The following is a 109,358-nucleotide window of genomic DNA, read 5'->3' on the forward strand; positions in this document are numbered from 1 at the left end:
TTGCTGCTATAGCCTGTTCTAGTATTGCTTGATATTACATTATATTATTGTTTCTGCCAGTGATACAGGATAAAATTAGTGTGGGTGAAATCTACATTGCAAGTCAAAGAAATCTCTCTCAATACTGTCAAATATTATGAGTAAGTAAAGCTGAATTCTCTTCATACGCAGGTGGAACAAGTAACTCAGTTTGATCAAGATGATAAAACATACAAGATGCATTTGAGATGATTATTGAAAAGGTTTGCTTTTGTTATTATTGCAGTTTGATTGTTTATAAACAGGCAGTAGGACTCCCAGGAGATGAAAACTGAGGAAGTATACTAATGGACATCCATTAGATTATATGAGTTTTGCTTCCTTCCATTATTTTGGGGGGACTTTTTACCAACATAATACTTAGCCATTATATCAAACAGTGTGCAAAACTTAAGAGTGCTGCTATGCAAATAGAGCTTCCTTTTGTCCTTGTTTCTTTTTCTCTGGGAAAAAAAAAATAAATAGAAAAAGATAAAGTGCTAGTTTTGGTTCACTGTCAATTCAGAGGAGCACTTCCAAAGGAAGACTGATGTCTGAATTAAAGCTGGTGGCAAGTTGTGAAGTGCCCGTGGGCCAAGGAATTCCTCAGAGGTGTCCCATGGGACGCTGAAAACTCTTTTCCTTTGGGGCTTGATGCAGCCTGATGTGGTGGAGCCAGCTGCCAGGCAGGGCTGCATTGTCCCTGTGTTTGTTGGACAGCTGCGTGCAGTGTGATGGAAAACCCTGGCAAGTCATGACAGTCCATGTTGCCCCAAAAATGCAGTGCCTAGGTCTGAAATGTGCAGTTCATTCACTTACTGTATTCACATTCACAAGCAGAACTTACTTACAGTGTCTGAAATTCCCTATCAGGGGTATCAGACAGAGTATTCTTGTATCATATGCTAGTGCAGTGTGGCTGAGAAATTAGCATTCTTCTGAGGTCCCAGTGCTGCTGGAATCCCAGTGCTTCCCAAGTCACCTATAACCAATTCACCACCAGCACCCTTACAGCTTGTGTCTGACATGCAGACATGGAGATGCTTCTTCCAACTGCACTGCTACCTCATTTGCCTCAGGGGCAGTGCTAGGCCGAAGGTACCATCTACCTTGGTTCTAGCCTCCTCCTGCAGAGTGCATTACAAACAGAGAATCTTTCAAGAGTTTATGTCTAGAATTATCTTTTGTTTTGGTCTTCAAGTTTTATTAGTATTTTTTATTTTGTTCATCTTTAAAGAAGGAAAAAGATGCCCCGACACCTGGCATTTAAGGCACAACAACACAATCAAGGTTGGAATATCAGGGCTCTAGCTGCAACATCTGGAGCAGATCTACTCCATCTGCCATATCCAGAAGCATTTACAAACTTAAATCCCATAGATTTCAATGAATGCTTGGGTCCCAAATGGCAGGCTGTCAACTTCATCCATTGGTCCCCACTGTATCTTTTTCCCTGACTAGTGAGCAGAGTAGCCTGGTAGTTACACCCATGTGAGCTAGTGTGGAAGAATAGCAGGGCAGAAACTAGTCGCTCATGTTGGAAACCTCTTGCTGAGTCATGTTCTGCCTTCTCTGGGACTTCTGGAGCAGGAGAAAGGTGAAGTCAAATACTGCTAAGAGGTAGAGTTCCTGAGATCCTTCCTTGAATGTTTCATACTAAGTACAGTGTTCATAAAATCCATTACCTGAGATCCACAGAGAGAAGGAAAAGGCAGGTTCTGGAGAGCATGTACATTCTGTATTGAAAATGCATGCTAATAGTCACTTTTTTAGAGGCAGGGAGCCAGCATCCAGCCCACAGAGCCAATTAATGACCCTTTTATTTGACCACATAGTTTTGGGCTGGCTGCACTGACAAAATGCACATGGTGCCAGCCTTCATGGTGACCTGAACTCCTTTCAATCACCAAAAAATATATTCCATGCCATTACCACATTACTCACCATGCTGAGCTCCCAGAGGCAAACTTGCCAAGAGATTCATGGCAGAACCCAGACTCCATGTGCCACACTATTCCATCTATGGTCTAAAACAAGCAGCATAAGTGAACTGATAAAACAGTGAGATGTGGAATTATTCAAATATTTTTATGATGTAACTTTATAGCAAGAGGGCTCTGACACATTCAGAGCCCACCACACAGCTCTGTTGCATTGTGAGGAGCTTGTGAGCAAAAGAAAACATGCTAAATAATTTCTCCAGATATAAGGAGACAGAACCCCTGCTTTAGTGTCTGCTTCTCAGGCAAGCAGCACATACTGGATGACTTGCTAAACTTCTGTTAGGGATTGCACAGATGCTGTTGTACTTACCCAGCACACCACCACCTGGTACCAAACCAGGTGTTTGATTGCAGATATGAGTTATCAACATTGTTGTTCTCTTAAATTCAAAACACAGCATCATAGCAGCAAATATGAAGAAAATTTACTCTATCCCACAGTATCGGATCCAAGCCCCCAAAAGGGTGCTGGTTATGCAGGTGTAACTCCAAAACTGTGTCCTGCAGGTTGTCTGCACTGTATAGTGGGCTTGGATGGCCTTTTTAGGGAGAAAGGGATTTAAATCCTAGTGCTGGCTTTGGACAGATGCTGGCACTTCTCCGCTCTACATGCTGAAATCTTTGTGGGAAGGCAGATGGATGCAGTCCTAGCCCCTTCCTTTCCCCTGGCAGCAGCCCCACTGAGGCAAAGCCAGACCCACAAATCACAACAAGGACCAGAAGCAAACTACAGACCATTAACCTGGTGCTACCCCATATGTCTCTGCTCTGTTTACTTGCCAGTCACATACAACACATCCCCAGAAGCGCTCTCAGGCTCCTATGAAAACTTGCAGAAAGGACATAACACAAGGGTGGGAAGCCTGTCCAGTTGCCTAAGGATAAACAGGCAGAGATTGTGCATCTCCCTGAACTTTGCTTAGTGCTTTCCAATGGACACAGGCAGCACAGAAATGATTGAATTAAAATCTGACCATTTATTGCCTAAAGATGAAAATACAGATAAGTGAAGCAGGCTCTCGACTAACTTGGGCAGTTGAAATCTAAAATTAAGAGATACTTGAAAGGTAGTGAGGAATATGAAAAAGACTTAAAGAATGACTTTCATCTAAGACTAGCATATAAAAATGTTTCCTAAAGTAAATTCTTGTAGTTACTCTTGGGAGATGTTTATTCTCTGACATTTATTTAGAAAAGGCACTTCTTTTCATTGTATTTATTTTCAGGTCTGAAGGAAATTCAGTATTACAGTAAAGCCTTAAACAAAGATAGAGAGAATCACGTCAGTATTCACCATTCTTTTTGATAAATTATGATATATTCAGCACTCCAATCAGTGTGCTCAGTACTGTTATACTGATTGGCAAATCAATAGTCCAGTGAATACGTGGTTGGAAAATCTAATTTATAAATTTGATTTCTAAGTAATCTTTTCCATCATTTTTTTTGTCACAGGCCTCCACAGTGTCCCTGGTACTGGCTGTATTCCAGTTGCAAATTGTTCCTCATTCACAGTCGGGGTGCTTTTAGACAATACTTTGTTGTTCCAAAATGTGATGTTCCCTACTGTGGTAACCACAGAAAAGGAGCTGCAGAAGGCTGCAAATTCATTCCAAGCTGGGTTGGATCCAACTGCTTGATGCAAAGGTGGCAACTCCAGCAAGTTTTAGTCATCTTTATGAGGAAACTCAATCAAGCACTCCTCTACGCTTGCGGTTAGGATCCAAATTCATTTGTCTTTTCCCCCACAGAGCCCTCCCAGCAGTTTTCATGCATAGCACAGCTGCACTGTAATGAGGAGGGAGGCAAAGGAGGCACCTGGATGAATCCTGAATACAGGATGGACTGAGCTGAAGCTAGGGAAGCTGCAGAAGGTAGAGAGAAGCAGTGATACATGTGAAATAAAACCCAGGTGGAATAATCTACATAGTAGGAATGGGAGTGGATAATCACAGAATTGTAGGGGTTGGATAAAAAGCAAGGATAAGGATAAAAAGCAAGAAACAAACTTGAACTCTACTTAAAGCTCACACAGATCAGAAGTCCATCTGAAGCTCACATAGTAAGCTGGTTCCACTCAGAGATTTATTTCTTACATCAGGGAAAAAAGAAGAAAGCTTGGCAGTTGGAGGCATGTCAACCCCATGCCTCCAGAGCAGGCTCTGTGCATAGCCTTCCTCTACTAAGAGTAGGAAATAGGAGCTCTGTCTAGGGCAAGTGGAAATTATTATGAAGCAGCCTTGATGTCTCATGGGTAAAATACATAGAAGGGCAGGTGGTGGAGCAGTGGCACAACACCTCTGCAGTTATGGAAGCAGGCAGGAGTTGATGCACTTCCTGCAGGATCCAAGGAATCTCATCCTTTCAGTGCTAGAACTTAAAAGGTACTCACATAATATGAAACAGAGGAAGCAAGAACACTTTTTCAGAATTCAGAGAGAAAAGTAAGAAAGAAATTTACTAAAACAAATTTAACTCTTCCCCAACCTCCCCCTTCCAGAGCCAGGTCACCCACACAGCCAGTTTATTTTGTATCTGTGCAGGACTTTCTCCAGCAACAGTGGTAAGGTAAGTGATAAAGATGCAAATGTGACAGCAAAGGTAACAGCAGGCTTATAGCATCAACAGTGATCAATTCTGTAAAGAATTTAACACTAAAATACTTAAGAAACAGTTTTAGTCACATCCATTGAGTTGTTTTATAGCAACTGATGCAAAGACATGAGAGAACAATGTTATTATTTAGGAATGCTCTAATTTCTCAGATGCTCTTACATGAGTGAAAGCCTCCTTTGGGGCATTAAAAGATATTTAATTCAGGCACATTGAATGCAGAACTTTAATTGATGTGACTTCAATTCCCTCGATACCCTCATCTCGACAAATTCTGGGGCTGCAACTCACCACGCTGAGATTTGATGTCTTCTGGTTAATTGCCCAGCATCAACTACTAGAGTTACATCAGCCTGTTGGCCAGATAATGTGGGGTTCCACAGAACACCCTCTTAGGGCTATCTCTTTAATATTTTCCTAAACAACTTGGATACAGAACTTGAAGGGCCTTCCAGAGAAGCAAGGCCTTGCAGAGAAACCCTGACACATTGAATATTTGGGCAATCAGCAACCACAAGAAATTTAACAGCAAATGTCAGATTCTGCACCTGGGATGCAGCCCTGAAGACCCCTAAGGTGCTGGCACTGCCAACCAGTTGAGGAAAGGGGTTGAGCACTGCGTGCAGTCTGGGTGCATCAGTATCAGAAGGTCATGAAGCTATTGGAGTGCATTGTGCAAAGTGAGGCTAAAAAGATGGTGATGTTGGTCCTGTGTGGAGCCAGGAGTTGGTCTGGATGACTCTTTGGGTCCCTTCCAACTCAGGATATTCTATGGTTCCATGATTCTACTTATTAGTTTATTTTTATTTTTTGTGTTGGGGTGAAGTCAGTAGACACTCAAGGAGATCAGGCTGTCCCATCCTGAACCAGATACATAAGATGTGTGCTGCTGCATGCAGTTGAGCTGGGTGAAGAGGTGATAATCCCCATTTCCTCTGCCCTGCACCATGACAATGTTCAGACCTCTCAAATGCAGTGCAGAGCTCCGAGCACTGGCCTGAGCCACTCTGCTGCAGCCACAGTAGGCAGTGGAGGATGGAGAAAGGGGAGCAGGACACAGGTGAAAGCTGAGACTGAATGTATTTATGGCTGCTGTACTCAAAGAAGAAACTGTGACCACTTCAATAAATCACAGGCAATATTCATCATTATCACGTCAGTTGAAATATGTTTCAACGCTAAGATATTGATTATAAATGTCCTGAAAATATCCATGACATAGACAAATTGCTTACCAAAACTAGTTTCTCTTGAGTAAGCTAAGGACAGTTTTGCCATTGATTTCAGTGAGGCTGTTTCACTATGGGAACTTGCTCAGATAATGCCTTGTGCTGAAAAAATTCTTATTTACAGATAAATCCACCAAGCTTGCAAGTAAGTTTTTCTCTGAGCTCAAACTTGATGTTGTTAGGCTTTGTATTGTTAAAGCAGGCTTACCAAGGGCAAAGTCGAGGTTATAAACAGCAGTAACTAAATACTGTTGCTGTGATCTCCATCCAAGACTGAGAATGGGAGGTTCCAGAACTGAAAAAGTCATTGATGAGATACCGTGTACATTTATTTCTGTGTAGATGCAATTACACACAGCAGATACTACAACCAATCAAGAAAACTGTGTCCATCAGTGCCCCCTTTACCCTCTTCTCCAATGAATATCAGAAGAAATCTGGATTTTATGCTGGTAAAATATGAAAAACTAGCAGCAAACAACAAGATAGTTCTAAGGCTTTCAGAATGCCAAACACTGCACTGTACCAACAATATTTATAACTGTGTAGCAAATGTAATTTTCATAAGACCCTGGTTCTGAATTTAGTCACAAAGCAAGGAAATCCCCATAAGAAACTGAAAATCCATTCTATATTTAGAATCAGCCTAATAGGATAATGTGGCTGTGGTTTATTATTCTTTCTATCGACAGAGTCTTGAAGTGTTTCACTGCAAAAGCCAAGATTCCTAAATAAGTTTAATCTTGCTGCTTTTGCAAATAAGTCGTCTTAAGATCAAGGGGAAGAATTTCCATGGTCATTATTTTATGCAGGTCTAATGCTGCTCTGAGGAGCCTGATAGGAAATTGTCTGCTTTCTGTGCTTTGAAGAAAGGTTGTGTGTACCATTCTGCTAATCAAAAATGAATTACAACCAACTACTACAGCCTCAGTATTATTTCCTAAACAATTTCTCTCTTCATATTGCAATTCATGTTTACGGTCCTATAGGGGTCACAGACATTCTGTAACAAGAAAGCAAGAATGGGTATCCTAAAACAGTACTCTCTGTCTTGCCCTAGCATCTTATCCCCAAATCCTGTTTGGAGAGAAAGCAGAGGTTCACATAGTAGCACGATGTGTTAATGCTCAAAACAGGTGCGGGGGATAAAATGAACTCCTCTTCCGAGTTTCAGGATAGTCTGGCTGTGGCCTTCATTTTAAACTGATCTCCAGACTTCCACCTGCAGATAACAGAGATGTTAAATGAAATATATTGCATTTCAGTTTCACATTTTCAAAAAGCGCCCACCTCCTTTATTTTTTTTTTTTCTTTCCAAATCTGCTAGAATTCTGCCATCTGGGAATGTGAAGCTGTGAAAGCACTAATCTGAAATCTGTCAGCTGTTCATCAACATGCTCATGAGAAAAAAATGCAACAGAAAGGTAGCTTCTGGGGAGGAGGTGATGAGGCAGAGGGGAAAGCACACGTTTGTTGCCAGCAGGCAATGAGAAGCCATAGATAGATCACGGATTGAGATGCTTCTGCACTGGGGTGCTTCTACACGGGAAGCTGTCATGCGCACCAGTGCCAGGTAGCCAATAGGCACGGATTTCCTTCCCATGGAGCCACAGCATTCCATACCTGCGGCCAGGAATTGGACATCTCCGCAATTTCAGTGTTCAGGATATCCAGTTAAAAAGGAGATAAACACTGGTGTTGGCACAGCGGTTAAGTTCACAGCATGAGGGCATATACACCAAGATCTCAGTATTTGTTCACAAGCCATTTCTCTGCTGTAGAAATCATCTTTCTTAAAATAACTTTGCCTCCTTATTAATTAAATAAATAATAAGCATTTCAAATAGGAAAATAATGTCCTATAAAAATATTAATATTTCTGATCATTTTAACTTGATAGAAACCTTTGGTTTTTGCAATTTCTTCTCACTCGGTTACTATTCAAAGGCTCTATTATGGAATCTTTCAAGGCACTACTTGTAATACAGCATATTAATGCACTCATTTTCTCTTTCTAGTAGCAGTTTTCCATTCCAATTTCCTTAATCTGACTTCTGCATGATTTATTTTGATGATAAAATACCCTCCTCTTTCATATAGTTTAATTCATTCATGACTTTTTAATTTCGTATCTTCACATTAAATATGTGGTCAAGTTCCTCATGTCAGATCGGTCCCCCTCGGGTTTTCAGGAAGCAGTCTGAACAGAGGTTTCCTTACAACTCTTTCTCCTTTGGAGGTTTTAATTTAATCCAGACATTCTGTAAGAAAATATTTAGGAATGATAACTTTTTTCACAATGAAAAAGCTGCCAACACACAGCAACTTTTAATTGTAATTAATTAACTGCAATTTTCTTAGCAATTCCAGTGCCAGTTTCTAGTGCCTATCTATAAGACTTTTAATAGAGCATCTCATATTAGACAGGCCAGCAAAGTTTTCTCAATGCTGAAAGGACTTCATAAGAACAGTAGCTCTGTTCAAGGTCCATAAGGGTTCATAAACTGCTCATCTCTGCAGTATATCACAGATTTTGATCTCTGCATCAGTCCTGTTGTTGCACTACTTTATCCTTCAAAAAGATGGACATTTTTGACATTACAAGGTTACAGCTTTAAAAGGCAAACAAACAACAGCCCTTAGTAAATCGCTTTAATGGATGCATTGTTTCTGACCTTACTCCCAGTTTACATGTATCCGGTTTTGACTTCTAATCTTCAAGTTTTATTTATAAAACGCTTAAATAACATTCAGTCTCTTCACACCCATAAACTCCCACAGCCGCCCCTCGTGGTTAATGATCCATCAGATACTTGCTTTCACACAGTACTTTCTTGCTTGATCCGAGTCCTTCCTCCAAGTGCAGTTCTGCTGGAAGTCTGACGGTCCCTGGGCACCCGTGTAGATCTACCCTGCACAGGCACACCATGCTGGTAGAATGAGCCTCCCTCCACATAAGATCATGGTATTGACCCACCTACTTCAAAGGATGCCCAAGAGAAGAAACGGATGCGAATGTGCTGCCCATCCTTTACATAGTATCAGAGATTGGAAGTACTGCAGTACCCTGAAGAGGGAAGTGTAGGTTCAAAGCCTTCCTCCATCTGAACAAATTAAGACTTGCTGATACACCACCCATGGAAATGCCCTTTTTGTACCCAGAGGCAGATGGAGACCAGAAGAAGGCTGGTCTTTGAGTGATGGTCATTAAGCAAACTCTTCCTCTTAGAAAAGTCAGATTTAGGTTACAGTCTGTAGACACATGAATTGTTAATGGACTCATCAACCCCTTGTCCTGCTGGTCAGTTTTAAAGGAAAACATCTAAACACCGGCTTGTTTCTATGGGGGAAAATAAGTGGCTGAATCCAAAATATTCTGGACTCAAGGTCCTGTGCTGGTAGAGAACTGTTCCAACTCTCCAGGGACAGCAGATATCAGACACACTCTGGCCAGTAGTGTTTTCTACTGTCTTGGTCAAAGCAACGCACAACCTGGTCTGCATCTCATCTGGGGCTTCTCTCTGTCCCCATGTAGCGCTGAAGAGAGGCAATTACAATCATCTCTCTCTGGCTGCTTGGGACAGATATCAAACCTGCTTGACTGGAGCTGGCTGCGAGCCTTGCCCTGGTTGACCACTGCACTTCTTCACGTGGGTACTGCTTATAGAGCAGAGTAGCTTTAACCTTTAACCTTTGGGCCAACTCAGCACTTTGAAGCTTTGGTGGCATATCACTAAAACACATTTTCCAAAACACGAATGCTTATTGAGCTTGCTTTCTGGAATCTTCCTTACATTCTGACAGCTCATTCAAAATACTGAAATAACAGCTTCTCAGATCATGTTTGCGGGTGTATTAGCTCCTTCATCCTTCACTGATATTCTGCTTCCGTATTCATGCATTACCCCAAATATGGTATTTGACTAGAAGCTTTAAGTGATAATCATTTATCACTTTTTTAGTTTCGCTTCACACTGGGATGCAATAAAACTGTTTTGAGATCAATAACAGCAAGACTGATTACAACTTCCAAAGAAGGTGTGGGGTCATTATCAGGAAGGAAGACTTTAAATTGGTTTAGAAGCCAGCTCATGCTCGTCTTTGAATTAGGCATCGCATGGCCCAAAGAATTCTCTGAGAACTGGGATGGCCAGTGGCAGGCAAGGGACAGATACAGCTAAAGAAAGCGCATGAGCCACTTCAGATGATATGTTCCAAGTTCCTCCCCAGGTCTTTTGCCTTTTATTCTCCAATTCAGATATTACATTGCCACTGGTTTCCACCAGGATTGTGCATGCACCTTGACATGTTCACAGAAGTTCCACAATACAGAGTTTCACAACTGGGACAGGTCCCTACAATTGGGACACCAGGGTGACAAAACAGATTCTGGAGAATTTCTCACTGAATAGGGTGGAGAGAACATAATTACCACATTGTAGCACTACAAAGCTTCATAAACATAGAATAGACTAGATCCATTTACCACAAAAATTACAGAAAGTAGCTGATCAAAGAATATCTTTTTTATGTAAAATATACATTTTTAAGATATAATTTTAATACATCTTTTATATTTATTGATGTTGGGTTTGAAACATTTTTAATTAAAAAGAAAAAAAAACAAAAAACAAAAAACAAAAAACCATAATACTCTTGCTGCCAGAATTTTATTTCTCATAATACTTAAAGTCTGAGGTAACAATGAAAGAAGACTGTGTGCTGTGAACAAAGTTAGTGATGTCTGTCTGCAATCACATTTATCTTATTAAAGTGAAAAGTAAACTTAGGACTTGGCATGTACACTAGAATTCATACAAATACAGCTTATGGCAAACTGAGAAAGCAAGAACTTATGCAAACCTACTCAGATCATATTTGTGAGCTTTGCAAATAATACCACTGTTATGACAGAAGTCAAGACGGATGCAGTTTACATCACTATCATTATTAAGTGTGTGTCTTTGTATGATCCACAGCACAACTTACTGCAGGAACCAGGAATAATACGCACAGGGGTGTGGGTCTTTGCATGGAGCCTTAGCAATGATGACTTTAATTCAGCTTTTCTTGATATAGATAAAAACTGATATTCCATGCACACACGTTTTATTTACAGCTGACTCATCAACAGTGACTAATCACCCCTTCCTCTGGCAGCAGTAATTATGAGCAGTCTTTAATCTTCTTTAACGAGCTCTACTTCCCATGTAAAGCCTCAGCGACCTCCTCAAGGCGTGAGCTGTTTATCAGGGCCCATTCAGCAGCAGCAGTCTCTTTCCAGTACAGTCCTTGGTATGGCTAAATTCCATTGTCCCTTTTTCAGCAGTCAAAAATCCATGATAAATTCTGTACAACACTGTAGTTAATATAACAGCAGCACCAAATATTATATTAATTCCTTTGCTAAAAGCTGTTATCAATTATCTCTCTATTGACAATATTTTACCAAAACTAAGTCAATGTACATCTCTAAATATCAGAAATGTATGCTCTGATAAATATATTATTGTACAAGAATTTTGTCATGCAGGTCATGCTGTTGGGCTAGGCTATATACAGAAGAACATGTTACATGGTTAACAATAATTTTTAGTTCTTGTCCTAACAAAAAAAATAAATAAATAAAACATGACAGTCAGGGATTATTCAACAATCTCAAGGATCTCTTGCTATTTGGGTAGTTACAGTCTCCCCATGTAATTCTAAAATTCTGTATTTTAGGGTAATAGTCCCTCACCAGCCCAGTACATCAAATGTGCCATTTTGCATTTGTCCCGTTGCATAAACACAGATTTGTATTGAATGAAAAAGCCACCAGAGGAGATACAGTTTCAGAACTGTAAGGAATGCTGGTTGCTAGGAGGAGGACTGATGCAATAGGCAACTGGTCAGCATAGCAAAGTTGTTTCTAAGTCTCACTCTAAAATTCTTCAGAGTGCTTACTCTGAGTTAGTCTATATATAATATTAACTTGCACTTGAAAAATATATTTAAGTATCTATACACATATGAAAAAAAAAAAAAAAAAAGGAGAGAGAAAAGGAGAAAAATGTCCTTAGTTAGCCTTAAAAGAAGGGGGCATTTTAAGAGTATCTCTGTGCTTTATGGAGACAGATGGAGAATACATCAGACAGGTCGCAAAACAGACAGACAAACGACACACAGGACAAAGCACCTCAAAAACACTGAAGAATTTTTCAAAGCGCATGAGCCAGAGGTATTAGTCTGGTCAAAAAACCCCACTTGAGAACTATGACTCTCTTACAGTGGTACAAAATAGCCCCCATTAATCTTCTCAATTTTACTTGGTACTCAGTCTCTGAAAATGCTGAAGAACCCTGGAGTAGAGAAATGACTACAGTACCAAGCAGCACTTGCTAGCTTAACATTGCAAGTCTGGATGGCGTTTACCTTTCTTGCATGTTTTGTGCCTTCCCCAAGCCATTAAGAAAGATTTCTGGCTTCTGCTTGCGTGTAACCAGTAATGACAACCTCTTTGCAGTTATCTGTGTGCAAACAACCGAAGACATTCAGAACTCTGATACAGTAATCCAGTACCAAGTAAGTTAATCACAAAATAAAACAATTTATAAACAAGTAGATCATTAAAAACTAAAGGAAAAGGTTAAACAAAGAAAAACAATCCCACATGCAGACCATTTTATCAGTGCTTTCATTTCAGCAGGATGTTACAATGCCAGAACACACATCCAGAGCCCTCTGTGGTCTCCGCGATTGGCAACACAGCTTGTCGGGTGATGGGGACAGGATGGTCCATGCAAATGAGCAGACCCAAGTCACATTGTGTGCAACCAAGACACAATTCCAGACATCTTCAAAATGGATTAGAGTCACAAGAAATGAAGTTCAATGGAGTGACAGATAATTAGTTGGAAGCACATTATTTTAAGTAAATCTCCCTGAAAAACTGCTTATTTATTGAATATACTGTCCAATGGCATCCACTAACTGCCCTTTTATTGCCACAGGAAAGTAGGACAATATAGTAGATCAAAGAAGGAGCACTACCTTAGATAATCTTCAAAAGCCAAGATAAAATTCTTCAGCTATCCAGGTGGCACTTCTATAACTACTGACAGTTATATCATGCAGAAATTATACCATATTTCTGGAGCCTATGGTTTAAGCTACATTTATGTCCAATATTTGGTAAACAGCATTTGAATTAGTATTATGTAGCCAGTTGATGCCATCTGGTTTACAAGATAGAAGGGATGGGAGACCGAGAACGCCTTAGCGGACAAGGTGAGCTGTAGGGTGATGTTACTGGAGACAGTCGCAGAGCATTGCCTGTCAAGCCAGCTATGTTGTTTAAGCTTCGAGATTTTTCGTAGCCTTGTATGAGAAAATGCACAGACATCAGTTGAATTCAGCCAAAAAAATAGACAAAGACAAACAATACAATGTCATGTAATCCAAGGAGCTATCTTGGACTCAGGGAATTTGCCTGCAAAAGAACTCAATACTTAGACGCAGTACTGTCAAAAGATATTAATGAATAAAACAATTTATGAAATACTGCAGCTATTCTTTCTCAGGAAATTAAACACAGAACCGCATCAGAGGTCTGGCCTGTTCTTCCACTCTGTGCTGCTCAGTTGGCTTCAGCAGGGCTGTGCAGAGTGTAAGATTAAAGATCACAACAGGGTTTTTGGGTGAATTATATGACTAAGCATAATCTCATTAAGATAGACTATAAAAGCTGTTAGAATGATACAACCTCTGTTAAAACCAATTCTTAATAAAGAAAGATTTTCTTTCAAAAATGAAATTAAACAAACAAACAAAAAGAAAAGACAAAATTGCATCAATGTCTGTAAGAAATTTCTGCAGAGTATTGAATGATACTGTGGGAAGAAGCTCCATCTGCACAAATGTTAAACTTATGGCTTTGTGTCTACTATTAAATTATAATATGATAGCAGAGTTTGACATATTTTCAAATGCTTCCTGACTGGCCAATTTAAATCACCAAATTAGTATTGCTTCTCCAGCTGACTGAGGTGAAATAAATGATATTAATCCACACAAGCAAACAGTAAAGAATTAGTCATTAAATGAGGCAGTCACATAACACTTCACAATGTGGAGAGAACACCACACTTGCAGACATTTCTGTTCTCACCACAAGCTCCAGCTACCTACATTAAGCTGCACATCGATTGTTCTCATCTTCTAGAGGTAATGCTAGAAAAGTAATGCTATGCTCTCTCTGCCTCACAGTCTTCATACTTGAGTATTTTCAACAGTGTCTGAATGAATCTACTTGTGAAGGAAAGGACCAGCAGACTGCTCTAGAGAGAGATATCAGCAAGGAGAATGAAATGAAGATCAAGCTGGATGGGATGCTGTTCCTAAAGGGCACAGATTCATGCTTCACTGCAAACAGGAGAATTTCATTGATTTCAGCTGGTACTGCCTAACTTCCTCAAAAAGTATAACACCATTTGCCATGTGAAAATGCTTAAGAAAATTGCCTGCTGTGAAATACTGAGACTTCTTCCCAGAGAAAGCTTACAATGTCAGTGCCAATACATCTATCTAAACATCATGGCAAGTCAACAGACTGTTTTCTAATTGAAACAGTTACTGGATCCAGATAACAGACCACAAGCAATTATGTTCTTCAGGAAAAAAATTGCACTTGAGGGTCTCCCAAAACAAGATATTCATTGGGAAGCACTGTAGTTCTGTTTGTGTTTGTGCAGGTCCTGAGCTACTGAGAGTCAAAAACATATATAATAACAACAATTATATTTCTTATCTACTGAAAATTGCAAGCTGTAAACCTGTACTTAAAACACATGTACAGCCTTCATGTCTGCTAAACCATTGTGCAGTGTTATCTCCAGATTGCAAGGGCAGGTTGAACTGTGATGCTTCACAGACTGCTGATACATTTCAAATCCAGTTTCGTGCTTCTGATTTTCTGTCAGTATTTACTCAGATTTGAGAGAATCGTGTTTGAAAGGGGAACAGAAGGGATGCACACTGCTTAAGTATATATTTAACCTCCTGTGTAAAACTAATGCTTACAAAACAAATCAAAAGAATTAGGTAGCTTTTTCACACAGAAACTGGGAAGCCTTCTGTTATTATTATTATTAATAATATTTTTCCTGCTACTTTTCTAATGAGAAAAGCAAAGAAATGACAGAGAAAGATAGCAAAGATGACAAAGAAAACAAGGACTTCTAAAAAATGAAAACCAGAAATGCATGACGATAGAGGTGTAAACCAAAGATCAGTGATGTCCAGATAATTCAGCGGGGTTTGGATCAGCACTGAATCAGTATAATCTGAGAAATGGAGATAAGGTTCCAAGGTAGAAAAGCTCAGAACAAATGTTCACTAAACAAAACCAAGAACCAATCAAGGAAGCAACCAAACAGAAAGGATATACCAAAAGAAAGGAAGGGAAAATATAAAAATAAAATGAAAAACTAGCAGATTTGGTCTGTAAGTTAAATTCAGGACTTTAAGAATTCAAGTATGCTACTTGAAAATATTTTCTGCTTATTAGCTAGCTTCCCTACACTGCATACAATAAATTTCAAAGCCAGTGGCTAAAACATTTCAACCTAGTTTAAGGTTATCATTAGAGTCAGTCAAAAAGCACATTTCTCATTGAGAATATGTCAGTTCTGAACTCAAGCCCTGTTTTTCCAGTGCAAACTAGAAAACAACGACTTTTTTCTTGAATCTAGATTTTGAAATGAAAATGTTCATGCATTCCCTATACAAAATATGCTGTTTCATTGTCATATAAATATGTCATTACTAGTTAATTGGTAATTTCTCCCATTATTTTTTATCTGCACTAATTAACAGTTACCAGCAAGTAAACAACACTCAAATGTTTATTCTATTATTTCTAAAATAAGTCAAGAACCTTGTGTTGCAAGATGCCATGGCAATCTAATCTGAATTATTCAGGTGCTTCTGACCTCCTCAAGAGACTGGAGCCTTACTCTTAAAGATACTGCAAATAATCCTAGTTGCCAAATGACAGTGCAAGACATACACTCAGTAGACAAGGGCCCTGAATCCATATACAACAAAAAATTCCATTTAATCTAAACATTATTTACAGGAATATGTAAAACATAGGTGCATTGAGATAACTATATTCATTACAAACACCACACACATAAATTTCTGGTTACATATCTGCCTTAACGAGCTAAACCTACTGAGCTTTTGAAACAAAGAGCATTCACAGAATAACCAAGAGAACTGCTTTAGGATCTGCTGCTGGCTAGGACAGTTACATGTGCAGTAGACACAGCTAGTAAAAAAACTCAAGCAAATGAACAAACAAAAAAACCTATCCAGGAAAAACAAAGAACAGAAAAAATTGTCAACTGTTAAGATTGCTACCGTTTAATAGGAGAAAACAAACAAAGTAATTCTTTTCTAAGGAAAAGCAAGACTACCCCTGGCATTGCTGATTTTAGGGTTACCCTTCCAGCCACCAGCCAACTGTGGCCTGATTGGGTGGCCACATCATAGGTGATTCGTAATGCCAAAAATTGTTTTTTTAAGGCTGCACCAGGGAAACCCAAACCTGTGGAACAGGGAGCAGTTAGGCTTGAAGAAGCTGAACAACTTGTAAGACAGTAGCGCCTTGCAAGATCAAGAGCTGTTTACTGTAGTTGAATTCTGGTTGGGGGAGGCAGTCACCATTTAGCGTAAGGTATCATATTACGAAGAGGGAACGTTCTGTGGCACTATAAAGTTCAAATTTTTCTTTGAAATAAACCTAAATAGCATCTCATTGATACGCTTTGTTTTGTTCAGAAATAAAAATGTTATTTACTTCTGGTGCTTCACCTTTTTAAGTATAATTTATTCAGCTGTAGTTTTTACTAAGTTATTAAGTGTGGATCAAAGTTACTAAATAATTAACTTGTCTTTCAGAGTGACAAATGTTATCAAGTGATGAGTAGTGGAATGAATAAAGTCTGAATTGCAGGCTTGTCCATAAAAAGTAACAGACAAATGAAGACACAAGTGAAATGAAGGTCCAACATCAAGCACTTTTCGTGAAGACTAAAGGAAATGAGTTTTAAAAAGAAAAGCAAGAAAAGAATGACTAGGAAGAAAGAAAAAAAGATGCACTGTAGTACAGTCTTTCCTCTAAGAGTATTGTGCACATCATTTTACTCTAAGTTTGCTTTTCACACGCACATTGCTGAGTGAACTTTATGATCTAATGAAAGAAGTTCATACCTTTCCTGATCCCTCCATCAGTAGCACACGTGTAATCCCCTGTTGTCAGTAGGAAACATGTTCCCCCTCTTCTGTTTTTGTCTCTGGTACTAGAGCGTCTGATGGGAGGGAGCCTTTCACCAGGTGAGAGTGGCTGCTCACTTCCTGCACTGTCTTCACCTGATAACACTGGTTAAAGCACCATGCCCATTTACAGACAAGAATGAATGAGGAAATGAGACATCACAAAGAGCTTATGTAGAACACCAGATATTCCCATCACTCAAAAAGTAGTTATAAGGTCAATCATTAGAAAACAACATTGCAGTTCATCAGTAATCATTACGAAATGGCAAAAAGTGTTTTGTTTTGTTTTGAATTCAAGAGTAAATTATCTTTTGACTTTCCTGTTTTTCTTTTAAGTCTCACATAAGCTTCCACTAGACTATGAAATAAGGAAGAAGCAAAATAAGGCTCAGTTAGTTGCCTGTTAAAGACTGCAAATAGTCAGTTTCAGAAATTTAAAGATGTATTTACTATTTTTATATCATTTTTATTAAATAAGAGGTCATGCTAGTCATTCTTGCTTAGAATATGTTACTTAGCATTTTGTAAAGATAACCCCTCCCCCAGAAGGGTCCGATTATCAATATTTAACACTAAAGCTTGTTTCAATATGCACACTTAGTTTTCATTTCTGTACTTGCTATCATGTTTGCACAGCTTGTCACTGTAAGTACCCAACATTAAATGTTGTCTGTGCGGTTTATTTTGTCAAACACTGAAACTCTTACCTCTCTTGATTTGGGTCTCCCAAAGGACTATTAAAAATAAATAAAAAATCTACTGATTTAGATTCAGGCCACATTTCAAGAAATAAATCTCTGCTAGTACAGCACATAACAGGTAATGGCATGGTTTTGGCTTCTGCTTTACCTTTGCATTTAAATCTGAGCATGTGCTTTTGTGAACTTTTTGCACTTCTGGCTATATTCAGCCTAAAATTTTTGCACAAAATTCCTAATTACTTTAATAGCATTTTCTACCAGAAATAAAATCAGAACACGTAGTGTGAGTGCTGGCACTGCCAAATTACCATTTGGTTACCATTTTAAAATTTCTTCTTTTTTTTCCATGTCTGTTTCTTTTATCTAACTTCAAGGATTACACCACCTTGTAAATAAAGCTGCAGATACAGAAAAGTGTCTCTTTGTTCTGATCACACTGAGCTTCCTCCATTCTGGAATACCTTTGGCAGGACCTGACGGCATGAAAAAGCTGTTATCATTATTACTTTAAAGATGTCGTCTGAAAGCGTCTATCACTGCAAAACTAACAATATTCCACCCTCAATGTGAGTCCTTTCAAAGGTTTCCATCCTCCTAAATATATTTAGGATTTTCTAAAAGCTGTGTTAACTTTGTGAACATTCACTCAGAGATTGAAACTGAGTTTCTTTGAAGATAAATGCTGTTCAGCAACAAAACAACAGAACCAAGAAAGATATTGTTCAGAAACTGATTTTCCAGACTCTTTAGAACTTTACTGAGTGACACCAGTCGTGTACTATTTTGGTGGTTTTTTTTCTTGTATTAGCAATTATCAGCTTTCCAACAGGCGCCTAATGGCTGGGATGTAAGCTTTGTAATCAGATTGCATTTTGCTTAAGAAAGAATGCATTCAAGAAACAAATTAAAAAAAAAAATCCCTGCTACTAAAAATAATGTTTTAATTATACTGAGAGAGAAAAATTTCTCTTTAATTTTTCAGAAATATGGAACATGGGGCAGTGGCTCAGAGGGGCAGAGGCTGTCATTTAATACATGTCTTCACAGCAATTAGCACAAAGTTTCCTCTTCCAAATTGAGAAGCAAGGTAGTAAAAATTAAGAAAGCAACACTAATAGCATGGATGTTGTCAGGGGCTGCCATTTTCATTTGTCTTGAAAAACTCTACATCAGTTTTACTGTCATCATCCAATTAATAGTAAATATCATGCAATGTCTCATCTAACACAGATGAAAGATTATTATTATTATTTTTCTAGCCAGGGAAGCAGAATGCCAAATAGAAAGAAAACTAGAGAGATAATTTCTCTTTATCTCCTTTGAGTGCTGGGCTTTTGATGTAAAGCACCTGCTCCTTTTAAATGACTGCTTCTTTGTAGGATCTTGCTTAACAGGCCACGATGTGGCACAGGCAAAGCTGACACAAGAGACAAACACTGAGGCAAAACACCATGGAGTCCAACAGAGTGGGACACAGTGGCTGCTTAAGAAGTCACAGTCATGCAGAAAAAACAAGAAACATCCATATAACACAACAAACAACAGGCAAAAGAAAAGGTTGATATCATCAGCAGGAAAGCATTCTCAACAGAGCAAGCAAAACTGTATAGACCAGCTACATAGAGGTTTGAGAATGTCACTATAACTATTTTGTCCTCTATGAGACTGACACACGCAAACACTGGAGGGGAGAAGGGTGGGAGCTACGTCTTCTCCTGGCAGAAAGACTGGCTGCTTTCTGACCCCTACCAAACATACTGGTCTATAAAGCGTTCTCAGATGACATGCATCTCCAGTGGGGTCCTACCTGATGATCTGTTGTGCTCCATCAGCTGGTTGTCCTTGCCCAGGCAGATGTCCCCCTGTGTGCTATTGCAGGCCATGTTCAAGTCTGTCTTGCAGAAGGTGGGAGAGCTAGCTTGAGGAGCAGGAGGGATATGCTTCTTCCTCTTCCTCGGCAGTTTCTGCTTTGCCATGGCCAGGGAGTAGTACATCCCAAAGTTGTTAACAATCACAGGCACAGGCATGGCTATGGTGAGCACTCCTGCTAACGCACACAGGGCTCCCACCAGCATACCTGACCAAGTCCGTGGATACATGTCCCCATATCCCAGGGTGGTCATGGTGACTACAGCCCACCAGAAGCCAATAGGGATATTTTTGAACTGTGTGTGCTCGCTTGCTGACGGATCATTGGGCTGAGCTCCCACACGCTCTGCGTAGTAGATCATGGTGGCAAATATCAAAACACCGAGTGCCAAGAATATTATCAGCAGCAAAAATTCATTGGTGCTGGCTCTCAGAGTGTGGCCCAGCACCCTGAGGCCCACAAAGTGCCGCGTGAGCTTGAAGATTCGCAGGATCCTCACAAACCTTACTACCCTGAGGAAACCAAGTACATCCTTAGCAGCTTTGGAGGAGAGCCCACTCAGACCCACTTCTAGGTAAAAGGGCAGGATGGCCACAAAGTCAATGATATTCAAGAGGTTTTTAATGAATTCAAGTTTGTTGGGGGAAAAAATAACACGCACTAAAAATTCAAATGTAAACCATACTACGCAGACTCCTTCCACATAGGTTAGGGCAGGATCTGTCTCTATTTCATACTGTGGTACAGTTTCTGTTCCATTGACAACCTGCTCAGTTTTATTTATAATAGTATTGAAAGCCTCATGCGTTTCCAGGCAAAAGGTTGTGATTGAAACTAGGATGAAGAATAAGGAGGCAAAGGCGATGAACTGTAAGAAAAAGAGGAAAAAGAGATATCAAAAACACATAGCTTTTCACAATACTAATAACTGATTAGTGATCACTATAAGTCTTTTTCTGGTTCATGCCCAAGTGATTCACAAGTTCAAACATACAGAACTTTGCATTCAGGACAGAGGAGGGGCAGACAGCTCTCAAACCTACCCTAGGAGTCTGGGAGCAAGAAAAGTCTTTGTGATGGACACTACAATAAAATGGTGCAACTCTTCCAAAAAGAGGTAAAAAAAATCTCAAATGCATGCTAAGCCTATCAAGGCCTCTTATCAACAGCCCACATACATGCCAGCTGCAGCAATATTTAAGGCTGTTGAAGAAGAGGGGAAAACTGATCTGACTCTACTAGTTTTGAGATTATGGTTCAGGAGTTCATACCTAGAACATTCTGAGATGTTTGTCAGCCTAGGAACACATTTAAAAGGTAGGCTTCCTTTGGATTTCAATGAACCATGACCACAGGATAGTCACAGAATTGTAGAACCATGGAACCATAAAACATCACAAGTTGGAAGGGATCCTCAAGGATCACTGAGTCGAACTCCTGGCTCCACACAGAACCACCCAAAATCAAACCCTGTGTCAGAGGGTGTTGTCCAAATGCACCTTGAACTCTGGCACTTGGGACATACACACTGCCCTGGGCAGCCTGTTCCATGCCCACCACCCTCTGGTGAAGAACCTGTCTCAAACCCCAGCTGTACCTCCCCTGACACAGCTCCATGCCATTCCATCTGGTCCTGTTGCTGTCACACAAAGCAGAGCTCAGCACTGCCCCTCCACTCCCTGTGAGGAGCTGAAGCTGCCATGAGGCTCACTCTCTGCTCTATGCTGGGCACACCCAGGGACCTCAGCTGCTCCTCATACATCTTACCCCCCAGACTCTCCACCACCTTTGTAGCCCTCCTTTGGACACTCTAATAATTTTATGTCCTTCTGCTATTGTGGCACACAAACTGCTTGGGATGAGACCACACAGCTCAGAGCAAAGCAGGACAACCCCTTCCCTCACTCGACTGGCAGTGCTGGGCCTGGTGCACCCCACAGTACAGTTGGCTCTTCTGGCTGCAGAGTACACTGCTGGATCACGTTCAACTTGATATGAACCAGAATCTCCAGATCCCTTTCTGCAGGGCTGCTCTCCAGTCTCTCATCCCCAAGTCTGTACTTAGATCCAGACTTGCCTAATCCCAGTGCAGCACTTAATCTTATTAAATTTCATGAGGTTGATGACTACTCAGCCCTCTAATTTGTTATCATTTCTGAAATCAAGTTTAGAAGAATACATATTTTATCCATTTTCAGGAATACACACAACTATTTAATGGGAAACATCTGGTCACATTCAGGAACGTTCAAACAGAGTCTCAGAATTTGGCCACGGACTTGATCATTACAGTTTACTATACCTATACAGGAAGTCTGAAAAATCCAGAATGCAAAATGCAATGTGTTAGACATCTTTCCAGCCCTACTACTGACATACATTTATTATCTTGCTTCTCAGCAGGCAGAGGAAGAAGGAGAGAAACCTATTAACTTATCTAAGCTATTATGACTAATTACCTAGTTAAGTACTTGTGGATCACCCAGCAGTAAAATGATCCATGTAATACAGACAAGCAAGCAGATCTGAAGAGCTGGCTGATGCTTCTGTCAACACATAGGATTCTCATACTAAGATCTCAAGCAGCAGCCCTGAACTGGGTCTTGTCCCATTCTCTCAAAAGGCACTTAGCAGTATTTAACAGGGAGTGCAGCACACACAACACTTCCAGACAAAGGCAGAGTCTCTCCCACTGTCACAGCAGTGCCTTATCAGGGCTCAACATACCTCTTGCTATCAAAATTGCAAATCCAGGATAAGTTGAACAAATAAGGAAATAGACATTCAGATCTGGTAGTGGCACATAAACATAAAATGCAGTTAAATAACGTGGATTGTTAAGGACTTAAAAAATGCATTGCTGATGTTCAACTCAGTCATCACAGTCATTGAAGCAAACAGAATTTCCAGCACAGGATCTCACAGAAAAACAGCTGGAAGGCGAGATAAACTTAGTTACGCCCAATAAAATGCACTGAATGAAAAATGTGTTGTTGCTCTACTGCTACAAAGGCTATCTTTTAGACTTCACCACCATGCTAGTGCTCCAACAGTAGGTATGTTACTTGAATAAGCAGTGTGTTTAAATGCTTCTTCCCCGAGTCACTATTTATAACACATTGCAAACGTGTGTTATTCTGGATTTTCCAATTAACCAATATTTTGATAAATAAATAAATGATAAATAAATGATAAATAAATAAATAAATAAATGATAAATAAATGATAAATAAATAAAGAGATTCCTTGGGGCTGGCCTAATATTGAGAGGCTCCATTTTCCTAACACAGAATGTTAGTTAGACAACAGAATGCTGTCTCTGCAACTGGTAGACAGAACTGCTTTGATTTTAAGAAACAAGTTTAAAATTGCAAGGCAGGCTTGGTTAAATGTATTACATTCAGAGTGACAAGATGTATCTATCTATCCAAAATCACACACTTAATATACCTATAGCAGAGATTTGCAGCTTGGTCATGACGTACCTTCCCCAATCAATGAAACAAAGTTATTATACCAAACCCTCAATTACAAACACTCTAAATCTGTTCTCTCTCAAAAAGGACTGACTCACTCAGGGACTGAAATGAACACTTATCATCCAGTCTGAGCTTCTAGGCACAAGCTAGGCAAGCAATCTTATACTGTCTGGCCACTTTTTACCAAGGAGGTTTTTCTGCTTCAACAACAAAATTTCTCCACATTCATAGCTCATTTCTTCTTCATCTTATATCAAGGCACCAGCACACTAGCACACACACCAACACACCCTCCCACACACACATACAGTTTCTGTGAAACAGCCAGAGTCAGCAAATACAATCAGATTTATATAGCCCAAATGAATTAACCTCAGCAGATCTTTGCAAAGCCTCTCCTTAACAGGGACAGAAAATTTATCGGACTCGAAGCCAGCGGTGAGTTAAGAATGACCCCTGGGATGCTACTTCAGCATCTTTCTGCACAGCAGCAGGATACAAAGCAAACAAACGTGTGAAATTTGAGCATCACTGAAGTTATGTCAGTGCTGTAGTTTACAATTTGAGTGGGGAGTTTCAGTAGGTAAAATACTGCGTAACCACTTTCAGTGGCAACACTTTGGCAACTGCAGGCAGCTAAGAATGTTTTGGGTTTTTTTGTTTGTTTGTTTTTGTTTGTTTGTTTGTTTGTCTGGAAAGAATAGAAAATTGCATTCAGGCCAGCCAAATTCAAATTTATCAAGAACTCAGTTATAATAGGGATTAAATGTGTATTCAGCAAGACCCTGCATCTAGAAGCAGGTAAATAATTAACATCTATCTTCGGGCTGTATTTCAGAAAAAAATTTCACCATGGTTCAGATTCTTTCTAAAAATCTAATGCCAAACAGCAAGGAATTAACTAAAGGTAGAACTACCTGACAAACTCTTTGTTTCTGTTTTGCACAACACTGACACTGTGAAAGGCCACAGTACTCAGGACACTTGGCAAAGCAACTAGGAATTTTTAACTGTAAAATTCTGTACAGTGATGCTATGAAGGAAAAAGACTTTCAACAATTTCCAAAGTCAGTTGAGTAATCCATTCTCTTATCCTAGAGGAAATCATAAGTTATTGTGAAGAAAGACAAGAAAACACTATTACATGTGTTAATGTAAGATTCTTTGATAATGCCACAATTTCAATTCGTAACAATGTAAATAAGGTGTATACATATGGCCATGCACATAAGAGCATGTACACCTCATTTTGAGCAAGCACACTCATTCTTTTGCTGCACTTTATATCTCTTGCTGTGTTTTACATTGCATACTTGGACATTTTGGTCAGATCTTGCAGAGCACCTAAAGCAATGAAACCCCATTCATTAGAAGATGCTTTTAAGCTATTACAGTGTATTATATCTGATATTATAGTCAGAGGCTTCAGAGAAAATGACAGTGATGTTCAATGTGAAAAGGAAAATTTCCTCAGTGAAAGAAGAAATGTTGGATATTTACTTTAATAAAGATATTTTCATAATATATTATTAAATAACACTAAGAAATACACTGAAAGGAGTTTTCCTAGATGAGATAATAGTGGTACAGACATTCCAGAGCCACTAAAACTAGCCCTTTTTAAAATTAATTGAATTAATAATTGTTCAATGCATTCAGGCCAAAAAAGAGCTGTTAAAAGCAAAATTAAAATGTTCTGTATGTAATACAAAGCATGCAGAAAGAACATTCTTCATTTAGTAGTTAAATGTCTCAGTAGGTTTCTGATTCCCCCGATCACATTTTGAAGACAGTGTGCACCCAATTTTGTTCATGTGCATCAGCATCACATTTCAGACAACACTGGTACAGATTCTAGCTCCCAGCTTCCTTAGTCAGTAGGATCACCAGCTAAGTTCTGCTACCGAGTCCTACTAATGTTCACCGAAACTGGATTAACCATCTACAACTTGGTTTTTGATGAAAATTTTAAATCCAGAATGAGTGGCAGATGCTTATGAACAATTTGTTGGAGGTAACCATGATTTCTGTTCTGAACTGAGCATCTCAAGGCTAAACATCTAGCTCACTGGCCCAATTTTCCTTTCCAGCACAGACCTAGAGATGGAACTGCTGCACGCTTCAGTGTTACCAATGACAGAACCAGCATCTGGCATTACTCATGCTGAATTCTATCAGTGACATCTGCTTCTATTAGACATTCTAACGTTTATTGGCTATTCTAAGGCTTGTCAATCCCTAAATAAACCAGAAACAAAGCTGGAAATTGGTCCTTATACTCAGGTATGTTTTTTATATTCATTAAAACAGACTCACTTTTACAACTCCATATTCAAGATATGCTTTGTTCATTTTCTCCCACCCTTAAAACAGACTGTTTCTACATAATGTAATTACTGCACAAGGAGTAGGTCACAGCCAGTGATGAGGCCAATATGCAGATTGGTAGTCACAGTTGCCTTACTTTTTGTTTCATAATTAAGTTTTGAATAAAATCTCTCATAACCCATCAGTATTTTGCAAGTGTCTATCTTCTGTCTAGATCCAACTTGTTCTGGGCTGGAACTTAACAACTCCTCCATCATCTCCCATCAGCCTGCAATGAGTATATTCTCATTTAAGTGTTCAATAGCAACTTTTAAGCTTTGGTTAGTATGAGTTGCATTCCAGGATTTAAAAAGCTTGTCCTTCACACACTTGGCTACAGAAAAAGAAAACTACTGAATATTTAATAAGCCCTTGGAAATACAACATTTAATATTCTCTAGTGCAGGTAGAGAGCTGCCTTAAAAAGAAAAAAAAAAATGCATTAAACATCTTCATATTAAATATACTATGAAACTTGATACCTGCATGTTGCTAAAGTTTAAAATAACAGTAGCAATAATAATAATAAATAATAATGAGTCTCTATCCCAATTAAACTGAAAATACAACCACATGGCGTAGTAATATGACAAGCAATGACAAGAGTTTGCATTTTATGTCTTGAAGAAACCAGTTTTGAATATGTGCCCTCTACTGAAATCAAAGTAATTCTTTCTCTACAGAAGATAAAGAGTTCATTAAACAAATCTTAAGTTTTTCTGAACATAAAAACTATGAGGGATCTTCCACAGACAGTTCTTCACTTTCCTACCAGCACTTTCATGCTAAACAAAACCCTGAAAGCAGAACAATGTTTCTGTCAGGTAAGAAAACACCTACAATGGAAGTAGGTTTTTTTTCTTAAAATCATATTCATTTTGGAAAATAATATATCCTTCCATACTTGGGAGATACAATCATTATTTCCAGTGACGACAACTGATTAAGCCACCACACTTTATATTTCAGAAAATAATAAAGATTATTTGAAAAAATAATTTATTAGGTTTATTCCTCCTTCTGATCCTCAGGCCATAGAATTAATCTATTCATTAAATGTATCCAATTTCACTAACTGCAATGATTTATTCAGATATATTAACTACAAAACTGTATTTTACAATTTTTCTTCATCTGTACTTTTAAGATTAATTGACCAATGCTACGTCTTAATTAAAAATAACCCTAGAATGAGGCAGTTATAAGTAGTTATATCAAAATTTAGCAATCCCATCAGAAAAAATGGAACATTCTCCATCAGCCTCTTTTCCAGGAACGCAAATCTGTAGCTCCTTTCTGAATCCTTCTAGTGCTGTATGAGGGGGTCCCAGTCAAACAGGGAACAAATTCAGTATCACAGATGCCAATCAGTCACAGCTAATATGCAGCACTGACTTTTTAATCATATTTTATAGAAGTTTAGTCATATAAAACCAGTCTTGAAGAAAAAAAAGAAAAAAAAAAACATAAAAATTCCAGTAAATTTGGGTAATTTGGATGTTCAAGGAAACTATGACTCAGCTGTGGATATTATACAAGTAGAAAAAGAAGCTATTCATAAGGTACATGATATGCTTCACTCCAATGAGCAGTAATTAAGATTGGAATGAAATCACAGTATTAGATATAACTTCCAGCTTTAAAGAGAGTTGTCTCTAGATTTAGATTGGACAGATTGTTCTCATTTCTGTTCTTAACACAAATAATTTTTATCCTCTGTTTAAATTCATCTGGGCATCAGGAGACCACTAAAATCATAATGTGATTTCAGAATGAGCTCTCGTGACGATCTTACCTCCTTGTATAGTTTAATGTTCTGAGGAGAAAAATTTAAGTACTGAGGCTTAGTCTACACAAACGTCATCACAGAGGGAGGCTATTCCAGTACCTAAGCAAAGAGATCATTGCTGTCTTCACATCTTATTCTTCTGTAGTCACAAGATTCCCTTTGGAACATTACTATTCCACAATAGATAGACAGATAGATAGATAGATAGATGATAGATAGATAGATAGATAGATAGATAGATAGATAGATAGATAGATAAGGAAAAGTCACAAACACTTTTATGCTGTGATGTACTTTCAGTCCATTACATCTGGGTCTACCGAACAAGAAACCAAATAATTACTATCAAGCAGCTACTTACCAAGCCGCTGGCATTTAAAATATAAACTCAAGGCAAATAAACTATCATTTTGCATCACCACTTATAATCTCTCATACTGTCACCATCCAAAGATTAAAGAACGTATACAGACAAAGCATTTTAAATAAATCTTCAGGGGAAAAACAAAAGCCTGACACATAAAGCATTAGGCACTGAGCAATGGCTAATGTAATGTCTGTAAAAATCTACAACTTATCCTGTTTGTGGCAATAAGGTACAGTATCAGCATTAAAACGTTCTTATATATAAGCATAAAGGTTTAACAGCACAAACCTCCCTGAGAAACTCCTCACTGAGAATAATTTCCCAACCAACACCACACCGTGGCTGGTAGAGTTCTTGCCAACCTTTTTGTTTTCATTCTGTGAATGCTGTCTCCTGTTTTCAAATCCCTAGCTCAGTTCTTCCCAATTTGTACTCCCTCCTTACTTGGCATTCAATTTAACAGTTAGCATTCTACTGCTACAATTCTATGCAGAGTCACATTTCAATGAAAAATTCTATATATCAGTGTACTTCTATTGTTACACTGTATAAGAACAGTCTATCAGATAGAGAGCAATATGCTATCAGTAGATTTACAGTACAGGAGTACTTACAGTTAAGACTGGCTACCATCTGTAGGTAGTAGTGAGAACACAAACGTGCCTTTGCTTGCTCATTCTGTCCCCATTTATTGAAGTCTTACAAAGCAGCTGTCTTTCATTACCAGCTGGAGCACAAATAAAAAGGTTATGAATGCCTCTCTTCCTATTCAGAAACCCAGTTCCACAATTAATTCTCTCTCAGCTGTCAGGTAAATCATCATTTGACACTGCAGATACATATCTGACTCAACAAATCTTACGCACAACTACATTTCAAAGCAAATCATAAAGAAAACCAGAGTTACAAATTACGCTGCATTTTAATTGCATTTAAATGACATACATCTTCCAAAGGATTCAAAACTGATTTATAAACCTAGCGTGATACATACGCTCCATCACTCAGCACAGAATACTTCACCTCTGCTGAGCAACCAGAGAGGAGACATAAGAGCACATTTCAGTGCTGGGACCACACAGTATCATGTGGTGGGAGGTCCTGGGACAGGGCTGACCTGCTGCCCACATCATTTGTTTGCACTACAGACCAAGACAGCCTACGTTCCTCAGAATCACCAGTTTCCTAAATGACCAGAGCAATTTTACGCTAGGCAAACCAAAAATTATCTGATTTTGTTGTTCCATTGAGCAGCTAAGTCAAACATTTCACACTGACACACAGTCTGCCTCCCACCAGCTGATTTCTGCTCCTGCAGCCTCAGTAGAACTCATCAAAAAGTAATTATGCTGTCTCCAGAAGCTTCCCTTACCCATCCACTTGAATTTATCAAGCTTGTTTTACTTACTGTTTTTCTGAGCTGTGACGATCCCAGCACTATCCTAGATCTTACAGCTAGCCGTGCTTATTTTTTTAACTAGACTTTGCACTTACATTCTGGGAATCATCTTTTAAAACAGGAACCAGCAAGGCACACTTTGACCTAGCTTTATTGAAAATGTCTGTATTGTTACATGAACTGATAAGGCACTCATTCATTAAACATTGCTATACATCTGTGCACTATAAAACTATTTCCAGCAGCTGCAAAAAAAGCAATGGGTGATGTTCCTGGAGTCAAGGCAAAAGTAAGAAAATGAATTTTCAATCCATATTCTGGGTATAGTATCAGATATTTGGTGGCTTCTTCTTACTAAGAAAGCATCTTCCAAAAGGAAGCTAAAATTCACTGAATGGATGAAGAAGGCAGATTATGAAGGACCCATTTCAGCCAATCCCAGATTTACGTGCAGAGTTGAATTAGCCTCTCTGCATGCTTGGTTCCCCTTCCCCAGACTTCCCACTGCTTGCAGCATCACAGCAGATTAGGCTCTGGGACCTGGTAACTTGAAATAGTGCACATGCAGTATCTTCTTTTCCCACTGTGACGTCTTACGAAAAAGTTTTATTTGTTTCAGTGGGCCAAAAGTAGAAAAAACCTTCAGTGTTGTACTGTTTGTCATTAACAGACACTCACATCCATGCAGACAAATGGAGAAAACAAAGAAATTCTTAAGAAAAAGATGATGAAAATTCTATTACACTGGAGTTTCCCTTGTACATAAACCTCATGTCCATTAAAATTACAAAAACATTCTGAGCACTACCATCTCTCTCTCTCTCTCTCTCTCTATTTAAGCACTCAGGCTCACTTATGTTTATTTATTTTTTTCTCTGATTCAAAACAAATCTGACAGTCTAATTTAAAATTACACTCAAGCAAATTTTGAAAACTAAGATTTTAAGGCTTGATATCCATTAAATTTTTTACAAGAAACTAACTTAGCTTTCACCACAGAAGCCATATAGCCATATCGTACAACCTTTTTGACAGCCCCAGTCCAATTGAAACATATTGGACTTATTTAGATCTTTTTCAGGCCTGTGTCTTTCATGTACAACATAGTAAAACTTCAAGCACTGGAACAGAAATTACCATGTTTTTGTTTGTGAGTTTTTGTTTCTTTTTTTTAATTAATGGGATTGAACCATTGCCAAGATGTTCAAAAGTGTACACAGAGCCTTCAAACAGCTGATTACAAGGTCTCATCTGACTTGAGGCTCTTCCTAATAGTAATTAAGCAGCACTAGTATAATTCTTCATACTGTCACCAAAGAAAATGCTATACAGTTGATATTAACTGCTATCCATGTTGGCAGTTAGAAGACAACAAAAGACTGAATGGACATGGACTAAAATCTATCCAAAGACAAGTCTAGAATCAGAAAACTGAGATTCTGAAGAGTCCCACGTCAGAACATCAAGGGACCAAACAGTCTTCTAAAGCAGATTAATGCTATCTATATTTAATTAAATGCATACAGAAAGGTTTCATTAAAAGAACATTATGAAATTGCAAAGTCAGGCACTTGAAGTAAGAAAATGTCAAAAGCAAGGATGGCCGAGCAACCTTTACTCTGCTCCCTTGGGTGCTTAGGTTTGGATACCATTCTTATTTAATGATTGCAAATTAATTATGCAAAAACATAAGCACGTTATCTAGACTATAGCATAGCCTAAATCTTAATTTGTTTGGTATGGCAGTCTTAATGACAAGCTTCCAGGGCAGCAGATTTTGTGGTATAACCTCAGTTTGATAAAAGGAAATGATGAGCCCAGAAACTTCCTTGCACAGCCTCTTAGGGAAGCTGTCACCACCACAATTCAGAAGACAAAACCACTCTATTTGCACAAGCGGGGCAGCCAACAACTGGAGTAGTCTGAACTGACTCACGGTAGAACACTATGCCAATACACAGGAATTTTCCCTGTTTCTAATATGAAAAGCCTCTAGGAAGCACAGATGGTTTTCTTTTTTTCTTTTCTTTTCCCCCCCCTCCACATTTGTCTATGCTTTGCTCCTTTTTCTGCCTTCTCCTTCACTTCTTCTCCCAGCTTTACAGTTGGATCCCAGACTTATTTCCTTTCTTCTTCTGAGCAGTGGGTTCTTAACTTTTTTGCTTGTCCATTTCCCAGATCTCCAAACTATTTATTTCCACACCCAGCCCTCACTAAAGAGCTGATGTCTCCCATCCACCTGGGTCATCTTGCTGCCCTGGCTCCTTGCCCCAGCTTGGTTGGTTGTGGCAGCGTACTCTCCCTGTGTCAGTTCCGTGACTTTTCTATTTTAACCTGAAAAGGACACGTGCCTGCAAACTCATCTGCCGAATAACTGGTCTAATGAAAGATATCATTTCTTCCTGCAAACTTGGCCTTGCTGTGAATCTTATGGCTTCCTCCTCCACCTCAGCTAGATGCCAGGAAAGTGGAAGGGAGCACAGGAGAAATGCTGATCTAATTAAACCAAATAAAATTAAAACAGTACTTCAGATGAGGATTTATGCCTTTCTATAGTGAGGTCACCAGATAGTCTATAAAATGCAAACAGTATGTCAGCTTTAGCCTTTTCCTCAGCCAGATGAGGCAGTGCCCTTGGAATTCCTCTTCAGTCTCATACAAACTTCAAAAAAGGCATTCAAGGTTTTAAAACAGTCTTTGAGATGCCTAAATTAATGAACTGTACACCCTAACACTAACACAGTAAAACAAGTAATGCACTTGGAGAACAGCTGTAGGTCAGAAGGGTGTTTTTATGATGGGAGGAAGAGCAAGGCTGTGAAAGCTCCTGTACATGATGTATGTGAATATGTTCCAGGCTCACAACACAATCCCATAGACCCAAGCTAAATTTAGAGACAGTGAATTATTCATTGCAACAGTAGTCAGCCTGGCTTATGCAGACTCTCAGGAACTCAGCCCGTCATCCCAGACAACAGTAGTTCACATATATACACTTTTTTTCAGATTTAATTTTTCACTCTCTTGTGCAATAAATAAATACAAATGAAGCATTGGTCAACAAACCAGCCAGAACATTGTAAAGAGTTACATGTTTTTAAAATAGACGGGTTAAAAATATATGTAGTTTACTTGCAGTTTTCAATTATCAAATCCCATTTACCTCTACCACCAAGGATGCAGCTGTGATCATTCAACTGAAATGAGAAAGGAAACAAGAAAAAGAAAAGCCACCAGCACGACAGCTATTAGGAGACTCAGACAACTGTGACGTCCAAAGTCCTGTTCAAAGCAGACACTTAAACTGAGATGAACAATGGCTCAAGTTCCTCTCTCAACCCTGAGAGAAGCATGCTTAAGTGAATGAAAAGGATTACACAAGTCTATGAGAGGGATTTTATGACTTCAGAACTGTGATAATGGAGAATTGGACTGAATGACCAAGAGGTTCCTCCAGCCCTCTGTCCACATGAATATTTCCAAATCCAATTTACACATTTATTTAATACACAGATTATGTTCTAAGCCATTGCCCTTGCAAGCTTTAGCACTAAAGCTGTACTCAGCACCATTTCAAAGGAATTCCTGTTATTAAAACACACCTGCATTGCCAACTTTATTTATTTTAAACATTATCTTAGAGCTTTGTCACCAGTTTGCCCCAGAGGCTGACACTAATCCTTATACTCAGGGCTGGACTAATTAACACAGTGACAAATATGTTGTGCACAGGCCATCATGCTGCCGAAGATTTCTTTACATGGGAGCTCGTTAGAGATGAGAGGGAGATGCTAGGAGCAAAGTCAACCATACACATCTTGCCCCGTGATCCCAGAAGAACCAAGGAAGGAATCCCCATGAACATCAATACAGTACAGCACATATTTCTACAGAACCAGAAGGCTTCCCAAATTGCTGAAAGGCACTGACTGCCTCTGCTTTGCACAATGAATCCACCTCCTTGAAACATGTTACAGTTATTTAGAAAAATACATATCTTTCTTTATGCTTTCTCTTGTGATTCTAAACACCACTTATTCATTTCTTTTACTTGCACTAATTGCTTACTTATAGAAAACAGTAGAATATCCAGTGGATCTTTTTTATTAAATTCTCCACAGAAAGGGGGTGTGGGTAGAAATATAAAACTAGAATAAAAATGTGGATCCCTCAGATGACTAAAACTCACCTGCAACAGAGCAGCCAGCAACGTGAATACTTGTATTATCATTTATATGTCAGAGTCAAAAGGCCATTGAGTTAGCTGGGGCGATTCTTCCTCCATGTAAGCAGGATTTCAGGAAGGAAAATAACTCTGCATTGTTAGTAGTATATACCCGTGTCTTTAAAATACCCATCATAGCAACGAAGGACTTTTTTTTTATAGCATGTAATGTAAGCTCTACACTGAGGGACCAAAATTCTCCAGAGAGTTTGTGTGGCAAAGACCAGAGCCAGGCAGTCACTCAGTGAACCAATTACTTGACCAGACTTGGGGTCTTGCTGATGATGAAATACAGGACGGGAGCTCTGGCAGAGCAAAGTGTCACAGTCACTCCTAAGCAGGCTGTGCTCATTAGGGACTGGATGCAAATGCAGTTTCTCCAAAAGGAAGGCACACAACACTGCTCAGAGGAACTCTGCAGTGTGAGGTCTACGTGGGACATTTACTGCTGGCACATTCAAGACAGCCTTACAGCTGACTGTATATTCTTAAATAAGGAGTGGGTTATTCTACATGGATCTACAAGTGTTGTCACTGCTGAAATATGCATGCGACACCAGCAGAGGCTGGTCACTGGTGGTGGTTAAGGAGGAGCAAACTGTGCTTTGGGGAATGCTGTGCTTTTATTTAAGACTTCGCCATTCTGATTTGAAGGGTAATAAATTCTCTTTGTTTACATATAACTGACAGCCCCGCAACATCTTGACAAAATGATACATGCCGTGAAAAACAATTTTACTTAACAGCATACAAGCAGAGAAGTCTCATGGTAGGATCAGCCTTGTTTCTTCTGCTCTCTCTCATCAGTTCACCTATTCACTCTTTTACCATCGTGCAGTTCAAGATGCAGAAAAGGAAGATAAGCCACCTTATCACACATTTTACGGATGGTTTGCTTCTTCACGATTTGGATGAGAGTCTGTTTCCCTGGTGTCTAATGAAATTTGCCCTGGTAACTCTTCAGGAAACAGAAAACAAACCATTAGCAGGATGCTGGCGGCAACTGCATTTTTACAGCCTAAATTCTAACAAAAATACTGCTGCTCACAAAGGATTCCTACATACTAACACTACCTGTAAATTAATGTGTTCATTATGATACTAAGAGCTTTAGAAGATCAACCTTTATGCAAAGAGTTTTTTAGGAATTTCTTTTCCTTTTTCCCCCAGTTCGTTTTTGGTTGGTTTTGCTTGTTTGTTTGTTTTGACTGAAGCCATTAGAAGAGGTGATGCTCAGTAAAGCAGTCTGATACAAAGTTATCACTTGCAGTGTGCAGGATGAACTTGCCAAGCAGAGACTCATTAAGATACTGAATGTTACAACCTTGAAAGAACGAGAGAAAACAAGCTGACTTAAATGCAACAAAAATCATTTCCTTTTAGGAATAAAAGACTGTTCCTTTCTTTACTGAAGGATACTCAACACCATAAGCGCTGCACCAGATGATGTCAACACATGAACAGCTCAAAAAGTATAACCCCTGAACAAGACTTACTATGTGTGTTTGTTCACCGTATTAGATTAATAATGCATGTTATGTCATATTCAGTTTTGCATTTTCATGTTCAAATACAGGCTGCTTATAATCCATTCTATTTGACCTCCAGATTTGTTACAGGCACTTTGGCTGCATGGCTCAGTGCAGTTATGAGTTTGGTACCCAGGGAGTGACTGGTGTCAGAGATGTGCTGCAACACTTGCAGGAGGAGCCAGTCAGGAGCAGCAGCACATCCAGTCAACAAGTGGAAGAGTTTTGCCACTGAAGGGATTTTGAGCTTTGCAGTAAATTGTGATGGTCTTATTTCACAGTAGGAGTAGTGACTACTGACTGTAAATCCATTCTCCCTATTCTCCAGAGGAAATCAATGAAAGGAGACATTACTTGCTAAATTGAAACTGATATTAGAGAAACCCATCTGTTCAGAACATCTTTCATAAACCCTGTTCAAATCCTGTAAAACGGTCTGAGACACAAACTGGACTGTGTGGGCTGGGATTTTGGGTCCCAGGTGCCTCCAGTGTCAGTTCCATCTCACTACAGCAAAGGCATGCAGTTCCCAGGACAGGGCTGCTCCAGATACCTCTTTGCCATAAAGACACTATTTCTAGCTTGATGATATACAAAAGAGATTAAAAATAATTGAAGTTTTGGCAAAACTAACCTGTCTTCTACATACCTCAGGAAGACTGGCTCCTAAACCTTAAGGTCCTCCCATTTATCTGCCATATCTAAATATAGTGAAAAATTTCTCTATTGAGAATGGCATTCAGTCATAAAGTAGAACTTTTGGGCTCTATTCTGCTTTGGTTTATTTTCTGTAGGTCCAAATATGCTTGCTGGCATCTTTTTCATTCATGTGAAGTTGAATCCTGGATGCCAAAGCTTGCAGCAGTGGTCTGCATCTCTTCACACTTGCATATGAATAACACGTTTCCAGCAATACTTTTACACTGAATGTGGCCATTGATTTATCACCCTTTTTATCAAGACTGTCTTAATACACAAATGTAGCACTTCTACTTTTTAAAGCTTACTGTGGCAGTGGATCATCCAAGCATTCTGTCAAGCTCCTTCAACCCAATGATGTCAATACATTTTTAGGTGGGAAGACATAGAGAGATGCTATTCAACCTCTGGAAATGTTCCAGTTTGAAAAATCATAATGTCTGGTTAACTCTCTTAGTCTTAACACATCATTTGCACGATGCTACTTTCATTTCTAAAATAATGAGATCCAAGACAAGAAAAGCTCCAGTTATTCAAAGAAAAATTGCTCACAAAAGTTCCACTAGGAATTCCAGTTTATCCAGGTCACAATTTAGTTTCTGTTCTCCCCTTCCTCCCTGAACAAAACAGCCAGTAGCCAGGGGCTAGGAGGCTCAAGTGGGAGTTGATGCCCCAAACGACAGCCTTGGATTGATATGTAGTCCACCTTTCCTTGCCTTCTAGAAGCCATGCAGTATTAAGGCAAACTTCAAAACCCTAAAGTTTCATGAAACAAAGTTCTTGAATTCCTGTCATCCCTAATGATTTTATCCCAGTTTTGAGTAGGCAAGATCTTCCAGCTGCAACGCCCCAAACATCCTCTGCCTCTTGCTTTTCCTTTCTATCTCTTTTTCTGCATCAAACACCATTTGAATTAACAGACAGGCAGACAATGCATCAGCCTTTTCAAGCTCTACTGGGAAACACACTTGAAAGAAAAGTACTAAACCCATCCAAAACCACACACAAAATATAATGGCATGCAATTAATTAACCTGTCAAGAGAGAAGCAGACATTATTGTTCTGATGAGCTTTTTAGATTGTGGGTTGCTTCCTCTTGCCAGGTGCAGCTGCAGCGATAGCGGGGGGGGAAGCTTACAAAAACACTATGCTGCCAACCCAGAACAAAACCTGGCCTGCAGACAGACGAGCTGGCCATGCACTCACTGAGCACAACAGCTTCTCCCCAGAAGAAATCAGACACAGGATGAGACAAAGCAAAGATTTATTTCCATTTTGTACAGTTGGCACCAATGCTCTCAGAAAAAGAAGAAGAAAAAAAAATAGAGAGAGAGAAAAAAAAAGGAAAAAGTAATATAATGAGTGGCTAGAGCTCAATTGGAGCCAAATATATGGAGCTTTAAGGATTTGGTCTTGGGAAATCATGAGCCCCTCCTGCAATGAAAGCTGAAGATGCTCGATGCAGTGGGCCATGAGCACAACATAGGAACAGTCTGATGAGAGCTGTCTGCCGATGCTCCCTGTTGGAAACATACGGATGTGGGAATCTGACAAAGCTCTTCAGCTTTACCGGGAAAAAAAGTGGAAATCTCAGTTTGTACACACTGTATCATCTGACTCTCTTGAGATTTTATCTTAATTTCCATGTAGGATTTATACCGAGTGCTTTCAGAGTCCATGTTTTGCTGCCACAGCTTTCTGGATTTCCTTTTCCACTTTGTTAATGTCTCATCTGCAGTTTCTTTGAAGATACAATGTCTTAGCACTGCTCTGACAGTTAACCACCCTGCCAGTTCCAGATGTATTTTCCTAGCCCAGTCTTCAAAAATTACCTGGGGATTATAAAATTCTCTCCGTTATATGGGGTTAAATCAGTACGAAGGCTGAGGGCTTGTTGAACATCTGCCATTATGTAAGAATCCTTACCCTGGGGCCTTTCTTGTTCGTAAGTTCACGGTAGGTTATTCATAAGGTAAATGAATAGAAAATAGAGAATCCTCTAGGGTACAGATAAATAGCACTGGGATAGAAGGTTCTGCAAAATAAACAATATTTTATTTATGTATTGTTATTCTTTTTAGATTACAAGCACAACAGTTCAGTTGAATCTCAACAGGCATCCAGGGCTACAGATACACATTATAATTTGGGAATACAACCTAAGAGCTATCTTCAGAAAATATGGGTAGCAAGAAGTTAATTATTGCTTCTCCAAAGCACTACTTATATCCTTTGGCTTTTGGAAATACTTCTGTAAAAAAGTGGGTTATGTATATTCCCAGTTGAAGCACCTGTCAGGTCAGATGAGATGGAGTTTTGCTCACTGGGTACGGACCAATGTTTAAAAGATAAAAAAAGTTTTATTCCCCATGTTGCTTGTAGGGATTTCATTAAAGATTACGCCCATTAGAAAGTTATCAACTGATATAATGCTTTCAGTAGGAAGCAATGAGCAACAGGGTTGTTACTAAATCACTTTCTATCAAGTGATGGCTAATGACCCACACATTCAGATGTCAAATATGAGTATAATAAAGAATAAAAATGGCCTAGGACAGTCTGTATACATTTGCTGACAGACCTATGACCACCACAGAAGGACAGACTACAGTTACATTAGGTCACTATCTATACTAGACAAGCAAAAGTGTTTCCCATATTTTATTTTACTTATTTGTTAATAGCAATATGTGAAAACATTACTACATTTGTTTTCTGAAGTTCCATGTGGTTGAGATACCCACATTGCAAGGGGCTGAAAGGCCTTAACTGGTTTAGTGCATGAGGTTCTTGCAGTTCTCAAGGAAAGATCATAGGATAGGTAAAACTACCCCCATGAAAGCAAAAGCCAAAAATTTTGTGAAAATGTAGCTTGGTATTAGAAGTGTTTTGAATGGTTTTTGTATGTAGAAATGGTAATGAATGGCAGGGACTCATGCAAGATATGTTCATATAAGTTTTACATATATAACTGGATGTACATGGAGAGCAAAAGCAGCCCAACTAAACACGTGAGCCATGAAAGATAACAGAAAGCACAAGGAAAGCAACATTCAAGAGCAAAGGGAGAACATAAATCAGTTGGATGTGTGTATACTGAACATACTGGAGAGGCAGTAAGCTATTGGGTAGGACATCTTTTCCTCACTTCATTCAGATCCAGACTGGCTGCAGTGCCAGCTGGTAACAATGCCAATCTTCAAATAATGTAAGCTGTTTCTGGCTTGAACTCCCTTAGTGCTCGATCATCACCGTACAAGACCTGATGATGAATGCAGCCATGCTGGTATTATAACAGAATAGCTTAGCATGGATCAGTAGAGCTTCATGCTGCTAGAACTGTGACCATAAATAAACCCAATGTCAGAGAACAGGGAAAATGGGAGAGTAAGCCAAAAAAAGTAACCTAAACAATGCCTGACAATATCAGATCATCAAAGACAGTGACAGTGCAACCCTCCTGAAGTCAACACGATGACACAGAGGATTCAGTAGGGCAGCATTTAAATATCTTGCTGACTCAAGAATAAACACATTGATTTTGGTAATGTGATGCTGACTTTGTGCTCCCTGTGTGTGTAAGTTCACTCAATGTGCACAGACTTCCGCTGTACTGCTCTACAGCTAGAAGGTGTAGGAAATTTATAGAGAAACAATAAAACAGTGAAATTCATTGTTAAATGGTCCAAGATTTGGTTCATGACAGGCACTTTAATATCCTTCTCTTCTTTGAAGTAAATCTGGATAAGCTCACATGATTTAGAAGTGCACAATAAAATATTCAATGCAGGCTTGTAAGATATGCAGAACTGCAGTGAGATATTGGTGGTGAATCATCAATTAAAATCTCTTACAAGCTTACCTCAGAAGCAAGCTTGAACTGAAGATTAAAACTGTGAGAATATAAGAGACAAAGCTCCATCTCCGCTAAATTTCTCCATGTAGCTACAAGCATGATGGAAGTGTTGATTAAACTAAGTCTGGGTGGTTTAAACACATGAAGTTATTTGGTCAAACCAGTCAAACTGCTAACTATGCACATGCAGAGAGGTTGGGGTAATGGAGAAGTTCACTAAGGGCCACCAAAATAAAGCTTTCCATTTCTCCATGTGGCAGTTCTTGGACAATCATGACCTTACCATTTTTAAGATTATCAGACAAAATGACTTACAGGAAACAGTAAGCAGCTGCTGCTATTTCCCAACTAGTCCCATAAAGGAACTCCTAACTTCTAAAAATAGTAGTAATTATTACGCCAAATAATTAGCTGAGCAGAAGAGAAAAAGTAAACATGGCCTCATTCAACCTCTTGGTTACCATTCTTATCTCAACTGCAGCCCACATTGATGAAATGCCAGCAGAAATGCTTTGAATTAATGGCATTCATTTGATCAGAAGCTTTGTTTCAGTCTTCAGCTTTAAACCTCAGGCTAGACTGGAGAGCTGCTTATCCACAATGTGTGCTAAGGAGCTCACTGATCAGACCGGAGGAATTCGAAGGTTAGAAAGGAGGGAGAGGAAGGCTCATATACAGGCACAGCCCACCATTTAATGGCGCAGCTCAGGTATTAGTGTGGCAAGCAGCACATGAGCTCCAGCCCTCGTGTCAAACTGAGCTCTAAGCTCAACTGATCTTCAGTCAAAAGGTTACCAATGATGTTTAATTCCTCAAGTAGGCAGCCTGGTTGGGGAGACTGGGGTATGGGCAGAATTTTGCTTTGATCTTCAGTACTAATTGAACAGAACAGCCACCAGTCACTTGCACCACAGTCAAAAAGAAGTTTTCCATAAACTTCTACTGTCTCTCACAGAAAAGCCAGGAGGACTCAGCCCACTGACCACATACGTATCAGATCAGAGGCTTGTTCCATTTCACGTGCTGATAAATCAATACCAAAAATGTATGAGGCAGTACCTTACCACAGTTAGCACAGCTTTCCATTAAAATAACTGAAAAATTGTCAGGGCAACAGATTTGTGAATTGCTCTTGTACTCTCAGCAACAAAGGATGCAGAGAAAGAGCTACTGGTTAGCAGATAGGAATTCTCACTGATAAATATACACAGCTGAAAACATGCCCTTGCTACTTGCTTCTCTGCAACCTCCACAGCATACTAGTTCCTCTACTTAAGATGTTTTAAGAGCACATCTGAAGTGAGACATATTTTCACTAGCAAAAACAAAAATAATACATCATCTCATCTTTAACCTGACCATGCCATAAGCAATTAATTTGTTTTCTTTCCAAATGAGAGGGTAAACAAACATGACATAAATATTTAATCTGCAGTGCTTCCCTCTTGCCAGTACGTGGTTGGTTTCTCATAGCAACGACAGCCATTCCATTTTCAACAACAGGCCACTTGCATTACAGCAACCCTGGAGTAATTCCACTGAACATAACAGTACTACATCTGTCCTTCATCCTAGCTGCTTGCCTGGTGCCAGCTGGAAAGGATTGCTCATGGTGGTTCTGTGAGCCAAAGGTCAATAAATAATCCTAGTCAAAGTCCCACCCACCTCCTCTGGCACATCTTAGTTGGATGCTTCTCCTACAGCAATGCAGGAACAAGTGGCATTAAACACACAGATAGCTACACGCTGTCCAGACAGCAGAGAGAGCAGAAATAGCTCTGCAACAGAGAGGAGAAAGCAGAAGGAGTAGAAACTCAGGCTGGTTCAGCAATTTCAGAAGTTTGTCCAGATTCAAAGTGATGCATCAAGCAGCACCCAACACACCACCATCTCACCGAGCTGGAATAAATCATAATCCCATAGACCACTCTGCATTCACCCTTCTGGCAATTACTCACACAAAGTCCCTGATTTAATTTAGCAGACACTCATTCTGTTTATCTGAGAACCAATTTTCTACACAATGGCCGTCTCCTTAATCTCCAGTTGGCCTTGGTGAAATTCCCAATTAAGGATTCTCTCATCTCATCATGTTTATATACCTCCCTTAGCATAACAGCACATAAGGCAAAATGACAGCAGTCACTACAAGAAGATTTTATGCTCCCTTCTAGTTAGCTGTTATTTTCTCAAACTGCCTGTAAATTTCACAGTTCAACTAATAATGTAGCTAAATGTGAGGAAAATTGCAACAAACTGAACTATAATAGCTTTTTATTACCATTTATGTTGCCAGTGTCTAGAATCCTGGAAATACCACTGATCAAATCACTATTATTGCAAATAATTGCACATAACAGTGAATTATTCCCTCATAATATGTGACTGCAAAAGAAACTATATAATTCAGCGAGAACATTTCAGAAGAAAAGAAAACCAAGATGCACGTGTTTTGTTCTGAATTATAGGGAACTGCCAGCACAGGTAGGAAATATTCTGAGTTAGATTTCACCATCATTGCTAGCCTCTTGAAGGAATTTGAAATATGACTTTAAAAATCCCTGTAACCAATGGACTACATGTGTCAACTTGCTTTGAAAGATTAACTTAATTACACTGAAAGAGGGAAGGAGAGACGGTGGGATTGGTAGGATTTAAAACTCTTTGATGTATGTTTCTTAAGTGCTGAGATAGGGCAGCTGAAACCACATAAAACACCATGAAAATGTGCTTTTTAATGTAAATGTCATGCATACATTTTCTTTGAATGGAAAGCGTTATTAGAATCTTTGACCAGGCTGGAAGTTATCTCAAAGAGGTCTTACTAAAGGATGTTTTCTAACATCCTGTAATTTCCTGTTATTGTAGGACTAATAAATCTCATCAAAGTTAGTGGGAATTAGGCTTGGGTTGAAAATCAAGCACTTGCTCTCATTTTCCTGAACCTGTGTTTTGTCTTTCTCTTTACCTAATAAACAAAACTTCTATTGATTCACAAGGCCAGGTCCAGAGGTCTTAGCACACATGACACCATGTTTTAGCAAGGAATCTGGGACTAAATAAACTCCTCAGGTCCCTTCCAACCCCTGCAATTCTGTGATTCTCTGAAAACACCAAAACCGAGGTTTAAAAAAGCCTTAACTACCTCACCAGAATTTGGAGGTACCCCAAATGAACAGCTGACTCCTCATAGCTTCCTTATAATTCTCTGAGCACTGTGAGATCTGTATATCTTTCTTACTCACAGCATTCCCCTTTGGGGAATTTCACCATAGATTTCAGGGACACCATTAAGCTGACTGAGGGTCCAGACAATAGATGTTCTCTCACACTTACTTACAGTATGTTCTCACCACATTCCTACCATCCAGTCTCCTTTTAGAGTCAACAGAGAGTCAAGCAAATTTAAAGTACAGCTCATCTGAACCATAAAGAGATTTCCCATAGAACTGAATTGATGACATGAAAGTGTGCACTTGCCTCTGTGAATCACAAAGAAGCTCAATGTGACTGAACTACACCGTGAGATTATAGAATCGTAGAATCATTAAAGTTGGAGTCCAACATTTGAGCAGATGACTCCCATATAGGTACCTAACACACTAAGGACACTAATACTGTAGAACAACTTGTAGAATCTTCCTACAGAGAGTAGATTCCTTGAGACAGGAGTTTGATAATGACAGGCAGTCCAGTTAGATCTGCTAGGCTTCAGTCACACTTTCAGGACAAGGAAAAGAGAGGCACAGATATAAAATTCATATAATGTGAGGGCCATCTGATATGTTAAATTTTAGATTTTACATTGCAGAGAAAATTCAAACTTATTGAATGTTCATGAAATTCTGAAATTGGACTCAAAAAATATCAAACTGATGTGATTGTTCTTCCCTCTGATGCATTTCATTATAAATAAATAGCATGAAATTCTTTACGCCCTATTAAATTCTTGAATGCCCTTTACATTTTTTCACTTTTAAATCAAAATGTTTGTTTCAGGCCCTGAAGCACAACAGAATAGTTTCTGCTTGTGGAATCACAGGCCATTCGTAGCTGTAAAACTGTGTCAAAAGAAAGATTTCTGTGAACTGGGGCACTAAAGGGAGCTGGGATAGAAGGGCGGGCTTTGAAAGAATTTTCTCTAATGTATTGTTAAAACCAGATCAGAATAAATTTTTATCAAAAGAATAACATAGCAATTTTATCAGGTCATGAAACAAATGTGCTTTCTTAATGTGACCTTCAGAAACATTCCATTTGGTTGAATGACTGGCCATTTACTCCCAAAACACAGATATACAGCCTGGGGTCAAAAATCTATCAGCAAAGGAATACACCAAATCTACAAACGAACTTCTATATAAGAGACAAAGTACTGTTAATAGACAAAGCCTCTCATTTTAAATGCATATTAAGAAATATTTCTCTGTAAAGAAACTGCACACAGGAAAGTTTGAGAGAAAAACATTTTTCCTGTAGTTTCATTTAAGGAGTGATTACAGCCCTTGAGACAAGTGATATTTCCTTTGACACTAGCACATTTTTATGTATAGGGAGCAGAGCTGGATTCATTTGCTACAGCTCAAGCTGGGCATTACGACTCAGAGAAACTGAGTTTTGAGGGTCTTCCCACAGACTATGAACAAAACTGGTTTTAAAAATTAAGAAACTGAGGCTTAATACAGTCAAATGGGATTAGTTAGAAGAAGACAGAGTAATACTTTGCTCCCTTCCTATGCTGTTGCTCCACAGATAGACGTAGTACCCTATCCAGTCATTTACATCATTTTTCTGAAGAATGCCACTGAATTACTGATATTGCCATCACATTTTCTGGCTAACCCAAAACCAGTTTAATCTTTCCACTTTGGCTGATTACCTGAGCACCCAGTAAAGTATAATCTTCCCATGTGTTCACAGATAAAACACCACTGAATTCAAAGATAAGGAAAGGAACCACAGCCCATGCAATTTGTTTATGTGAGAGAAAAAAAAAATAGTTAAAAAATAACCTACTTTTCAAAGAGATCCTTCATTTTTTCTCCATCATACCAATGCTTTGAAAATATACAGCACTACACAGATGCTATTACAGAGCCTGTATCTAAACACAAGCTAATCAGTCTTTCATGGAAATACTTGGAAATACTCATTCAGGAAAAAAAACCTAAATCCCAATACTCTTGTCAAATAGAAATACATTCTGCAATGTTTTTTATGAACTGGTTTCACAAACTACATATGCATTACTGTGATAGAAGGCAATTAAAGCAGTACATTAATATTCCCTTTCATAATGTTTGGTAAATGAGTCAGGAATATTCACAACCAAATTCCTATTTCCTTGGTGTGTTACCAATGCTGCATTTTCTTAAGACACATATATTTCACTGTGAAATAGTCTGTATGTCTTGTTTCAGTGAAGCTGGTCTTTATATGAATCTACTAATAGCACAAAAAATACTTAGTTGGGAGTTTACCACTTTTTAATACAAGCAGAAGAGATGGATGATTGTTGTGTCACTTGGTAAATGAGCAGATTTATAACCACTAATGTGAAATAATCCCCCTACAGAGTAAAAAAAAAAAGCAATTTTTCAAATGGCTGACCCACAGTTTTGCCTGTATCTACCTGTATTTATACCTCTTAGTTTGCATCATATGAAGGAATACTTGAACTTTCTATGTGGCAAATGTACCTCTGGACTCTCTGTTCTTGGTTTCTTTTTTTTTCTAGAATAAATTTAAGAAAATAATAATAACAAACATTTAGACAAAGCCAACACAGCATTCTAGATGGCTCTTAAATGTTCAAGGCTAATAAAGTATTAGCAATTAAGAATCAGCATGATATGTTTAAATAACAAAATGCATGGAGAAATCTTGTCTTTTACGCCAGTCTTTAAAGACATTACACCATTTCCTTCTGTAAGACTTGAATTGACTTTTCATACAATTAAAATAATTATTGACACCCTCATGAAAGAAATTATTACATCCTCACTCTACACATGCAAAGACTGCATCTTCCTACAGTCAATACAAGACAAAGCAAAGCAAAGAAAACAAAACACAATAGATGTTTCCTTCATTGAAGGAGGAAAACTAAAGAAAAAATCAGTACCTGATGTATTCCATTCCCTACTGTTGTAAAAGTAAGAGCACGTCACATTAGAAAGCACTTTGATTTCTCAATTAATTCATCTGAAAAGCCTCTCAAGGGGAAACGATGCCTGACCTGCAAACCAGTGCCTCAGGAGTTCCTGGAATTCCTGAAGTATTTAGTTGCTTTACTCTTCTTGTCCTTCATCTTTCAGCTTCACATAATAAGGTTAAAAAACAACCTTAGTCTTAACAGGAAGGTTCATGTGTGAGTTAAACTGCTATGGCATTCAGTTTGCTTTTCACATCACAAATGAGGCTTACTTCTCTACATCTTTAATACTGCTAAGTTGTACTTAGAAATATCTGAAAAATCAGGCATAAAATAACAGCTGGAATGCTGCTGCTCAGTGCTTTGCAGTTTTGCACACAAAAGCACTTGCTGTAGTGACCCAGAAGGGACTTTATTTTTGAGGCTGATTTTTGCAGTAGTGCAGCATTGTTTAGTTTGATTTTTAAACTTGCTTTGATAAGAGCTTACGTTCAGTGGCACTAATTTTCATGTTGCCTGTGAAGTAATACTCTCATACTCACATCATAATTCCGAGATTTTTCTCCATCGGGGGAAATTTTTTTTACCTCCCCTGCCTCCCTTGTCTCCACCTGCTTACAAATCTGTAACAGTAATCAACAGAGAACAGAATACGAACTGCCTTCCTACCTGCAGAACAGAAAATATGCAAAACATGTTGCCCTTTGAGACGCTATAGGCCAAGAAGGCTTTTTGATCATGCTCAGTGATCTAAGAAAATCAGACATATTCAGCTGTAAAAATTCCCATTAAGAACTATTACATTTGCAGTGCCCCTTATTATGGCACTCTCATCTTTCTCAAGGTTTGTGGGGTTGAAGTTGGCATTTTTCACTTGCCACTGAAACCAGCAGCGAGCCAATAGAAAGAAGATTCCATTAAGCCTCTTACACTCATCTTGTAGTGCTAAAAGAGCAGCCCTCTCCTTGTTTCACCTGGCACCATTCAGTAAAAAGCTGAAGAGTCTCTGTACTTCACCGTTCAAAGCTATGAAGATGATCAAGAGAAAGCCCTAGTTGAACCTTCTGAGTTCACTGTGAGGCAGAGAGCAAATTCATCTGCTGTCAGAGCAGTTATTTCTCCTCAACTTCGGACACCTTCTGGAAGATGGAAGGAAGAAAGAAGGAAAAAGTAACTTCCCCCAGCATTCAGCAAATGTCCATTTTTTATACAGTTCTCTCCACAACCACATGCTCTTTGCAGATCTTCTCGATAAATCAGTGATGGCTGGTGGTTTGTGGGGCTGCAAAGGCCAGAGAAGCCAGGGACAAAGGAAAATGCAACAAAGAGAGCACTGCCAGGGAGCAGCAGAGTCTGAATGACAGCATAAGCCATTCAGGAGAGAATCTTACACAGAAAGAACAAGTGGCTGGCATGCAGTCTGGAGGATTGGGCAGTGAAAAGCATGTTCCATGGAGTAAGCATACAGGATGCAGGGCATGCTTCAGCCTGTGAAATGCCTGCATGAATGCCCAGTAATATGCTACCAGAGCCCTGAAAGTACATTACTACAGGTGGAATAAACCTTCAGAAGGAAAGTTTATACTACACACAGATGCTTCACAGCACAGACACAACACAGGCATGATATTATTGCACCAACTGTAACCCCCGCATAGGGGACCATACTGGCAGGGAGGTCTCCATTCTTGAAGAAGAAACTGCAGTGAGGAGCTGAAACTGCACAGTTCGGATGAACAATGTGAATGAAAGAAAAATTTGTGGCTGCTCTATGGCACTGGTCTCATTTTAAAGTTGTGTGTACTTTGTTTTTGATTATCTGAAATCATTAATATCCATTTTATCGTCTAAGTGGCATGGCTGAAAAACATATCGTCTCATGATTCAAGTCATGATCAAATGTGTTCCCATTGGGTGTCTCACATTTGCAGAAAGCTCTGCAGTCAATGCTGTTTGTTCAAATGCTTGAACACATCATTCAAGGGAAATCCCTTTGAGCTGATCACTGCCAGAGACAGCCATGAGTAGATTACCCAAACCCATGTTTTAAGAGGAGACAGGGAAACATTTCTGCCATTGATTTGAAGGTTACATATATGATGCCCCTTAGAGAGAACTTCAAATGACAACAGATGGTGTTTACATGATTTCAATCCTACCTGACTCTTTTATGGATATATTGCTTATCTATTGTTCCATTTGCCATATAAACAAAAGCTAAAGGAAGAAGTTTAGACACTCATTTTGATCATGCATTTTCTGTTTGGTGGTGAAATGGTTGCTTTTCATAATTCGATACTCTGGATGACTCATTGCGAAACTCATGAAATATAAAATAAGGAAATTATAAAACTATGAAGATTTACACAGAACACATACTTCTGCAACCATTCTTTAGGGCACATGCTTGGAGCTAAAACAAATAAAGCACCTTTCTGCTTAGAAGACTTTGGTAGAATCCTATTTTAAAATCTTCTAAAAAATGTGAATGCATTCCTTGTTACTGCACTGACAGACAGATACAAAATCAGAAGGGTTAGAATAGGAACACAGCATGCCACTGTGACCACTTGGAAGTCGTGGTACGTTTCTGTTCATTCCCGATGTCCTCTTTGCAGAAAATTCTGTAACATGTATTTGAAGTGACAGCATGCATACCAACGTATGCCAAATAATTTCAAATTACTGCATGTATATAAGTGTATTTTTTTCCACAACAACTTGCTGTACATTCTAATAGCGTTTGAAATTCCAGAACATTGTCCTTTTCTACAAGAAACAATTTTCTCTCTCTCCTTCTGTTGTATTAGGACTGATCCCATATCAGAAAGAAGAGAAAGCAAAGCAAAGCAGAAGGAATGCTGCTAGCTGACTCAAAGACTGGGGCAGACCTGTAATTCCACCTACTGGGTAGATCCCACACAACCTCTACAACACATAAAGTCAAAAGCAGTTTTCCTTCCTAGCAACTGATGTCAAAATATATCAAAGGAGTCTGATAACTGATTATGAGAAATAAAAGAGATAAGAAACAGCAGCTTCCTTCAGCTCCCTCTAACAGCCTTAGAAGGGCTGAATCGAAGGGCTCTCCGCTGCGCTTCCAGCCAGGAAGGGCACATTCACAATCCCCTAACCTTGGAGAGCAGCTCAAAGCCACAGTTTATTTTTAAACATTTTAATAATAGAAGGCTGAAATAACCTTCTGACGTTTGCGTGGGATGGATCCAGTGTGCACATCTGACAGCCCGAGCGTTCACACTGTCTATACAGCTCAAATACCAGTCAGAGAGGCTTTGAAGGGAGCGTGACTGAAGTCTGACACCAAGCACTGGTTTCCACCAAATACATGACCCTATGTATCCTGTGAGCATAGGAAGGCTTTTGAAAAAAACATACACATACTTATATCTGCAAAGAAGGGAACTTCATAGAATCATCTCAGGACTCCTCTGAAAACATCACTCTACAAGGCCATTCCACACCATGCTAATTCCAGATCCTTCCACATAGTGAAGAGAGCAGTGTCCAGGAATCACACTTTCTCTCCATTTACTATATAAGGTTCCTCAGAAGACTGTCCCCGGAATCTAGCTGTGGTTTCACAAGAAGCACCACCGCTCTGATTTCAGTTTTTCCCAGCTCGTATATTTTTTATGCCATCCATTTCCAAACCCAGTTTGCTGCACAGCTGCACAAAACTATGTGGTGAAACAGCAAAGGGAGCAATGTATGGAGTAGTAGGAGGGGAAATTACTCTGGAGATAGAGTAGGAATACCACAGGCCAATATCATCTATACAATATTGTCATTGTCTTACAGCATCTTGGCTGCAGTTATATAAGGAATTTAGGTCATGAAATCTCCTGTCTTCTCTCAACCCACACCCTACTGTTTAAGGGTGGAAAATAACAAAGAAAGCCTAATAGATAAAAGGAAATCTTGCATTAGGAAGCTTCTCCATACAATCCTCATGACTTTCTACACTCAGTAAACAGCAGAACACTAACAGTCATATTTCAGTGCTATTTACTGGAATAATCAATCTACCACAAAATGATTAGTACTTCTTGTGCAAAATACTGAGAGTATTATTCTATGCTGGTCAAGATACTAAACACCATACTTGCCCCTCCAACATGCAGCCAATGAGAAATAGTAATTGTCAAAAGTGATATGAGAGAGGAGGGTATATGAATAAACAAACACAACAAGACTTCCTCCCTCCAGGACAAACCAAATGTGATTGTGATCAGGAGTCACGGGGGTCTTAGTCTTGATTTAATATAGAGAAAGCATAATCATCTTGTCAGGCTCTGAGCAGGAGAGATGGAAGGGACAGAAAGTCACAATGAAATTGCTTTGAAACCCACACACGGCTAGAAATGGTAATTTTCAAAAGACAATTATCCTTCCCACTGCTTCATACAAGATATCTTTCTTCAGGTCTAGATATATGGAGAGAATGAACACTTACACAGCTGCTTTGAGCTTCAGTGCTCGCTGCCAATTCTCAACAAGTTCAAATTGGAGTCTTTCAAATTGGAAATGGACAACTAAAGGTAGACCTTGTTCACTTTGCACCTCCTCAAGCATCTAAGGTATTGACCACTGTTGCTGTCCATTAGCCGGACAAAAAAAGGACTGTATACAACCTATATACTGAATCAAATCCAGCAAGCCCTTAATTAGCACCAAAACAACTTTTCATTGATAAATAAAGAGCAAATACTTAAACAAAGAAACAATCCAGCTCAAGCAGCTTATTCCAGCAATGGAAAGTGACAGCATATGCACACATATAATCACATGGGAAATAATAATAGTACATCCCAGTGTACTGCATAGCATGAGAAAGCCAACTGCCCAAGGGATATGTCAAGAATGATTTATTTGTATACAGTGCTCTCTTTCCATGTGTCACTGCCTGATTTCTTCAATAGAATCATCGAAACCTTGGTGGAAAAAAACATCTATACCTTCTTCCACTCTCCTTATGTCATTTGAAAATAAGTTAAGCAGCTCTTTTGAAAGAAATATGGGGTTTTTTTCTCAGTGGTTGAAAAGCTGGAGGAAGCTCTTTAAAAATACTTTGCTTCTAGCTTACATTACCACATGTAATCAGATAAAATATTTGGATTTTAATGGAAGTATTGGCAATTGGATTCCAAAACAATAAAGCTGATTGATATCTTTTCTTGGTGCTTTCTGTAAATGTTTTCTTCATATAACCTTCTGTCTTCATAGCATTTAAATTTTCCTTGTGATTGTTTTGCTTCCGTATATCCAAGATACTATTTCAAACCAGTCAGATGCGTAAGTAATGTATTGAAATCAAAAAACTGCTGTCCTCTTCTCCTTACAAGTTTGCACTCTTCTTACTACTTACTCTCTCATCTCCCCACTTCCCAAATCCTCCAGTGGCAAAAAATCCCCCTGGCAAACTTAAAGGAATCAGTATATATTCAATAAGGAACTGAAAAATAGACAAAATAAATGACTAGCAGTATCACCTAACTTCCACTGCAAGAACTGCTTGTAGAAGAGCTTGTGGATCTACATCAACCCTATTTGCAATATGAGTTTTAACCAGTGTGCAGGAGAAAGACAGTATGAACAAACACTGCGTCACACAGTGGCTGACAGGAGAATGGACTTTCCATTCTCAAATCTTCGGTAGCAATAACACTTTAGAAATTGGTCCAAGGACAAAGACAGTGCTCTTGGAAAGGAATTTATCTGTAACCATTACTGCTGAATCTTCATTTTCATGTGTTTTACATGACGCCAAAGCCCTGAGAAACATCATCTTCACAGAATCACAGAATCATAGGGCTTGGAAGGGACCTCAAGAGATCATCAAGTCCAACTCGCCTGCTAAAGTAGGTACCCTACAATAGGTCACACATGTAGGCATCCAGATGGGTCTTGAATATCTCCATAGGAGGAGACTCCACAACCTCTCTGGGCAGTCTGTTCCAATGCTCCTCCACCCTTACCGTAAAGAAGTTCTTCTGCATGTTAGCGCAGAACTTCCTACATTCAAGTTTTGGGCCATTACTCTTTGTCTTATTGCTATACAACACTGAGAAGAACTCTCTCAGTGTTGAAGGTAAGCTTCAGCCACTTACCTCCCATCTCCCTTTAGATATTTATAAACATTCATCAGATTCCCAGATCCTGTCTCTCATGCTACTTCTGGACTTACCAGTAATTTGAAAAAGTTGTCACAAGATTCTCGGGTGACTCTGGAAGATCTGTGAGCTACAACTATGGCCTGGCAAGCTTTCAGAAAAATTAACATAAACATTATGAAGCAAGACTACCAAACTGAGAAAGATGAGCTGAAAAGGGATACCATTATGGCAACCAGATGCTGGGAGCCATTCACAAGAAGATCTTTCCATATTCAGTCAATGTGGGTTTGTATAAAACATGCCTATCAATAATATGGAATGGTATAGATGATAAATGTATTTAAGATCTTTGTTTTCATCATTCTTATCACTGTCAATGGAAATGAAGACAGAGATTATATGCGAATTCATAAGATGATATGGTTTTGACCACATTTGACCTAATCGTTATTCTAGGTGAATGGAAATGTTTGATACCTGATACTACACAGCATTTTTAAATGGGATGCATTTGGAATTCCTATTGATGATCTGTCTACCTTGTGCTAGATAGATCAGTAAACTGATGTTATTGTTTGCTTGATGGCATCAAAAGTTGTCATAAAAAGAGATCCTGATGAGCAGATGACAGCAAATCTGGCAAAAGAAGCTGCATGAACTAAGCCTGTTTCTGAATCACAGGGAAGCAGCAGTAGAGCTCTTTATGAAGTGATATAGATAGACACAAGAAGCTGCAGTCCATGTGTGACACAGTGAGTGCCAAAGGTACAGGTCACAACACACATCAAAACATGGTCAAGGTGTAAGCTACAGAAACTTCTGATTCCCAGCACAAAAGTTAAAGGTTTGTTCAGCTCAGACGGAGGGTATGATATGACAGAAAAAAACAAAGGCAGGAAAAAAAGAAAGAAGAGCAAAAAGAGGAAGACGCTGTAATGGCACTATTCGGAGAGGGACTGCAGAGACAGAGCTCTATGGATGTGAAAAGTAGAGGTGGGAATTTCCACATAAGCACCCACATCCAAAGAACTTCTAACATCATTTTAGCAGTATATTTGACACAGTATGATTAAGTAATGACAAATTTATGTCAGCAGTAACAATTACTGTCATTCTCCTTGCTACTCTGCAGAAAAGAATCCAAAGACATAAACATTCAGTCAGGTTTACTGATAAGCTAAAGTTATGCAAGGTAAAGGACTTTGCGTCTTATACATTTTCAGTTTGCTTACAAAAAAAAAGTCACTGCATTCACTTATCATCAGCCAATTTGCATAAAGGAGAACAAAAACATAAACAATCATCAGGATTTTTTATTTTCAAAATGTTGTGACCACAAGTCTCTCTTGCAAGTTTCATAACCTGAGTTATTTTCCACCCATATTAGATAACTGAAGCAGGGATGATTATGCATTACACAAATTGCATTAGGCAAACCTCTAGAACAAACGATACGTTCCGAGCTAATGCCTTTTAATCACAGACCTGCATCAGCAACTAGAAAAGTCACCCTGCTGATGGAAATGGGGTATGTGTCAGGAGGCTTGGTTCCCAAATGTCACCTTGCCACTTAGATTGCAGAAGCTGAGAGTGGGCAAACCTGAGCCTGAGTGCCTTAAAAATGGGCTACTTGCTGATGTCAGCAGCAATTCATTTCTGCAAGATTCCTGATGCTCTGCAGCCTCACAGCAATTGGTCTGGAGTTGGCTTTGCCTCCCCTTCATATAACTCCAAATAACTTGAACTGTTACCTGGAAGTCTGAAAATGAAAGAAATGTGAGCAGCTCTCAAACATGCCTACACCACGGAGATTAGAGCAAGAGCTAGAGCTATAAATGTGCCACAGTCAGGATGTAATCAAGAACAGGTTTGCTTTATTCGTAACAGAAACATCACCACACTGTGCAAATGTGAGTCTGTGTTGAAGAGAGAAGTAGCTTCTGCAGCATTAGTTATGCTTAAGAAGTCATTTCCCCCTCTTCCTCGGCACCTGTTGAGTCTTGTGAGACATCTCTTCATTTTGTTATTTGGCTGCTGCTAAGCAGACAATAAGAGTTTGTAGATACTCTGTTATTAATAATAATAACAATTAGATAATTGTTTGTAGTACTGCACTTGACAGTTTCTTTAAATACAGTTATGAATGTCCATCAACTACATATAAAAAACTTCAGAACCAACCATTCAACCATCTAAAGATCAAGTTCCTTTGCTCTATCACTACCAGGATTCTTTCAAATACAAAGACGTGTAAAGCTAGATTGTGACCCAAATGTCTTCTAGGTTTTATTTTTATTGTCCTTGTATCTAAAAAGGCTTTTTATTTCTGTAAAAAACATTTCGTATTTTATATATGGAAGAAAAATACGCATATACAAAACTGATGCATTCATAAATCAGCCAATTTATGAATGTCACAGTTCTGCAGTCCTTTCTATTACACGGGGAAATGCACATTAACATTGCAAGTTAATGAAGCACATGTTGAAATAAAAAAGAAAAAAACTCTTTTTTAAGAAAGCACTGATAACATTTGTCAGATTCAGAAGCAAAGCAGAGCCCTAAATGAATGATTTAATGCTCATCTGTATTAGGTGAAATTAAAATATTCCTATCTATCTTCTGCTATTAATTCAATTGTGATACCAGAACCTTCAATTGCAATTACAGCAGAATTTTGCAAACACCAAATTGACAGTTCCCTGCCCCAGAGAAACAACACTTGAATTTATGCAATCAGTAACAGTTAAACTGCTTCAGAATTTTTGTGGAAGAATATAAATATCTATTTGATGAAAGCACAAATGAAATTTCTAAGTAAGATAATTGAAAGTACTAATTGATTACTTCATTACAAAATATGGCATGGTGTACAGTTACTACTTCTACTTATATCAACTCGGATACTCACTGCACCTTAATTAGCTGCAGTTTTGACAGACCATAATCTTCAGGGACTGTAGAGTCATTTTACATTGCAGCTGTTAATCTGTTAAGCCCTGTAGCTGTACGCTTAAAAGGTACATCGTATTTATAACTCACTCTAGAATGGAAGTAGATTGCAGGTGGCTTGACTTCAGCTGTAGAAACTGCTCTCCACCTCCTCAAAAGAAAATCCAATGCAAGTACCCATAACCACCAGCCAATGTGGCTGCTAGAAGGAACCAAGGAATATACAGAAGATTATGACAAAAACATTAGCACTCCCTTTCATTTTCTAGTATATGGACCCTCTGAGGCTCTCTCCATTCCACACAAGATCTGACAAGCACAAGGAGGGTAATTCCACAAGTCTCCTGTGACCAAACAATAAGAACATTTTGCCTTTTAATTCATCCTTGGGAGTACTCAGCCATGACACATGAGTGATAGGCATTTAAGGTACCAGCATTAACATCAGCTTCCTAACTTTTATGGAGTGTGTTGCTAACAGATGCCCACGTGCAACTGTTATGCTCCTTGTCTTCCATCATATGAATTTGCTTCAAGTTCTCACTTATCTCAAGGCCCAAATCACAAAGTTCAGTGCTGACCCTGAACTTCTCCAGAGCCCATGAGGTAACCAACTTCTGCCTAGATGCTTCTCTGCTCCATGTAACATGGACATTTCAACTAAACACTAGTCTTAAGAATTAATATACTGAAACTTCTTTGCTCATTTTACATGACCAGTGTAGACAGGAATATCTGGAGACACTGTGCATTAAGTTTCAGAGTGAAAAACTCAAAATCAAGAGGTAAGCATGGTACGGTTTCTACTTTCATTTATTCTTTAATCTACAAAGAGATGACCTAAAACCATGTATTCTTTTCTCATGCCATACAGAGAAGAGGAAATACACTTGGGAGCTCAAAGACTCAGTTAGTTTCTTGCTAGATAAGTGCATTTTATGGCAGCTTCAGAAGAAACAGAAAATACTTGTTAGCACATGGAAGTGCTCAAAGCCTTCTGTTTTTCCTCAGAGTATGTTCTAGCCTGGGACATGGAAAGGTACCTTCTTGCTAATTCCTGCAGGATTTTGTCCAAAGGATGGACAAACTCTCACTAAACTCAACCAAGATTTCTTAAACACTATGCATTTTTTTTTGTGATTTCTCTCCCTGGCCAGTGAATAGCTTGATCTGTTGAAACATGATGTTGTGAACATCATAACGAGGAACATAAACACAACCTAAGCAGTCACGTGCATGAGCCGTGAGTCAAACTGTCCTTCAAGTGTTTTTCCAAGTTGACTGCATACATTTATTGCACTAACTCCTACATTTCTCCATGCTGACTGGTACTTGATTCTGTATTAACACTCCACTCTGAAATTTTCCAAGTTCTCTTCACTTTATAAAGGTCTGAAACTGCAGTCTCTGTGTCTGCAGAGAGAATGGCACAGATTCTAATAAATTCTCAATGAGATAATTCCTAGAACTAAACCTCCAATTTTGAAGTATTTTCTTAGGGGAAGAAAATAACTTAATTGCAATTTATAAAGCTATATTAACATTTTTTTCACACGTCCTCTCTCATTTCAGTGTTTAGATACCACGATGCAATAGATCTGTGTCCTCAAACTTATATGTTCTGTAGGATTATCTGAGGGTGAACTAGCATCTGGAATGGCAGAAAGAAACATTAAACCGGTTATTCACACATAACATTTTCAGTTCAATCACATAAAATCTACAGAAGACAGTGAAAGTCACAGCTTCCATGGTTAGCCTAAGCCTGAGCCTTGGAGCAGAATTCCTGCTAAAGTAGCACTACACTGCCAGTCCTTGTTTTTCTTAGAAGGAAGATTTTCTAGCTAGCAGAAATCCCCAGCCATCATGTGTTTTTGCTTTAAGCTCAGATTTTCACAGGCAGCATCTCACTTTGAGTCTAACTTTAGCCACGGGTTACCTTCCATGTGTTCTAGTCAATCTTAGGTTTGCAACCATGAGGGCTGCAGGCAGCATCTCTCCTCCAGCACTCATTGTCCTTATCAACTGTAGACAATTAACATTTGCTTAAGGGACTTAAGACAGCACTCAGTTGTTCCCCTTCTTGGCAGCCTGCAGTTCAGCTAAATACCAGCACTAAGAAAAGTTTCATGAATATAAATCCTAATTAAATCTTAAATCGGAAGAAAAGAATAATCCAGCTTGTCTGATGACCTTAAAGGCGTGTTAAAGAATAATTCTCCATCTGATTACAAGGCTCCTGCATATCAAAGCTGCTGCTGAGCTTGGACCTGGGAAGTGTTCTGAGCTCCTGAGTCCAGATATTTGCTCTGACTTGCCTGGGCCAAGATCCAGGCATGCAATAGTTCCTTCTCTTCCCTACTCCAGAAGTTTTCCCCAGGAAGGAAACCCAGATACGCAAAGCTGGGAGTCCTAGGAGGAACTGGCAGATCCCAGATCTCTGCAGGCAGAAATTGTTCAGCCTCAACACAGCCCGAGGCACCCATCCAGCTCTCCAGAAAGAATGATTTAAACAGCTGAAATTATCACACTCTCAGCATGCCGAACCTCTTTTTCCTCTGGAACTGCGATTTCAGTTCCTCCACAATCCTTGGGTTCACCTCAGTGCCACCAAAAACCTTCATTTAAGTAGTTAGTTAGAAACAAAACTTTCTCCATTTTTTGCATAGGCAGTGGAAAAAGAGAGGCACCCCTCTGGCCTGCCTGGGGTCTAAGTACCTCCCAGAAGCCTCTGTTTAAATGGAGGGTGGCACTTTTTAAGAAGACTGATAATCTTCCCTTATGGAATTCTGAATTTCTCTAGAGATGCATACAAAAATGCAGCTACAGGCAACTACCTATGATTTCACATCCTGTCAATTTTAAGCGTGTTTTCATAATAAGATGGTGCACGTGGTTTTTCAGACCTTCCTGTCTGGAGAGTCTTCTACAGTTCCATGCAGGACAACATACAACCGGCGCAGTATCACCTGTACTTGAGAACTCACAATCATTTTTAAAGACAGGGCTTTAGAAGGTCATAGCAAGAAACCCACTAATAGAACTTGTCCTGGTCATATAAAGACTTATATGTGCAAATAACACTTGTTTTTCTTTCAAGAACTACAGCTTCCCAAATTCATTTTGAAAAGCCAAATTGAAGTAAGTTTCTTTTTATTCTGCCTCAAATTAAATACCCGTGATTTTCAAGTCAGTGCTAAACAAGATGGAAATTATTTTAATGCTAGAGTTCATGCAAGTGCAGTTTTTAAGACACTTCTCTCTTTGCGCAGTTACCCTTAAAGATGTAAGAAAAAGAAGAAAGGAAAACATTTAGCCAAGTTGGCATTAGCTTCCTTACAGAACTGAGACGAATGAACACAATTCTAAGTCCTCAAGGAACAGAAACGATGAAATATCTCTGTTATTTATTCTTAATAAACATTTATTAAGGTAGAGAACTACACAAACCATCATGTTTATTCTACTATTTACACTGTAAATCTTTATTTGATTCTACATCAGTTGCAGCTAGTAACTTCACTCTGATAAAACAGAGGTCTTCCATCTATTAAACAATTCCTCTATCTGTCCAATACACCAAAACACGTTTTGAAGTTGGAATGTAAAAACTATAACAAGAACCAACAAAAGAAGCATGTAAGATGTTAATTAAATATGTGGCTCGGAAAAAAATTCAAATACACTTGATCATTTTTCCTTTGGAAGCTGATGATGCTGACAACACAGTAAGCCAAACATGTAGGAATGTCCTGCAAAATCTTGGATACAACATTCAAAGTCACATCTTCTAATCCAAAAGAAAAAGTATTGGTACAGTCCATCCTGGGTATTTCCAGGGTACGGGCTGGGCCAATACACTGTACAGATTCATTCTGCATCCCTCAAAATGTATAGAATAGGATCATATAACATAAGACTCATTCAAAGCTAATGCCAGGGATGGGAGAGACTTCCATTTTCGTACAAAGGCAGATTATCAAAAGGTGCCACCCCTTATACAGGTTACTAACTGCTCCTGAAATCAACGCCTGGATTTTTCATTCAGAAGGCCTCCATTTTCAAATGATTGTGCTTCTCTATTTTATTTTCTACCTTGCCATCAAGTGCCTCAGATGCTTGCAGAATGGAACAAAATATTACAAGTTTTTCCTCTGGATCCTGAATTCCTTTCTCCTTTCACCCGGTTCACCTGCTTCCTTCCTTACTCCTGCTGTGATAAACTGTATATTAAGATTTTCAAACATGCAGCACCTGCCTAACTCAATAAAACTTTATTAGATATTTAGAAGAAATTTAATTCCACCATTTTCAGTATTTTTCCTGGATGAATAGATCTGGTTTCAATTTTTCTCCTTCAGTATTTGTTCCCTGTGAGGTAAGTCATGGCTAATATGGTATCTTCCCACTGGCTGATTTTCCACATAATCGCCAGGAAAATATACAGAGCATTTCACTCTCTTTCCACCGAGGCAATAAACCCTCAGAGACACTTTAACAAGTAATCTGCATTACATTAATTTACTATTCACTTATTTTAGCTGTTTGTTTCAATTGCACGGACTGGTTCTTCAGTATTTCCATGGGACAATAAATGTTCTAATTCAAAGTAAATCAAAAACAACAGTATGCTCAGTCTTAATGGGAGGAATATTTTAAAACATGAAGCTGTTTGACTGTAGAAAAATTACCTACTTGAAGACAGTTCTATTAAGGAACATTTACTTTCCATTTCATGCACTGATGTGAAATTAAAAGTGACTCAGATTTCAAACCCAAACACTTTGCTTCAACTGCCTCAACCAAAGTGTCTCCAAATAATCTCCACTCTCTGCTCCTGCAGATGACAGGACCACTGGGGAACTCTACCAGCAATTCCAAAATCCAACAGCCATGATGGCCCTGAAGGGACAGAGACAACCATCCATGAAAATCCTGTGCAAGTCAGCTGAATTCAGGGGTCTTCCATTAAAATTTTTGAGTTCAAATAACCAGGATTTTGCTTTATTAGAAATTCTATGATCATTTACTTCCTTTGGATAACATCTGAGTGTTCTTGCTGTTGCATATTCCTGGGAGAAATTCTAAATTATCTCAGAGTTTGAATAAACTAAACAAAGACCATCTATTTAGTCTTTCTTGTCCACCGTAAAAATGAAAGTCATTTCCAGTTCTTCCGTAATTTTCTAGAAGTTACTACTCTGATACACACGTTATTCAGTAGTATGCTTTATGCTCTACATAAAAAATAACCAGCATGGTAATTAATTTGATTTAAATAAGGTAAATTTCATACTGAAATAAGTTGCAGCTATTCCCCTCTAATACATCTGCAGGATTCCACATACTTTGCAGCCTTACATTCACGCAGCCTCCCCATACACCTTTACCGTGCCATTTTAGAGACAAAGAAACAAAGACATGTAAAAAGATTAAACAGTCTGGTTTCTTAAAGCTTCTGCCAGCACTGGAAATATAGAGCATGCCTGACTCTTTATTTCTTTGCTGTAATTATGAGTCATTTTATCCTCTACAATTCTTCTACATAATCACTTTCAGAATTTCCTGCTTTATATTTCATTCCCTGTTAACATCCCAGTTTGCCACTAGGTTTAGAATTCCTGTCTTGGGAGGCAGGAAGGAAAAAAAAACAAAAACTTGTGCTATTAAAGAAATTTAGCCTGAAAGTGCTCACCAAAACTTGGCAACTAAAGGCATTGGAAGCAAATTGGCTCAGTACAGTGGGGAAAAGAACAGCTCACGAATATAAATTCAAGTATTTTAGTATAGCTTCTACTCACAGATTTGACAGTACTGTATGTCTGTACTGTCCGGTTAGTCAGTGATAGGTAATGCTGATGCAGTGAGTAGTACACATGTCAAATCTATGAAATTTTACTTGCCCCTTATGCCTAAAACATATTCAGACGCTATTAATTTATTCAGACTATTTCAACTTATTGTAAAGATCTTCTGCATTAATACTTTTTTTTTTTACTAACTAAAATTTTGCCAGTCATGTTACAAAAAGTACTTGCAACATATGCACAAAACCAGCAACAAAAAGTACCTGTTTGCAGCCATTAAATCAAAGCTAACTGACTCTGCATGGACAAAGGCAGCGTACTACATTCCTTCTTTTTGAGGTCACATTTAGTAAGTTGAAACTTTATTTTATTCAAAGAAAAGAGGCGCTCAGTCTTCAAATCTTATTCAATAATAAGAGCTTAACAACTTATTTCATAATAATACAAAGGCTTAATTGCAGCCTTGCTTGAGCCTAACATGCACAAGGCAAAGTGTATGCTACATGAGCCACTGCAAAAACAGCTGCTTTTGCCCCTGTGCGTGTCATAGCCTCTAAACCCTAATTGGATACTCATGAACTGAGACCTGTAACAGCCCTGATTATGATACTGTTATCCTATCTGCTGTTTTCCTAGGAGGCTTTAAATCCATGTATCTGCACTGTACCATAGTCATTTGGTTGGACTGGAGCTCCATAACACATGTAGCTAAGATTCCATACCCACAGCATAGCCTTGCATCTGTAAAGGATTTTATTTTTTTTTTCTATAGGGAAATCAGATATTTTTAATGGATTATATTTAAATATTGGTAGACAGGGTACTGTTCATGCCTGATTTTCCTTTCAACTAAAGCAACATGTAAAAATGTTACCCACAGGCCATTAATACCAGTAAGTTATGGACCATATAGGCATTTCAGTCAGAGGCTTGCCTTAAGAGGGAAGAGAGATCTTTCACAGATAAAGTCATGATAAAACAAAAAATGGGTTGTGAAGGCAAAGAAGCGGCAATAGCATTTTTTTTTAGCTGAAAAGCTCAGTACCATTTAACATTATTTAAGAACTTCATTCATGCTTACATAATCAAATCTCATAACTGCTGGAAGAAAACAGTCTGAAGAAATGAAACTGATTGAACAGTTATGCACAGTATAATCCACAAACAGAAGTGGGGAGGTGAAGCTATGTGCTCTGCTTGAACTTTTCCATCATCTCCCATCCTTCTTCTGCACTGAAACACCACAGCAAGCCTGAACATCCCCCTGGGCTTCACACATCCCTTTGAAGCACTACAGACCTTTCTGCACAGTGCTATTAATAGTTATCTTAGCACTTCTCCAACACAGAGAATTAAAAATAAGCTACCTACTGCTACGCATAGGCCTTGTTAGAACAACTTGTTGAGCTCCAATGAATTCATCATACAGATGCTTCAACAGATCAGCTCTATACCAAGAGAGTGGTGAGGTGCAGGCTGCCCAGAGAGCCTGTGGATGCCTCATCCCTGGAGGTGTTCAAGGCCAGGTTGGATGGAGCCATGGGAAGCCTGGTCTAGTATTCGATATGGAGGTTGGTGGCCCTGCATGCAGCAGGGGGGTTGCAGCTTCGTGATCCTTGGGGTCCCTTCCAACCCAAACCATTCTGTGATTCAATGATAAGGATGATGATAAGAGTTCACCCTTTTGCTAATCTGACTGATAACAATTAATACCAAGAGCTGCCAATCAGATATGGCATCACACATCTCTTCCAGCACAGCACCCAGCCTGTGGAAGTTCTCCTTGAAAAGTATCCATGACAGTATTCTTGCAAGAAGATATGCATGTCTGCAGCTACTGTAAATTTCTGTGTCTACACATGAAATATATTTCATACATAAAAGCTGCTTTACGTTCAAACATAAAGATTTTAAAAATACAATTCCTCTCTGCTAGGGAAAAGGACATGACTGTTAAACTTTCCCTTCTGTGCACTGTAAAGTAGTTCTATTCTACTGTGCAGTTAATTTTGCAAAACTAAAAGCAGCTGAGAAAAGAGATTTGTAATGAAGAATAACAGGCAATATAACTGCAGGTTACAACTATGGATTGCTTTGATTCTCACCGTGTTCAGAAAAACTGAACTGATTCTGTCTTCAGAAAAATTATTGGTTTTGCTGTGCTGATAAATGAAAAGGAAACATAAGAAAGACTGCAGTGAGAAAATCTGAGCCACTTCTGACCAGAACAAGGAGAAAGATTCAGAACATGTATGGGTGACTCTTCAAACCTTCCTTGTATGTTCCACATTTTTTTCAGGCTGGAAAACATGTTGCTGTTTCTAAGAGAGGGGTGCAAAAGCATCAACGTGTAATTTGCTTAACTGGAACTGACTTGCAAATGGCAGAATGAAGACAGCAACTCTTCAAGTATTCCCATACTGGCAAAATCACTCCAAATGCCTGATCTCGTATCTTTTCCAGCCTAAAAGTGTCTATCGTGGCTGAGCAGGGGAAAGAAGGGGAAAGAATATTTATTTGTATATATGTATCTGTATAAATATATAGATGTGATTGATGTACATAAATGTGAGCATATATACACACATGCACACACATATATAATATGAAGTTACAAGTTAGATTTACAATATATTATCTTTATTCCAAAATCTGTAAAGTCTCCAGATAGCAGAGTTATTGGTGCAATGCAAGAACTAAGAACATCATCTTTTCTAGCGGTATTTTTTGTGTGTGTGTTTGTTTCCTTGCTTCTACTTCTAGTCAAGCAAAAAGAAATTCTTAATCATTATAAAGCATTGTATGCATTAATGTCAAAAACCAAATTCCTGTTTTCTGAGTCTAGAGGGGAAAAGAATTCTCCTGTGTAAGAATATCCACCAGAATAGTACATGTAGAGTGTGCGCACAACAGAAGTTTAAAGCCAGTTTCTAAGTTCTTCTCTGTAATGGTTCAGAGCTGTCTGTATACAGCAAGCAGAAATAGTTCCATTTCTCTCCCAGAATTAAGTACAGATTGTCTCCACAACTGCCAATTAAATAAAACATGATACATTATCACAATATTATTTTCAATATGCTATGAACAGCTGAAGAGGAGGGATTGGAATAAAACGTCTGCCTCAGCATTAACCATGGAGTCATTTCCTCAAAGCTGTAATAACGTACACTTTTGCAAAGCAGTTTTCCTTTTTCCCCTTGCTTATTTTATCTCGGCAGCGAGTGCAAGATTAAACAGTTCTTAAAGCTGAACCAGAAGTGACATGTTACAGGAAGACTTAACAAATCCTATGAATCCGTTCACAGGTGAAAATTAAGAGGGAAAGGAATAAATACAGAACACCAAAAATCATCACAAAAGAGGCTGCTCTGCTGTGAGTGTTGTAAAAAAAAAAAAAAAAAAAAAAGGCCACTCTTGCTCTATTTAATACTGGAAAAGTACATGAAATATTTATTTCTAACTATGAATGTTATGAATGTGACAAAATCACTTGGAGTGAAGGTACCTGCATATTTGGCACACAAGTACATCTAACTACGTGAGCACATTCACGAATTGTTCACACATCTATTTCAGCTGTTTCTTCCACATTTTTATCCAAAATCCTTTGCAAACAGCAAGTGAAAAAGGCATTGAATGGGCTAAAAATGTTCTGGATACTTTACAGATCTTTTAAAGTCTGAATCACCATGCTCACAGTTTGGCTGAAGGTTTTCCATGTAGCAGACAGTGCCAGAGTGCCAGCCAGGAAAAAAAAACAAACAGGAGTTGTTCACTTGCTGTGTTGCTGACTTTTTTTTGTCCTTTCTCCTGCCAAGATAAGAGAACTATGTTCACTGAAACAGAATGAATCAGCAAAGGCAACACAGAATATGAGCCTGTGTGTGAACCTAAGCCCCCACGCTGCACAAGAGAGACCGCAAAGCACAGGAATTACAGTGTGGGCACAGTATCCACAGACCTCTTTAAGGGGGCATCACGCCCAATGTGATGTTGTAGATCAGTGTCAGTCAGCACCAAGGCTACCTGTGCTTTTGTCTGTTGATGCCTGAGGCCAATTTCCTGAGTTTGGAAAGGAGGAGTATAAGAGGTTAGCAGAAAGCCCAGCTGGAACACACAGCTGCCCTCCAGCCTTCTACTCCCCAGCAAAGGCAAAGGATGGAATAAACAGGTCAGCAAGGCAGGTATGAAGAACCCAAAGAAAGGTTTGGCAGAAAAATGTAAATAAATCTGTAAATATACAGGAATACAGTGATAAGGCTTCATATCTATTTAGTAGTAAAATCATAGAATCCTTAGAGATGGAAGGGACCTTTGAGGGCCATCTAGTTCATCTCCCCTGTAAAGAACTGGGACACCACAGCTAGATCAGGTTGCCCAGGGCCTCATCCAGTCTCACCTTGGAATTAGGGACAGGGCATCAACCACATCTCCATGCAACATGTTCCAGTGCCACACCACCCTCACTGTAAAGATTTTTTCCATATCTCTAACCTAAATTTACCCTCTTTGAGCTTGCTTTAAATAGCAGGTAGAAGGACAAACAGGAGTCCACATTTGGGGCAGAACCCACTAATGTTTGCTGGTGTAGAACACAGAATCTGACCACAGCGAACAAACTCAGAGTGCTGTGTGTTAACACTGTAAATGACCCGACTCAGTTCCACTTCAGAGGGCCAACTCTACACTCCCGCCCTCTTATTTCCCGAGTCTTTGTAGCAAAATCTGTAGTCTCAGATAACTGAGACCAAGGGGAAGCTACAATAAAAAGCAGTGCTCATTCTGCTTAGTTGAGCATTTGATGAAGTAAAACAAACAAACAAAAAAAACCACATTAAAAATTAGAATTATTGTTTCCTGGACACATCATTTGGGATATCTGCCCACAGACTGTTCAAAGGTTTTTCTACAGCTTCATAAAACTGCAGAGTTAAATTTTCTAAAGTATGGTCTGACACAGTAGCTAATAAACATCACAAAACCACATGAAATCTCTTACTGGCTAATTTATTTCTCCAGGGGAAAAATTACACTCAACAAACATTTTTGTATACATATGGTTATTTTCTTTTTATATTTAAGCTTTGACTAAACACACTAATTACATTTTGAATGGCTTGTGATAAGAACAGGCAGTATCACACTGTATTGCTGTCACTGTGGAGAAGCAAAACTTCAAGTACACAGGGTCTGGTTCCCAGCTGCTTCCTGCCCTGGCCAAACAGCATGACAGAGCCCTGCCTGCACAGGCAGCTTGTAGTATTGCCTTCATTTAGAAATAAATATACACAAATGCAGGTATATATATATATATTATGTCTCACATCATCGCAGAACTGCTCTCATGTGTTGAGTTTTTAAAAAAACAACAGACGTTCAAGGTTTGGTTTGGGATTTTTTTACATCACTACAATCAATCTCATTGAGTATTATGACAATATAACACCTGTGAACAAAACAAAGTCCCTTTTGTTGTAGGAGCTGTCTCAGCTGGAGTAGACCCTACCATATGATTGTACACTGACCAAGCAGGACCTGTTGAGGATATATCATGGAAGTACTGGCAGACAAACACACCTCTGATAAAGGGGAAGAAGTGTCTCCAAACCACTGAAATCAACACCTAAGATCATTCTCCCTGGCACAAAAATAGTGTGATGACGCAGTTATCACACAAAGTACAGATGGGAAGAGATATCTGTGACTATTTTGGAAGCTCCTGGAGTATCTCAGCATTATCACTCTATCTGCTTATTTGTCCCTTCTTTACCAGCCCCACAGGAGGGAAAAAAAAAAAAAAAAGAAAGCTTTTCGTCTTAGCTCTAAAACACCTCCCCAAAACATCGTGGAATACCAAAATGACAAATAGATAAATAATTATTCCCTGCATCTAACATCTTTTGGTCATCATAACCTCTATCTCCATGACAACCCACAGGCGATTATAACGGCTTTGATGTTTGCAATAAAAAGCAACCCGTCTTTGCCCCAAACACAGGAGGAAACTGTATGTCATTCAGGTTTCCATTTAATGGCCACATTTCTACACTGGTTACAGCCGTGAAATCCCACTCAAGTCAGTGCATGGGTTCCAAGGTATGTTCAGCTCATCTTTTCAGTTTTTGACTCTCTCATGCCAACAAAACAGTGAATCTATGCAGTTAATTAACCACTAGCCATTGATTTCCTAATAGGTAGAACTCCTATTTAATTTTAGAATCATGGAATTATTAAGGTTGGAAAAGACTTTTCAGATCATCTAGTCCACTTACCACCAATACTACCCACCAAATCATGTCCCTAAGTATTACAACTATCCTTTACTTAAATACCTCCAGGGATAGTGATTCCACCATTTCCCTGGGCAACTTCTTTCAGTGACTAACTACTCCTTCTGAGAAGAAATTTTTCCTAATATCTCAACCTGAACCTCTGCTGGTGCAAAGTGAGACCATCCCCTCTTGTCCTATCACTGTTACCTGGGAGAAAAGGCCAACTCTCACCTTGCCACAACTTCATTTCAGGCAGTTACAGACAGAAGTAAGGTCTCCCCTGAGCCTTCTCTTCCTCAGCTGCTCCTCTTAAGACTTATGCTCCAGATCCTTCACAGCCCATCAATCCAGACCGTCCAAATCACCTCTACATGGTCTCCCTACTCCCAGGCAGATCAACACTTCCCCCCAACTTGGTGTCATCTACAAACTCACAGAGGGTGCACTCAGTGCTCTCATCCAGGTGGTCAATAAAGATAATGACGAGGACAGGCCCCAGTACCAACTCCTGGGGAACACCACTCATGACCAGTCACCAGCTGGATTTAGCTTCATTCATCACCACTCTCTGGGCCTATCCTCCAGCCAGTTCTTTACCCAGTAAAGAGTGTACCTGTCTAAGCCATCGGCTGCCATCTTCTCCACAAGAATGCTGTGGGAGACCGTGTCAAAGGCCTTGCTGAAGTCCAGTCCATCAACAGCCTTTCTATCATCTGCCAGGCAGGTCCACTATATCATAGAAAGAGGTTGGTCAAGCAGGGCCTGCCTTTCATGAACCCATGCTGGCTGGGCTTGATCCTTCAGTTGTCCCACACATGCCATATCATCACACTCAAGATGATCTGTTAGATACTGGTTCTTTCTAATGTCAGCTACATAGCCAGAAAGTCTTCATGCTTACAAAAAAACTCAAAGTAATATAAAATACTATTTTTCCCACCTTTATTATTTCCTTTTCCCACTTTACTGGATACTCTGTAATATAGATTCTTGTGCTCTTGGGCTAATATGATGAAACTCTGTTGCTACAGTCTCTTTGAAAAGCAAAATAAGAGGAAGTTATTCCATCAGACTTTGTCCAAGTATAAAATGAAGTAAAAGAAGCAGGCTGTCTCCTGCCTGTGAATAAAGTTGGATGAATACTTCTGCTGCTGCTTGTATTTTCCAGTTCACTCCCTTTAAATCAACAGAAGAAAGCCAGTGGAGCTTTATACTCTGTCCCTCAGAACATTAAAAAAAAAGTGGAATTTCAACATTAATTTCAAGCCAAATCAGTTTCTGATTAAATTCCATCTGCAAAATTGAAAACGGTGCCAATACACATATTTCACATACTTCCCTCATTTTCAGCTTTCATCATTCATTAGCATGCAATATGAAAATCTTTACTTTAAATTTATCCTTATATTTCCCAAGAAATAGTTGCTTGTTATCAAGTTCCATGAAAAAATGCAATCTTTCAGCTCAATAATAATAATAATAATAATAATAATAATAATAATAATAATAATAATGTTTTGACCTAAATTTATAGTCTTTCTTTGTTTGTTGAAATACTGATTTGAATCCAGATTTTCCACCTGAGAATCACAATGGAGCTCAGGCGTACTTGAATGCAGTCAGTGAAATGAAGTAATTGGAGTCCTTCTACACAGCTATACCCTGTGTAGTTCCCAGCCCACCCACATAGCTATTAGCTCATTTGCCCATTAAAAAGCAGAAATTTAATAAACTTTAATTTTGCATAATTCATAAGCAAACAATTTCCATCTGTTTTACCTTCAGAGTCAGCGCTGATTAGGGGCCATGAATGCATTGAAGGAATGAATGCTCAGCGGTACTCTGCTGGTATAATATATGCTGAGAAAAATGCCTGAAGGCTTCAAAGACTTGCAACACTTTCAAGCTTATATACAAAAAGAAAAGTGATCAGGACTTGAAGAAGGATTCAGTGTATTCCAGCATCTCATTTAATTCTCATATTTATCTGTCCACCCTTCCAAGAAAACAAAGCAAAACAAGTGCAAATGGAAATATATAGCATTTTCACTCTTTCTAAGTTTTATCTTCCTTTTTTTTTTTTTTTTTTTTTTTTAATATATCTGCCAAGCAAAAGTCCCTTTCTTAAAGGGAAGTGAACCCATCAGACCCATTTATACAGTCTAGGGTACTGGTTAGGCTGCGGTTGGACTTGATGATCTTCAAGGTCTTTTCCAACCTGGGTAATTCTATGATTCTATGATTCTCTTCAGACCACTTGGACTGGAAGAAGGTTCTGTGCTTATCGCGCTCCCCTGGAGTTTCAACAACACTTTATCCTTTCACGAGACGGTGGTAAAACCTTCTCTTCCCTCCTCCAGCTGCTACATGTGCAGACATACAGATTTCACTAAACAATTCATAGGGTGGCTTGATTTTTTCTCAAAGTATACAGTAAATAGCTCTTCAAATCTTCGGTTTCAAAAAAGGAGCTGTGCATATGGTACGTGTCTTGAATGTATTCTGGCTTATCCCTTCTTCTGATTTACAGGGTAAACACACTCAGGATACCATTGTGCAGTTTAGGATTTACAGAAATATAACACGGGCTTCTGGCAAATCTTCCGCTGCTGTAAATAAAATGTTTCCTTTCTGTGAATTTCTATCCCCTTCTCACCAGCCACGAGCTGCTCAGGTACTCCTGGCTGTCCTAGGGCATCTATGTTCTGTTTCAAAGGACAGTTTTGGAAGCTGATTACCAGTCGGTGATATTTCCATTCATATCTATTTTTTAAAGGCAGAAATTCAGCTCTTGGCGCTTCTACAGAAGATCTCCTGACCACCTCTGAACTACAGCTGTGGAATGATTGCCTAGTTTTTAGCATCTGTAATAAATAAAGGTTGGCAGCTGCTAAAGGCTTTCCTCTCCACTGCCTCCAACTGCAATACATGCAGATCGTTCCTTTAATTCTGTTCTAGGCACCATGCATGTGATATGACATCTAGGGAACTTGTACTGGCATGTTCAGTTAACTCTCCTGATATCTTCCCACAGAAAAGAGAACTTTCTGATTAACATATAAAAATAATAGTGAGATGTAAGCTAAGCAGATTTGTAATAGGAAGGAAAGAAAAGATCCTCTAATAAAGGGGGGGGGAAAAAGAACAAGGGCAGAGGGCAAAAGAAACTCCCAAGGGTCCATGAAGAAAACCTGTAAAACAGTATTTTAAAACTGCATTAGAATAATTTGAACAGCTGCCTGCCAACAAGTCACCTGTGTGGTGACAAAATAATTGCTTAGACTGAAATGATCACACATTCCCTATAACATACCTGCAGCCTTGAAGGAAAACTTGCACGTCAGCACATCTCACCAATTTAAGGCTTGCCTCCTCCAGATCAAAACTATTATCTATCACAACTGCTTTCACTGCACCACAGGTAGGAAGAACCCTTTTCTTCATTTCGCCTAGCTGGTCTGTATAATTAATTTAAATTCACCGTGACTGCCTTCAAAGTCTATCTCTGTTTTTCCTGTTTCTCATCTGAACAAGGGCTTACACAGCTAAAGCCTTGTTTATTTCTTCCATCTATTTTGATCTAAGAGAAGCTGTTATTTCTGCATATGAGTTGTATTTCCTTTCCTTCTTTAACTACCACAGCCTGACTGCCAGAACAAGGATGAACATCTCATAGACAATGGCCAACCACAACAACAACCATTTGCCAACAATCCGTATTTGTGCTTCTATCCTCAATTTAGGATGTTACAGAAGATTGCAGTGCACAGCAGCAAAAAGGGCTCAGACTGCATCTTGCTTCTGACATTCAACATTACAACTTCAGAATTCCTGTTTCCAGAGTGTGTGTTTTTTTTCCCCCCTCCATAAACAGCCTCAAGACTAAAGACACTAAGGACTAAAGCACCAAAGTCTGCTGCTTAGCTCAGTTCTGCATTAGGGCAACTTCCAGCCAATGGGGTGTACTCTCAGCAGCAGCAAGGACTGCTAAGTGGGAGTAACTTCAGGTTTGTGGGAGACAAAAGGCTGATTCATCCACAGGAAAACAAATCCCCCCCCAAAAAAAAGGAATAAACAAAATAAAAAATGCAGGTCTGGCATGTTTGCTACATGGTTACTGTTCATCTCAAAGAATAAAATATTCATGAACTTCCCTACACTAGCTGCCTACCGCTCAGGAGAAACTGTTAAATATGTAGAAGGATGATATGCTGTGTGAGCTTTATACATTTAGACATTCAATTTTTTATATGATGCTTTTAGGTTTTTCGTGTATTTCACAGTTTTATGCACCAAAGTTCCTTGCCAGTGCCTCTCACAAAAGGCATTATATCACATGGAAAACAGGCAAAGAAGACTGGAGAATTTTTTCTTTTCAGCCAGGAACGCTGCTAGAAAGGCAGAAATTATTGTCAGACAAAAGGGCAAAATGCAACTAAGGAAAGCATCTCTTTAAAAAAGAATAAATATTTTAAAGTTTAAAAGAAAAAAAAAAGCATTAAAAAATTTAGGCTGAGAAGCTTAGAAACCCTTTAGACAGCAAAAATCATAGAATTATCTTCCTCTTATCTCTAATGAGCATTTCAATGGTATAAGCAACATAGGAGTAAAGTAAGTCTCACTTTACCATCTGTATCTACCCATACATAAAAGCCCTCGGTGCCTATTTTTATTAAACTGCTCATCCTAGCACTGGCCAGATCCATCTCTGACCCATCTCATCCTCAGGACCCCCTCCCAAGACCTTCCTATCTGCAGCCTGCACGAATTCAGGTCAGGTCACAGTGCGCTTCTTCCTCAGCCCTGGAGCTATGCAATGCTGCTTCCCATACTTCAGACAACTTCAAAGATGCCCATTCTCAGCAGCCCTACAGGTAGAAATTAGACAGTAAGCTAGGTGATTAGATAATACTCCAAAGAGTTAGATAATATTCAAAGCAAAAGCAGCGGCTTTATTTCTCAGCCCACACCAATGCTCCATTCAGAATATTTTGAAGTAGTTTTTAATGATTAACACTCCACAACTCACAGATAATTGATAATACCATTCAGGTAAAAAATTCCTTCACTGATGTGCACAGAAGAGCAATCCTTAGTCAATGCTTCGTAACAGCTGCAGGCTCTGCGGTGAAAACAGCGGTCCCAAATTCCTTATTAAACACAGAAATCTGTTAATATGTTTGAACAAAAGATCTTCCGAGTGAGAAGGTAAAATATTTGTGAACTATCTTGGCACAAAGTAAATCTGCAAATGTTTAAAAAGGACTGAACATTGAATCAGTTAAGTTAGAGAGATTTACCTTTTATGAGATTCTTCTAGTCCTAGAAAATATTTTTAGGGGGCTAAATTTCCTGACTGCCTGGAATACATCCAATGAAGCTGCTGCTAAAGCAGATGCCTGTTGCTTTTCTGGTTTGTGAATGCTTTGTCTTTCAGTATTATTACTGTCTGATGAATATACTGCTATAAAAGGGTAACATTGCAAGAGGAAAAATGGAAATCTTTTTATAAAGTACTTTTTTGTGCCATATTTATAATTATTTCCTGCATGAGAAAGTTGGGAATTTTTTGTTGTTCTGAAAAAAGAATAAGATATTTTCATTTCCTCTTCAGTGTTTCTCTAAAGAAACTTTGTATTACTATATTCTATATTACAGACTCCACTCGTAGGGAAGTACATAAAAATGTTAATTAGGTGTTAAAAACAAAACACTCATAAGCTGGAAATGCCTGACTCACTTGTTCTGCCCTCAGAGCATGCTGACAGTGTCATCAACCCTAATCCTTAACAACTGCAGGCAACTTGGTGATATATATACACATACACATGTGTATATAAATATATATGCATACATATATATATACATATATGTATACATGTATGTATATATGTATACGTATATATGTGTGTGGGTGGGTGTATATATATAAGTAGTAACCCCAGTGAGGGCTTTAAAATACCCATTAAAAAAAAAAAAAATCTTTTATTCTGTCATCCAAGAGACCTAAAGCTCAGAGGAAGTAGCCCAGACCCCTTTCTACAATGCAATTACAGTGATTACCAGCCAACCAACCAACCTCCAACATTCAGACCTGGGTGAGAAACCCTGCCCCAGCCAGAGAGACCTGGTGGCAGCCCTGAGCATGTAAGCATGACAAACCACAGGGGGACTGATGATACCCAGGTACTGCTTACAGTATCAGCAGATGCCAGCAGTGCCTCCAGTCTACGTATTCACAGCCACTCTTGTATACTACAAATATAAATGAAAAACACCTAAGACAGGATATATAGTGGAAGGTCAGGGATCATCAGTAAGCAAACACCAAAAGACTTGAGGGCTGGGATTAATATAAAAATGGTCCAAATGGACAATGTCAGCACGAGTAATATCTTGGGGATACCAAGAAGCAAGCTGGACACCCAAGGGCTCATTGCTAGTCATCAGTTTCTAACAGCCTAGTCACCCAGTTCTATCCATAAACTTAGCAAGCTCTGCATTAGAGTTTTACATCTATGTTTTTAGATGGCAAGAGTTTTACTAGTTCCAGGAAAGTCCACTCATTTAAATTTCTTTGTAAAGAGCAGATTTTCATTCTCCCCTCATACACATACCCACATGCAAAAACAGTCATGACCAGCTCCTAGGTAGTATATCTTGAAGCCTCAGGGCGCTATTCTGGTTCTTCTGCCCTTAGGAACATTTTCCTTTAATCTGATGTACTGACAGAGAGACATAATCAAATGGCAGGCACATTTTCAGGCTCAGCAATCAGGCTCAGCTCCATGATGTCTAATCACATATTCAGCGGCTGCTGAAGAGAGGGGATTTTGACTTCCCAAAAGATCTGTAATTATCCTCCACAGGCAAAATCTGCAGACTTTTTGCAGGCCAGCAACTGCAGAAGTGAATTTCTCTTTGCTTTAATTTTCAGACAGTCTTACTGTATGTGCTCTTCTCAATTAGTAATCATCTAAAGGCACGCATGTCTCATTAAGGCAGCAAAAACTTATTTGTCCAAAGCCTGATGCCCCTACACAAACCTGCAGGCCTAAAATTGAGTAAAACAGGATACTGAAAACTGATCTTCTATTTAGCCTTCCTTCTTTCTCTTTATAAAACACACAAGCCAAACATTCTATTTATTAAATATATATCAATCAATATAATCAATATATATCAGAATTTTTATTTCCAATAATAATTTTATTATTATGTATATATATGCTTACATGCAAATTACTAAATGGCTATAGAAGAGTCATTTCACAAGTATATATCTTCCTTTTTACTGAGAGTATGAACTGACCAAACTGGCAAACCTTGTATTTAAATGTCTTAATGACAGAGCTGTTTATTTTCCACAAAACTGGATTCAAGTTTGACATTTAGTAAGGATGAAACTAAGGCTGTGGCTCTGAACCTTAGCATCCAGAGGAGAAAAGCGCTCCTAGCCAATTTTTATCCTTCCCTCATAAAGCAGAGCCCATACAGGAAGGCTAGAGCAAAGCGACACAGTAGCCCAAGGGAAGCAGATGGGTTTTCTACTAGAGCCAAAGGCAATTTCTCTCACTCTCAAGAGCTTTCCACTAAAACGAATTAATTAAAATCAAATCTTGTTGCTTACACACCTTGTCTAGCATGGTTCAGAGCAGAAAAAATTTGCTTAGCGTAGTTGAATTCTGAAAAACATGGCTTAGAACAGACATGCACGCACATCCTAAACTGAGGCCACAAATAGCACTGTGATGGTTAAAGAGCATCCTCACAAGCATCATTTCAGTAGTTTAGGGACAATTTTCAAGAGCGGTAGCTACGTGTAGTACCACCATACAGAAAGAGGTGGCCAGACAGTATTATCTCTGAAGGTAAATGACCGTACCAGATGAAAGATACCAGGAGCCATTATCTATGGCAACAGCCACATGCAGCATGAGTCCAATGCACCCCAGAACCTGGCTTAAACCTTCCATACACTGGAGAAATGTCTCCACACTGAAGGAAACAGAGGCAACTCTCATTAATTCAAGCTGGGTTTGTATTGCTAGCGCACAGTCCTCGTAGTTCAAGGAGATTTACTGAAATGTTTGCTGCTGCAAAACAAAAGACTTCACATGCATTTCCCAGAATATGCAATTACAAACCCAGCAAGGCTGCACAACTTTTAGCTGAGAAAAACTATCTTGCCCTTTGGCATGGCAAGCTAGGCTAATATTAATAGGAATCCTCATGTTGTGGAGAAGACATCTGGATGTTTTCTGTGCTGTATTTCTGCCTTTCTGAAAAGAAAGATACCCACTCTCCAACACAAAAGCTACCCTGCATTCGCTGGCTTAAAATTAAAACCAGCTGCTCGTATTGTAAAATCTAAACTTACAGTAGATTTTCATGTGAATGAGAGTGCAATTGTTTAGACCCTCATTATAAAGGAGCCATTCTGCACTATCAATTTTTCTGCCAGTAAAAGTGACAGCGTGGAAGTACATTGTTTTAAAAATTAGTATTTGTTCTATTCACTGAGCTAAAGACTATTTCTAATAGCTGAAGGGCATCTGTGTCAGAAGAATTTTGTTTCCTCAGAAACAACAACAAAAGTTTAAGCAGATTTATTCTTCTTCCAGTAAAATTAAAGCTTCTTCTTTTAATCAAGTTTACTTTTAATCCCAAAACCACATCAAAATGCAACAATAATGACTAGCATCAAGTATGAAAAATTGTTTTGTCATGTGGACTTTGAATAATCTAGAAGATCTGTGTGTCAATGCTTTGAGGTTCTCCATGCAAACAGTTAGGTGCAGGTGCATCGTGATGGTTCAAGTGTAGGCCTGATCCTGCTGAGCTGTGCATCAGTGAAGATAAAAGAAGATGCTAACATGGCTCTTCCCAAAGAAGGCTGAGCAAGACCCATCTGAGGTGATCTCAGAGACAGGGCACTTCACTGTGCGGATGGCCGTGCCCTGGCACAGGCTGCCCTGAAAGGCTGAGGCCTCCCCATCCTCAGAGATACTCAACCCTGTGAGCACCCTGCTCCAGGCAGCCTGCTCTGAGCTGGGTGTTGATTTGGTAGGCCCTTTCCTACCTCAGACATTCTCTGCATCTGCCAGAACTTCCTGGGAGCACACGTGATCTAATTTACCACATTATTCTGTATACATGTCATCGGTACAGCTCTCATTCCAGCCTAAAAAACAAAGCTAGTGAACAAGCCTTTTAGTTTGAGTCTGACTTGGAAATACCTTCATGTTTTCACCTGGGCCAGGATGCTAAATAGCACTGTGTTAAGTGAGGGAAATGAGACGCGGCTTCAGTTTCTAACCAAATGTTAGGAGAAAACGTATGGCAAAAGATGCATCATCAAGTTATACAAGGAACTATCACAGTAAGAATAGTGAACATGAAATCAATATCCTAGTCATGTCTGGGAAATACTCCCTTCAGCTGTGACAATGGCATAAAGCAGTAAGTTGACAAGTAAACCTGGAACTGTCCACATGCCCCAGAACATGTTAATTTTCAAAACTTTACAGATATGCCCATCAATACTTTATGCCAAACTCAAGCAATTGCCTCTCATGAAACTTATTTTGGTATAATATTAAATAAAAATGTTGTTTTCTCTCACAGAACTAAGCTTTTCTCCCAAGGAAAAAATGTAGGCTTTTTTCCTACTTAATGGAAATATAGTAATATTGAGAGAAAAAAATCCTGAAATAAATGAAGAAATATCAACAACAGTTTTCCCGCGTATCCGTTCAAGATAAAAAGTGAGCTCCTACTGTGGTATAAACCAAGGTTGATCTGCTGAACCACAGCAGCATGGCATACACAGAGTTTACAAGTTGGTTGATATATTTGACTATTGTCAGCCAAGATTTGCAAAGCAGTTTTAACGAGTTAGGCATTGAAATATTGATATGCTGTGCTATTTGGCAGGCAGCTCTTCTCCTTTGAAAATGGGAGCTGTGAGCCATGGAGAATTTCAGCAACAAGAAGCCAAAGTGTCGCTTAGTTCTTCTTTTGGAATAAAGGAAGACTCACTTGATACCAATTTCATTCATTGCTTGTAGGATAAAGACAATCAGTGATACTTATTAACTCCAAAGCTGTGATGCAGCCAGGTGCATAACTTCACTCCTCTGCTGTTCTTCACATTTTAGTGTTAAAGAAGCCAGAGTTCTCAGTATATACTTCTGATACTGAGCTAAAAAATGCAAGGACCACAAATCAGAAAGTAACACTGTAATCAGAACATAAGAAAATTAAACATGCAAATCAAAGTGACCCTTCCTGAAAATTCATTGGGGATGGTATCCCCTTTAGCATGTTTCATGACCCTGAGACTAACTTTAAAATGCTCATCAGCAGGATCAAATCACTCGTCTCTACCTCAGCAAGACACATTCAGTGCTGCTGTGGTTGGATCTAAACTCCACTTCGGAAACAACAGGCTTGAAGACAGCGATAAAAGTTACAAACCAGTTTTTCCTTCTCTGTTACAGAATACTCCAATACTCTCATAGGCTTCAACACACCAGATGCCCTTACTTTGCCCGATGAAGAACCGCAGCATCCCATCTGACCAATGACACATTGCAGTATCATTGTCTTTATGTTCAATTCCATTGTGCCCCCTGAGAGATTTGGAACTCTGAATTTAGCACGTCCACAAGGAGGGAAGGATCGCTGTTACTGATCAAATACATTGTCTCACAACAACTTGCTTCTTTTCTTTCTTTCTTTTCCAGCGGCATTTCACCTGCTATGTAAAATAAACAAACTGGAAAACCCTAAATGCCCACTCTGTTATGGTAGAAATTTAATTAGACCTAAAACTAAATTGAAAGCGTCAGCAATATCTTCTCTGAAGTACATTTAGGTATACTCCATTTAATAATAACACGACATGAAGTAAGTAATGATTTTATTACCATAGGAGTGAAAATTGTTTTAAAAGAAAGACTATTATTCATACCAAATACCGCATGTTTAAATGACTGGCATTGTATGAATAATTATAGTAGTTATCACTCTCCGTTGAATAGCAAATGTATTCAGATTACAAGCTCTATTATATTATAGCAAAAAAGAAAGGAAAAAACCAACAGATTTAACAAATGTTACTGCCTAGCTGGGGCTGTCATTTGCCAAACTCTACTCCCATTATTAGTAGACAGTATGTTTTGAAGTTGCTGAAAATCTGGGTAAGAAAACTGTTATTGATAGACGCATTTTATTGATTTCAAGCCAAACAGATACACGCACACTGAGAATTCAGAGAATATCTTTCTTAATACATTTTGGTTTTCTTTCCCTATCTGTCCCAATTATGATAGTAAAATAAGAAAAATGAAAAGTTTCTTCTGCTTCCCATTGTTGTATAACATTCAAATTTTGTATGTAAGAGAGATGGACATAAAATTGAATCTTAAAGCTCTGTTTTCTATCACAGATGAGCCAGAGGCATCAGAGTAGTCTATCAGTTCCAGCAAACCAGTTCACAACCACTTGTTTCTCCTGGGAGGGACAGAAGAGACAGCCGAGATGCTCCACACACATGCATTTTCATGCCTCTTTCCTCACCACATTTTGCTGTCAGAAAGTCCCCTCAACATACAGCACAACCATGAGGTTGCACTGCAAAGCCCTTTGCATCGCACATTCTGGAAAGCTGGGTTCAAAGCAGTGAGCCCCTGTGCAATGCAGGCACTGCTCAAGCTCTGGACTGAGCTGGGAACTCAGATCATCTAGTCATGCAGTCACTGGGGTGGGTCTGGGGTTTCCAGATGGGGAGATCTTTTTTCCCCTCTTTATTGATTGAATTAGTTGCTGCTTCAGTCATCCAAAGTAATTTTTTTTAACCTTGAATATTTAAGATATGTATTTTCATTAATTCAGCATCTTTTTCTCCCTCCAGCAATACCACTCTGAAAGGAAATCATTCTCACATTCCGAGTGCCATAAAGACAGTGCTGAATCTCTCAGCTGCAAACCCTCCAGCAGCATCAGGAACCCAGCACTCCTGGTAAAACATCTGCTGAAGACAGTTAACCTTGACAGTCCTGCAAGCAGAACTATTAATAACAAAATCAGCCTGAGCTGTGGGCATGTGTCTGCTGGCATTCCTGTCTAAAGGGCCTTCACCTTAGACCGTTTCCATCTTTATTACAACATTAAACAGATTGCTGAACTGAGTTAACTCGTATTTCAATTTATGCAGTGGTGGCTGGGAAACAGCACGGAGTGCTGTGCTTACATGGCCTGCAAAATATTTTCTGTTAATACCAGGACAACGTTTTAAGATAATTAAGGATTGATTGGTGGGTATTCTTTCACACAACACATCCTTTGTGCCATAATTGCACAAGTCCCATACAGCTGCAGGGAACTCAAACAGCAGCAGTAACTTTCCTCAGGCATAAGGAAGCCAGCAAGTTCTACAAATCCTTTTTACTCCCAGAAGAATTATTTTTATGTGTATATATATTCTTTTTTCCAACTAGTAATTGGTGGCTAATCTTCGAAAGAAGTTTTGTTCACAATTTCTGACTAGTTTCTAACTTTTGAACTCGGTGAGCATTCACCATTTTACAGATAACGGCATTTCTCCTGCTTTGAGTTTTCAAAGCCATTTAAGTCTTAAAAATAGGAGTGGGACTTATTAGGTTCAGCTGAACTAAGTCAACACTGGGTGCTGTGCCAAAGTTCTTGTATTATGTACAGAGAGAGAGCACGTGGAACATAGTGCCCAACTCTCTCAGCACTGGAAAAGCAGAGCTCCCCCACCACTTGGTAGGTCTTGCCATATCCTATACAAGAGGAGAAATATTCCTCAAGTCCACAAGCTGATATGGCACCAGGCAGCTGAGACTAGACAGAGGGGTCCAAGTCTACTGTCACTAGATACTCAGTGACAAGGACTCATACAACAGCTTAGCAGCACCTGGACATCTGCACACACATCTTACTGGCAGTTTTGAGTTTGACTTCAACTTTTCCACTTCTTCTGTTTGTTTTAATAACACAAAAAATTCATTTACATTGATAATATTTATACTTCATCTACAAAAAAAAAATCCACCATTCTAGTTCTGCTGATAATTGGGCCATCTCTGTTACAATCCACTTATTAACTGCACAGAACAAAGCTCATCTTGGTAAGTTATGCACATTAATAACAGCCTATTAGCCATGCCGCCTTCTTATGAATCAATTAAGTCTAACGCTCAAACTTTAAAATCAGCAGAAGAGACATATTTCTGTGTAATGAACTTTGTTAAAAAGCCAATAAATGTTCGTAAGTAAAGACTCACTATCTCCACTTACCCAGGCTTTTATTGAAAGATATTCAAATTTACATATTATATCTCATCTGCTACATTTTTTTTTATTATTATTATTTATGTATACTTGAGCCTGAGATTTAGTTCACTCATCAAGGCACATGTAGCCTTGACAACTGGGCACACAGTTCAGACTGAAGCAGTAAGTTTTGCTTTGGGTATCTGATGTCCACCTGCTTTGCCACTATTTGCCATTTAGTACTCTATCCAGCAGCAGTACTAATAGAGTACTTAATTTAGAGCTCTACATACTAAATACTAAAAGCTACTTTTATTTCTTACAACGTTTCTATGTAAACTACAATTCAAATATGAATCAAATGATGGCCAGCAGCCACATACTGCATGGCTGGGTTGGATTCCCTCTGTCAAGACCTGTTGCCTTGAAATTTAGAGCAAGTTGTTTTCATGTTTATGACATCCGCAGTGACGTTTAGTCAGTCAATCTCTCTCTGATGCACTACAAGACAGTTTCTTCTGAAATGGGGGAAGCCATTCATTTCAGTCAAGCAAAAGAAGTCAGATTCCAGGAGCAAACAAAATCTACTAGAAAAACAAAATAGAAGTGGCCAGGCACCATTCAGAACAGAACGTTATTTATGGCAATAGTAGCAGAGAGTTTGTGGTGTTTGACAAAGTCCACCAGCACTGAACACAAAATGGTAGTGAACTCTCCATTCACACCAGTGCATTTGTCAGTCATTCTGAACCAAAATTCAGCCTAGATGTATGCAAATCCTGGTGATGCTCACAGCATCTTGGATGAAACCAAGAAGATCATTACATCATCACCATGTTACCTTTTGTCTAACTTCTGAATCTCTTTCTCTAAAACACACGCTACGAAAAGACATCCTGCTCAACATTTAAAGTTACAAAGAATTCAATCCCAATAGTTTATACTACTATCAAAAATTAGAAGAGCAACACTAGAATTTCAATTAGTGAATTCGCACAGCTTCATAAGGTTGACAAAAAATAAAGTTAAAAAGCCCATCGATCAACCTAAACAGAGCTACCACAGTGCTGCACAGACAAACAGTGCTTCCCATTTGAACAGTGCTGAGCAGGTGCCTGCTTACTGCAGCCCACTGCGAGGTGTCCTGCTGAAGCCTTTGTTTTACCTCCCCTGTGAGCAGAGACTATTTGCATACCTTTTAAAATGAAAGTGTGCCTGGGTTACAGCTGGCCTCTGTTCTGATTGACTGTTGCTGTCTGTTGACAAGCAGCTTCTGAAGTTGATGATGCTCTGAAGCATCACTTATCTCACCATGCCAAAAAAGACCGAGAAGAAAAACAAGGCTGCACCTGCATGGGCCTGCACAGCTTCACCCAGGCAGCTCTCTGCTTCAGTGTTGTTCTCCTTGCCTTACACTGCAGAGGACACACAGAGCTCACCCTTTGGCACTCCTGCACATGATCCCCCCACAAAAAACACAAGACCAGTGTTTCCAGTGAGAGTTTCTGAGTCTAGAGAGCAAGGCACAAGAGGGGCAGCTGGGGTGCCCTGGTTGGTTCAGCGCAGAGCAGAGGAGCTGAGAGGAGGCCTGATGGCAGCTGCAGCTCATCACAGGGAGCAGAGGGGCAGCGCTGAGCTTTGCTATGTGTGTCAGCATCAGAGCCCAAGGGAATGGCATGGAGCTGTGACAGGGGAGGGCAGCTGGGGTTTGAGACAGGTTCTTCATCAGAGGACAGTGGGCATGGAACAGGCTGCCCAGGGTACTGGTCATGGTCCCAAGCTGCTGGAGTTCAAGGTGCATCTGGACAAGGCTCTGACATAAGGTTTGACTTTGTGTAGTGCTGTGTGGAGCCTGGAGTTAGACTCAGTGATCCTTGCGAGTCCTTTCCAACTCAGAATCTTCTATGGTTCTATGATTCCAAGACTAGTCCCAGTCCAGCCAAGCGCCAGCCCTCCTGTGCAGTGCAGCCAGCTGAACCTCTGCTCCCTCGCTTAGAATGGCAGAATTTGGGGTGGGGGAGAACAGAAATCACTAATGTAGAAATAACAGCTTTAGAGGTCTATTCCTGCAGGTCTCATGAGGCCAAAGCCCATTCAAAGAGCATGCAATAGCTCCATTGGCACCTGGATGACAAAGAGTGAATGCAGCACATAGGTAGAGAATGACAAAAATGATCACTTGGTGGTTACGTGGTGTCATAAATTGTAACAGTGTTATGCTAGCAGTTGTCACAGTTCTTCCCATTACCACTAATAAAGCAGACTAGAATGAAATCAAGATGATTTTACTAATTTCCTAAAAAATAAATATGAATATGTACACATTCAAGCTCTCTAAAACCACACTTAGATAAAATTACAGACTCAACTGGGGGTTGCACTGGGAACCTATCTCTGTCTACTGCATTAAGAACCAGGGAAGCCTAGAGCTGATATCAGGACTCCAGCTGCAGAATCCAAAATGTACACAGAAAGATCAAAGCAAAGAGCAGGAACAATGAAGTACTAAACAAGCACAGGCAGTGAGTGGCTCCAAAGCAAGCCTCTGAGTAGGTGAGTCACTTTAATCTGATTTTAATCAAAATACTTCAATTTCTAGAGAAGTACCACATACTGAAAGCAACTTGAGATATACCAAGCTTTCAGATGCAAAACACAAGGTATAAAATAGAGATTCCCTAGAATATCTAATATAGGTCTAAACATCCTAACACTACAAGTAGTCTACACAGAAACTGCACCAACTTGATTAAACTGTTTTGGAAACTGACTTATTTACATTGGAGCAACCTTCTGGCATATTCAGTAAAGTATGGGAGAACTGGCTTGGAAGCCAAACTAAGCTAAATGAGTACATGACACACTCTTAAACTGATTGAACCATGGTCATAAAAGCCTGCTATACTAATTTAGGTAAATCTGCTCTAGCAAACAATTCAGTTATAACAGTGTCAGTTCTGTATGTGATGCACAAAGACAACAATTTACTTTTTCCACTTTTCCTGTGCCTATTTCTCAATAGGACAACTTACTTGACATCAAGGAGATTCCATTCAAATGCAGTGAGCAAAGATGCCTGTTTTGGTCACACACAGCAGAATTGCATTGATAACACTCAAAAGGGAATTTATGATGTCTGACTATATGTATTTATCTTGCCTATTTCTAATTATTTTTGCCTGTATCTCTAACTCCACAGAAGACAAAGAACTTAAGACTCTTACTACTTTTGGGTGTTCTGAATTGCACCCAGCTGCAGCATTACGTACCACAACACATGGAAACTTTTCAAGCAGAAACTCTGTAAAGCATTCTGTAATTGAAACAAAATGGATCAGTATATAAGAGTATTTTTTTTTAATAGAGGCAATCCTTCCTGATGATTTAAGTTTGTAAATGTAGCCGTGTTTGAAAATGGAGAATTGTTTGTTATATTTAACAGCACAGAGTTCTAAGTCTATCGAGATTTATTCATTTTTATATTTCCTGCTAGTTTAGGGGGAAAGAAAAATTCAGACTCCAACACTGAATTTTGTTTGCAGGATCAGATATCTAAGGCCCCAAGATACACCACCAGCTCTACAGATAGAAAGACCTGCACTTAAAGAATGGAGTCTTGCTGATGAACCTTTCTACAGAGAAACAACAGGCTACTTCAATTTAGTAACTCCTCAAGTAATAAGAAAAATGAACAGAGTGGGCAAAGAAAGGAAGACAGATTAATTTGGAAAATAATGGGAAACAGCCAAAACAAAAATAATTTGTTCCAGCCAAATTTACGAAATAAGGATGATGTAACACACACACAGCTGAATAAAAGAAGGTGAAGAAAATCTAAGCTTAATGCAGAGCTGTAACTGTCTCTAATTATGCCATATCTAGGAAGGGTTATCCTTTCCACACAGTTATCAGTAAGGCATTCCAAGCAAATCTTTTATGCAAGGTGTCACAAAATCATCATTCACAGATACTGATTTTCATACGTTGGGCAGGTCTGTTTCTTCCTGTTTGCTCCAAAATATTTCCAATTTTCATTATATGGTCTTATTACAGTCACAGACAAAGCAGTTTTTCAACACTGTCTGACACTTTAATTTACATCATCTATAATTCATGAAGAGAGATACTGCAAACCTTCAGGCTTCATTTTCAACTTGTATTGCTCTTCCTTTTCTTTTCCAAGCCTTCATCTTAATTGAATGGATACAGAATGAGTCTCCTAGACCCAGTAATGAAAATGTATCCTATAGATCAAACAACACAGCATTTCATGTTGTTGCAAGTCATTCAGTCTTCTGCTCATTGCTGTCTCTCTTTCTTAATATCAAACTAACATTAGCTAATGGCATTAATAATGTTACATTTGAAGACAGAAAACTGATGACAGTCAAGGACAATTATGCCACTTCTTTTACGGTGTTAATAACTAGCAGGAAAATTATGTTGTGAAACTCTCCTTGAAAGATTATTACAGCCATGCAAAGGTTCCATGTATGTATGACTTGTTTAACTAGTATCAGATACAGAGAGGCACATTACATCAGCTTTATCTTTGGCCAAAGAAAAGCATGAGATGAGATCAGGGGGGAGTAAGGGCTTTGGAAATGATGTTTGTTAAGCTTCTAATTCATTCCTAATTTTCCTTATTAAATGAAAAGGGACTGCTGTGCTGAAAAACACAGAAAGAAATTTATATCCTCTTTTAAAAGTTCTGCCCCATCATTTATGGCTGTCTTCACCTTTTCTCTACAAAGCACATTTTTAGCCATTCTTGGCATTGTATTTGGGGGTTTTCTCCCAAAAGAATAAAAGCCACTTCCAGCTTATACCACTTAAATGCAATGTTTTCAGAAGAGTACTCCATGATGATCTACAGGACATATATCTTCCCAAGTGTTCAAAAGTTTCAGAAATGCTCTTTGGACTTGACGATCTTTGAGGTCTTTTCCAACCTGAGAAATTCTATGATTCTATGTTTAAAGAATTAGAAGAATTACCTGAGATTTGAGATTCTCCAAACTCTTGTTAGTATTTTTTCTTCCTGCTGCAGGACTGGTATCCGACAGCCAAAACAGAAGCAGGGATTTGAGATGTAGAAAAAAAGCTTTGATTCGAGTAGGTCAGTTCATAATGTTATAATATACTCTGTCATAGGAAAATTTCATTCAAGGCTATTCTATTTCTAGCCTATTATCTTCTATGAAGGGGGAAAAAAAAATCTTCATACTACTTACTGAATTTCAGATATTAAAAATTTATCTTATTAGCCTCTTCTGTCTCTTTAGCGTGACCTATTTTTCACTTTCCTATGAACTGGAACAATGCAGCACTCGGTTTTCTTGCAAAATCACCATGTTAGAATGTCCATAACATTAGTAAATAAAAATATCCTTACTGACTCAAAGATGCTTTGTTTAATGCACTTGTGTCTCAATGCCATATGCTACCTATTTTATTTGTATTTAATATCTCCTATCTAAGAAGCTACAAATACTACAGAATAAGCACTAGTTTTGACACAGAGTGTGTACACGAGTAGCATCAAGAGCAAATCCACATTCAGGACCACACTCCAAAACACAGCGGTACACTGAATTTTGTCACTCAGATAAAGCCTCAGACAGACACATGACAAACTGAAAGATTTTAAATATTTCTTCCAGAAGTTCAAGAGCCAAATGTATGATTATGCCTAAGACGATTGCACAGCTCTGTACAAACGGGCACTGAGGCTTCTCCCTGGCTGCCACCCTACCAGTACTTAATTCTAATCAGCTAAAGAATTCCCAAGAACCGTGATAAATGCAAATATTTTCACCCTACAAAACTATTAGCATGTTTTTTTCCTTCCCTAGGCTGCAGAATAAAGTGAATCTGGAAGCAGCTATAACCAACACAACCTATACTTCAAGGCAACACCGATCTCTAGTTTTCTAAGCCTAGATGACTTTGTGGTCTTAAATAATATAAATAAATAAATAAATAAATAAATAAATAAATAAATAAATAAATCCCTCCGCTCCCTTTATCGGGTCTTTTTTTTCTTTTTTCCCCTCTCATCTGGCCTTTTTAATTAATTGACATTTCAAATGTCTCGTTCTTCTTCAGCAGCTCCTGATTAGATGTTATTTACCTTTATGGTTCTGTCTCCTCAAAGACTTAGTGTAATTTTTTCCAGATTGATTTCCTACTTATAGGTATTTATGGGAACACTCAAACCCTCAGGCACACTTACCAATCTGACAGTTCCTTGCGTGTTCTAGGAAATCCTTTCCTGATTCAGAGACTGCCAGGCTAACGAGAAAAATCTAAAGTCATAATTTTAAACACAAATATCCTCAAATGGAAAAAAACCACTGCAGTGAAATCCAATCTTTATGTTAAAACCACAAAAAGCAGCATTTAGCTGGATAGCACTTGAAAATATTGTATAACATTAGGATGCTTTCTCTTTGTTTCGTTCTGTGGTAACTATATAACACACAGGGAGGGAGGATCTTTTCAACCTCTAGCGCCAAATTCAGTTCATTAGCATGGCCTCCAGCTCATAGCATTTTCAGGGCCAAACTAGTGATCCATGCCAACAATTAGCCACTACCACTAGGAACACAAACAACTATTTTTTCATGCTGAATTCCCATAATGGAGGATTTGTGTTTCGTTTAGAAGTTACACAGTGAATGTAAAAGATCAGTGCTATACTCCTGGTTCACACTGGCACATTCAGAACCTTGCATAAAATCAGCACAGTACACATGCATCCTCCTCTGTGTAAGAGGCAGACTTATAGAGCTATAACTCTACATATTTTCTGTTGCTAATTATTTAACAGTTGATTCATTGCTTAGAAGCGTACGTACAATTCTCCATAAAAACCTGGACATTGTTTCAATATCAATTATTATTCTGCATGAGGAACCACGCTGAAATGCAGCCCTATTTTATGTGGCTATTAGCAGCACTCCAGAGGAGAACTTTTCAAACTTCAAAAGCCTCAGAAGAAACGTAGCTCTTTGCTGTCAGGGCTACAGGCAGCAATCATTTCAGATGGAAAAAGAAGCCAAGCTCACTCATTTGTCCTGCAATTAACTGAATGAAGAAATTGCTTGCCACTCCATAGTCAAAGCAGACACTTGTCAGCTGCCATATTCTGGGCTGAGTTTAGCCAACAATGTCATGTGTTTCAAACACATCCCCAAGTCTTAGCCGAATAGAGTTAAAAGTCACTTCCAACACAGAAGCACAGCAGCTAAATTATTAACAAATGTCCTGTAATAATTCAGTATGGCTTCCAAGACATGTAAAAGTAATGTAAATGTCTTTGCTGAGGTGCGAAGAAAATATCAAACCAACATCACTTCTCTTCAGAACCCTTCAGCAATTCTTGTGGTAACTTGCTTGCTGTCTTTGGCTTCCACTACTCACATAACAATTGATTTATCAAGCTAGAACAAACTTGAGAAGCTGATGAAGAGGGTTTTAAACTACAGCTGCTTGGGGAAGGGAACCTCAGGCTATCTACTTCCTACTACTTTGATGCCAGTGCCAGCAATAGATGCCCAGAGAAGGATCACAGGTCAGGGGGAAAACACCCAGAGGAGCATGAAGGAATTCCAACCTTTCCAGACAGTAAGGCAGCTTCACTGGGAGCCCAACTTACGTGCTGCTATGCACACTTAACATGAGTAATAAATAAGAGGAGTTGAAGACATGCATGTAGGCTACACAACATTTTTGTCACAGTTTGTCACATTGCCTGAGTCACAGAAGGCAAAAGCAAGAACTAGGAGTATGAAGAACTTCTCACTGCAGGACAAGATTAGATTTGAGACCATTTAAGGAACCTGAAGGAACACAACAACATGAAAATAATGAAAATATTGAACAGTTTTTCTAATATTCTGCAGATCAAACTGGTAGCAGAGCCAACTGTATAGACTGGCCAATATTTCTCATTTTAAGACTCTTTACTCCGATGCAAATAACATTGTTTTCAGGTGTACTAAAATCTGGAAATCTTTATTTCAGAAATTCTAACAGGAAATTTCAGATGGGAGAAACTGTCAGTCTGCCTAACTGAGCCAATCCCTGCTTTAATTTGATCTGCTTGCTTTCATCTACTACAAAGCAACCTTCATAAATGTGACTGAAAAGTTTCTTCCCGTGCAGACCCTGCCTCAGTCAGCTCACAAAGTGAACAGCGCTTACTTACTCAATTCAGTTTCCTTTTTTCCAGATTGTTCAGGCGTGGGACATACACCCTATTTGAATGTGCTCTTCCAACTGTTCTGCAAACAAAATTATTGATTTTGTTTGTTGATGCTTAAATCTTTGGGCACAGAAAACAACAATCCTCAGTCTTCTTTAAGAAGTACCTAAGTCCTCCTCTTTGCTTCATTTGATTGACACCAACTAAAACACTATGCCCCTTTTTATGTAATTGCCTTATTTTAGCACTGCTGTTATTTAAAATAAAATAAAAGTTATTTTGTGATTTTCTAAAGTAAGAGAACAGTTATGTCTCTTCAATTTGCAGACAGGGTTTACCACAGAGGTGGACCACTGGGGATGGTACAGCCTAGCAGAGAAATCAACCAATCCTCCAGAATTCACTGCCAGCACATTTAGTCCCTGAGCCCTTGTCAAACTCCATCTCCTTCTGAACCTGACCAAATGAGTTTGCTGTAACACAATCCCTACAACAGTGACTGACTTTCTGCATCTTCCACACAAACATTACGTTCATGTTTTTGTGTTTCTCCTTATGAAGCACTCCCATTCTGCCTCACGAGAAACAGAGATGTGAACTTGAACTGAACCTGTCTCCCTCCTACAAAATGCAACTAAAAAACTTTAAAACAAACCTAGTAAATGAATAATAAAACAGGCTAGATTACTTAAGCAGAATGAAAAATTATAGTATGTGTTTATCAGTATTATCCAAAGAAAACAATTGCATAATGTGAGGTTTTCTTAATATTTCCCCTTTACCAACAGCTGGGAGACCTGATTTTCTCAAAATATCTTATATAAAGAATATACATAAATTTACAGCATAGAGAGACAAGGGGAAATGGTTTTAAACTAACAAAGAGTGGGTTTAGACTAGATATCAGGAAGAAAACATTGGAACAGGTTGCCCAGAAAATCTGTGGGTGCCCCATTCCTGGAGGCATTCAGGATCAGATTGGATGGGGCTCTGGGGAACCTGATCCAATGGGTGGCAACTCTGCCTGCAGCAGGGAAGCTGGAACTAGGTGGCCCTTAAGGTCCCTTCCAACCCAAACCATTCTGATTCCTCGATTCTACAACTTGCATTCATATTTATAGAGAGACACATAGATATACATAAATATAGGGATAAAAACACCATCTGAAGTCTGAAAGCATGAGGGCCACAAACATTCTCCCCTGTGTCAGATTCACACCTCACAGCTGGACTTGCAAGGTACACTGCTGTTGCACTGACACAGTACTTGTCTGAGCAGAACTGCAATGAAAAATTTATAGCGTGAGCTTTTATAACACACAGCATTTGCCTTTAGTCCCCACTATTGCCAAGACCTTCCCACAATATCACAAAGCCTGGGTTTCTGCAGAAAGGATTTTGCTCACATTAAGATTACAAACTGTGACAATTACCTCATTATTTTTAAAAAGCTTTAACAGTAAACAAACAAAATAAGACTTTGCTGCAATGTTTGTTGGTTTTAATTACTAATACACAACTCCTGAACTGTGTCTTCAAGGAGTACACAAAGAACAGCAGCAAAAGATGGGAGTTGAATAGTTTTCCATGCTCCATTTCAAGCTATGGCAGGAGAGATTCAGGCTGGACATTAGGAGATATTATTCACAGAAGGGGTGGTCAGGCAGTGGAATTGACTGCCCAGGGAGGTGGTAAAATCACCAACCCTGGGGGTGTTCAAGGAAAGACTGGATGCTGTGTTGAGGGACACGGTTTAGTGGGAGCTATTAGTAATAGGTGAACGGTTGGACTGGATGAGCTTTTAGGTCTTTTCTAACCTTGGTGATTCTATACTTCTATAATTTTAGAAATTTAGCTATTGATACATTTTAACTAAAGCAGACTTCTTTTCCAAAGAAAACTGCGTCCAACTCATGAATCTGTCAGAACTCAAGGGCAAGACAGGCTCCTCTGATGAAACACAAACCCAATGTGAACTCAATCTGTACTTCTCCAAAGCCTAATGGGTACATTTCTACTACAGAATACTTCAAATTCTTGAGAATACAAAATCATTGAAATGAAAACTCTGGAAAATTTCAGTATGTGATGCACACCATCAGTCTTTCAAAGAAAAGCTGCCAGCACAGATACTACTGAAGATAGCAGTAAAAGTAGAAAGGCATGTATAACTATCATTGTACTTCAAGCTGAAGCAGAATTGTTAATTTGGTCTCTTTTCAGTAGTGCGTGGGGACAGGACTATAGGTAATAGGATGAAACTTCAGCACAGGAAGTTCCGCACAAATGAGCGCAAGAACTTCTTTACGGTGAGGGTCACGAAGCACTGGAACAGGCTGCCCAGGGAGGTGGTGGAGTCTCCTTCTCTGGAGATATTCAAGACCCGCCTGGACGCCTACCTGTGCAACATGGTGTAGGGAACCTGCTTTGGCAGGGGGGTTGGACTCTAGAGGTCCCTTCCAACCCCTACAATTCTGTGATTCTGTGTAATTTTATTACAAATGCACTGGAAAAGTCCTTGTTTGGAAAATCTTAGCACAGTCAGTTACTGGCACAGTGGTAGCACAAGGTGTTGAGTGTAGCAAGGTGGGGACAAAGAAAGAGGACACGGATAACTAAGAACCAGCACTGAGAGCCTTCAACGACATTTGGGGGATACTTGTACCAGAAGCTGGATTAAGGTGGCAAGCTGCATCATGATTGTATTTGCTGAAATAGCCATTTCCAAAATGGAATAAATCGTGTCATTAAAGCAGCAACTCTGAAAGCTCCCTTTGCACTTTAAGGAAGAGACAACTGCAATGAAAAGCATCAATCTGTTAGATATACCTGCAGTTTAAAGACAGCTGACAAGTTCTATCCTTAACTTAATGAAAATCATTCATTAGAGAAATAGACACGTAACACAAAACACCATCTTCTCCAGTTTTAACATTTCACAGACTATATTGTGAAAAACTAAAATAATGAAATTACATTCCTTGTTTCAATCTGTATTGATTCACTTTCCTCCAAGATGTAATTTCTCCTTCATATCAAATATTCTCTGCTTTACAAATTCCCCAGTTCATTTGTCCTGCTACCGTGGCATCAGTTTGAAACACACAATGACTAACCAAGGAGACCCTGTAGCTGCAATGCATCAAACCAATTTTGTTGACCATTTATGGGTCAGTGAAGCATCAGCTTCATCTGCCTTTTTTGGCAACAGATGACAAACATTACCATTTATTTCTTCAACCTTACAGGTACAATACTACCTAGGGGAGCAGGAGTTTCAACCTAGCATAGAATAGAGCCACTAATGATATTTACTGGCCAAGGGATGGAAATATCCAATGTTTTTAAATAAATCTGTTTAACATCAATTATTAAGAGCTAATGAACAGGTAATGAGTTATATAGCGGAGCTGATGTTCGGTACTTGGGCTGAAATGCAACCCTGTTTGAATTCTACCCAATCAAAAGCCCCTGATGTCACTTACTGTATACACTTTACTTAAACTATGAAAACATGAAACTCAGAAATATTAGTAGTAAAAGGACTTCATTTTCAACTGTAAGGGAAGTTTGAAACATGAGAACTTAACTCTGTACATGGTCCAAACTCAGCTCCTGCTCCAACAAAACATTCCTGACTGCCTTTTTTTTCTTGTTTTTCCTTTCTCCAGAAAATGCAGAACGTGATAAAATTGTCTGTAAGTATTATCATTTCACACTGTTGTTAATATTCATGTGTGCCCCGGTGGCGCAGTGGTAGGAATGCCGCGCTGCAACACTGGAGGCCCAGGTTCGAATCCCCCCTGTGGCGCAAGTGGTAGAAGTGCCGCTCTGCTACACATGAGGCTCGAATCCCGGGGGTTGGACTCGATGATCTCTAAGGTTCCTTCCAACTCGCACAAGACTGTGATACTGTGATACTGTGATTTATGTACTGAGAAATTAAGCAAGCCAACCATAATACAACTGGAGACGTTACTCTTGCTCCCACTTATGAGCACCACCAGCAGCAGGATGCCTGATGTGACAGCCAACCACTCCAACCCTGCACTGTGATGGGCACCTCCAAACTCATCAGGATTGCAGCTCACAGCCCTTATTTTTGCAACCACAGGAACACAGTGTTTCACAGCACCATCCTGTAGCCCTCTGTATCATCATACAGAACTTCGTGTTCTCCAAAATGAGTCACTGAAAGAGAATTTTCTCAGCCATTAAAACTGCACCTCCACGTATGATTCCTATTGCTTTAAATTCCCCCAGTGTTACAGCAGCCCCTCCACTTTTACCAAACAAAGCATTTTAGTATGGTGGTACTCATTCCTAAAGAATTCCTTCTCCTAGGATAAGGATTAAACATTTAAGAAGAAGATTACTGCTATGCAGCTGATACTCAACCCAATATCAAAACCAGCAACAAGCTCCAAGAGATGTTCTGCCTTCTTTAGAGAGTAGGCACACCTAAAATACAGGTTTGTATGCTGCAGTGTAGAAAGTTAAGAAACTATTTATCTCAGAAATAAACTATACTGTGTTTTAAATCCAGTATGTACTTGTGAACCAAGATAACAGACTGTTCTCCTCTACTTACAACCTTCTTTTCTGGAGCATATCAAAGACCTGATACCCTAGATTCACCTAGAAATACTAAGGATTTACATGTCTGTAATAAGAAAAGACTGAATTATTAAGCCCTTGCAATAATTAACTTACTAGTATCAAGATCAAAAACACAGCAGCATCTCAAAATTCTCAGACAACTTAAAGGGAGGGGAAAAATACAGTTATAATAATTGGATAATTTGGTTTTTAAGCCTCATGTCACCACTTCAGTCAAAAAATCTGTAAAGCAAATCAGAAGAAATTGTATGATTACATGGCATTCTATTTTTAACACTTCTGATTAACAGATGGGAGTTTTTCCTTTAACAATAAAAATGCTGTAGTCATTATATAGCACTAACAATGATAATAATTAAACACATTTGTAGGATTAGAATGAATGTGAAATCACTTTTTTCCCCCCTCTACAGCCACATCTAGGTGTTTTTTTGACAGGCTTATCACCCAGTTACAACAATATGTACGAGTATATCATGACAGGGCAGCGAACATACCAGACCAGCACTCCAACTTACAGTCTCTTTTATCACGTCGACAACGCTAAGTTTACATCAGTATGTCAGGACACATTTCTGCAGCTGCATATTGAGTTCACCAGCTCAAATGGGTTTTGATGCAAGAAATATCCTCTTGCTCCAGCCCTCGCACCAGGAGAAAGGCTCTTGGGAAGTAACAGCAGACATAAAAATGTATTGCTATAGAAATATCCTTTGTAGAATTATAAGCAACAGCTTGATATTCCATATTTTATCCTCTCTGTATTTTTATTGGCCTACCTACTTTACTCATGGTAAAAAGTACACTGCAGAAACCCCCACAAGCTCCTACGTGGGATCAGTTAGCTTATGTAAGTCATGCTGCCAGCAGAAAGGTCTGAAGAAGACTTCAGTAAAGAGAACAAAAAGGGAACATCCCATCAGGTGCCAAATACAGAGAGCACAAACCCTTCCTGTCCTGTGCTGGTTGAAGGAAACATGCTTCCCCACGATGAGCCAAGTCCAAAGTGAAGGAAGAGCAGCAGCCTCTGCAAAAAAGCAGCTCATCCACCAGAGATTATACAAAACATTAAGAAGACATACAGAGATGCCTCGCCTGTGCTCTGCTGCTTCTACCCTAATTGAAAGGCAACTTCACGAGGAGAGAACAGACACCTTCTAGCAATGACTGTTGAGGGAGAAAAGGCCAAGTAAGTTCTAGACAAAGTTCCTTTAAAATCTTAATGTTCTGATAATGAGGGACACTGACCAAGGATACAACATTAGTCTGAGTTTTGATTTTTGTTTTCATTACAATTCAATGTGTCTTTAAAAAAAATAAAAACCAAGCAAAATGTCATATTCTTCAGAAGGTACCAGACACCTTCTGAATAAGAAGGACCACGAAGAAACCATTTTTCTTAATTCACTTCTTGCTTATCCTGACAGCTTCACTTATAACACGGTGCTATGATGACACCTGACCAAATGGAAATGCTGAAACCTACGCAGTATTTCCCGGAGCTGTGAGCTGCTCCTCCACCACCACGTGGATGGTTATGAATGGGTTTGAAGACATGTCCTAACCCCAAAGTGTATCATTTCAGCACTTCACTGCTGAAAACAAAACGTGACAAAGAGCAGCAGGGCGTTATGTCTGAATTGCACACAGGAATGGGACGCTGTCTGCCAGATTTCTCGGCCAAGAACAATTCTCGATACTGTTATTATCTTGGGCTGTGTGTGGTAAGCTAATTTCCACTTCCAGTTATACCAAAGCAAATTCAGAGCAAGTCCATCAATCGAATTCTTTTAAAGTCAGAGGATGAATCTGGCTACGTGCAGGGGTGCATACAGACCAGCATCCATTGCTGAGATGCTCAAGCAGATCAGCTCTGTGGCGCTCATGTCAGAGCCATGACAGAATGCTTTTCTGAGATTAATAAGTGACAGAGAGAAGGCTGTTTTCAATGGAAAAAGGAAGCCAAGAGCTGGCTTGTTTCCATGGAAACAGTAGCAGCAGCAGGCAGAACAGCTGTAGAGAAAAAGGCAGAAGTTAGGAAGGCAGAAAGCAGTCTGGTTTTACCTCACTGCTATGTCAGTGCCACCAGATACCATCTAAATTTAACACAGATCAAAGTGCCTTACCTTGAGCGGTTAACTTATTAAGCAACTATTTGCAATTAAGACTCTCAACATCCAGCATTCCAGAAATGAATTCATGAAAAGTACTTATACGATTTAGTCAGCCCATGCACTCATAAAGCCACGGAATGCGAGAATACCCACAGCAATGATGTGTCACAGTGTTTGTCCCAGGAACAAGGTGCTGTTGCTTTAAAAGCAATCAATGTAAGTGAACAGATTCTTTTCCCACTTTGATTAGCAAGATGGCAAGAGGAAAGCCCACTCTTTGCATTTCTTTGTAATCTCTGCTCTTTTCTTTGTACATTCCTATAACCACTTTCAGATAGAAGAAAAAACTTCGTAACTCAAAAATTTCTAAGACCTGCACTTAGTAATTAAAATGCCTGTTCTATTTTCAAGAGAGCAAATAAGCCTTGCACTTTGCTATTAACGTGCACTCTGAGCCGGCTGTATTCTCCCCACTTCACTCATGATGTGTCTGTCAGACTGTCCCAGCAGCGCTGCTTCCACCAAAAATAAAAGCTGTTTGCATCCCTAGCAGCCCACATAAGCCACCCTGGTACCCAGCATGCATCCACCTACCTGGAAAATTGTGCACAAGTCACCAAAGAAAGATGTGAGTTAACTTCACTAACAATGCCCTCCTATACCATTTCTGGGGCTCTACACCTCTAGGGAACCCATTAATCTGGTTCTCTCCCCTGGCTGCCTCCTTCATTTCGCCAACCCTTCCCACAGCCAACCTCTCTGAGTGCTGGAGGCCAACAGGAGTGTCACCACAAGCAGCATCCTACAGTATCATCACAGGTACAACCACACACAGGAGTTTCTCTTTTCCAGCATCACACAGCCTGGTATCCCCATCCCATCCCTGTTCTGTGCATGGACAGAAAGGCTGCTCTGGGGGACAGACAGACATGAACACTGTGAGTCCCCAGGCAGTTTCTAGGTTCGTGTGCTAAGTGCAGGAATAATCCACAACTCTTAACAAAAATCAATGACGAACGCTAATTATTTCTTTAAACAGCATCATATTTCAACTATTATTCCAAAATAAAAGATCTTAAAAGCTTAATTAATTTGAAATATGGTATCTGAGACTAGAGCTGACATTCCAGGTCCCGCCGGGCATCTGCAGACACTCTGTCAAACTCAGTGCTAATTACGCCTCTCGTACTTCCTTACAAACTATTTGGACATCTCTCTGTATGTTACTAAAGCAGAGTCTCTTATACATGAGCCAAGGGCCATGAGAGGAGTCCAAAATACCCCACCGTTGTTAACCAGACACAAACACAGCACACACAGTGCAATAAGAACTGAGTACAGACCTGCACCACACAGGAGGATTTGGCTGCCCAATGTGTCTCCTGCTGGGGCAGCCCTTACTGCTGGGACCCCTCCATCCACACAGCAGTGCTCTGTCAGAGAGCAGTCTGTGAGTGACAGCTCCGGAGAGCCTGGAGCAAAAGCAATTCCACTGCACCCTTCCTTACAATTCACAGATGGAGAAATCCCAAGTGGAGGAATGAAAACAAATGATATTCAGATGCAATTCCTCAACTTGAGATACAAAGAAAAGCGTCGCGGGTTTCAAAGCAATTGCATGCATACGCATTATGTTTCGTATTTACAACAAGCACGGCTAGTAGATGTCACTAACTATCAAACTGCATGTATTAAAGTTGATTTTGTTAAGTCCCTAACGCAATACACCTCCTTGTCAACAGATGAGTTCCACTGTTTATATAACATCACTGGATGGTCTTGCTAGAATAATCTGTGTGTGCACTATCCCCCAATAGGTTACCATGGCAACTTATATTTGAATTTCTATCAAATTTCTATTTTTAGAGATCATGGTTTAGGATAAAGACAAACAGATATATTAAGTGCCACCCCATGAATAACCAACATCCAGTTTATCTCAGCGTCACGTTCCTCCAAACAGACAGTGTGGAAGTTCAACCGAGCAGCACTGCGATGGATTACCACCGTTACTAGGAAAGTTTAGCAGCGAGCTGTTTCACCACCATCCCAGCAGTGCATGAGTCAGGAGCTCGCGTTGCGAGGCACAATTGATGCTCACGGAGGTTTTCTTGCGCTCAGTAAGGATCTCACCCAAATATTTTTAGAGTTAGTCATCATTTCAGCTGACACACAACAACACCGCGTTTGCCAGAATACTCAGAAAACAAAGTGTCTGTCTCAGGTGTGGGGGAATACTGAACCGACAACGGCACCTCAGCTTCCAGCTGGGGGTACCACCACCCAAACTGCCGCACATTGAGGGGTGTCCTAAGGCACAGGGGTGCCCCATGCTGCCAAGCTCTGAGCAGCAATCTGAGCAGCCTGCATGCGGGGGGTGATCACTGCACAGAGCGGCAGCGCTGAACAGAACCAGAACTCAGAGCTGCAGCTCTGGCACTGCCTCACTCTGGCTGCCTGTGGCTGAAATCTGAACATAATACTTTAAACCCCTTCCTAACTTTAAAAAGGTAAGTATCTTCTCTAATAGATGAATGATGACTGCCAGTGCCCCACAAAGTTCAGTGAAAGGCTCTGCATAGTAAAAGCTGCAGATTTGTGAGCAGCTTCTCCAGCTGCGGTGGGACCAACACACTGCTGTTAGGTCAGGTACCGACAGCTGAACCCTGCTGAATTCGGGTGGCCAACACGTGAACTGCACATGTCCTTAATGAGCAACAATAAAAAACACTACCAATGTGTATTCAGAACACAGCCTGCTATAGAGACACCTGGGGCAACAGCTGGAGCTCTGCACCTCCTGACACCCCACTCTCCATCAGGCTGTGATGACCCCAATGGCACCGTTGGGGACAGTACTGATCAGTGACACAGGACGAGGTCTGGGTTCTTCACAGGGACACCCAGTGAAAGCACCATGAAACGCCTCCTGCTGCCTTAAAATCCAAGCCTGTTCCAACCATGAGCTCTTTCTTTCTCACGTGCTGCAGGCAGGACTCGCTGCTGGGTGCTGTTCCCACAGCTGAGTTCAAGGCATCACTGTGTACCTCCCCCAAAGGTGTTACAACCATTTGCTTGTTCCGTGGGTTAGAAAGTAAAACCCATCACCACCAACAGCAGTAACTACAAGTCAGGGCTGAAACTCGCACCATCCTCCAGCACAGAAGAAAGAGCCAAAATCTAAAACCCCACCTGTAGAGAACTCACTGAGGACCGGTGTTCCCTCACAGCCCTCAGCTGCAGAGCCATGAGGACCACCTTGACAGGCAGGGGGCAGGTGGGTGCCCTGTCACTAGGTCCCACCATGCTCATCAGGGCAGAAGCAGGAGTGCCAAGCAGGAGCTGCCAGCAGAGCCCTCCTGGAAGGGCTGTGGGCAGTCGCCACCTCACACAACCCAACACCTCCCTGAAAGCCAGAGCACACGGTGCACATACAGCCCTGCAGGCCTCCAGAAAGGACACTAATGCAGCCCATTGGCACACAGTGTGGTCCCCCAGTACCACTCTTATGTCCCCACTGAGACAAGGATTGCAGGCACAGCTCAATCCAGAGGGGCTGATGTCACACCTCACAGCGTCCCACCACGGCACCACTCCGCAGCCCACCCCAGCTCCACCTACACACCCCACACACTCCCAACACCCCGAGGCTCCCGGGGCACCACCACCGCCATCACCCGGGGGTGACGATGCATCTCCCGGGAGCGCCGTCGGTGGGCGCTTACCCTGGCGGCCCGGGAGGAGTAGGGGTCCTCGAAGAGCGCCCAGACTCGGGGCTGCAGCCGCCTCCAGCGCCCACCCTTGCCCTCGGCGGCCGCCGCCACGTCCTCGATGCCCAGTCGCTTGGCTGCCATATCGTCGTCGTCGCCGTCGGGGGGCGGCTCGCCCGTCAGCAGGTCGGGCGCCTCGAAGATGTCGAGCGCTTCCTCGGCGTCGCGGTGCTGCCGGTAGGTCATCCAGCAGCAGGGCTCCACGTCGGTCTCGTCGATGCCCCAGAAGGCCAGCTCCTCCTCGAAGAGCGGCCCGCACACGTCGGCGGGGCAGTGCAGCTTGCCGGTGCGGTAGTAGTTGAGCACATAAGCGAAGACCCCCGGGTGGCGGTCGAAGAAGAACTCGCTGGCCCCGCCGCCGCCTCGCGGGCTGCAGCCGCTGCCGGGTTCGGGGCAGCCGCCCGCCGGCGGGGCCGCGTTGGGAAGAGGAGACGGCGGCGGCTCCTCGTTGCCCGGGGACTCGCCCTGCGACTCGGAGGCGAGCAGGGCCAGGCGGGTGCCCGGCAGGGTCTTCAGGGTGCTGCGGTAGGTCTCGTGCCGCGTGCCCCCCACGTTGAGGATCACCCTCTCGTTGTCCTCGAGCTTCCCCATCGCTCCGGGTGGGACATGACTGGGGCGGCACGGGGCGGAGGAGCGGGACGAGCTTCTGCCTTCAGCGCGGACAGAGAGAAGGAATGAAGGAGAAACCCCCCCGGCATCCCCGCGCCATTCCCCGCCTATCCCGGCCGCCTCCGTCCCACCCCGTTTCCCGGAGCGATGTCCCCGCGCCGGGCTCTGCCTCCCGCCGCCCCCAATGGCTCCGCTCCTCCTCGAGCCGCCGGTACCGAACGGCGCCTACAGCCCAGCACACAAAGAGGGGTGGGAAATCCGCGTCTCTTCCCCCCCTACCCCCACCTCTAAACCTGAAAGGGAGGCGGCCGTGTGCGAGGGGACGCGACCCCCGGCAGCAGCAGCGGAGCAGCCTCGGGGCGGGGGTCGCTGCCGCTCAGACGTGCCCGCTGCGGGGAAAGCCGGGTTAGGGCTGCTCCCGGCCCCCGCCCCTCGGTACCTGGGCGAGAGGCCCGGCGGCGGCTCCTCGTCTCGGGCGTCGGCGGCTGGGCGAGAGCTACTTGTTGTATTGCTCCGCGTTCAGGTGGCCGCGCCGCCTCCCCCCGAGCTCAACCCCGACGGGCGGACAGACGGCTCCGGCCGCCCGCGTGGGAACCCCGCGGCCATCGCGCACCGCGGGCTGACACCTGAGGCCGCGCTGCTCCAACACGGATCGCAGGGAGCCGAGAGCCGAGCCAAAGCCGAAGCCCGGCCGGGGCCGAAGCTCCGCCCGCGGCGGGGGCAGCGCCGCCCCCCGCAGCCCTCCGGCCCCGCAGCCGCTGTGTGAGCGGGTTTGCTTCGGAACGCAGCGAGAGGTGGGCAGGGGGCTGTGGGGTACAGCTCATCCTCCGTGTGCTGAGACCGGGGGGAGAGGGGACAGACTGAAGGCGAGAGCTCTCATTACGTTATAGGTTGCACGTTGGACCCCTGTCCGTGCCTGTGCCAAGCTCGCTGCCCCCCAAGAAGGCTGAATTGTTTTCTACGGCATATTTTATTCCTTTTTGCTCTCCACTTAAGTTAGTCGAAGGGAAGGAGGCTTTCAGCCCCAGAGAAAAGATAGGCAAAGCGAGAGGCCATTCCTCACAGTGCTTCCTCAGGAAAAAGTTCTTCCTCCACACGCAGAGCTCTCCTGGAACGAGGCGGGGTGACAAACGGGATAACGCCGTCTGAAGTGTCCCCTTCCATATCGGAGCCTGTGGCTGGACCCTGCTGCTTTAGGAGGGCAGAGCTCTGCTGGAGGCACCGTGCTGTGACCAGATTGCTCTAACCCAGATCTGTCTGTGTGTGGCATCCGTGATGTAAATACGGCCCCCCCAGAGCAGCAGCAACTTTCAGAACCGAGTTTCAAAAGCATGTTGCGGATGTACGTTTTGAAGCTCTTAAAAATAAAATAAATGTAAAAGCTGGAGTATTTCCTGCCAAGGCAGATAAAGTCAGTCAGTGAAAACTCTTGGGAGCCAAAATTAATATTCAATTACAGAGTTGGAAATCCAGTGGAAAGCGCTCAGCCATCCTAAAGCAGAGCAGCACTGCTCCCACAGAGCTTGCTTCTCTTTGCAGAGGGGATTTGTGAGAAAAGGGGATGTAGGAGAGAGCAGAGCAACATGAATATCCGTCATCTTCCCTCTGACCCTCTAGGAGTGGTTACTGGAGAAATGCAACACATTGGAGCTGTGCAGCTTTCATCCCTTATGGAAAGCCATGGGGTGGCAGCAGCTGCCAGAGCACCAGGCAGACTGTATCTGTGCAAGAGCTGGGATGGCCCCTGGGCTGCCACTGCCACCCAGAGCCCGTGTCCATGTCAGGGTACAGCACGAGATCTCCTTCACAAGGACCAGCCACCACTACAGGAACTAATGGGGATGGCATCTCACATGCAGAGTCTTACTGTCATACCCCATAATGCAGATGCCATGAGAAAGGCCTGTGTTATTGAGAAATTAGCTTGTGCTTCAGACTTCCTATAGACAGTGTGGGGAAGAGTAAGCCACAAACCTAATTTTTCTAAGTGGTAAGACAAGAATGATCTCTTCTATAGCGTAACATTCCGTCAGTCAAGTCGAAGTGTCCGTATCCTGCAATGTCTGTTTCTAAATATAAAGCTATTCATTTCTCTGTGTCATTCTCCCCTGTGTTTCCAGCATGTGGCACATTTCTCACTGAAGGATGAAATTATGTCAGACACTGACTTCCCAGAGCCGGCGTTTTATTAAGTGATATCACAGAACATGCAGTCAGTATTCGACATAGGTGGGAGAAGTAGCAGTTATGAATTAATTTCACCCCCACACACAGGACAGGGAATTTTGGCTCCACCATTTCCAACAGAAGCAGAAACAAATTAGACCCATGTACAAGAGAAATGCGGCTGCCAGGTTGGACTTAGCATGAAACATGTCTGCAAACAAACAAAACAAACCTATTCACAAACCGTCAACCATTTCCAGGTAAAAGTTGAGTGGGAACATTTCTGGAGCTCAGGACTTTCCTTGAAGAACTGACTGACTGTGAGCAGCACACAACCAATTTTCCCCACTGGGTAAGAGGGTTCCTATGGGATTGCTTTAACTGAGAAAGCAGTGACATCAGATGCTATTAGAAACATAAGCCAAATGAGCATTTTAGCTACTAGAAGCTATCATTCTTCTTGCAGGCTCGAGTACTGCAGTGCAAAGTCATTGAATGAGCAGCTGTCTAAATGGAATAAATGGGAGAAAGGACAAGGCAGAAAAGAAAAGCAGATCTGATGGAGAAAGATGCACTCTGGATCCCACACCCCCATAGGAACTCCATTGACTTGAGGGGGCTAACCTGCCCACCTGCCTTCTGGGGTGAAACACAAGGCAGAAGCCTCCAAGTTTCTTTGATGCAGGCATCTCTTATTTCATATACGATGCTGTAATTGGGGAACAGGGGAATCAATTTTATAATTGAGAATTACAATGAAGATAAGTACGACACAGCCAAAATGTGATCAATTTATATCAGTCGAGATGATGATTAAATAAACAAGTAATTATTTTAAATATTTGCCATCATTAGCATGTTATTAAGGTTTTACTTATTTCTTTTGCTTATTTTTCCATTCACCCTATTATTTGTAATCTTTCTCACTGTTTACATGTACCCATTCCAGAACACGTGCAACGTGACAGCCACATTATAGTGAAGTGCACTGGTGATAAATCTGAATCACTATTCAGAATCTGGGGACAAAAATAAAGAAGTCTTGGATTAAGTAAATGTCTGTAAAATACAACTGCTAGAAGCTATGGGGTAATTAAACTGCACAAGGATAGAAGCAGAGCCAGCAGGAAGGTGTCATCATTTTTCATTTCCAGAGCACAACTGCATTTTTAGTCAATGCAGTAGAAATATAAATGTGGTTTGATCAATACCACAGAATGGGTGAAAATAGGTCTCCCTGTACAAAAATGATTAAGAAACCTAAGATCAGATGAGATGAGAGTTCGTGCCCTCCAGCAGTCCCAAAGGAAGAGGCAGAAATCCCCCATATAAGCTAGTCCACGTGCACAGATGTGCTCCACCCACCTTACGCCATACCAGATCTTCAGCTCTTTATGCCATTCTGGGGAATGGGCTGTCACTTAATGGAAAACAAAAAGAATCTGGAAAAATTCCTCTTATATTATATATATTAATGAAAGAAAAAGTAGAGGACTCAGGACTGGGGTCTATTGAGAAGCCACAGCACATGTTGGAAACAGGTGTGTGCTAATTGCATTGCCATATTAGTAATTTACAGGACAAGTAGGGTGGGGAGTGACTGGGAAAGTCCATAGATTTCTGTATGTTAAAATAGGCTTTTGGTTTCTCTTTCCAAAAGAGGGGTGGTTGGGAAGCGACGTGCCCACTGAGCTGGGACTGGGACATTGTACATTGCGCGGCTTCAGATCTTCATCGCACCCAGCTCTCATTGGAAAGCACACTCCACTTACCATCAATCAATATTCCAGCTGTCATTGAACAGCTAGCCCATGTTTTCAAAAGAACAGAACCACTTACTAAAGTAATTTAGGAGTGGTTTTATGTTTCATTTAATGGTAATTTTAAGGGAATCTTCTCCTGAAATCAATTCAAATCTGATATAGAACCAGCATAAGATGGTGATTTATCTGAGGAAGTCAACAAACTCTCCTTCAGATGACATCAAAATCAATGGAAACACACAAAAGAACCACGGCTGTTTTCAGACAGCTTCTGACTTGCTCCACCCAGTCTTTTTGTTCCATCACAGCTCAACTAGAAACCCACATCATCTGTCCTTTTCCTCCTTTCTGTGACTAACCAATTCCGTTAATTTCATTAATGTTTAATAAGAGACCACACTTTATCTACTCCAACAAGGCAAGGGATCTGCTTTAACAAGTTATCTTCTAAGGACACATGCATTGGTGATCATCCCTGGAGCCATTTCATTGATCACTGATTTCTTAATAATGATTCATTCTCCACTATTGATCCAAGGAGTAATAATAATGTTTTACAATGGTTTTGTTTCCTCACCATGAGCAGTTACAACTTGTCTGTCAGAAGAAAATCCCTGGAATGCAAGTGGCAGTAGTCTCACACAGTCTCAGTGACTGAGGCAGGCAGATTTTAAATCCGATGCCTTAGCTATGCAGGAAGCAGAGGTTTCTTCAGCATCTGCAGACTCATACAGCAGATCCAGTCTCATTGTATGCAAGCTTGATTAATTTTGACTGCTTCCATTCAGTTGCAGTCAAGTTTTTCTCTCTGACTTTTTTTCATACCACTCTGCAGACAAGATTGCCCAAATCTGGACTGAGCTGTCTACTGCCATGGAAACAGAACAGTATTCTCAAGAGATAAACACTGCATCTCCTCTGCTAGTGCTTCAGTCGCTCACAAAAGTTAGAGGTGCCGGCACAGGTTTCTTTTTTCAGCCTGTAAACTTGGCTATTACTTTGCCTGGAAAGGGAGAGCCAGATGGGGAATCCTACATCCACCACTGGTTACACCATCAGCACATCCTCCTCTGAGGCAAGGGGCCAGCGAGCCTAAGAGCCATGCAAGGTTGTGCTCAAGCAGAGAGGTCTTGGCAGAAGAAGCCTCACTGGCTGTTAGCTGCCTCTGTATAAGGAAGATCAAAGGAAGTTGTGAAGCTCCAAGTTTTCTTGAGTCTTTGTGCACCTTTGAATAAATCACCTTGAGTGCAGAGCAAGCTGGTCACACTGAGTGTTATACTCAATTGCCAAAGAAGATGGTATGTCCATGCTGATCTTGCAAGTGTTATAACAACATCTGATAGCCTTGAGAGCTTTTCCAGATTTGTTTTGACTAAGATCCGCTTGCAGTAAATACCCAGAACAGAGATGATTGCTGAGACCTGAACTGATCTGACCTGCCAGACTACAGCAGGGATCTATGTCCCATAAGGAAAGGTGAACATCTTCCTAGCTTTAGCTGTACCTTTTTGCTATGGTAATTTCCTTAATCTTCTTACATGTTCAACAGGAAAATGGTTTGTGCCTTGACAGAAAGGCCTGGACACTCTGCTTTTCCTACAAAAATGGACATTGCACTTCCGAAAGCCAGCTCAGGCTGCAGCACGGCCTTCACTCACTGGCAGGCCGCATCATGGCCCTCACTCACTGGCAGACAGCAGCTGGACCCTGAGGTTTATGGCCTTCTCTGTGTGGCTTGGTGTGCAGCCTGACAGTCATCAGGACAGGCAGAGAGACAGCAATCAGTCTGCCATCGCTGTGCTGGGAAGAGCTGCTCCACTGCACAAGGCAGCTCATGGTGTTGTTCATGAGGCAGTCCCTCACTGCCACTTTGTGCCACTTGGCTTCTCATCTGCTTTGTGTTCCCCAAAACGGAGGCTAACCAAAAACACACAAAATTGACATCTTTCCTATTATATTTATGAGTAAATGATTACTATCAAAAACAGAAGTACTCCCATATCAGTCAGAAACATCACACAGGATATTCAAAGTGTCTTTCTGAAAACATGAGTGAATTCTAATGATTTTCTCTTTGAGAGTTCCTTAAAAAACAAAAACCATCCTGTTTTGAAACCCTGCCTTTTTAGGGTTACTCTCATCTGGTGTTCCTGCTAATCTATGCAGAGAAGATTTACTCTGACTTTTAAATTATCTTTTCTTTCTACAAATTATCATCATTGATATTTGTTAAGCAAGAAGCAAGCTGAGACGCCTGTGCTTACATTACACTGCAGCTGCTCGCATCATTAACATAATATTCCCTACTCCTACCCCTTTCTCCCTCTCGTCTTTCAACACAGATGTTACACTTTCTGAGGCAAAGGACCACATCCTGAGGGAACTGCTTGCCCACCCCTGTAGCTCTAGGCTTCAAAGCTAGAAAGCACACTAGTGATACACTGACTGATGGTCCCTGGGCTTTCCTCAGGGAGGAGCATCACTGCACCCTATTTAACACAAGCACATTCAGCTTCACAGAACAGAAATGGCATCATGCACTTCTAAGAGCACAGAGGCAGGTCACCACCCTCCCCTTACATTTTTATTATGTCCTGTTACTAATTGACATCTACCATTGCAATTTTTGCTTGACACTTCTCATCATCTCCTATCAGGACAGATATTAGGAATCCTGGAACAGTCCTGGAACAGGCTGCCCAGGGAGGTTGTGGATGCCCCGTCCTTGGAGGTGTTCAAGACCAGGTTGGACGGGGCCCTGGGCAACCTGATCTAGTAAAGGTGTATGTTTGGTGGCCCTGCCAGGCAGGGGGGTTGGAACTTCATGATCCTTGAGAGTCCCTTCCAACCCGGGTCATACTGTGATTCTGTGAATCGGCAGTTTTAACATTCCTAATGTAAGTTCCCTGTGATTACTTGAAACTACCCTTAGTTGCCATATCAGACACTTCCAAAATGCTGGCTTCAAAAAATAAATCAAACAGAGACAAGTTCCAGCACCAGTTTGACCTCTGTTGATGCTTATTTGGTCTTGAAATGCTGAAAAAAAAAGGAGAATTCAAGAACATCTACTGCATGAAAACAAGTGCAATCCTCGCAGATGAAGCTCGTGCTTAATGACTAACATCTGCAAGGCGAATACTATTGTCAGAGGAAGTGACTTCAGGGGAGTAATTTTACCAGCATGAGTACAGGATCTAATTCATGCCAAGACAAATCACAGGATCTAAGAATTAGTCATAGGAGTCATTAAATGTGCACTTATTTAACATAGGTTGTAAGGAAAGGGAGTAGTGCTTAAGATAGATGACTGAGGCTGCTATTTTAGTTTGCACCGATTTTAACATGCACACTCCTATAATCGCCGAGGGTTTCCCCACATAAAGTGTAAAGCAAGGTAAAGCAGGCTTCCCCCACAGCATTCTTCTACCAGAACAAGTATTGTGAGGGTCTTGGCCAAACCTCGAAAGAACAGACACAGAATTACCAGTAGCCCCAGAGGCAGGATTGATTAAAAAACCACCACCAACAAAAACAGACACCAGAAGTACCCTTGACACTGAGAGGTATCCTTGTAACAGAGACATTTGGAATCTGAATTAATCAGTTCCCACCGAGTTTAGCTCCCAACTTCCAACAAGGCAAATCCCTGCTGCCTTCTGACTGTTTCATCTCCCCTACCGCCCCTAAAAGTGCTACCATTTGATGTCTTTTGCTTTTTTTCTTTTCATGTATTTGCTTTAGTTCATCACCATTCACTCTCTACTCTCTCCTCTATACTTGCTTGCAGCCAGACCATACAACTAATTGATGTTTTGAAAAGATAAAGTAAAAAAACCTGAACAACAGTAGCCTTGCCAGAAGAATAAGGCCAGTTTTCTTGATCTAGTGTGGCAAAGACCAACATTTAGATGTGTGTAAGTCATCTCAATCCCCAAAGCCTCCCAGGAGCCAGCGGCAAGGTAATGCTGGGCATTACAAGGGCTGTTTGAAAAGCAGTGCCTCGTATTTTACTGTGTTGACCCCCGACATCAGAGGCAGATGGTGGCATGGCCATGGAGGCTGAAACTTGCCACCAGTGTCCCATTATATGTTGTTGCTGTGTGACAGATGGCAGCAGAGGGACAGCCTGACACAACGGCGTCTGACATGGAAGTGCGTATGATGCAAAGTGTGTCATTGAATTCCTCCATGAAGAAAAAAATGTCCTTAAACATTCCAGCCAGTATTAACAGGGTGCATTTATTTGATGAAGTGGCCTCAGACCTTAAGAATGAGGAGTTACACCACTTCATTAATTTTCACTTGTCTTCTGGAAGTGCATGCATTTCTTATGACAAAACATGCTTGCAGCATAATGGACTTCTATTCTCAATTACATCAGGCTGTTAAGACTTCTTAGAATAAATTTAAATTAGGCTGTCATTAAGACCACTAGTTTTTATTAATTTTAAGGGAAGAAGCCAGACATCTTCTGTGACTGAGAACACCACATCTAAAAACACATTCTAATTCAGAAAATAAACAACTCTGAGATACTGAGGCATGAAGTACAGAAAAGAGTTTTGTTAAAACACATTTCAAGGCATTAAGCCATAGCAGATATATCCAGACAGCATTAAAGTTACAAAGCATTGACCAAAGAAAAGGCTTCAGGTTTATCACATGATTCACAATAAATAAGAACTAATCAGAATGTAATTAAATAGAGCACTGAGACCACTGTTACTGAGAAGAACATCTTTTGACAGCTTTTCTGAATACCAGAATATAGGTCACAACGGTTGGTTATTCTCATTTCTGAATATTTCATTAACAGAAGCAGATTTCAAGCACATTCAAACAAATAAACAAACTTCTTATATACTCAGAGAAAAAGACAACCTGTTGGGGTTTACAGAATCGCATTGTTGCCCTGCCCTTCTGTACTATTTGATTTCCAAAGAGAAACAGTACAAACTAAGACCTCCAGCATTCACAGACTCACATGGAATCACAGAATGACCTGGGTTGAAAGGGACCTCAAGGATCATGAGCCTCCAACCCCCTGCCAGGCAGGGCCACCAACCTCCGCATTTACTAGACCAGGCTGCCCAGGGCCCCATCCAACCTGGCCTTGAACACCTCCAGGAACGGAGCCTAGGATACTATTTGCTTTCCAAGCTGCCAGAGCAGACTGCTGGCTCATGTTAAGTTTCTCATCCATCAGGACCGCCAGGTCCTTCTCTGCTGAGCTGTACTCAAGGACCACTCCTCCCAGTCTGTACAGGTGCCTGGGGTTCTTCCAGCCCAAGTGCAAAACCTTGCACTTTGCCGTGTTGAACCTCATTAGGGGGGTCCATGTTTCAAGTCTGTTGAGGTCCCTCTGAATGGCATCCCTTCCTCCCACTGTGGCATCAATAGATGTTTGCTTCTAATAATAATAAAAAAAAAATCAGATGCCACAGATCTTGATTTGAATATAGTTTCTGTCCTTCTGGTTTTGCCAGTAACCGTGAGCATGGTGTGCCAGATTGAATTGAAGGTTGTGTCAATTCTTTGCCACCTCCTTAATCTGATAGAACAAATAACAGCAGGCAGATGGAAAATGACTTTTTTCAAAAGCAACTTTTGTGAACTCCAGTAAAAATTCACCAGAGACATCATGGCTGATGTTTAGAGGCAGCAACTGATGTGTAACTGACCTTGACGTTAATAGAAGTGATATACCTAGCAGGATTTTCAGACTTACCAAAGTATACACAATTTTTAGGCAATTTTTGACCTTTAGAGTTTGTTGTAGATTAACCGATTAAGGTTCTGTCTTCAGATGAAGAAGAAAGTGCATTGCTACTAAAATGATAGAAATACCATTCGTGTACATCATCCACCTAATTTTTGTGCTAAGAACAACATTTTAAAAGCACTTACTTTGCAGCACGTATGACCTACGCAGCTTCTGCTGAACATGTCCATCTCAGAATCACCAGTTCCATGACAATGGATTCCAACTGACAAAACCTTACCAGCAAGAGAAATT

General features: G+C 40.2%; 1 protein-coding gene across 20 annotated transcripts; it reads right to left on the reverse strand.

Annotated features, from left to right (window-relative positions):
- Positions 1–10,071: 10,071 nt before the first annotated feature.
- KCNC2 (potassium voltage-gated channel subfamily C member 2) lies at positions 10,072–99,989 on the reverse strand. 20 transcript variants are annotated; one of them, XR_014942408.1, is made up of 7 exons: positions 99,850–99,989; positions 98,757–99,451; positions 19,694–20,624; positions 19,235–19,369; positions 17,120–17,287; positions 12,278–13,500; positions 10,072–11,222 (listed from the first exon to the last, which is right to left on the reverse strand). XR_014942408.1 is itself a non-coding variant. In XM_085536980.1 (7 exons), exons 2-6 carry the CDS (start codon positions 99,390–99,392, stop codon positions 12,311–12,313), a joined length of 1,929 nt encoding a protein of 642 aa, XP_085393106.1. In that variant the 5' UTR covers positions 99,393–99,451; positions 99,850–99,989; the 3' UTR covers positions 10,072–11,222; positions 12,278–12,310. The 20 variants fall into 20 exon arrangements, 18 of the variants coding, with proteins under 18 accessions (XP_085393106.1, XP_032299483.2, XP_085393137.1 ...); XM_085536980.1 differs by having other exon boundaries at positions 12,278–12,372; positions 19,235–19,366; XM_032443592.2 differs by having other exon boundaries at positions 12,278–12,372.
- Positions 99,990–109,358: the final 9,369 nt, after the last annotated feature.

The sequence above is a fragment of the Coturnix japonica genome, chromosome 1 (genome assembly GCF_054131305.1).
Source record: "Coturnix japonica strain WE chromosome 1, WE-NBRP24, whole genome shotgun sequence".
NCBI classification, from domain to species: Eukaryota; Metazoa; Chordata; class Aves; order Galliformes; family Phasianidae; genus Coturnix; species Coturnix japonica.

Excerpts from the sequence above, each read along its gene's own strand:
- KCNC2 (XM_085536946.1), bottom strand. The coding sequence starts at position 99,392 with ATGGGGAAGCTCGAGGACAACGAGAGGGTGATCCTCAACGTGGGGGGC. Across the intron at positions 20,625-98,756 it reads ACTCCTCCCGGGCCGCCAGG|TTCATCGCCTTTGCCTCCTT; the intron begins GTAAGCGCCCAC and ends TTTTTCTTACAG. Across the intron at positions 13,223-17,119 it reads TGATGGAGGGATCAGGAAAG|GCTACGAAAAATCTCGAAGC; the intron begins GTATGAACTTCT and ends TTCTCATACAAG.